Here is a 144,179-nt window from a genome sequence, read left to right as displayed (position 1 = left end):
GGCATCTAAAAACCAAAAATTTCATCTGCATTTGTTTATGCAGAATCTCTGCAATTTCATTATGATTTAAAATAAGGCTATTATTTGAAATTTATCTGAGAGTAAGAATAGTTTACTCTACAAGCTCAGTTTAGAAAGGTACTCCATCTTCAGAAGAAAGAAAATTGTTGGACAAATTTATGGTAAAGCAAATTTTTCCTATCGATCAAGCCCTGGAGGGGCATTAACAACACTTAAGGGACCAAAGTGCAGAAGATGGCAGAGCTGACACAGAGAGAGGAGTCGGCAAGAGCGCTGAGCAGGGCTGGAAGGAAATGGAACACTTTAACATTACATCCTGGTCATACCAAGGTCCATTGACCCTCTACGCATTCCAGATAATTAATTTACAACACATTAAACCTGTGTGTGAAGAAGGATGTTATGCATCAATTGCATAGGAGTAAGAAGTGTTATTGATTTAAGATTTCTATTGTATCATGCACTGACAGAAAGAAACAATCTAGTGGTGTTTTAAAGACAAAAAAAACCCTTTTCTGAAGGACAAGTTTGCTAAATAAGTGCACTTTACACTACATTTAACTGAAGTATTGTTGACGCCTGAAAATAAATGCTGTTAGGAAAGAAACCCTCAGCATAATTAGGAGAATATGGCGTCACTGGATAATATTGGCATTCACTCTAGGAAACAAATACTTTGAGGTGATAATGCTCTCTTTTACAGTAAGAGTTTAAAATAGAAAAACACATTGACAAATATTATTTAATGAATAAAATATGAGTGAACCAGTTCCATTAATACAGGATGATGTTTAATGAGATTCAAGCTCATTTTCCTCAAAGAATCATTTTGTGCTTCACATGTAAAAGAAGGAGACTCGCAAAATAGTGAAGTTAGATTCTTGAATTCATCAGAACCAGTTTCATTTACAGGGGCTTTATTTTGTGTAAGTTACAATTTTCAGATTTTAAGTTCAGAAAATTCAGAAGTTCTGGTGAAAGTTCTGTGCTGCTTAGCATTTCTTACTGCAGTTTAACTTCCCAGGAGCACAGGACACAAAGAAAATCTGCCCTGTGCTACTCACAACTTTCAGCAACTATTTAATTTCCATGAAATACTTGCAGTGGTTAGAAGGAGATGTGAACCAGGCTACATGTAAAATACTCCCATGCAAAAAATCCCCAAGAAACTAAATTTCAAACAAGCAATAGAAAAGGAGAGAGAAATCACGGACAAGCCTTTAACTGATCTGAACTGCAATAAACCTCACTATATGAAGGGAAGGGTTAGTCTCCTGGTAGAGAGCTGGATGGTTCTTTGGATTTGGTATAAAACACTTGGAGAGTGTATGAAAACACTTGGAAAGAGTGTATCAAAGATCTAAAATAAAGCCTGGGATTTTACAAGCAAGCAACGCTACTCCAGCCAAATTGAAAACAATATGGGAGCATCCCAAACATAGCAGAGAAGTCAAAGCATCACAGGACTCAAATAGAAAAGTGTGAAGAATCTGAGCTATAAAAGCAGGAGAGTGCCCAAATAACTGCAGATGAACTTGGGCACAGTGGCCAATAGTATGTAATAAGAAAATCTGTGTTTATGTTTAAGAATAGCAATTTACATTTCTCTGCAAGAGTATCTGGACAGCTGCAAGTATACACAGTAGTGGCAAAGTGGATGGCAGTAGCAATATTAGATTCAGGGCCCCTCCAAGCCACACAGCCCCAAGACACAAAGAAATGATAGCTTGAAAGCCAGCCATGAACCCACAATATGATGGCAGCAACACAGAGACCACTGATGCAAGAAAGGCTGCAGCTGTCAGGAGGTACATGTAACAAACTGAGGTAACAGGAGGTTACAAACTGAGCCAAGAGGTAATTCATTTAAAAGAAAGATAAACTTTTACAGCATTAAAGTTGGCTATTTAGGTACTTCTGCAAGAAACATGCAGTAGTTTCTCTCAATAGTGCTGTCCAAACTGAAGTCAAGTGCATTATTCATCATGGGTACTAATAAAAAATTTCATGTCAGTGCTCTCAAAGACTGAAGAGAACCTTTGGCCTTCGTCTACATGTGTAAAAAATTATGTATTTGATTTATGGAAAGTTTATGTTAACTGAAACTAACTATAAAATACTTACTGCCATTCCCAAAAGGAATCTGATAAGCACCATTATCTCAAATTCTCTTGAAACTACATAGATTATTTCTGAAATACAAATAGTTTATTAAAAAAAAAACCTTAAGTAAAATTTGTTGCCTGCAGATGCATATAATGGATCCTTTGGTACCAGCCCAGTGGAGCAGTGTCACTTATCCCTTAAATGACAGTTGTATCCATCTGACACTTATTCCCTCTTCAACCATTTCTAGTCACAGACAAGGGTCTCAAATATCAGAGAAAATTCAGGGTATGACCTGAGGACCTGTGCTCCTCACTTTCTTGAGGTTCCCCCATATGAGCACCCTTCAGCTGGGCTGCAGGCACCTGTTAGTGCCTTTTCCCAGGTGCCAGTGACCAGCTCTGCAACACCTCACATGTCACTGTTGGCCAGAGACTTTCCACAACAAAGTGTGCTCTTCCCCAGGCTTAAGATCGAGAACAACAGCAGCCACAAAACAGCCTTGGCAGTTCCCTAATGACAAGAATTATTTCCTAATACTCGTGCCAAGATCAGCTGTATACAGAATAATAAAATGCAAACTGTCAATTACAGGAATAAAGATATTATTATAGGCTTAACTCCTCTATGATCTACCTGAATTTTCTTAAAATAGAATGTGTTTCCAGGAGTGGTACACTCTAAAGGGGAGAAAGCTCCAGTTTTGCACTTCCAGTAGGTCCAGTCTTAACTCTAAGAAACACAGCAACACCCTCTCCCAAAAGACTTGCTGATCCATCACAGAAATTTCTCAAGTAGAAAGGAAATCAGGTTTTCCTTTCTGCACACATTGAGACATCACTGGGATTTATATGATATAACAACCAAGTTATCATTCATCCAGAGTAACTAAACATTCACAGTGCAGAAAATAAAAAATTATTTTAAAAATTAATTACTTTGGCTAGATATTTTAGTGAAATTCTACTGAAATCACTTATTTTTCATTTTAAAAGTAAACTCTTTGACATTAGAATTTGAAATATAACAACGATAATTATTGCCTAGAAAAGTAATACAAATGAAATTTAAAATATCTCATGTCTATCCTTAAAAAATTAAATAAAGGCCAGGTCTACTGCTTTTATAGAATCAGAAAGGAAAAAAAGTCTCTTATCATCATTATGTCTGAGAACTCATCAGACATATAAATATGCTACAATAATACAGACTTCAGTATCTAAAGTGATATTCACTATTTTCCTGGAGCAAATGATAGCTTAATTTTTTTATTGGGGAAGGGGAGGAGGAAGGAGAGGGAACATAACCAAAATAAAGCACAAAACAAAACACCAACACACTTCCTTTTCATTTTACAGTGAAAAGTATGAAAAAGAAAAGCACATCCAGCTTGAGTGTACCAATCTTAACTGTCTGCAGCTCAAATGGACAAAATGATGAAGGACTGTAAGGAAAAGCAAAATAAACTGATTTCTGAGGGGTATGTGATGCACCCCTCTGATGGGTTACAGCAAGAGAAGACATTCCCTCATACTTTACATATTCAATGACATTGTTTCCCCAATCTGCATCAGAGCTATTATGTTTCTTAGTATCCTTTTCAATGATAAGAAGGCCTTCATAAATAACCTGGGTGTATTTGCCCCTCACTAAATTATAATCAATAGCTGATTTCAAATTTTCATTTGTTTTTCTCTCCCTGCATGGCAACGATGAAGATCTCACATTTCATACACTATTATGGATAATCACACTACTGTTAACTCCTATTGCCACAATCAGGGAAATGTTCTCTTTTTCTCCTTGCCACAACCAGGAAAACATTCTTTTTGTCCTTGACCTACAAGGCATGACCCAGTCTCACAAAACATTACTGCACTATTTTAAAAACTTTTTTTTCAAATAGGCTAGTTATGTCAGTCTGATGAGAATTTTGAGATTTCCCTTGGCAAACATGAGTGTGTTAAGGAAGGGTGCTACACCAAGGCACAGACTGCCCACCCACCACTTCCTCCTGCTCGTGCTCCTTTGCTCACCATGTGCCACGCTAGCCACAGCACATCCCACAACAAACACTCACACCTCAGGTACATGGCTGCACGTGCCTTGTAGGAAACAGACATCAGCCAAGGAACCCAGCCCAGAGGAGAAAACACAAAGAGAGGCTCAAGCTCTTAATCAGGTGAGACAAGGCAACCATGGGAAAATGTGAATATGACATTTAATGGTGGCCAAATACACTCTGAAAAAAAGTTGTAAGTTCTGTTAAATATATTTCTGCTTATTTCGTGAGTTAATATTTTTTCACTCAGAAGAAAAAAAAAATCTACATTACAATATTAGCATTTTTATGGGATTGAATTTCAGCTTTTCTGTTCTTTATTGAGTGTTTCATGCCATGCAAATTGCCATAGATCCTGAGCACCTGACTGATCAGACTTGCACCCTGCATGTCAGTGGTGTACAGCTGATGCACAGATGGTCACATTTGTTATAATGGACTCAAATGAACACCCACTTGTGAATCCATCATATACTACTCACTGACTCCTTGAAACCTAGCTGGTGGCAAAATTCCATTTAAAGTGTGGCGGCACAGTGTTTATCCTGGAATTGCTGAGATAGCTCAGAGGTTTGGGCTGGTTTTTGGTTCCAGTGATTATTATGAGCAAATGATTTACTGCACAACAGAGGGTTTCTCTACTCAGATTTTATTAAATAATTGCAAAGAGATTATTTGCAATTGCAAAGAGATGAGCCAGATCTCCATTAGGTGCACATTGTTAGAGTTATATGGTGTTTATTTATCCTATGAATATATATTTTATATGTGAACTTTGTACATTTGAAAGACTAGCTGTCTGCTATATCAATCAGGTATCACACACATACATATAAGTGTTGGGTTATTTTTAAATGTTGTTAATTTCATGGAAATTCATATCTTGCAGTCCCTTCTAAAAACTCTTTCCTAATGGAGTATTATGTTTGTAATAACTGTAGTATCAGGCTCAAATAGTAACTCAGACTTTCAAACTAGATGAAAGAATGCAAAGTGCAGGCAGATAATAGGGTTTTTTTAAAATATTCACACATACTTACTGTGTTCCTCTCCAGAATTCATGGGTCATTATTCTTTGTAGCTCTTTTTTCTTCAGAGTAAGACTGGGGAATAAGGTCCACATTCTGAAATTACATACAAATATGTTAGAAAAATGGAGTGTTTGAAATCAATTCAAATGTTACATGCAAAGGACATTCTAGGCTCATTAAGTAAAAATATCTCATTTAATGAGCAGGAAAGCACTGGAGCACACTGAACCCTGACACAAAGCAAATTATTTAAGTGATAAATTATATTTTATGGGGAATGTAAAAGTTAATAATACTCAGGGGTAGGGTAATAAATGCAGAGGTGTAACTAACTTCATTGACTGCTTTACTTACAAACATGCCATATGTACCTGGTTACTTGAAATAGTAATAAAAGGAATTGGCAGAAACTCCAGGAACCGAAGATTCACACAGAGACCTTTGTAGCATTCTTTTCCACAAAGCAGCCCGTGTTTTATTTCCTTCAAACTCATTATTCTCCTCCCTCTTTCACTTTAGAATATATATGTCCGGTCTTTGCTTTTCACTTTTTGTCAAATATTTGATCTTGCAGTCATTAAAACTGAAACCTCCTTATCTACCAGAGAGACTAATAAACACAGTGCTCATTTACCTGCAAAGATGTCCCAGAAGTGACCTGAAACTTTACTTGAAGAGACTTGATATATGCTGAAGGAAAACAGTGGATCAACTTTTAATCCGCTGCCCTTTTAGTGTGTGCAAGTGGCACTGCATCTCCTGATATTTTTTGTCCTCAGAGAACCATGCAACAGACCAGGCCACAAGGACACAGCTCCCAAGTACACCTCTGCACATGGAGGTTGTTACCAGTAATTGAATTGTCTGCATTAAAACCCTTTTTCCACATTTCAATGGTGTAAAGGAAACAATTCATGCACTTCTAATAGCAATCAGTAGAGGAGGAGTCTGCTCAACCACAACTATTTCCAGTGACTATTTCCTTAATCCTAAAATGGAATGTGCATTACCAACATGGTCCTTTTTTTTTTCCAGTTTTCTTTTCCCTTTATGTTTATAGGTCTGCAGGTAGTGCTTTATTCCCACTGGTTGTTATCCTGAATTGGTACAGTTTGCACATGAATAAGACATTCACACAGCATGAGTTTCACATTTCTCAGAGTACTCCAGAAGAGCTGTTGGACAGAAACAGTCAAATCAATTATTAAAGAATATAAAGTTTATTCACTGCATTGAAAATTATCCACTTACATGCAATTGTTTTGTAGGAACAGGAGTTTACATTCAATTCTGAGTAAAATCAACTTAACTTTAGCCTGCTTTTTTGTATGGTGATGGTGATCAGTGATCTAACAACACCATGTAAGTCAGGTCAATCCATCACTTTGAATCTAGAAAGTTTAAAAAAAAAACCCAAACACAAAATAAGAAAAAGCAAAATGTTCCTCCAAAAAAAACCACCACACTCAGCCAAATTCTTCATTTATGGTTGAACTCAATGATCTAAAAGGTCTTTTCTAGTCTAAATAATTCTATGACTCCAGTAAGTAACAATAAAGATGATATATAAGATATTTTCCAGCAGAAGAAACATGCCTTTCACAGGTAACATGACTAGAAATATAGGCTTTGGGGATCTACATTGACTATATTGCATGATTTATAAAATGGTACGTCTTTAAGCCTGCAAAAGAAAATAGAAGTTGCATTCAGATGCATTATAAACTTTCAAATAACTGCTTATCCAAATTATTCTCTCTTTCTAAATATACAGATAACTTACTACTGTTACGTTTCAGCTTTTTGAGTCAGTCATGAAAGGTCCAGATTTAGCAGGTAGTTTTGAGGTTCCAGAAAGCCTGCATTTCAAACAGAAGCTGAAATGTTGAACTAATCCAATGATCTCAGGAGCACAGATTTTCAGGAAACTCTTTGATTATTGTACTCAGTGTGAGTTGGAAAAACCAAGAATGTCAGCAGATTGTTGTATATCTACATGTAGCTGCATCTATGTATGTGTGTGTATATTCTGCATACATCAGAAAAAAAATTACAGATTTGAGAAAAGTAATAAAGGAAATATGCTAAACCATTTCAAAAATAATTTTAACTTTAAATTAGTTTTTTGGAGTTTTTTTAGGTGAGAGTCAAAGTTTCAGGTAGTTAAGGCATGAAGAATCCTCACACCAATTTGTATATCTGTCTTCTGATTTGCATCTATGCAGAAGACAGAATCAGGATTCTGATTCAGAACTGAGTCCCTAATATCTTGCATGAGCAGCAAGTACTTTTATACAGAGATAAAGAGTAATTCCCCTTTTCAAAGCATGACTGTGCTGCCTACAGAAGTATTTTTGTAGGGTTCCTAGCCTAGATTCTCTTGGGAGACAGATGAGTATTTAGTCTTCCTAACAAAGTAAATAATACTATTTTCTCTGAAATATCTTTTAAAAAGAGAAAAAAAGCATTGCACTTCCTTTTGGAGAACTTCAAAGTGGTGCAGGGTGTAAGAGGTTGGGAAGCTGTAGGACAGAAGGGCTCAGAGTGTTCTCCACTGAACTTCCCCATGAACTTGCAGCACACTTGATAACCAAAAACATGTCATCCACATCTCCTAAACCAGTAGATGCTGCTATCTCTACTTCTCCAAATATTGAATTTATGTTTTCAGTTACATGTAGAATAGCTGATGCATTGGTGCCAGTCAGATACTTTATATCACCAAACCCCTACAAGCAAATTTGTTTTACACAGCAGTTGAATGAAAAACATTCTGTAGAGAGTGCAAACGCAAGGGAATGAGCACAGAAAACAGCACTAACAACATGATTTAAATTAAGTGAACATTAATACCTCCAAGACATTGCATTATTGCTTCTTACACTTAGTGGGAAAAGCTGTAATTTACATGTATAATATTTTTAACATCATCTATTAATACGATGTGTATAGTTACTCTGTTCAATTGATACTGGAAAGACTTATTTGAAAACATATGCTACAATAACTAAAATGCTATTATGCTGACAGTGCCTTTCTTTGAGGAACTCGTAATGTCTGTATTGGCTGTGATAAGCATTGATTATCTGGAGTGATATAAATATTTGGGAAGCTAATAACAATCAGGTAGGATTTCAGTGCATGCTATAGGCAGCAGAGATAAATCACAGGAAGCCTAGATCAAAGCTGTTTGTGAATAAGTTTGTTTTTGTATTTAACGACTCAATATAAAGCACACACAGAAGAAAACTCTTCAGAGATTTAAAGCATACGGAAATGCCATAAAGAAACATCCCATCCTGTGCAGCATTTCTGTACATCTGTAGAATCGCCCTATCAGCGAGAAGGATGTCAGCACACAAAGAGGGGAATTAATTCAATCCATCAAGTATTTACCATGCACTAACATGGTAAACATTCACTAACAGTAGACATTTCTTTGAATTACTAAAACTTTTTTTAAAACAGGAAAAAAACACCAACATGGAACTTGTATTCCTTCCTCTTGAGGAGGGTAATTTAGTGATGCAATAGGGGCAACTGCAATTTAGTTCTCATTCAGGCTGGGTCAGCTGCCTCTCGGTTCCACCTCAGGTATTTTTATTTATTGTGACTTACTTTCATTAAATTGCTGTAGACTGTAATAAGGGTTTATATCACCTGCTGTGGTCCTTTCTAGGTGCATTTTTCTCTTCCCCACTCTGATGTCCCACTATAAAAACCTCTGTTTTCTCAGTCCTGGCCCTTAACATCCCAAAGCCTCTCTGGATTTCTGGAGGTGATGCAGGCTTGAAAAAGTCCTGATGAGATTCAAGATGGCCTCAACTTCAGTGAGGTTGAAAGGGCACGACTGAAAACAGGATCTGCTCTGTATATTCATTAATCAGGACTTTTATTGCTAACATTTCCTCCTTTGCACACAAGACAACAGCTCATTGCTGTCAGTGAGTGAAGGGGAGCCCCAGAAGCAGCCCGGGAGGGCACAGAGCCCCGTGTGCTCCGTACGGGAGCGGGGCTGAGATCCAGCCGTGCACGGACCCTGGCTGCAGCACTCTGCAGCTCCTTCAGCAACCTGTGCTGGCAACGCAGCTGGAGCCTGCTGCATTTGTGCCATCCTGGCCCCAGTGATAAAATGGGAGCTTTTTGCTGACAATTATGCAATCAAGTTTGTACCCTGAGTGACTGAATCCAAACATTTGTTGGATTTCAAGCGAGCCCTATGGACTACCCATCCCCACAGGACATCTCACATACCTGTGATCAGGAGAGAAGCTCAGTTTATGTAAACCTTCGCCCATGAGTCAGGGTTGAATAAACAAAGACTTTTCCATATTTTCTGCAAGCATTCCACTGTTAATACACAGCATGCAACATTTGTTCCTTATTAAGCTGTATTTTCATTTCTTTGCTTTAGTAATTTAGCTCTTTCTAACACTCTTTGTTCCCATTTTTAAGCATTGCATTAACTTGCCTTCCTGTAACCTCTGTACAGCTTTCTCTGTGATTGTTGTAACAATTTGTCCTATTCCAAAGCACAGGGATTAATTGTGTCTCTAGTTATTATCTTGTCCTTGTTTCTTTCAGACTAGTGGCCTCTGAATTTTATTTTTTTTCAAAACAGATGGAAGACTAAAAAGACAATCTTCACAGTAGCATAAAGCAATGTTCTGTAGACACAACAATGGCTGTTTATTGCACCTTGCATAAACTGCTTTCATTACCTTTAGATTGCTGGTGTTATTCAAAAACATTCATTTACAGCAAAGACTGTCCACGGACAGTCACTGAAACTTTTATACACAGCATTTTGTCCTAGATTGCAGGAAAGTGTATTCTACTCTTTGTCTATTCAAAAATTGATTTATTCAAAAGAAGCTTCACTTATTTATATAGTTTTGATTATCCTAATACTATGATGGCTTTTGTTAATCTAAATTAAATAAACTTAAAGCAATGTACATGAAATGAATCTTGCAATTTAGTAGTGCAATAGCAGTGCCACCACAAACATATTGCCACATCTAAGTGTGCATTTTTGCTCAAAATATATGAAAATTCACACTGTTGGCCACACAGCGTAGTTTACATGAAAGCCAAGAGGATTCATGTAATTTTCCACAGGAAAAATAACTGCAGTAAGGCCATGGTAGTTACATTACATGAGTGGTTAGGTAGTCTAGAAGATTTTAAATGTTTTGTTTCTCTTAGTTTGGGGGTTTATTATCCCCTCTATGTATTTCTCAAATGCTTCTTCAACAATTAATGTGGCTGGACTTGCAGAGGGCCCAAGACAAACGAAAGAGATGAATATTGGCTAACACTTTGAATTTGTTGCAGAGTGTTACACAGAGATACAGCCGAGCTGGGGCCTTACTGGAGGTGATGCTGGGAGGGGGAAAGGCTCCCAGTCAGTACTGTCTGGCCACTTAAAAGACATCAGCTGAGAAAGTAGAAAACATTAGTAAAATATTTTAAAAATCAGGACATACTGGATTTCTACACTTCACAACAGAGCTATGAAATATATTTCTAGAATGATACTAGTGCCACTATTGACTGTTAGTTTCTAAATTAGTTTCTCTGCACATTGTCTTTTTCAGGAAGTTTACATTTTTTGTTCCATTAGCATAAATAGTGTAAGATTGGTTAATTCTGCATTTCAATTCTGATAATCATATTTTAAATACACAGATGTTGCTACATCTCATACAACTTCCCACTACAAGACAAGAAGGTTCCCTCTTCAGATTCTACATCTACTTAATGAATTTTCTCAATAACATGGAAAGTAATTCCATTTGCATGTTATAGGGGCATGGAAATTCACATTTGGGTAGATACCTCTAATTTCCATCTTGTACTGTTACAGAGTGCACTGAAGTCTTCCCAGGTTTTTTTTTTTTCCATATGCTGGATAACTCCTAGGTGTTCCTGCTATGTTAATGATTTGAGACTGCTTTTCTAAGTACCAAAGATGTCTGAATGCATTTGTTTCTAAATAAAAGAGAGTCTGTGACAACCACATACTGAATAGCAAGAGGAGGCAGAGAGGCTAGGGGATTGGAAACTAAAAGGGAAAAAAGAGAAAAATAAACAAAACATAGCAGAACAGCCTATCTGAATGACCTTGATATAGAATCTGCCATTTAACTATATACAGGGCTTCAGCTATTCATTCTATTTTACTTCTTTTGGATGATGCCACCTCTGCTAAAGAAAGAAAGAAATTTGGGTGGAAATAATTAGATTTTGTCTGAAAGAAAAAAGTGACTTAACAGTGGCAGTATAAAATCTCATGTGTCTCCTCTGCTAAAGAAAGAATTTGTATACAACCATAAATTTTTTATGTTTCTATCAAACATTGATAATAAAGGTTTTAATATTTATAGTTACCCTTGGCCAAACTCTGAGAGTTCCCTCTCCAGTAGGGTACACTCACAGAGGTACACATTGCCTTTGGGTACCACTGATTGGGACAGTAAGTACATGGTGGATTTCCCTTTGGAATATAGCACTGATATCCAGCTCTTCTTAATCTTCAGTTTTACGCATTCCTCTGTAAACAGCTCTATGCTGAATTCTAATGAGTTCTGGTTTTACACTGGGAGCCGTGTCTTTTAACAATCAATGTTATTAAAATGACCCTTGATAGCACATGATTCCACAGTGGGGATTTTCAAAGCTGTGTACAAAAATACATTTCATTACCACTTTAATATAGAAGTTTAAAATCAGAACTTCTCTCTGCCTTGTTCAAAGCAATTTCTCTAGCTTTGAACAGCTGCTTGACACACCACAGCAACTACAGCAAGATTTCAGCTCTCCTTCCATGGTGGCCCAGGATCTCAGAGCAAAAGAGGAAATGCAATGCTGGAGATTGGATAGCTGATAGATTTATGGTCACTGGTCTGAACACAGCCCAGGAAAAGACTGATTAAAGAGCTCCATGCTGCAAGGTGCTCTGTGTTGGTTAGATTTTTTATTGCATTGTTATAACTTCATGGGAGTTATTTAATGATCTTTTAACTAGTTTTATTGCTTACTGTATATAAGAACTACCAAACTGCTGGCATAGATAAAATATGTTAGGAAATGAGTTTCATCTCACTTGCCTTTTTATTGAACAAGTGAATCTCTCTCAAGTTTCTATCACACAGCAAATATACCCAATACAGAAGCAAGGAGATTACACATCCCCTTGTAACAAGCATCTGAACTGAGTACTGGTTTCTAGATGGAGCCTTGCTGGGACTTTGGGAAGGCACCAGTTTGCAATGCCAGCACTGCTGTGTCCCACTGAAAAAAGCTGCAACATGCAGGTCTCTGATTCACCAGCTGCTTACTAAAGAAGGAAAAACACACTGCTTTTTCATAAAGCTGAAATCAAGCTACTATAAACTGTGCTTTGAGATAGGCAGAGAGAATAAATAAAAATGAAAGAGGGCATAAGGGAAGTTTTCATCTGTCTGCCAAAGCACATTGCAGAAGAAATCTGCTATTTTTGTTGGGGTTTTGTTGTTTGGTTGGTTTGCTTTAAACATAGTAGTAGAGACAATTGGCAGCTGCTGTGCAGGTAACTATGAGTTCAGAAGCCTGCTACCAATAAAAAGACTGTTTAGAATGAGCAGAAAGGGTACTTCACAGTATAAAATGGAGTAGGGTAAATATAAACCCCTGAAAATCAAATAAGGAAACCTTGAAGCTCCTTACCCGCCCTGTGGTTTCAGCTCTAATTTGTTCCGTCACAAAGCAGAGTTCAAATATTTAAAAAAGTCTAATGTGAAACAGAAATCCCAGGCATCCCGTGTTCAACAGCAGTTTCCTTTTCTCCTAAACATCATGAAAGGAAAACCAAAGAAATCAAAAGATTGTTTCGAAAACAAAGGAAAAAATGCTCATTCCAGAAGAACATGGTGCCTGCTCAGTGTGAAAAGCATTTCCCCTTTGACTTATTTCCATTATTAAGAGTAAATAACCAAACTAATCCCAACGGTGAATTTAAAGTAAGCAAGGCAAAAACAGCAACACTTCACTTGAAAAGATTTACTAAACAGAACTAAACAAATCCTGAGTGGAATTTGTGAGCTTGCAGTATTATTTAGGTAGAGACACGTTTATCTGGATGACAATAGGAGATCCTTAACATGGAATTGTATCACAAAGGCACACTGAGAAAAGAATGAAGCCTACAAATAAAACTTGCAGCACGAAGTAGTAAGAGAACTTTGCCCATTCAATTTTATTACTGTCGTCCTTTTGTGCTTATGTCATTTTATTCTACCCCACCTCTTAACAGGCTGCCACTCTCTAAGGAGCCAACTCCTTTACCCAAAGACACAGGTTTGATTAGCATAGGTCCCCACCTTTGCCCATGCCTGTGTTTCTGAATGCTCCAGGGTCTGGGTTGTAAAGAGCCATGATGTGCACTCCCAGGTGGGGGCTGAAAGTGCCCTGGAAACAGAGCTGGGGGGCCTAGAGCCAGCCTAGGACAACTACAGCCCTAAGCTTCTCAGCTTCTCCCAGTCCCTGTGGTGAGGACTCAAAAGTTGGAGGAATTTTTAGAACATTCTCTTTCAGCAGACCTTCAGCACACCACAGAACAGAACCTCTTGGTCTGGTCCTTTAATAGCCTACATCCTAGAAGATAGGTTTGAGTTCAGTCCTGAATAAGGAGAAAGGCCTGTAAGCCATTTGAAAATTTAATTCACATGGGGAGCTTAGCAATCTGTAAAACAAGTCTGGAGGACACTGATGCTTTTCCCCTTACACTCAGATCTGTGTAACTTTGTGGCCTTAAACCTCCTTTATACCAGTGTGACAGAGACATGCACTGAACTCTGTGTCCTTGCCTGAACTAAACTGGCATTTCTCAATCACTCTGCCCTTCACTCAAGAATATCCGTAGTTTAAGTACTCCCTAGCAACTTTCTCTCTCTTTATAAATACACCTAAACATGTGTTTTTCTTCAGATACATGTTCTAGAAAGAAATATGACAAGTTAAAATGTCATTATTGAAGAAAGCCTTATATTACTGATTGCTTAGAATTCTTTGTAGAGAAATAACATTACACATTCTAGAAGACAGTATTCTGTAGGTTCCTCTCTTTTCCCTTGGCAATTCCTCTCTGAAAAGGAAAAAAATGACTGGCAAATATCTTAAATACTCTGATGCTCACCAGTCCAGCACTCTATTACTGAAATTCAAGCTTCAATATATCCTCTTGACATTAACTTCCTAGTTGAAGCAATAGATATAATTTTTATGTTCAGGAAATTATAAAGAGGTGGTATTTACTACCACTTCAGATGACTGCAGAATAGTTGATTTACAGCCAATATAAAAACTGAAAAATATCTGTCATTGCCTCATTGATAAGTATTGAAATTCATGGAAACAAGAAAGATTGTGCATAACAGCATTTATTATCCTAAAATATCAAGTTACACCATCTTTCTAAATGTCTGTAAAATAATGGTTAGTCCTTTGGTTTATTCTTAGGGAACAAATCAGGCCACAGAAGATTTTGCTATAGTAGTGGCTACTTCAGAGATATATTCAATAATCTGTAATGACTTATGAAGGGAAAAGTCCCTGAATAAACTCCACATCTGTAAAGCTGTAAAAAGGAACTGGTCATATACACTGATTGTCGCTTTAAAAAGCCTAACCTCTTTTATTCACTTTATTCTGGAGATAAAGGGAAAATAATTTTTAAAATGAAAAATCTATGATCTTGGAACTCTGGATGCAAAATCACTGAAGTAAGCAGTTAATAGTATCGATGAAATTATTTATTTTGTATAAATACTGACAAAGTATTTTTTCATTTTTTCATGACAAAAATCATGAAAAAATGCTAAATTTAATCTCTGATTTCTTAAAGGTTTACTTGAGGCTGTATTGTATTTCTTGTTTTCCTGATTAACAAATCATCACTGCACAAAGCAACACAGGTGGTCAGTCCCCTTGGACTCACATCAAAGGGGCCACCACGAAGCTTTAGATGTTATTCAAAAGCAATCTGAAACTTGTCTCTCACTGTTTGTCCCATCTATTGTACTCCACAGGGTCATCTTTAAAGGACTGTCAAGTTTGCCGAAAAGAAACCAACAAAAAACCCCGCCTTGTAAATGATGTTTCTAAAATCTGTTTCATAACTGTTGACTGGTTCACAAATATTCTATTTTCAGAATACTTGCATCATTAATTATGTAATTTTAAAAGTCTGGTTTTACATGCAGCACTGTTTGCCAGCCTTAGACACAAGAAGAAATCAGGCTTTACTAAAGGATTATTATATCACCATGTATATAGCCATATATATAGATATATATATAACCATTTCTATAACTGATGTCAGCCATTGTGTATATAGGAGATTTTAAAGGAAAAAAAAAAAAGGGCAGAAAAAAACAGAAAGACAACTTTAACATTTTTGGTTTCACAATAGTTCATCCTTCTCATAGCTCTTGAAACAAATTCCTGAATATATTCTTATAAAATAGCAGAAAGAAATCAAATCAGTTTTTGTATTCCTTGGATCCAAATATGTTAGAGGGTTTCTGATATATTCTTAGAAACACTGCACATGAAATAACATTTCAGTGTACACTCTACTCTCATGGAGGTTTTTTTTCCTGTATGAGGGTTTCTTGGTTTTTTATGTTAACACTTTGAAGAGTACTGACATTGTGCCTTATATGTGAGCTACTTGAAAAGATCAAAGTCTTATTAAGTCCCCAGTTATTTCATCAATACCAACAGGATGTTTATAAACCATGATTCACATTGGCCATACCAAGAAGAAAACACAGACTCACAGTTCTCTGTAATAAACAAAGCCAACAACACTTTTCAGCTATGGAAAACTGATTAAAGAGTTATGGGCAAGCTGTCATAGGAAGGAAAACCCAACAGGGCTTCCCACTTTTAATAAAAAAAGTGGGAAGCCCTGTTCTTAACTGCAGAACACTTTCTGGGTTTCTAACTTTACTCTATGCACTCTAAAATGATTTGATATACTCCCTAGAGAGAATTCACCTAAATTCATAACTATTCACACAGAGTTGAGGGATTTCTCAGCAAATAAAGCATTTATCAAATGTGATTTTTGGCAAAGACCTAATCAGTTATTGCCAAAGTTACAGCTTCACCTCAAAATAACCAAGGACTAAAAAAAAAAAAAAAAAAAATTAAAAAGCCCAATAAGTCCTTCCCGGCCAGCAGGACCCCAGAGGTGAGAGTACTTCCCCCCAGAAAACCGTGTCAGAATTCCTCTTCTGCTCAAGGGCCCTTGATCCATGTCTCCTCTCTGCTCAGAATGTGTCCAAAACAGTAAGCTAAAGGACAGTCTCACTGGCTCCTGAGACACACAAAACACTGAACTATTTGCTGAAACAAAGGGTTCAGTGCTCTTACAGTTCACATTATCTCTTGGGAAGTAACCTCCAGCTGAGCTAGGACATTTCAGATAAGGGGAGAATTTCACTACTGCTTTTATTTCCTGATGACATGCTAACATTATAAACTGGAGACCTTAAGACCAATGGTTAAAAACCAGTGCAAGGCAGCCCAAAAAACATCCTTTCATTTTCAGGCCACTTAAGCTTGCTGAGATTTTTCCTTTTTGGGGTTTGCTGGGTATTTTCAAGGAAAATGTTTACTGATAGAAAAGAAATAAATAAAACAAAACAATTTCATTAGGAAATACCAAAATGAAATTTCCCAGTTTCCAAACTTTTTACTTGAGAACAAGGGGTGGGAGGTCTGCAGCTCTGGAATGCTTGTCCAAAGTCTACAATGAAGTCATCAATTTCTCATAAAAATCTGTACCATGTAAGCATAAAAATCTTAAATATACTTTTCATGTAGTTTTAAGCATGCATATATCTAAGTTACATGGTGAAGGCAGCACATTCCTGCAGAAATATCTTCCATAAAAATGTGAAGGGCAACTCTGACTCTGGGAAAAATATTGCATCATTCCTACACTGCAAAATACTATAAATATAAGTACTGTTTTGGAGACATATGCAAATTATATTAATGAGCTTTTGTTTTGTACTCAAAATTATTTTCTAATGCACATTGTAGGATTTCATCATTTCACTATTTAAATGTCTTATTTAATAACAAAAGTTCCTTTTCACAAAATCTGCCTTCTTCCCTTGAAATAAGATTTTTTTTTTTATACATACTGCTGTTAGGGAAGTGGCCACCTCTAAACAGAAAATTACTAATTTAACAATCATATTAGAATCAAAAATAGGTATTCATAAAAATGGGTAGTGAAACAAGAGCCTGAAACAATTTTACTTAACCAAGAGTCTGTGTGTGGTCAATGCTTATAAACCAAACAGCAGAAAAGTGTGTTCTTACATTTACTGTAGTGCCTGGAGCAGTTAAATTGACCTCTTAGGAGGGTAAACATTGTGTCTATCCAGTTGACTGTGTAGTCAATACCAACAGGAGCAAAGGGGGCTTTTTCCAAACTAGGAAAGCAACTCCTCAGCGAGACTAATTAATTTCTCTGGAAACATCCAGGATATTGATTTGATATTTGAAAACACTGCTGATGTACAGTAGTCAGCTACACATGAATGAGAGTGATCTTTGATGGAACTTTAAAGTGGAGCAAACAGTATTTTACAGTCTGGCTTCTGCTGTTACACAGCAGACAGCTCAACTAAGCAGTAGAGAAGCTGAAAATTTTTACAAACTTCAACTTAAATATTGCTCAGAAAGCCCCACAATTTTCTGCAATCTTAATCAACCAGATTATTGAGACATTCACGGAAGAATTTATGCTATATTAGAAAACATAAAAGCATCTGATCTCATCTCCCACCCTGACAAAGCCAGCTTGCTCTGCACAGTGATCAGTGCAGAACCAGGGTTTGTCTGATATCCAGGAGGTGCGATGCCCCTACACTGACTGTGCTTAAAGCATGAGGGTGTGGTAGTCTCAACAGCCAAAGTTTACTTTGCTAACAAACTCTATCTGAACACTCCTGAGTTGGATTCTGCCTTAGACACACATACTAAAAGCATCTGTTCAAATCATTAGCAGTAAAACATTTCTTGCTATATCAAAATAAAAATATATTGGTCTTAGGACACAAAACTTAGCTTTTTGCAGAGGATGTGATTATTCATATTCAATCTGTTTGAGGTGGGGATTGCAAAGATGCCCCTCCAGTGCACTTGCTGAGTTTAGTGTAGGGTTTAAGATGAGGTTCAGCCCCTGCACCTGTGCAGTGGGGACACTAGGCTGAGCCAGCCCAGCACCCCTTTGGGATTCTGTGCATCACCCTCAGCTCCCCCAGCCTGGGGCAGAACTAGGTCCTCGTCCACAGACAGCGCAGCTGCCCTAGAAGCCTTCATCAGAAGCTTAGTCCAGACAACACAGGTTCTTTGCATATAGACTCTGTCCCATGCCCTGGACAGTACCAAAGATCTTTGGAAGAATTTTCAAAACAAAAATCACACAGCCCAACAAAGGTTAATAATGCAGAGAAATCAAACGTGACCCAGTAACTGGAAGCAGGACAGGAGGTTTGGACTTCCTTGTGCAGCAGTGGAGGGACAGTGGGGATGAGCCAGGAAAAGGGGGATAAAGAGCCCTGGTTTGGCAGCCACTGACATTGGTGATACTTTGCAAAAGGTATGAGATTGTTTGTACCTCTAAGAACATGACTCACTTCTTTTCAAGCTATAAAACATCTTAATAGAATTAATTTTGAGAATCTGGTTAGAGCAGCCCTTTTGTCAAATGCAGTCTGAATGTATTTTTATGTGTGTTGGAGTTTCCTGTTAAATTATAGTGGTTTTTAATGGAAATGCTGACAGGATCTTAACCATTGCAGTGTGAACAAATGAATAACAATATACATATTCTTCTTGCTAATAAAGTTTTATAGCCTTGAAATTCAGTGTAGAATTAGTCCATCGATTCTAGAGAGAATTTTTGAAAGAAAGCTTCATGGTGCTTTCCTCCTTCCATGATGCGAAAAACAAATCATTCCAGTGTTTTAATTTATTATCAGGCTTTTACAGATACCTTTAGGTTTTTTCCCCTACTGTTTTTTGCAGTCTGTTTATGGCAGTATTAAAGACATAAGCACAATTTCAAAAGGATGTAATGTCTTTTTCTGACTTGAAGAACAAAATATCAAATCTTTTATTCATTTAACTAGAATCATTGCTTACATCTCAAGTTCATCTTTTTCTTTGATTTTTAGACTACATTTCCCAAAAGTTTTCCCCATTAATATTAACATATTTATGAATCTCATTATTCTGATTTATGTATTTTCAATATATTTAAGGCTATGTCAATATTAAGCTATTTGTCCCCTGTGAGTACCTTCTACAGAGTTATGATTAGAAATATTTTTAAACTTAACATACTGAGAAGGACCACTCTGGGCTCAGAGGTAATATACTTATATAACTAAACTGTTTCTCAATTTGTTTAGTTTAGTTACTGAGTCTGCTTTAAAATAGAAATAACTCCAGCAATGGGACAAATCACTTTAAATCAAGGCTAGACAATCAAAGCAATTCCATTCCATTAAAGCAATTATATTCAAAGACATCCATGATGCTGTAAAGGTATCATACCATAGGATATACATCACCCCCACCCAGAGTCTGAAGCTCCCTCCCAGCTTTCAGAGGCCACAGTGGCCCTGCCTGGACCCTGACACTATGCTGAAGAGCTTGACTCCACCAGCCCACACAGCTACTGCCAGTTGAGTTTACAGTCCTGAAGTGACAGTAACTGCAGGGGATGAAGGTTGCAGTTCCACCATTGCCAGGAGCAGGCTAGGAGCAGGAGGCTGCAAGAGCACTTGCTGTAACATGTTACTTATATGTGAAATCTAAACCTGCAGCACAATGCTATTACCCCTCTCTGGTGAGGCATGAGAATACCATTTCTCTTTTTTTTTTTTTTTTAATGGGGCTCATTGTCAACATGAATTTCAGACACAGATTCCAGTAGAGAGAGCTACAACTTGGCTTATGCCTATCAATATATTGGTCATAGCTTGCTTACATATAACAAATGTTGTTTATTGATATATTATTGATTTTATATAGTCAGATTGTAAACTCAGTATGAATTTCCAGACTTTCTTAAATGGATCTTAACAACCAGGCTACACGAAGAAATAATGCATCAAAAAGCTAACAATCCATGATGTGTGAACAGAAGTCTTTTTTTTTTTTTTTTCAGAAAATCTGCATAACACTGGAATTGATTGCTTTGTTAATTACTGTGCTTGCCTCTCTCCTGTTACTGTGTCAATAACAAAGTAAAACTAAAACATTTTGCTGTAATTGTCATTTTTGTTAAAATCTGGTTTACAATATTCCTCTTGCAAACTCTTCTATGTGCATACTGAATAGAATCAGAAAATACATTGAAAGTATCTCCAATGTACAATGGCAATCAATGCTTGGGAAAGAACATGCCTCCATGGACACACATTAGTGAAGCTACCAGAAAGTGATTAATGCAAATTGCTTATTAGAGAAGCACATGGACATAATTTCATCTCATGTTAAATGAGTTGCAGCTTTGCACTTCTGCTTTCCACTCTGACCTCCCACTGACTAGCCTCTAATTCTCAGGGATTAGCCCTGTTGACTTTTTAAAACAAATAAACAAAAATCACCGTGAAGATAATTTCTTCCAGGAGTTCCTGTTTGTTATTGGATGATGAAACAAAGGCAGTGCAAAGATTTAGCCCAGTTGAGATTTTTCCTAACATTTTTCTTCAAATTTTTGTCATATGAAATATGAATTCATATGTTTCTCTGACTCCATCATTCTATTGCTACTAGGCAGAGCTAGAAAAGACCTTACCATTCTATGAGTGACAGAAAGTATTTTAAAAGGAACTAAACCTACTTCTTATTACAATATAAAAAACTCATGCCAACACTCAGGAAAAGGGCCTGCTAAATTTAAAGGTCAAATAGGAACAAACTGCATCAGGTTCCTAGGGAAGATTGCAAGCAAACTTTTTAACTCCATGAAACCAGGACTTCCATTGCTTTAAAAGAACTGAAGATGTGATAGCCTGTGCTGTTTTTTCTGCATCTTTCTAGGTTGCATGTTTCTAAGACAGACATCAACAGGGCACAGAGCTCCCTTTTAAAGAGAAGTTTACCAAGTCATAATCCAATATATGTATTCTCTGTATCTCCTAATTAGCAATAATGTCTTGAGAATATATTTTTCATATACATTACTTTAAATTCTATTTTGGGAAGCAATAAGCATTGAGCTCATTTAAAAGGAAGTATAATTTTCACAACAAAAACTTGATTGTGAAATAACTTGGCCACAGCTACCATTTCCTATCATTCTGTGGTTATGGTGACATTTGCTTTATTAAAAGGAAAGATCTATAAAAAGATCTACAAAAAAAACCAATTGTGTGTTAATTTATACATACCCCATGCTAGCAAAAGTAAGCCTTGAGTCCAGAAATCTTAATATGGACTTTAAACAGTGGTGCACGTTTCAATGCACATGGATAAAATAAGCAACACCAATCACAGCACACCTGCCACTGCTCTGTGTTTGGCACATGCTGAATGTGGGGCCTAGGCTTTCAAATGTCCCCATGTGCACAGATCCTGGGACACCAGAGGTGGTTGGCTGTGGGGGTACTAATCAGAATGAAGGAATCAAGTATAGGTCAGCCTTGTCTTCCTTTTTCTTCTTAAATTTTGTGGGCTATAATCCAAATTCCAGTTGGCATCCTGTCTCATTAAGAGACATCTGTCTAGAGGGATCCTTCCATCATTTCTCAGAGCAAAACCCATCTTACCCTTTGCTGTGAAAGCTCCTATTGCGTAGAACTCCCTCACCCCTCCTGAATTTAACTCCTCTCTTTTCTCATGATATTAGAAAATGGCTCACATTACTTAAAAAGATGATCACTGACAGCCTCTCCATAGCCATCCCCCTTCATTGCTTATCCTTTAAATGCACAGCTTCCAACACATTAAAGCTAGAGCAAAGCATGAACACCCAAGGCTGCCTTTCTGCACAGAGTCCTTCAGATAACACCCAACAACGCCCACACCTTGCTGAACTACAGAACTCATTCTCCTCCTGTGTTAATGTAAAGGTTTTCTGAATATCCAACAGGGAAAAATACTTCTGTGTATTAATTTTATTGTATTATTAATGTCTGTTTGAAACTGGCACTTTCTAAATAAATATACTATTTATTATCTACTGCTATTTCTGTAGCAACTTGAAATCCACCTACTTTGTCTCAGAATGAGGACAACTATTCACTGTTCCTGGAGGCAGAGTAGGAGCCTCTAAACCAAGACTTTGGTGCAGAGCAGAGGGGGAGCAGCAAAAGTGGGAATCCTCAACTTTACAGCACACTGGGGAGGTGGAGGAAAAGTAAAAGCCCTGAGACTGGGCTCTGAATGGGATAAACCCATGCAGAGGCTGCCACCACAGAGTAAGGAAGTAGCAGTGGGGGGTTGAGCTTCCTGAAGGAAAAGCTGCTCCCAAGACATCCTCTGGCAGTGCCCAGGTTTTGTTGCACTCTGCAGGGCAATAAAGAGAGCGAGCAGAGGACCCCCAGCTCCAATAAATGCTGTACTCCAAAGTGTTCTATCTCCACTTGGAATGCTTTGAATTCTATTGCTCTGCTTCATGCTCCTCGTGCCAGCCAAGAAGGTTCCAAGGAGAGAAGCAGTGCAGAGGCAGCCCTCACAAGCTGCAGAAATCTGCCTGTCCTGCCAAAGCCTATCCCTGGGCTGTGGGAGGGAAGGTGAAAGCCAAGAGGGCTGAGAGAGGCACTGGCAGTGAGCACAGCAGGAGCCCAGCAACCCCAGAAGCACAAGCCTTGCCCTGCACCTCCAGCTCCTGGAGGAGGGAATCAAAACCAGAATGACAGATGGATAACTCTAGGAAAAATGAAATAAGAAGTCAATAACCATGCAGGAAGAATAGACTTCCAAAGTTCCACTTGATCTGTAGAAAACTAATGATACCTAATATAATAACTTGTCAGATTCCTTCAGAAAGGTAATGGCAGTTAAAATTCTGCTTTCAGGCAATGTGAAAAATTGTTCTACATAGTTTAAAACAGTGCTCTGAATAAGCATCATCTAACTCTGCCTTGAAAAATCTCTCACCAAAAGCTTTCTTTCAACTGCAATCTGGATAGATTTAGGTACTGAAACTCAGCTGGTCTTCACCTAGGCCTTATCTGAGCATGGGCACTGCTATTGGCAACAAGAGGGTTTTTCGGCACTTCTGCTCCAGAAATATAAGACTGAATTTTGTGCAGCATAGGCTGAGCTCAGGCTACAAACCCCCCCAGATATTTAGGTAATATATTACCCCTGAAGAACAATTATAAACTGGCAGAGCAGTTACTCATATTTGTAGTTTTAACAATTATCAAATTATTTGTACCAGGAAATGATGGCATGGGATACCAACAAATGGAAATTATTTTTGAGAAACAGAAAAATATTCTCTAATTATGTAAAAACAGACTGCTAACATCCAGATTCACTTCAGCAATTTGCAAATCAGATATTTCAAGCTATCAGCCAAATTATTTTGACTGTTGCTAAAGAGACAAATCCTGTGTCTCAATCCCACCTATCTTAGTGAATGACTGAATTACTGTAATTCATTTACTGGAGGTGTCTCTTTCTCCATTGACTGGAAAGGGACTGTAGGGGCTGAGGACACACCACATGCCTGACTGCTCAAGTTAAACAAAAGAAATTTCTGTCCTTTAACTTACTAAATTATCTATGGAGCGAGCAACAAAAGGTTTTCCAGAGCTTACATTCCCTGCTGTGGAGAATGCCAACATATGATCAAAATGGGAATTAAGTTCATCTATAAAGTAGTAGAAGTGCAAATTAATTGCACTTAGCTTGATGAGCATTAAAAAGCAGTGTAGATGCTTTAGAACATGCAAAACTTAGTGTTGGCAGTGAATACTAAACAAGTACTTCATAACACTTGCAACTGCAACTATAGTGGTCAATGTCCAGTAACATAAAATGAACCCCATCAAAAATTTTTCTCCATTATCAGCCAGGGAAAACCATGCGACTAATTCTGTCACATCTTCTCCCTTGCTGTACTGGAGATTAATATTTTCCTTTTCACCACTCCAGCAGAAAAAATAAAAAGAAAAAGAAAAAGTTTGTTTTCAACTTTCTGGTATCAGTAGGGAAACAAAGCCACGATAAAAAGGACAAACAGGAACTCCACACCTGACAACAATGAAGAATCTTGCTTTCAAACATCACACAATTGGCTGACACTATTTTTTTATGGGCTAGCAGCTGCGTGACTCATTTATGTATGTTTTGCCTGCCTTAGCACTAAGTGGACTGATGTAAATAGGAAGTGATGAGGAAAATCAATTCAGGGCAAACACATTTTTTTTCAAGGCTGTAACAGGAAGAGATAGGAAGCCCAGGAAGATACTTGATAGATATTCAACTCTGTAGAAAAGAGGAAGCAGCATGTTGAAGCACTAAGCTGGTTATTTTGAGTTGCTGAACGGAAACGGGATACAGTGCAGAAAGGATGCAGATAGGATGCATTTTGTTGCATAGCAACCCAGGGAACAGAAGCTCCTGCATATAACTGGAGACCATCTGCTAGTATGAGAGGGAGAGAAAAAACACGTGTTTGAAAAGGGGAAAAAAAGTGCAATACCAAAGAAGGAAGTTTAACTACACTACATGAAACCTGGCCAAATCACCCCTGGTAAAATTTTAAGGAATTGAAGAACTTAAGGAGAAGTCATTGTTTGCAGCTTCCTACTACAGTATCTTTGTGTTGAGATTGTTCTTATAGAACCAGATTAGACTTTAGTGTAAAACTGACAAACTGCCAATGAAGATGCTGCCATTTTATTCACTTCCACGAAAGGCAGATTGCAGCTTCTTTCATTTTCTCAACAATGTTACAGTAAAACTTCACCAACTTTTAACATCAGTATTTTCTACAGTGTTGTAGAACGCCGCCTATCTCTGGAGCACCACTCAGTCATCAGGCTGCATGGGAATATTATTCAGTATAACAACTCCAGCTACTGGCACACCAAAAATGTTTTTGCTCATGTTATTAAATGTGATCTATAAATTAAATATTTATATATTCTAATTTAAAATATTCTTAACTGCTTTCATAAGATTCCTGGGTCAAAACTGATTCGGGATTTTGTCTGATGTGTTGAATTGATGAAAATGCAGATAAAACAATTTGCTAAAAATAGGAAAGAAAAAAGATAAATGCATTTTGAAGTAGAGCTTTCCATTAATAAATGAGATTAGGAGACAACAAGGAAAAGAACAGGAACTTGAGTCCTGCCAGATGCTGCTGAAGCAACTGGCTTTACCTAGAAGAGATGGTTCTGATCCTGGAGCAGCTGGTACCCAGAACCTCTGAATGCTGAAGGAGACCCTTGAGGGTAGGGGACAGGAAGCAGAACAGAAAAGTGAGACTCCACTGCAGGAACATGCTGGCTATTGAAACATCCGTGCAGAGATGCAGGAAGAAAGGTATTCTTGAATACCCAGAGAATGGAGAGTATTAGTCTCCAGATTTTGGTGCTGTATTCTGGTCCTTTTGGCACAGACCTCAGACAGAAATGCCAGTCTCTGCCTTTGTGTGTGTGGCCATGAGAAACAAAATCCTCACTTCTCCCCATCATTGTCTCCCATATGACTTTATAGAGCACCCCTGCATATAGCTCTCTGATACTCCAGGAGAAGGCAAAATACAAATATTCTCCTTATTTTTCTCATTCTGATTTTCCCCTTTAAAAAAATATTTTATTATAAAGACATGTCAGATGAGCCCACTATCATTTTCAGAGTCATTCAGTGTGTAATTGTTGAGGAGAAAACTGTTATAACCTTCATATGAAATTTATGGCCATGTACTGTGCTGCACTGAATAGCTTCTAGTAGCATTATGGTGTTCCCTGGACTGTGTTTTTCCTTATCAAGCAATCATTCACATGGGACTCACAGTGATCTCTCATTAAACCATAGGTTCTCTTCTGCTTCTCATACACTAAACCTATTTTACACCACCCTGAAACTTTAATATGTACTCTGACCTGCTGGAAGTTTCTTATTCTGAAGCTAAGGCAGATTTCTCTGTCCTACAGGAAAACCTCCCCCTTTTGCTGCCAGGTGACTGTAAAGTGCAAGAGAGGCACCCAGCCCAGCACAAGGAGGCAGCAGAAGACCTAAGTGGCACTAGACTGGTGTCAGGCTGCTCATTGCTGCATTAGAAATTCAAAGCATTCAACTCTATTTCCCACCTCACTCTTGGCCTAGCTTTCTGATTCTCCCAAGCAGGGGGGATTCCCCATCAAGTTTCGGCCATGCTTTGTATGTCTCTCAATGCCTATGATGCCTCAGATCTACTTTTATCAAGGCATAGGAGATTATGCATCAGCACACATCCTGGTTGAAACACTTCTGCTTATGCCACCAGCCAAGTTCATCCCTGAGGTTGCACAAGCTGATTGTTGTATGCAGGTGGCAGCATAAGCATCTACTTTTGAACACATCAGCACATATAAATAAAAAACAAAATTATCAGGTAATAGCAAGTATAAGAGGTTGGAATGAAAGCAAGTATTTAAATTTTACAACAAAGCTCCCATTGATTTTCCTTTTAAAATTCTCTTTTCAATACATATGCCTCAGAATACACAAAATGGTGTAAAATAGGTTTAGTGGTTTATTTCAGAAAAAAAAAATTATCAGTGTCCTATAGCTGCTTAAAAGGAAGAACATACAAGCTTTCACCAGTTTACTGGATTCCCCTTCAGGTCTGTAACTTGAGTTGTTTTGCCTCACAAAGGGCTTTACCAATACAGATAAGACAGCAGAAGTCATATGGTGCTTGCAGAGGCAGGACAACTTTTCATCTCCCACCATCCTCTGAAATGCTACATGCCTCCCAAGTAAACTCAACCAAGGCTGCAGTCAGGCTCCCCACAGTTGTACAGACTGCATGTGTGCCAGCTGATCTCCAAACATGTAGCTGCCAGCAGAGAAAAGTACAAAAGCTGTGACATGTTTCAATCCTAACCTCACATTTGAGTTCATATTTCCAGGAAAAAAGCTCTCCCAAGCTCATTCTTTCACTCATTTTTTATTATTGCTTTTATATTACTGGTCAGTTTATAAAATGCCTGCACATTGCACAGCTTGGCTGCCAAGTACAGCCATGTGGGTGTGAAGCTGAGCTAGCAAAGAAAAAGTTATAGCAAAATTTTTGCACTGAATAAACCAGAGTAATAGATAAATTGATGAGCCTTTCCAAAGACATTCAGAAAAGAGCTGGCAGTACTTTAAGGTTTAAAATAATTGGGACTTGTCCACCTAGAAGTGATTTTGGCCAGCAGTATTACACAAGAGCACTTGCAGAAACCTGCTGGAAGGTCTGCAAGAAACATCTACACCCAGCAAGCCTGAGCACTGTTTCACCATGTGCCTTCCCCTCTCCTCTCCCCCACCAAAAAGTAATGTGTAACTTGAGAAAATCATTATAATCCTGATGATGCTCCCAGGGTTCTTATTCAGTTGAAAAAATATTGGTACAGCTCAGTAATGACTCTGCAATGCTCAGCTGCCCTGGGACAGTAAATTAATTCCTAGCTTCTTCTTATATACACTAATTCTGTAATATCAGTATATATTTTTCATCTCTAGCACAACAGAGAGCAGATTATTCTGATGTGACTGATGGTAGCAGTCACCCTCTTGGCCAAGAGCATATGCAAATCCCCAGTGGCTCTCAGGCAAATCCCCAGTGACCCTCAGGAAAATCTTTACCTTAAGGAGTAGAAACCAGGAACTAGGGAAGGTAGAGCTTGCTGCACTCCTTTGGGGATCAGCAGGTACTGACCATAGCCAGTGCTGTGAGCCTACTGAGAGGCAGGCACTGGCCCAGACTGAAGACTGATCCAACAGCTCCTATATCAGCTACTCATTCTCAAAACCCACCAGCAACACTGAAGGAAATTGTGCTGGTGTGCTTGGCATTTCAAAAATGTGGGAGGCAGAGCAGAGACATAACAAAGCCATGACAGATACATCAGTCTGTGATGTGCAGTCTCCCGACACCTGATGAGAGGTGGTAAGGAAGTTGATCTGAAACAGAAGTAAAGGAAGCCATTAGTCCTTTGGCAACTTACTGGCCCTAAAGGAAGAATACAGTCTGACTTGTAAGGAAAATGGTTTTTTCTCCTTCAGAGCTCACATGGGATACACAGAATATGCAGACAAGACTTTTCAGCATGCACCGCTGTCAGGTAGTCCCCATACTACCAACACCTGTGTATTTTTATTCACCAATGGAGGCTCTTTCATTAAGGACTAGAAAACCCTGCTCCATGACTGTCAGACAAAATTAATCTTTTACCCAAATAAAGATGATAGGGCAGCTGAAGTTATGCCAACATACTGAACCTATGCCAAAAACAGTACCAAAGCATTACATAAGCACAATGTTTTGATTGATTTTAATTGTTTTGAATTTAAAACACAGGCTCCCTGTACTTAGGACTTCTTGTGACTTGTAAGGTTCAGCACAAACTTAGGTATTTTGCTGTATCAGTCACTGCAGAGACATGAATAAAGGTAACTTTTCCTATTAGAAACCATGTCACATGACTAAAGTAGCCACAGGAAAAAAATGTGACCTAAAGCTAGACTTCCTTGCTAGGGAAGTATTATCCCAAACTGGTGCCAGGACAGTCCAAACAGGACACATTTCTAAAGAGAAGAGATGGTGTTTCAGGGACAAAAAGCCATGGGGTTTTGTGAAGTTTGACTGAAAAAAAATTCTCCAAGAACTGCATTAAAATGAGACATAGCATGCTCATGTAGACAGTATGCAAGCACATTTTGAAGGTTGTCAGATTTTAAGGCTGAATTCTCATCTTCAGTAATCTCAAGGCAAATCAGGGAAACCATGTGTAATTGCCATTGTAGTATAAATACACTAAATATGTATGTTTCCACAATAAGAATGACTTGGAAATTTTGTGATCATTAACAAACTCTTCTACAGTACTAGCAAAACAGAACCTTAGCAGAATCCAAGTTCTGCCATCACCTCTTGTCTCTCTTGTGTCAGGTCTAGTTAAACACTAATATTTTCTGAGACTGATAAAGACAGTTCAATTTTGTAAGAGTGTCCACAGTTCATTTTGCCCCTAATGGGCAATGATTTGACATTTAACCTGATTAGGGCAAGTGTCCTAATCGTCCAAACATTTATCTACCTAAAGAACATGCCTTCATACACCACAGATGTGCATTACACTTTTCAAAACATGGGAGATTATTCCATATGTTGAGGGAATACAGCTGCAAAATTATTGCTACTTCTGGCTTAATGAGCAAATGCATTAAACATTATTATCTGCCTAAAGGCAGTTGTGTGGAAAAATCTAAGAGAAGTAGCAGTCACAGAAGAAGCAGGGTCTATTGAATGACTGATGTTCCACAGATATTACTTTTCCGTGTGTGTAGAATACATAGGAAAAAATGTAACCAGCAATATGATAGTTTGAAATATTTTCTTGCAAGTATAAATCAATCTTAACTGCACTCAAAGTACTTGAATTTCCAGTCAGTTTTTGCTAACAGTTCTCTTGTAAGGAGTTGCTGTCAACAGTTGGATCAGTTACTCCATGAAGGAGCACCGAGTCACATCACAGAGAATAAAGTACATAGTGCAAGTTGAGGTTGTTTTTAACTGAAAACTGAAGCTCTGCTAATAAAAAAGAACTTATTGCATCATAGGATAGGAACTTTGGCATCCTGTTCTGTGCTTCTCTAAGGCAAAGCCTGAGCTAATTGTCATGTACATCCATTTGATATTTGAGAACCACACTGGTGGATGCCAGTGGGAATGTTCCAGTATTATTTTTTCTTTCGTTTAATATATTTCCATAATATTACACTTCATCTGAGAAGGAAAAATCTACATTGCACATTTCTCCGACATAATTAAAAATGAAACAGGGGAGAACACTTAGCGTGTATGAATATTAATCAAAATGAAAAAAAAAAGCCCCCAAAAATATTTGCTTACAATTTCTTATGTATCTTAATGAATTAAAACAAATTGGTTCTGTGTTCCATGTCAAACTGCATTTTCTGATACTCTTTTCTGTTGTCAGGTATGTGTTCTCCTACTTCTTGAAAAAAACTCCACCTAATTAAATGAAATAATTCAATTTTATTGGATGGATCCTTTAATTGTTTCCAAACTTCTTTTCTCTCAAAAAATAACTTCCAAGTGCAAGCAGCTATAGCATTTTACATTATTGTACACATATATTCATATCCATACACATGTTAACATATATCAATACTGAACATCGTATATATTAAATTCATTTCCATATCTCTACAAACATGTAAAGAGCAATTACTGTTACACATTTGGATTTAATGTCTATATTTAACACAAAATTTTGTTAATAAAATTCTCTTGAGTTCATGGCTATAAAACAGTTAGCAAAAGTGAAACAAGTGAACAGCTTAATAAGTAAAAACAAATTCCTGAATGTTGACTTGACCTAAAGCAAATTTCCAAGACTTACTGAAAGAGTTAGAGGGATTAGGAACAGGTCCTAAGCTTCATTATAGACTGCTTTGTATAGCTAAAGTTATTGCATATTTACACACCACAGTAAACCTTATTTTAATATATGGGAAGAGATATGTTTCTTTCAGTTTGGGGAGATAAATCACATACCTTCATTTTATTAAAATTTATCAAATGACTAAGAACAAGTTCATCTCTTCCATTAAAGCTGCCAATACTGCTGATATCCCTTTAAGACAACAGGTGGCAGAGAGTTTTTTTGCTGCAATCATTTCCCCTATATAAGTTTACTTGCATGGCTGAGTTTTCGATTTGGTCTTGAAAATAAGTTTGTGTAAATGGTTCTCTTTGGGATTGTCCAGCTTCCTTCCACTTCCTTCTCAATGGCCCCTCCTGCAGCAGGACATCCTGCATTTTAGGAATTTCAGTTTCTTATCTCAACAGCTTTAAAAGTATTGTCTGAGTCAGGAGTTTTCTTTTATGTCTTAAGTGTTTGGTATGCAGCTGGCATCTAACTTCATACATGTGTACTCTCAGATCTGTCTTTTTCAAGTTGGTATTCAACAGGGAAGGATTATGCAGGGAAAAGCCAAACAGGACAGCGCTCCATGACAACCAGACTGTCTAGGATACTCCAACTTACTCTTTTTCCTTCCTTCTCAAAATTCCCTAATTCTCATATTGCCAAAAACACCCCCAAACGACCATCACCAACCTCCACAAAAGTGCTCCAAATATTCTGTGCATTAATACAAATATATATATATATGAATAAATATATTTACACAGATTAATTTAATTTCACACTTTTCTTCTTCCTTGATAGATTGATACCCACAGTTATCTCTGTAAGCCAATACCACAAGCTTCATTGCCTCAATATGGTCTTATCTTAAGTGCTGGAGATCTGTCTTAAATGCCATCCCAAAGGCCAGTTTCAGACCTGCGGCAGAGCCCAGGCACCACATCAGGGTTAGTCAATCCCATACTATTCTATTCAGTTTGGTCCAGAGGTTTGCACCACAGGCTGTGTGCTGGGGGATCACATCTCTTTTGTGTCAGTCAGCATGCCCTCTCAGTAAATGGCTCTGGATAGAGAAGACTGCTCCTCTCTGAAAACTTTTCCATGAATATCCAAAGTGAGCTAACTGCTATCAGCATAGGCTAACATACTTGTGCCAAAATGAACTTGGAACTGAGGCTTAAAATGGATATAAGAGAGGCACTGCCTGGCAATGACACTTTGTCTTTATAGGTCTTGTCAAAAGACTGTACATCTTCCATGTTTAATAAAGGCATTTTATTTCCTTATTGAGATGACAACAGAAATGTTCCTGGGAATAGGTCACAGGACAGGAACCAGTACTTGAGAAGGTTTTTAGCTGTGCCATAGGGTCACTTTACCATCCTGAACAAGTCATTGGAGCACTTCACACTCTGTTGCACTAGAGTTTGACATGACAGTAACATGCAGGCTCTCCATGATAACTTTTCCTGTTATACTTGGCTTAGCATAAACAACAAGGAAGCAAAGTTGTTTTTCTAAGTTATTTCAGCAATAGCAAATATTTCCTCCTCATTTTGAATAAATGCTAATTTTTAACAGCATAAGGTTTACAAGTCACAATCTTCAGCTATTCATTAATGAGTTTTAAACCTATCTTAAATCTTGCCTTATATACTTATATGATTTGACATGAAAACTTTAATTTCCTAATGCTGCAAGTGGCAGGGGGACAGGTTTTTATTGAAAAAGTTTATTTTAGCTTTTATAGTCCCATCCAGAGCAGCAAGCAAGCATTCAAGCGTAATGTGTTCTTCACAGATGCTAGAAGAGTTGAGTATATTTCCTTAAAAAAATAATTAGAGCAAATTCTTTAACACCTCTTTCATATTACTTATTACTGTCTGTTTCACTGTTTTCCTCTACAACAAATCAGAGAGTTCTTATAGAAAGAAGAAATGCCTAGTTCACTTTTACATGCCTGTTTAGAGTTAATTTGTAATATTTTATTGATACAAATCCAGGCTTCTGCTTTGTGCGTTTACTTTGGTTGTAACTCACCACATAAAAGCCCAGTAAACACTTCCATGAATCAAGCACTTTGTAATTTTGTGCTTCAATCTATGATTCCTAAAGATTCTCAACATCATGTCACTCCAATAATGAGATATTTAGCACAAAAGTGCCACCAAAAAAAAAAAAAAAAAAAAGAATAACAGAACATTCAGCAGCATTTTTAACCCATTTCAATGGTTTGAGATAAACTCAATGTCATCACATCAATGCCAGTGTCATGGCACCAGCAACAATGACACTGGATGTTTGGTAGTAAGGTTTAATATCCTTTCCCCTGAGGAATACTTGTTCCTAAGTATATGGAATGGTGTTAATATGAAAATTATTTTAGGTAGGTAATTTAGTTATTAGTTCATTAAAATGAGTTAGCCATGAAAAAGTTGATTCTGCAGTAAACACTTTTTAGTAGATCAAAGTCGAATAGCAGCACAGCAAACTATCTGTGGTGGAAACTCATCTTTTTGTTCATAAAGCTCTAGGATGGTTTAAGAACATAAATACAGCTTCAATTTCTATATTCAAACATACATTATGTTGCACACATCTGTCAACCAACAACCTGTGAATAGCTACTGCTGTCTAAGTTGATATCTGACTGCTCATAAACTTTTCTGTTAAAAAAAACCCCTAAAAAATGTTATAGGGATGTTATTTGCACACACACCTCAATAAACAGGGAGATTATTTAAACAAAAATCACACTTGATAGTGGACTGCATAAAGTGGATTTCACTAATAATCTGCCAGGTCCTTTGCCATTATATGGCTCACTATCATATTAACCAAGTCATAAAGGCAGAGTGACAAAAAAAACCTGACTCAGTTCACAGTAATAACTACACAAAAAGTGTATTTTCAAAAGTGTATTGTCACAAGAAGTTCCTGTTAATACTGTTTTTGAAAGCTGTCAGCCCCCCCATGGGCTTAGTGGGTGCTTATGTGTTGAGATACGTTTTCTGTTCATTTGCTTTGCCCCGTCCCATCACAGTCACATGCATATGCTCTGCAACATGGTCGAAAATCAATGTGCAGCTAAAAACCGGCAGATTATCATCAAGCCACTTCTGCTTATGTCCTCTCAAACCAGAGATGCTACAAAGGGTGACAGCAAAAGTAATCCATAAACTACAGCATTCCATTGCAGGAAACAAAACCTCATTAAGTAGCAGCATTCACAGCTAAAGAGATGCAGGAAGGAAGAGTGATTTGATTGGTAAAAGCCAAGCCTTCAGCAAGAATGCCATGTGCAAGGAAACATATCTATTCTTGAAAAACTGATCCCTAAGCCAGATACTTAAGGTTTCCCATACTATTCTGGTTAAAATTTTGCTGCCATCCTGAATAGGCACATCTCATCATACCAATGACCCATACAGCAAATCTCTCCACACCTTTCTGGTGACTGCTGTAGCTGTGTCACATCCAAGTACAGAGATCCTGAACTCCAGATAGCAGAGGTAGTATTGCCAGCATTTTTCCTTGCTATCCCTTATTTTGGAGTAATTACTGCATAGCCCCAAAATAGGACTCCTCTAGTTACTTTCTGCCGGACCTTCCATTCATATAGCATGACAAACAAATGAGGGGAAGATGGAAAACTAGAACAAGCATTTTTACAACACATGGCAACCTTATATAGAAAGCTCCCTCCTGATATAGTTCTTGTACTGTGGAGTCCTAAGCCCAGGGATACAGAGTCTGGGACATCAGGAGGAAATACTAGCTCATGTGTTAAAATGCAAATGTTTTGAAGAGGAAGCATGTGGCATTTCTGATAGAGTCAGCTTTGAGGAATGAGGATGCTGTTCCTCTCCCCTACCCTGACTGGCCGTACTCAAATGTATTTGATCAGAGCCAAGCACTGTAAAAGCGCAATTTGTTTTGCTGAATATTATCAGCCTTTCTTAACAAAATATCAGAAATATGTTGTCTTCTAATAAGAATGTCTTGGTTAGAAAGGATGCTTTGGAGCTGAATCAAGCTGAGCACAAGGGGATCAGAGTCACCATAATGAACAACAGAAGGGCATCAGAATAGTTTTGTCCACTGGTAGATTAAAGACAAAACACTAGTTTACAAACAGGGAGATAAGATTTGCTCATTTTGATGCCTCCTCTGCATAGCATTGAGGAACATGTAGTTCTCATCATTTTACATTGTAATTTCCCTCAAGGATGCAGTTAAACAGCATTTAATTTTGACTGTCAGCTATAACCTAAGTCTCCACTGCTTCATTTGTAATGTCTTAGTTTTATCTTATCAGTGTAGCCAAGTCCCAGACAGTGATTCAAAGAGAACTTGATCACATTTTTCCCTAGTCACTTACCCAGCAGATTTTGACAGCTTTCACCTCAATTGCCTCAGTGGTGACTTAACATTCTACACTGCCATCACATGGCAGAGTACTTGCTCTGTGTATACTTCAGTGAGTTCACATGAATCACTAAAACCTTTCAGATAAATGAAGGTAGAGAGATAAGAACAGATTCCCAAGGATGCAGCCCTCTCTACCCATTCACCTCTGGAAAGAGCCCACTTAGGCTCCAAACCCTTTTGCATGCATCTGACAAGTCCTCTGGAGGTTCCAGATGCCCTGGATCACTCCAAAAGTCCCCACACCTCGTCCTGTAAGGAAAAAAGAAAAATACTAAATCATTCCAACTGGAATCTCAGAGCATCTCTGTCTGGCCTCCCACTCAGAGCAGCTTCAGCACTGAATCCAGAGCAGGTTTTTCAGGGCCTTTCCAATTCCAGAAAATCTCCAGGACCGATTGCACTTGTTCCCCCGCTTCATTACACTCCTATTGACTTCTTTTTCCCCATGCCAAACATCCAGATCCAATTTCTGACCAGTCTTTTGTTTTCTTGCCATGTAATTCAGTGAGAGCCTGGGTCCATCTTCTGCTGTTGGGTTTCTCCCTGCCTCCATCCTGCCTTCTCTCCAGGCTGAGCAAGTCCTGGGTATTCAGCCTTTCTTCACAGGGCCCCTGCTCCAGCACACCCAGGAAGCTTGATGGCCTCCTCTGAACTCCCACTAGTTCAATCCCTTCTTTCCTCTACTGGGTGGGACCCAGAAATAGATGAAATAATGAGGTGCTCATATACATAGTCACAGCTGCTATTTCTTTGCATTGAGTTATAGTAAAGATTTTAAACCCTTCAGAACCAATGAAACAGGTCAAAGTGTTTTAGCCGAATATTTTGTGATACTTGATGGACAATGGCTCAAGACTCCGTTGCGTTTATGTTTCTGCTGATCTTTAGAGCAACAAAAGGGGAGTACAGGCTGCCTGTAAAGGGCTGGCATTTTGACTTAGTTGTATTTTCACATCCTCCTGTTGTAAATGACTCAACAAGGTGATGGTCAATAGCAATTCAGGCTGAGCATCACTATTGCTTTAGAAGCATCTTCTGTTCATCGCATTTGATGGCATCCAGTCTGAATGCTCTCAAAATATGTACAAATTTAATCAAACTCTTGATCGACAGCTTTAAAAGAAATATTGGCTTTGTGTTTGTGGCTTGGTCATGAAAACATTACTCAGTGACAAATATTGTAAAACTCCCATAAAAAACAATCCTCTAGTATAAATCAAAGAGGGTAAACCTTGCAAAGCAATATCACTGATGTCTATTACCCAGATATGATTGATTAGCTGCTTGCCCCAGCCTCATCTAAGTGCCAGTCTATGGTACCCAATACAATCACATTTGTTCCTAAAAATAGCAAGAAAATTTGCCCAGATAAAACCTGGCACCTTTGTCCTAATAACACTTCACATCTGAATCAGGAAGTTCTTCAAATATAATAGGATAAAAAGAACTCTCTAACAAACAGCTCCGACTCCTATCAGGAACAATAAAAAAGATGCAAGGAAAATGCGTTGCAATTCAGAATTTGATTAATAAATAGGAGCAAAAACAATGGAGGCGTTCCAGACACCATTCAATGGTTTCTGTACTAACAGAACAGTAAGAAATCAGAACACTAAACACATCCTCATTTTATCTGCTGAAGTAAAAGCAGACTTCTGACTGGAGGTTTCACAGATAGTTAATAGTATCAATTCAGCCCCACATTTGAAATAATCTAGAGTCCCAATAGTTCTGAACCTGGATTGTACATCAAAGTTGTGCACACTCCCATTCACTCCTGTCCTATCACTACATGACCTTGTAAATATAGGCTTAATGGAAGCAAAAAACCCAAACCAGAATATATAGCATAACAAATAAAAATAATAGGCAAGGCTTTTCTGGAAGTCTAACATCAGTCAATTATATATACATATATAAAAAACAACAAACATGTCTGAGCACAGAGTGACAAAATTTTGTACAAAATTTTCAAGCCAAATTTGAATAAAGTATATCTGAGATAAACTGGTGAAAGAACTTCCTCGCTCTTTTAAAAGTAGAAGTATGGGGCTTGGGAGGAAGAAACATACTATCAGTATAAAAATCACTTCCAACATTCTCAGAAAAGAGTGAGATCAAAATGTTGCTATCTCATGATAAGTTTAGGGAAACTTTTTTCCAGAGTAGCTTTGTTGACTCCTCAAAATGGAAGAACTGTTTAAAAAAGAGCCCTATCTTTTTAGAGCACGAAAACTCCAGGTCTAAAGTGGTGAGACTTCTTGTCAAGTGCCTCTAGTCCAGCCTTGTCCTCCACAGTGCTAAAATCTGACAGGGCAGTTTGGTACAGAATTACACCAGAGTTTGGCACTGCCATGTAGTCAACAGGGTATCAATCAATAGAAATTATATTTTTTAAATAATTATGCTAAAGTAATTTCCTTAATAAAAGTGGTATTATCAAAGTGCATTTTAAATAAGTTCATATTTTAAGTTCCTGTTTTACCTTCTACATGTTTTTTATCTTAATGCCTTCATAATGCCTGTAAAGTGTTCAGTACTTTACCAGCTTTGATACACTAAAATGCCCTCATAAATTGTATTAAAATAGGCTTGTTAAGCATTCCTAGTACTGTATAATGCTGGTAATGCTAAATGATAAGTGATAGCCTGAATCATAAATGCCTTTCTAAACATGCTAGAATTGGTTTTTAGCATTGGATGTTCTGGTCTGATAAGGCACTCCTACACTAAGGCAATCAGTGGAAATTAGCAATTGGCATGAAAATTACTGTACAAGAAATTGCATTGGGTTTTCTCCCTGCACTCTCATTATGCCTCTGTGAACTCTATAAAAACAGATTAAAGTGAAAATTCACAACTAGGACTGATGGAACAGTAGGAAAATATTTTCCAGAAGTATTTTAAATTTTGAATTAGGTTTGATACCTAAGAGTAATTACATGAAAAGAATTCTTCTTGTCATCCTTTGTATGTCAAAACATGTTCAGCTGTTATTCCATGCACGTCACATGAACTCATTGAATATACTCTTTGCAATGGATCCAATCTCTACCAACCTCACTTGTGGCCTTTAACTTGCCTTTTTTCATTAATAAGATACCTGCAAATCTATTTATATATAGGATAATGCAGAATAAGTGAGGATGAGCTTAGAATGAAAGTCTGGGGATTGTATCTTTTTTAACCAAAACCACTTTGGTCCTGTTACTTTAAAACAAAGAAACCACATACCCCAAGTGAGTTCTGAGACACTTAGTGCTGTTAACTCCACCCTGAATTTATGTTATTTATTGTTTCAACCTCCTTGGGAGTTAAGTGTCATACATATTTTCTGTATTACTACAAGACATACAGGCTGCTGAAGGCATCTATATGAAGATACACTTGTGAATTGAACTATTGATGTCAAATCTAAAATGCATTTAATTTTTAATGGCCAAAATAAACTCTTTCTCCCTTGTTTTCTTTCTTAGAACAGATGCACAGTGAACTTACTCTGCATCCTGACAGGTTTTTGGCTGCTTGTAAATCCTGAAAATATTGATCAGTTAAAAATATTTGGACGGTTGCGTCCCTCAATTCTGCTTACCACAGCCTTTCTTCCTGGTCAGCTAGGAGAGCACCAGCAATTTTGTTATAATGATAAATGACCCTCATAGACAGGTCACTCTTTTTTACCTAAAGCCACAATTTTCTCCTTCCTTTAGGTCACAACCTGATTTCTCACGGTGACAGATTTATTACTTTCTTTGTGTGCTAAAAAACAAATCACCAACAATTGCTCAAAATACAGTCCTGTCACAATAACTTTGAGCACTTCCCAGCCAGAATGATGCAACACGAGGTTTTTTCCTGTTTTCAAAGCAGCAAAATCACTTGTGCATTTACCACAGCTATTGTGAAGAGCCATTTGGCTCATTTCATAATGAGCATGCAACATGCCCAGGCTACTTGCCAAAACATAAAGTATTAAAAACATTATTAAAAGCACCAGTAAGTCTTTCATAATAAGAGATGGCACTTTTGTTTTAAGTGAGGATCATGAAAGAGTAGCTGGCCTGACTGTGAATTAAAGACTTTTGAGTGAAACAATATTTGCCAAAAAACAAGTAAGCTTAAAGGGTATTTCTATCACATCCCAAATATCTGGACCACAGGGGCAACTCAGGATTATTATCCAGTAAAATTTGTCTTTCTAATTCTCCTGTGTCTCCAGGAAGACTTTTTTCCAATGGGTTTGGATTGGAAAAAAGGGTCACAAGGGTCTTGGGATGGCAGACCCATACAATGTCAAAGATACTAAGACCTCTTTTGGATATGAGAAAGACCCAAATCCTCAGTCCCCCAAACCTTGGCCCAGCTGCAGTTACCCAAATGGCAAACTCAACTTGACTGGAGTAAGGAAAGAAAAGAGCACTGCAGTAGAACTGCACAAGGTTTGGTGGCTGCTTCCCACACTGCATGCTGAGGAACAATACACTGGAAGGCACCACAGCTGGAAACTCAAGGACAGTCACAAGCAGCCCTGAACCAGAGGCTCTGGTGAGAGCCTATCAACAAATTTATATTTGCCAATATATGAGAGACATTCAGGATCCACACTACTCTAATGCAGAACCCACCAATGTCCTCTGTGTACAGTGTAGCCATCACACTGACAGCATTTAATTTCTTATCTTTACTCTCAAAGTATTAAGTCTAGCAATGTAAATATTATGGGGTATATATTTTATAGGAATACAGGAATGGCCAGGAAGCAAGCCAGTGTTTGGCCAAAACTAGGACATTTGGGTCATATATACCTGGTACCAGGTAGACCAGCTATGACAAAAACCAATGTTTGTGACAAAATTTATGCTGTCTAGCAAGAATTTTATTTAAAAGGCAAAAAATACCTCAGCTACAAAGCAATGTGCTCTTTGTTATGAAGATGAAAACACAGGACCATAATCAAAAGAACTGTCAGCTTCCCATCTCATATGGTCTTGGTAAATGACTTAATCACTTTGTACCTAGACCTAGCCAAAATCTACAGCAATATAGCCCTTGCTTTTACCTTTGTGTCCTAGGATCACAAAAACCTCAGAGAAAATACTAATATTCCCCTTACATACTAAAAGCTATCAGAACTGGGACAGATTGGCTTGCGTGCCTGGATACCACTTCTGTGCAACCAAAACCAACAGAGGCAGAGGACACCGGAGGCAGACATACACCTCTATTTCCTGATGCAGCTTGCAAATAAATGCATTATTTTCTTATGAACATCCTCATGTATCTGCTATCAAGAACAGTTTAGTTGTATTTCTCAAAGGTTTGTAATATTCAGTCATATAACAGTCATCATCTGTTTCAGCACCCCTTTATTGTGATGCTGGTAGAGGGGCTTGCTCCAAAAAGCACCAAAGTACTCTTCAAATATCAACAGTTATAAAGATGTTCAAATCATTCCAAAATACATAATTGGCACAGGTAAAATTCCATAGTGCTGCCCCTGAGCTCCAGCTTACAATCCTCACACTGGTAAAGCTCCTGCAGGGCTCAAGGTGCTTCCCCTCATAAAGACAGGGGGAAACAATCTGCACCGAGTACATTTTATAGCCTGTAAACTCCCAGAGCTGCTCTATCCAAACTTCTTATTTCACACAGTTTCAAACCCTGATTAATTTTGGTTTTCACCTCATAATATACTTTTTACTAAGCTGCTGTCCTTATACTGTGCAGTATTTGTAGTAATATGCCATTAAACATGCACAGTGTAAACATATAGTGCTGGTTAATGCATAATTTAATAGAACAACTTTTGATAACCTGTGTGTAGTACTGTGGAGTTCATAAGGTAACAGATATGAGCACAAGGAAAGAAATGAAGCAGAATTATTTCATTTAGAAATCAGTACATCCTTTGGAATATCACCAAATAAGGTCACTGGAATGAATAACTTGGCTGAAACTTACATAAAAAGATACTCTGACAGAGTAAGTGATAAAATGAGGAAAGCAAGCACTGAGAAGTCCAGAGCTAAAGCAGTTAAGTGAGACTAAGAAAGAAAAGATTTTTGGGCTAAAAGACCAGTTTCTGTGTGTCAATTCAAATATCATTAGAAGTCCAGATACACATGGCTAGAGAAAACCCCATGTTTGCTGGATAATTACCATTATACCTCAGTCTTTTGGGCACAAGTTGAGACACTGTGGTCCTGTATGGCTTTTTTCTAACTGTGCTTAACATGCACATGGGGATCCCAGGGTATCTCATGAGGTCTCAATATAATGCTCACTTTGTCCTGCTGCTTACTTTTAATGAAGATGTTTGCAAACGATTCCTTTTTGCCATTCCACAATGTACTTCCCTGCTCCTGAGCTTTACTTTACACTATTTGCAATAAATGCAAGCACCATCTAGTTGTTTTTTAAGGAATTTTGATTGCACTCCCAGCTGCAATCTTGTACATACATATGGCTGCCTCCAGCTGGCAACCCTCCATTTCAGAAGAGCTACATAATCAAACAAGTTATTTCCATTTCCCCCTGATGGTTCTAATGAGTTAACTCTGAGATGTCTTCAATTAAAAACCAAAAATATATATAACAATAAATAAAATCACACAGTCCTTAGACATGCACAACTTCCACTGATTTCCAGCCTAAGTTCTGTGTAAGAGTGTGGTTTGAGATACAGATTCTCAGGAACAGAGAGCATCAAGCGAGTTACACACACTCCATACCTGTAGTCTTTACTGGAAAATAGAGCCTGAAAAAGGCTGCTTATCTTTACTGATATGTAATGAAGACTATTTTCTCTATGAAGCTTTCTGCATTGTCAAAAGAAATTACTACCTTTTCAAGCCTATCCCCTGAAAGAGTTGGTGATCATTAGCCAGCTTTATTCTGTTTACTGAGATAAGGTTTATAGCTCTGATACGAGACAAAATTCTCTCAAGCAGCTCACACTAAACTTTTAGCACAGAAATATCAGGACATTAAAAGATGTAGTCTTTCCAAGATAGATGCCAAAGGATAGAGGGGCTTGCTTACTACAAGGTAGAAAGACTGACTAAATGAGCAAAAAGTAACTGAACTGTGACATTGTTGTGTCAGTTTATTGTCACTGTGTCACAATACTCTTCTTGGCAGACAATTGTTTTGCAAGCTATAAGAAGACATGAAATTAAAACTGCTGCTTTCATTTAACCTGTCTTGCCCATATTTGCACAGGTCGCATTCTGTGACTAAATTTCTCTTTTTTCCCCCCTCATACCTGAGAGCTGGCAAAAAACAACCAGTTTATTAAATTAGAGTTTTCCCTTCCTTCCCATCAGGGTAACATGAATCAATACAAGGTGCTTTAAACTGGTAAGTAAACAAACCTTCCCACCTGGAGTTATCATGAAAAAAATCTTAAGACTTGCAAGCCAGTTTAAACACACCAAACTGGGGGGAGCTTCTCACCAGAGTTGTTCACAAGCATCTCAAAAGCTCATCTGCCAGGCCCTCTCATGGTTATGAGCCGGAACGTGCCCATTAGAGCAAAATAAAAATCATACTGTTGTACCAATACAGTGGGAAATGCTAAATTTCCTTGCATGGGTGCCAGCCAGCACAGCTGCTAGAACAAAAGTTAATGTTCAGAACAAAATCACCGTGCTGTGACCTCATTCTGAACATGGCCCTTTCCAAATTGAAGGAATAGACAGACAAAAAAGTCAAGAGTACCCATAGAGGCCTGCCCTGCTCCCACCTTTGCTCTGGGTGAAGCAAAACTGTGCCTGCTAATCCAGATTAAAGAAATCAATGCCACTAAACATTTGGACAAATTTGAAAACAGATTTTCTTCAGCTAAACTCATTCCTGTAGAATTTTACAAATAACTACTGAAAGCAGAAATAATCCTCAGAAACTCCATATATACCAGCTTTTACCAGTTTAACTTACTTATACAGAAACTGTAGGAAATACTGGCATGAGAGAAAAGTGCAACTACAGAAACTTAGGGGAAAGAAAAATTCTGTTGGCACAGTTGCATTTTTGTTTGCTTTCAGTAAGTTTTCCCAATATTTCTGGCCTTTTCCCTTTGACTCCGATTGAGATCACTTCCTTGTAAGGATGACTTGGTGCCTCTTTGTCTTTAGGAATCCAAAAAAGACAAGGAAGTCCCTGGTTAGAGAAGTCTGGAAGTTAAAATCATGGGCTTCCTTCCCCAACTTGTCTTATACATCATTTACTGTTTGGCAGTCTTGTTCCCTTCCTATTATGAAGTTTTTAGTGATTTAATTAAGTGTTCACCAAGCTGTTTATAATCTTCAGATCAAGGCCCAAAGATGTGAGTTAACAACTCTTAATGGTCAGGATTGACAAGGATTTTTTTTCATCTTGCCTGCTTGCTTGTTTCAATAAAAAAAATACATCAGTGACAAGACAGGTCCATTTCCACTCACCTTGCTTTAACTACATTGAAATAAGGATCATATACATAAATACCATTTATGCATATGATCCTTATTTATGATCCTATATGTATATGAAACATTTCCAGAGTATGTTTCAAACTCCAGTTTTTAGTGCAACTTAGGTAAAACGAGCAATTCCACATTTCTGCAAGAGCTTCCAATCAATGTGAGGGATTTTCACTCAGATTCTGTTCTGACTGTATGCACAGTGTTACCTAATGCTTGTTCCATGCTCTAACAAAGCCTAACAACAGCTCAGGTGCAATGAGCCACAGACATTTGCACCTATGAAAATCAGCTGCTACTTTTAGCTAGAACACACATTACTGCCCCTGTCAATCAGCAGGACCCAGCAGGACACACTCTTGAATTGCACAAGACACCTGCACATGCCCTGTGGAGCCAGAATGGTGAAATCCCAGCAGACAGAGATAACCACCGAATGGAAACAGTAGCACATTTAAAGCCCTGCCTGCATACGATGAGGCAGCTTTATCAGGAAAACTGAGCTTTTGCCAGGACATCCCAGAGCACAGCACTTCCCACCCCCTCAGTCCCCAGTTTAACTTTTTCATGCCTAGCCTTTAAGGACCTCAGTCAAAGATCACTGATGTCAATAAATTAGAAACAGAGAATTACTTTTCCATGAAGGATCAAATCACATCAGATATTGAACCACCACAGGTTTGCTGTTGGCTTCGTGCACTCATGAGTCACTTACCATAGATCAGCTGTTACAGTTTGCTTGTTCCTGAGGTTATGGAGTCATATATGTCAGAAATCAGAGTTTTGGCTTTCATTTAATGGTCTCAAATACAAGTTCTGCACAGTGAACTTAAGCTCCTGAGATGCAATCCACATAAATCAGGCAAAATTGCTCAGCTCTTTCCATACCTAAAGCACTACTCTGACACTGGCTCCTTCCACTTAGACTCTTTCTAGCTTTTCACTGTCTCCTCACACATTACTCAAGAGCCAGTTTTCCTTTTCCCAGACAGCACAAGCAGGTAACATTTACCCCTCATCAGTGTAACCTTCTCAGCCTCTTCTTGCTCTGTGTGTATAGACTAGCAAATACAGCAAGCAAACCTCATTAGAATAACCACACAGATAAAATCACAGGTTATTTAATAAACAAAACATCTAAGAAAGGCTTGTCCATACCTTTAATGGCACTAGTCACTCAGACCATAAAAATATGATGTTAGCCTTTATTCCTGGGCCTTTGAACTCCTTCCTGCCCTGTATATTGGATCGGTAAGCACTAAAAAATATCATACTGGGGAGCCTTTTTTTAATTTTTACCTCCTTAAATCTTCAGTTCTCATCTCTTGGTAAAATCCATTTAAACAGGGCCCACAAGTTAATGGTTAAACTTGTTGTTTGTAGTACCATTAATATAGGTCAAGCAGCACAATAGTTACAACTGCTGAGGGGGAAGGTACATAAAGACACAGTAAGCAGTTCAGGACCTTATTACAACATGTCTATCAAATGCACGGTTACAAACAATGTGCCTGATTCATCAAAAAGATAACTTCTGCTGACAGTACACACTGTTCCCTGGAGTCTCTTACACATGGCTCAAAAATTAAAATTGGAAATGTAAACTCCACAGACACATTCTTGCAAATGTGAGTATGTTTCAGCACAGTGAGCGCTTCTATGCAAAATAACAGATACAGGCACTGGGATGAATTCAGCCCTCATTTGCATCACCGAGTACTGGAGAAATCAGCAACAGCTATGACTTTACTCAGCATTTTCTCTCAGGTAACCAAGGAAAGAATTTGTCCCACCAGACCCAAGGACACGCATTTTTTACCATGGGATGCACACGCATAATGCCTATAAGAGGGATTACCTTATGCTTTATTCAAGAATATTCAAAAGGACAGACCTCTATGTCTCAATGAGTTAGTATTTCACCAGTACTGACACTAAGTACTGCTTCAAAACTAATGGCAGCTTAAAGTTTCACAACATAGATTACTGAAGCTCAACATCAGTCATTCAATCTATGCCATCTTAAATAGACATCATTCCTGATTTGGGTCCCAAGACCCTTGGCCAAGGTTCCCAAGTTAAATTCCCAGGTACCTCACTGGGGCAAAAGCAAACAGAATAGCCAAGTTTCAAGACTGACAGAACTCCCCATAGGTGGCACTGAGACACCTCCCTCCTCTCAATGATTAGTGTCATGAGAGTATGTAGAGGGATCAATCCAATTTACAACATGAGGTTAATTTCCCGCAGGAAAACCAAGCATGAAATAAACAGCTTTTCTGACCAGCCATTTGGAAAGTACAACTAGCATTTCAAACAGTTTCTCACTTTTCAACTGAAATACTATTATTAGACTAAAACAAAAAAAAAAAAAAAAAAGCAAAAAAACCTCTATTCATTGTAATTCCAAGAGGACAAGTTTGTCTATTGTTAATGTGAAGTGGAGGAATCAGATTAAATTTAAGCAGGATAATTTATTGTGTATAATAAATTACAGAATTGATACCAGATAAACAGAAGTCATTGCATATTGATGATGTACATAGTATTTTCTTTCAGACTTCTGTGTTTTCCATTGTTAAAAATTGAAGACAATTTTCTTCCATTTATCTCACTGATGGAATACTTGGCATTTTTGTGATAGCTGCTATCCCTTATTTCAATGTACTTTATGAACCTTGGACTAGATCTTCAGCAAGTGTGAATCACCATAGCTCAATACTGAATTTCATAAAACTGTTTTAAATCATGCTACCTGTAGAGTGATTAAGTGACAGTGCACCATCCTGTAGACAGAGAAGGGACATACCACAACAGCATGACATTAAAGCAGATCTCAGGCATGAGATTACAAATATTTTATAAAAATATCCCATTGAATTGCAATTTTAAAGCTTATAAGTTTAAAAGTTTTAAAGTTTTAAGTTTAAAAGTTTTCAAACTTTAAAACTGATTAAAGTTCACCAGAAGTATTTAACAACTTTGTGGATTTATAGTCTATAACATGTGTCTCATCTGGGGTGTTTTCCATTAAATCAAATCATGTCACACAGTTAAAAATGCCCTTTTGGCACTTTTCAAATTAACTCCACTGCATTTTATATATACACTACATAATAAACACAGAACCAAAAAACTACTCTGCCTTCTCATTGTGTTCATGCTGGTAAAGCAGCCCAGGTTATAAAATTGTTTGCTTCAACACAAATTCCAGCACAATAAGGGATTTTTATGCATTCATCTAGCCATCTTTTCTAGTCCATATTATAGGTTCTCTCTAATAGCTTCATATATTGCACTTCCCTCAGTGGCATGAGATGCGCTCCACTTTAGCACAGATGTACAGGAAACCCTGCTACAGAATAGTTCTTATTAACAGAGCTGAATCCTTTTTGTATAGACATTGTTTATATTAATGAAAACACCACTGCCTCACACTATTGTCTTTCCTGAACATCAATAAAGACTTGATTGAATTCATCTGCTGATTTAAAAAAAAAAAAAAGGAGAAATAAAGTAATGCAAGGTAAAAAGAAAGTTCACAAAAAGTTAAGAACAAGAAATGTCAGAGTCCAGAGAATGCAATGTAATTGCCTGTAAAAACACAAAACACTGTAGGAACATGACTGCTTCCTTACGTACTCAAGGGATCTCTGCCCAGTCAGCCAGGAAGCACAAGGCAGTTGTGCCCTGCTGATGTTCACATTTCTAAGGGAAGAAGGAAGGGGCTTTATCTTCTCCCACAAACCACCACAACTTCACTTTATTCCATTTAAAATGGGGAAATAAGGTGCTCAAATACAGCAGAAACTAATTTAGCTAGACCAATTCTATTAGCCTCTAAAACATTTTTCTGATTATGAAGATCTGTGTTATATTTCAGTGAATTTCCCCTTCTGTTCTAGTAACGGTTCTGTTAAAATGCAATTTTAGGATGGATGCCACTTAAGCTGATGATGTTGCTAAAGCATTTGGTAAATGTTGACAAATCAGTACAATTCCAAAATAATACTTCCAATTAGGTTAGCTGGGAGGACAACAATTCACTACAGCCCTAATTTAACACCACCCTTTTGTGAAACTGGTGTTAAATTCTGAAGACCACTAAACCCTAATAAAACCATTTAACAAGACCTAGTTCTTCATTAGTGAATACATGTACCACTTCTGAAGCAGCAGACAGCCCTGGAAATGAGACACTTGGCTGTGAGGAAATGCAGCATGTACTGGTGCTGCCTTACCCAAAGGCACGTGCACACTGTGTAGGGAGGGTCCCGAGGAGTTGCATCTTGAAGTCATAGAGTTTACTAAGGATTCTCCTCTTGGCTGGCATGCTTGAAAAGTGAGAAACCATTCCAAAACTACAAGTAGAAATCTATCCTTTACAACACTTCAGTAATGTGGTAGGACAATAGGGCCTTTGTGCTTCAGAGTTACTCTAGGGCTGAGTCATATCATCACAGTGGTTCAAAATTCTCTAAATGGCTTCTCAGAACAATTAAATGACTTCTAATAACAATGGCATAAAACCATTTGAGGCTTAAAGAGAAGCACAAAGTACCACACACTGCAGATGGCTTTCAACATTGTGAGTGATGAAATCAAATAAGATAAAGTGAGGATCACCTCTTTCACCAGCCATCCACCTGGGTCTGTCTGCTTTAAGGATCGTTCTTTCTACCTTCCACAAGCAGAAAGCTGCAAGCTTTCAGGTCCAGCCTGTGAAACTCTGCCAGGTCTCAGATTCCCCTGCAGAGTCTTTCATGGAACACTCAGTTTTCTTGAAGGTTTCATTTTAACATGTGTAACTTGTATTTTCTAATTAGCTCATCTCAAAGATGATTTGGCAGAATGAAAAGCAGCTGTGGTACTTCTGGGGTGCTTCTTTGTACAGGTTGCTGAAACTGCCATACAGGCCATTAGATGTATTGACATGGTTGTCTTGAGGTGAAGATTTCCTCAACAACCTTTTGCTAAAGGATCAGGATTAGTTTCCAATCCTATAAAAATCTATTAAAAAGCCCCAGAGCTAAAGCTTTCTAGCTTTGCTGTGGAGCTTGAGGTTTTTACCAACCAAAAAAAAGTTGTTGGTTATTGTTGAGGGTTTTTTAAAGCAGGCCAGGGCCTTTCTACATTGCAAACCACTCAGGCTGTAGTGTCACAAACTGTTCTGCTCAAATAGCCCAGACCAGGAATGGGGTCCCAATACCCTCAGCATCCAGAGTAGTCAGAGGGACTTGAAAACCAAAACATTGTGGATTTCATCTTTCCAGCAGAACCAAATGCCATACTGCAATTAAGGCAACCACAGGAGGTAAAGGAATATACTATAAATTCAAAGGGTACAAGCAATTCTTTCTTTTCCAGACTGCAGTGCAAGAGCTCAGACCTAGACTGCTAGTACTGCCTATTGTACTATTGCATATATAGACTATTCACTGTACCCTTTTTTATATAATCATTTCTAGTTACAGCAACAGTGCTATTACTGCAAGCAGCAAAGAAGTCTAACACAGAAAATCCTCAACATCTGTATAGCAGAAGGTTCTCTGTGCAGGTACCAAGATTTCAGACATATGGGAGGCAGCAGCCAGAGCAAAGCTGTCCACAAGCAGAGATAGTGACAGGCCAGGCAAAGAGAGAAAAATAACATCTGCAGCCAAAAGGGAGGGAGAATAAAATCAAACAGCAACAGAATAAAAAAGCAAAGGATTAAAATGTTTGCATTTGAAGTAACAACCTGTGCTTTTTATTCATTCTGTGGAAACATTGTTAGCTAAAACTATTTCACTTGAATTCTGCAAGTTTCTTAAGTTTGCTGATACTACAGGAGAAATGATATAAGCATTTCACTTAACTTGCTGCAAAAATCCTAGGATCTGTTGCAAAACCACAATAATTTTGCAAACTTTTGAAATTTCAAAACAATATCTCATCTCTTCTCAGTATTTTACACAATTATAGTGCCAGTGACTTGACTAAAACAGATCTTATCAGGATAAATTAGAAAAGGATTCTAGGTCATGATTTCTTCTTATAAAGAGAATCACAGAGCTTGTTGAACTCTCCACCAAATGAAGCCAGTGTCTCTCTGTACTTGCCTAAACACTCATCTCCAATCAGAAGGAGCTTCCACTCTATTCTATTCCTCTTCTGTTAGTCATTCTTTGCCAATTCCCTCAGCGTGTTTTGGGTAAATAATTGATAAATATTTATTATTTTAAGCTTAACAGATGCTTGCTCCAAGATAAAAGCCAACAGAAACATACATACAGTCTGATGCCTTAATGAGAGAATGCTATACAAGGTAAGGGTCCAGGGAAGGTAAGGAGACTCCTTTCACAGCCAAACAGGAATGTCTACACAAGCATCCTACCCTCACTATCAGACTCAGAGCTTGCCATGCCGTTAATATGAAATGAAAAATCAATAGCTATTGTTCAGCCACTATCTCCCATCAACTGATGCCCGAGTGTCAGACATGGCAGTGGGTTAATGGTAAAACAAGGCACAGAGGTTGCTTTTCAGAAGCATAATTGAGCTGCACATTACAAATTTCCTGGCCCTAGTTTCTCACCTATCAAGTGCTCTGTCCCCTCTTGGGACACTAGTGAGCAGCTAGTGTCCCAAGACACTAGCTATGCATCCACACAGCAACCACCTGGCTTAAAGCTACTGCAAGTTTTCATAGGCAAGATCTTGTGAGGGTCAGTGAATGTCCTGTCCAGGCTTTACCAGAGGGAAAGAGCACAGAGTCATCTTAACTGCCTCTTATTGTGAGCTATGGGAGCAAAAATTTTCCCCTCAGAAAAGAAAAACAATGAATTAAACAGAAAAAAAACACGTTACTGTATATCTATAGGAAGAAACCTAAGACAATCCGTCTGCTCTGAAAAACCTCCATATTCTAACTGAAAAGCACCTTAAGCCCCCAACAAGTCCCTGTGCTTCATTATAGGAGTACTTATTGCCAGATTGTAGGAAGAGATGAGGAGAGCACCTACAAAAAGCTTCAGGGAAAAGCAAGAGCCAGTTGCACCCTAAGAGGAGGCAAACTTGGAGCTAAATGCAAGAACATAGACTGGGTAGGGAACTCACCAACAGAGCAGAGTCCCACAGCAGGAGAGCCAGACAAGCAGAGCAGTGCCAAGTCCTGTGGGTGCTCCTATGGTCATTGTGCAGAAGCAATAAAAGCAGCCAAAGTTTGAAGTCACGCCAGAAAAATCCACAGAATAATTTTGAGAACATGTCCTCAGCCAGCACAGCTCAGAGAAAGGGCCATGTTCCCAGCTAAAGCTTAAATGAGCAGGTGGCCCGGTGGGCAGGAGCTGTGAGGGGGACCCAGGTGCAAGTGATCAGGGCCATTAAGGCCCATTAGTGACCTGGGGCCCTGACAAGAGCTTGCCTTTTTTATCAGCCTACTGTTGCTTTAGTAAAGCTCTCTCAGGTGCATGCACATCTTTGTAAAACAGAACTTTCCAGAGGCCGGGAGCAGTTCTCCCTCTTAGCCACACACGCTGTTGTCTGGGCCACTGAAAAGCATTTCAGTCTCATTGGACTGTTGGCAGCAGTGACCATAGGAGAGAGTAACCATGTTAGGATGAGAATAATGTAAGTTTGTGGTTAATAAGGGTACCTGAACATCTCTTCATTTTTCTTTCTGAGGTAGAAGTACCCAGAAGCCCCAGTCTGAGACACAGAACTCGGGGTAGGCAATATACAAACAAGATTTGCATGCCATTGTCTAATGTAAAGCTGGTTTCTGAAAGCCACGACTTCTCAGAAGGCCCAGGTGCTACTGCTTTCCCCAGGATTATAGGTACTACCATCTGCATTTTTTTTACTGTGACCTAAGCACATGAAATAAGTATACTGTCCAACAAACTGCAAGCATATTGTATAAAAGATACAAAAATATTAATTAATGTTATACTAATCTATTATTCATTTACCTGCACTAGGGAGATGATGTTTTGAAGGAATTAGTATTTCTCAGATCTTAAGTCTACTTGATCTGGTTTTTAAGAACTGCAATATTTACCAAAAGTGATGCCTAGATGACTTGCAAGACAATGAAAAAAAAACATGTTATTTCAGTGCTATATGTGCTCCTGAAATATATCCCCTGGACAGAATATACACAGCCTTCTGTTATGAAGTTTACATGTAAAGTAGTTTTTGTTCAGATTTCAACACATGCCTCCAGAAACTAACCACCGTAAGTTTCAAATTGCCAAGAGACAGACTAGTGCTCTGTTTAATTATTAGTGCCATAAACCAGAACAATATTTACCTGCCTAAAACAGAGCTTAGGAAAATCCACTTATCTCTCCTGCCAGTTGCTACATTTCTCACAGTTATTAATAAAATGATCAGAAATCCTTACTTCTGAATGGCCTTTACCCTACTTTTCTCTCCTGCCCAGTGTCCTTCCTGATGAAAGTCAGCTTGGAAATTGGAACAAATTCTGCACGTGCTCACTGGGAAGACAGAAAGCAGTGGAAGTGCTCCTGCACACCAGATCTGAGGAGCCACTCAAGCCTTGATTTCTCCTCCCTCCAGCTGGAATGTGGCCTGTCAAGTGTGTTACATGTGGTTCTGCAGTTCATCAGCCTCCTGACAACCTTCTGTTCCTGGTGCAATAAATGAGTTTCAGCAAGGAGACCCCTTCTGCTTAGACATGAAATACCAGTGAACTGCTCTCTTCTGTCAGTCTTTCACCTTTCAGTAGCATTCAGCTTATGCTTACTTCAGGGTCTCAAGAAAAGCCAGTCTGTGTGGTGTAGCACACATACAGCTTCCTTCAGGAGGAGAAATTAATCAGAAACTCATCAGAGCACTCAGGGGTTTTCACAAATTAGTTTCTTGATGTAAGACTCAGTATTTCCATCCTACCTCCACCTAAGGTTTTGGAAGGTTTTTGTGGTGTGGGGACAGGAGTGGAAATAGAGTTATCCCTACATCCTATGTATGTATCTTCAAAAAAAATAATAATCTAGATACCAAGTCCAGAAGATTTTAAGTTTCACTTCAGTTTAAGACTCCCTCTCACCTCCTTCTCCTCTCCTCCTTTCAAAGTAATAAATTCCTGATATTTTATTAATAGTGTTCTAAGAAACTGTTGTCTGTTCCTGAGTGCTGTGTGAGATGATGGATGAGTTCACAACACCTGTTACTGCTACCTACGTGCAAGTCATTTCCCCCTGCCTGTTTCACTAAAATCTGTTCTTTTCTCACAAACACTCTGCTCCCATTACCAGTAAATATCTCCTAGATAAGCTTTGTAAAGGTCCATAACTATTTAATAACTTTCTCTTTGTACACCAATAAGATAGATTAGTGGGAAAAAAAGGTGTACAAGAAATTTAAATTGAAGCTACTTACACAGATAGACCAGCAGATGAAACTCCTCATGCCATGAAAAAGTTTTATCTTTCACTTAGCACTAAATGTGGGTCCCAACAAAGCTCATGCTATTCCTATAACTAAGGCTAAAAGAGAACTTTTGTGATCCACAGCTGTATGCTTCCACCTGCACAGAACTGAGTTTTCCTTTTAAGCAATCCTGAGGTTACCTGATGGCTCAATTAACCTAAAAAAAAGTGTTTACAAATGTCTATACTTACCTTCTCCTCTAGACACTAATTTATCATCAGAAATATTCACTGAAATAATTTTTGTAATTAGTAAGAAAAGATCACAAGAAGCAATTTTATAATTCCTACATTTCATTATTCATCTCCAAATATGGTTTATATTAAATTGTATTCATCTAAACAGAGAACAGAAACATGAGAGACTAATATATACTGATAAATATAATCAAGGAAAAAGTTCATATTTGGACACCCATAAAGAAGGTCCCATTCAGAAGCTTCTGCTCTCCAGAGCTCCTTTCCAATAAGCTGAAAATCCTGAGTAAAGGAGTAGCAGACACTGAAATGTATTTTAATGCAATTGCATTCTACTGAGATGATAAACATAATGTGTAAAAGACATACAAGTAAAAAACCAAAACTAACAAGAAATTTTAATAGTGCAGTTGTACCATAAGACCAAACAGGAATTAAGGATCAGCTGATGGAAATTCCTTAACAAATTAAACCTTCTATTTCAGTACTGTAACCACTGAAAAATCCAAAGGATAAAGATCATCAGATAATTCAGATTGTCACAATTTCTTTTTCAGAACTACTAGGGAAAAGGCATAAAACTGTATTTTAATGACTTGGTTTTGCATATGTGAAATAAAATTCATGAAGGTGGAAAAAATACACTGAAGCATCCAAAAGAATTTTAAATGTCTGTCATAGATCAGGAGGAACTTTGGAATGACTGAAATAGAGAAAAGTTTTAAAAGAGTGATTTCTAGATCAAAGAACAAAGCTTGCAAATCTCTTCCCACCTATGCAAAGCTCCAGCTGAAACCAACTGGACTACTCTCAGGACCAGAGAGCTCATGCCTGGAGGGCACCATGCCAAGATCAATGCCACGTTTGCCTGAACTTTCTGTAGAATGAGAATCATGTCCCTCTTTTGATGAGCGCTCTGCTGAGCACATATCTTTTCTGAGTTGTATGAATAATAAAAACAAAAATACATTGAAATGGCATAGAAAAATGACAAGGAACATGCTGAATTCAGATAAGCAATATCCAAAATGTTGCAGGAAAATTACAAAATCATGACTGAGCTCACTAAATTTACACTAAGATATACAAATCAGGGATTAAAGCTCTTTGAAAAGGTAATTTTTAATTTCAGTCAGCCCATTTTCAAGGTTTATATCTTAATATTTATACATGCCCAAATGAAAAGCCACCTATGGAAATGCCCACAAGAGAAACTTCTTTTGACTCAATTTTTGTGGTAAATGGTTGCAAAACAATTTGATGTGCAAGAGTCAAAGGAGGGATTGTTGCCAAGCTTTTGAAATCAGGAACAGCTTCTTTGAGGGACATTTGTCAGAGAGACAAACAAGGGGCAATTTCATCACACAAGAATTGGCCAAACAAAAAAGAAACTAAAAGCTTATAAATTAATTATCTTCCTGAAAGATCTGAGACAGAAAAGCATGTTTGAAATAACAAAATTAACTCATCTCACCTTCTCAGGATGAAAACAGGGGAAGGAAAAAAAGGCAGAGGGGAGTACTGAAAAACAGGGAAATACAAGGTGAGTCTATAATGCTACAACCACATCAAGGAAAAGCTGTTCTAGGTGAGGTTGGTGGCTGCCTTAGCAGGGACTTACTCATGAAAAGTTACAGTTCCAAATTCCTGATCAAGCCAAGTAATGAGCCGTGAACTCAGGTACTTCAGTGGCACAACTCTTAAGCCTCATTATGGATTCATTTCACTTGGACTCCAAATGGATCACTGCTAAACACATCGAGCTGCTGGATCACAGGCTGATATGGGCTGTCCTGGAGTTTCCCTAGGAGTTTCTTTTCCCCTACTGGACTAGGTATAAAGACAGGCAAAGAAAGTCTGTCTGGTTATGCACCTGGCATACATTCCTCTGTCCGTGGAGACAAAGTATCAGAAAGGGAAAAATAGAACATTTTTCAGTGACCCTGACATTTGATACTGATGCAAAAAAGGAAAGGAATTACAGTGTTTGAAGCCAAAAGCATGAAGTTTCTCTATATTTCCTATGATTTAATATCTCTCTCCCCCACAAAAGGCAGATTCCTTTATAGAAGCTCTTGAAGATGGGCCAACAGTGCTCCAGCAATGTCTCTGATGATACAATGGAAAGTTTCTAACCACAGTATCATTTGCAGCATTTCTCATTTATTTTATCCCCAGTCCCCAAAGACATGTCTTTTCTGATGGAATAAATGTTTCTTTCCACTTTTTATTAATAGAACTGAAAATCTATTTGATAACCAAATGAATTAAATGAGACAGAGTCCAATTATTTAGGTTTATATGGATTCCGTTTTAAAAGCTGGCAATCTAAACAGAAAAAATATCAGTGACCCTTAAAAAACACAGTACCTGTTTAAGCAGATTTGTAAGTTAATTTTCCAGTGACAAATATGAAGATAATAATTTGGGAAATCAGACTTTCCCTCTACAGTCCTCCTTACTAACAGGGCCTCTACAGGAGGGCAGTACTGCACAGACCAAGTGATAATTCAGGGTTCCTGGCTGTAAGGCCCAGTCACTGTTTGGTTTGCCACACCAGCCCCATTTTCAGATCAGTTCTCAAGCTCTCAACCTAGCCAAGAGAAGCAGTTCAGTTTGTGCAGAAGCTAATCTGCCTGCCACTGTATCACCAAAATCTAACTACCATGACAAAGTATATAAAAAGGCACATGCTGCTTTACAGCCCTCTGCAAGTTTAAAGAGAAAAAAACCCTCACTGACTTCAAGAGGCTTCAGATCTAGCCCACAGTGGAACAGCTTCACTCTATTTTTCAAGAGAAATGAAATGTAAAGTATCATCTGATTATTCAGCTTGAGTCTGATCTCACAAAGAGTATGCAGACTTAATCTATCAGGCTGGAGCTGCAGAGGCTGTCGGTGTCACTGCAGAGCAAGGCACACTGTGCTCAGGCTGGGAGCTGGCATGCCCCTGCCCTTCCTCTGGAAAGGGTGAAAGCACAACCTGACCCACTCCCAGCTGAGCTGAAACATCACCCAGTCATCTGCACAGCTGCCCACTTTCATAAAAATTGTTTAAAGCCAAACACTTGACAGCCATTTGACATGCTATGGGTAGGGTTTGTGCCTCACACCCTTAGAGGTAAGTGCAATACTCTACGTATCATAATCCTGGGATATCAATGTTTAACCATGTTGTAAAGCTCTTTAGTGAGAAAGTAGTATATGCTTCCAACTAAATGGCTACAACCTGGAGCTACTCTCCAGCCTGAGGACTGGGGCAATAAAATGGTTTTGTGTGACAAACTATCAGGAGAGATTTGCTGGTGCTGTTAGTCAGAGTGTAGAATCCCCAGTGCATTCAGAAGCCTCCCTTAAGGAATTAATGCTTGATTGTTTTGCCATCCAAAGAGTGTTTACAGAAGCCAAAACAACCATGCTTGCTGTCCACTGTGCAAAGAGGTGATGACATCAAGAAGACAGGTCACAAGTCTGAGTTTATAGACATTACACTCATGTTGGTATGGCTTTTCATCCACTCAGTATGATCTTATGACCCCACAACTTTACAACCTTCCCCTCTCTGGGCTTCATAGCACCTCTCCACTCTAGGTTAATCATTTCTCTGCCATTATCTGCCAAGAGTTCTTATCTCTTTTGCTGTCACTTTATAACAGGGTCTCTTATCAAGCTGTACTAAATCACGTGATGGTGCCAAACCTATCACAAGTTGCAATTCTTCTGATTAGAGACTATCATGAAATGGGATACATGGTTTACAGCAGGTCACTAATGCTGGAAAAAGTACAGAGTCCACTCAAAGACATGCTTGTTACTTTCTGAATTCTTGGATATTTTTTTTGTTGTTGTTGTTCATCACGCCGACTTTCACTGAAGGCTATCATAGCCTGGGTCTCAAGGCCAGAAAAGTTTACAGGCTGCACCTCTCCTGTACTCAATGCTGTACCCCTTGTACCCAAGGGTACGGTATATTTACACCTAATAATGTCTTCTGGTTCTCACGCAGCCATCATACAGGAATCTATAAAACATGGACCTACATCAGCTGGTAAGTAACACTGTTTTAACTGTTTTAAAGATTCTGTGTAAATATATTCAATTTCTGGGTACCCAAACTGAAAAAATCACTACAATTGGGTGAGCCTATGATTAATTTGTACATATACTTAGGCTAGAGAGAATATTACAATATCATGTAAAAATATAAGAAAACAGATGGTGATCCATAGAGTAACAATTTTCTCTAGAGATAATGAATTATCAAATATATGTCATTGGATAATTAAGTATTTTTATTAGTATTCTTATCTATTATGATTGATAATAACTGTGAAATTGTGTGTGTGCATGTAGAAACATTTGCAAAAATTAGATTTAAATTGTTTCTGATAATTCATATTGAAGAAAACCACAGGAATGGTTTTGTCTTTCCAGTAATACTGTGGTTTCTGTCAAATGCAGATTCCTTCTTACAGCTGAAAATTAAGATATGCCATTCAGTGGGAGTGAGCTGGATAACAGAAGTCAGTTAAGACTTCAGAGCAGCAAAGAAGTAAATGCTTTCAGTAGCATATGGAAACAGCACCTACTCCCTGTCAAAAAGCCATCAGGCACAGGTTACTCTGGCTTGCAGACACAAGGGGCATTGCACAGCCAGATGTCCCAGGCTGTCCCAGGCTGTGGTGGCTATGGCCAAGCCCCAGTGGGTGCATGTCCCCACCACCTCCCTGCCTTTCTGCACACATTTCCTGTCTCAGGCCATTCTGTCTCTCACCACAGACTTGGAGCAAGGTGTCTTTCCTTTCCCCTGTCCCACCAGGCTGAGCCCAGGCTGAAACTGGGGCCAAGCAGGGCTGCAGCAGGCTTACCAGGGGAAAACTCTCCTTCATGGAGCAGAAGGCGCTTCACAAGCCAGCCTAGCAGTGCTGCAGGTTCCACAGCCCAGGGTTTTGCAAGGCTGTGCCTCAGCACAGCATTTCCTGGCAGGGATGAAAGAAGGGATCTTTGGCCCACAAGCGGAATCAGGGCACACTTTCCTCCTCTTGCTCCAAAGTGCGTCATCACACGGCAGGTAAGGAGTTCACCCTGATGTGGGGTGTGATGTGGGCACCTTGACATCAAGGGAAGCTTTGGGACTGTGGGGATGGAGGGCACAGCAACAGCTGCAGGAAACAGCCTCAAACATAACTGATCTTTATCCTCTGGGTAGAGCTGCTGCTTCTCCCAGAGAAGGGCTCCTACCTTGGACCCAATGGTGTTTCAGCCAGGTGTCCCCTCAGAGTCCCTGTGCCTCCCTACAGGTGTGGGGTACTCCTCTGCACAGCTCTGCCCCGACAAACACATGGAAAAGGTGGCAAGTCCAGCTTCTCCCCCAGGCCTTTCTCTAACTGTTCCTCTTTCTGGTTGCCATGGACGGACTCTCTGGTTCTCTTTCCTGAAGAATAGTAAAATAATTATACATCTCAATTATCTGAAGAGTGGTCACTCAGATAAGGTTTCTTAAGGTGAAAGGCTAAAACCCTAGAAGGGAAAACAAGACACTCACCTGTGATATTTAGACCAATTAAATGACATTTTCATGGTCTCCAGAAGAACTGGCAGGTCTCAGTTCCCAAAATCATGTGGATATGAGAAAACAGACTGCTACAGGGTGTAGTAGAGACTCTTGTCACCATACCACTTATACATGTGCTGTGTCACAAATATACCAGGACAGATTCACAAAGCATGGCTCTTCCCAGAATCCTTTGTACTCTGAGTCAGGGGAAGGATTCTGTCCTTCCATGACACTGCAGAGCCAGAACCCATGGTAGCATTCCTGAAAAGCTCACCTAACTCAGCCTTGTGAACTGGTCACCATGTACCTGTAAGGGTTAAATGGAACCCACACCAAACCGAGGGCCTCTGCTTGGAGCTGGGGGAGCCAAATAGGAAGTAGCCAGATTCTGTTCTTATTTGCACTGGAGAATAATTCTTTAGGAGAAAAAGCTGTCCTCCCAGGGTAGAAGTACAATCAGCAGCAGGGTCATATGCTTGTAAGAGTAAATCCTATCCCTAGACTTTTGCTTTTGTCCCATCCCTCCTGGCATTCTCCTTCACTTTTCCCTTTCTAACTAAGGCAGAGTGGGTGGGTTTGTAAGAGGCTGCCACTGCCTCTGCACCCTCATCCCACCAGCCCCTCAGGGCAGGGACACTTGCTGCTTCCCACCACAGAGGCTGAGCTGCCCTTGTCAGGGAGCACTCTGTGCATTCCCCCATCTGGCAGTAAGTTAGTTTTTGCTATAAACCACTGACATGTCACAGCTTCCTCCCAGCAAGGAGGGCATCTTCCAGCTCCCATGAATGCAAATCAGACTCCACTGATATAAACAGCAGCAGACCTCTCCCTTGGAGTGCAAACACAACCAGCCTGGAGCTGGAGTGTGAGTGGGCACAACTGGTTGTTGACACCTGCTTTTAGGTTTATAGTCATACGACCAAAGAGGCAACCAGAATTCATAAAATCTTAATAGTACATCCTATCTTCCAATGACAAACACCATATGGATTTATAAATGTTTTTATGGAAGTTTTTTTTCTTCTACCAGATTCTGAAGCAATACAAAGATACTTGACTAATTTTATTTTTCCTCTAATCAGCCTCTTGTCTTAGCATTATCAGGGACACTACGCAATTTTTATAAGCCTTAGCTATGATTATTTAACAGAAACAACTCTTTCATTTACTTTAAAAAAATGGTCATATAAGAGGAAAAATAATCTACTTGTAGTTTCCAACTGTGGCATTTTTCAGCTTGTAGAATACTTACTGCCATCTTCATTTTAATGTATGTCCTCAGACAATTAATAGTATTGAAATTAGGGTTCATGAGTTTGGCAAAGTTAGTTTTTACATTTAGTAGTAATAGGAATAATATCATTTTCATATGATTAACAAAGACAGCGTATACTATCTTTAAAAGTTTGGATCAGGATTTTGGCTAGCATTTATGCAGGCAAAAATTTCACAGAAGGGAACAGTTTGAGCTGTGTGAGGATTATAAAATATGCCATAGGTTATTTTCTTATATCATTGGACTTTTGTTATTACTCTTTATCAATTTTCTTCCCACTTTTCCTGTCCTCATTTGCTTATACTGCAAATGAGCTGTCTACAAAAGGGGCAGTATTTACATTTACATCTAATTTTTTTCTGTTAGTCTGATTTTAAATACCGCAATACATGAGGCAAAGATGATGCCTGTGGTCTTCTGAGGGATCTCTCCACTACTGACAAAACACCTCAAGCTTCTTGTCTGTGAGGGTAATTTAAAGGTCAGTTCTCAAACTTGTCTTATATATATAGGGTGAAAATGAAGAAGTGTCTGCAGGAGGATTTGTGTGCATCTGTCATGTGGAGAAACCCATTAAAACTTCTCATGGCAGACCATTATTAATGTCTAGAGTTTACTCACATATTGCATGAATACGTATATATATTACATAAATATGCAACCTTATATATTAATATATATTAATACATTCTTATGTGCAATGAACAGACATGCAAATGCACACAATCCTTATCAAGATTTCTCAGTGTAAACTATGCCGAGTTTATCTTCTCATCGTTATTATTTTACATTATGTGTGGATAAATCTTGGGACAGATAGCTATATATGAGCCTAAACTTTTTTTGTTATAAAGATCAGCTATAAAAATTATTTTTAAATAAAGTTTTCCAAGCTTTGAAACATGGAGGGAGGGGGAGGGAAGAAGCAGACCTAAACCATCTCTTTTTTCCACCAGCAGATCAAGGTCAATTGCCTCAGCAAAAGAAATTTCATTTTTAATCCTGTCTGTGCAGGATAGAAATCAATTATCTCTTATGATACAGAGGCGGGTGCTCAGTCCTGACGGAAGCCTTGCGGTATATACAAATATATTTGGAGTTCAATTCCCAGACTAAGCTCTAGCTTTTTAACTAGAGGTTCTACACCTGGGTCCAAAAGGGCAGCACAGACAGAAACAAAATCGCCTCGTCAGAATAGTAATGATCAGTGCTGGGAAGGGGTGATGGGATGGCAGCGGAGGGGAGCGTCGGGACGGTCCGGGCAGTCCCTTGGCTGCTGCGGGGCAGCGGCTCCGCTTCTGGGCGCGGAAAAGGAGCCCCGCTGATGGATTCGCCTCCGGTTGCGGGGGAAGCCACCGCCCCCACGGCAGGCAGCAGCGATCAGCGAGCGCGTTTCCCGGTCGCACCATTTACGGCACCAGGTCCAGGCAGTGCGCAACTAGAAGGCGTTTTCCACACAGAATTCATATAATTTCGGGGCTGGAATGGGAGGGGAAATTTCTGATAGAGTCCCTGCTTGCAAAACTGGATCTTTAAGTGTTGAGTGAAACACACCTGATGATGGGATCGATCCAGGGAAGCCAGCCCTGGGCACGGCTTACCCCGTACCCAAGGGCGCCCGGGCATGCCTTAGCCCTTCCAGGCCTTCCAGTTAGTTCAGCAGAATGTCGGTCAGAAAGCTGCCTTGCAGCAACAAGTGCCCGGCCGTCCCTGCCCCGACGCGTGCGGGCCGCCCCGCGGGAGGGAGCGCGCCCCGAGCGGGCGATGCTCACCGGGGCACGGCGGGGCCCCGCGCCCCGAGCCGGGCGGGACGGAGCAGACGTCGGCGGGACGCGGTGAAGTGTTACGACACCTCACTGATGACTCACTTACCAATAAAGGAAAGGCGATCAGAGCGATGCGTTACCACCCACTTGGCCCGGCTCACTCCTCTCTCCGAAGTCTCCTGTCATTCTGCATCACGCTGCTGCCAGGTGCGCATAAGAGCAGTGCATTCCGGCGGGCAGCAGGAGCTTGGCCGAGCTTGAAAAATAGCTTTTCGGTCAATAATTGACCGTTTGGAAATGGCTTTCTGTGCCGGACCAGAGAGGAACGACGTCTCTGTAAAGCAAAAATGAAAAATGGCAACAGGCACAGACGTGATCCTCTGTGACGCGCATTTTACTACAAAAGTATTTCAGTCTGAGGCATCCACTCTGTTTTGCTGAGAGTGGATCAAAACCAAACCAAAACAAACAAACAAACAAAAAAAGAAGAAAAAAGAAAAAAAAGAAGAAAACGAAAAAATGAGAGGGAAGTGGGAAGCGGGAAGTGTATTTTTGTGTTTGGAGTAGGTTGATTTTGTAAGTTAGGGATTTTTTTTCTGGGTTGTTTGTTGTTTATTTTTTTTTTTCTAGAAGGGACAGTTTCTTTCCCAAAGCCTGAGTTGGAAGCACTAGCAATCTCCATTTAATGAATCCCTAGGAACTGAATGCAATATCACCTTGGCAAAATGATGAAAGGACACCGTTGGCTAAGGGGTTTGGAAGGTTTCGAGGTAATCTGCTCTTCGTACTGTAGGGATGAGGGAGAGGAGAGGAGAGGAGAGGAGAGGAGAGGAGGAGAGGATGAGCGAGAGGACGAGGAGGAGAGGAGAGGAATGAGGATGAGGAGCAGGAGCGAATGCCGAAGAGGAGAGGATGAGGATGAGGTCCAGCTAGGAGAGCGAGATCGCGAGACGCTGAGAGGGAGGAGAGCGAGAGGAGAGCGCTGGGACGCGAGCGGAGCTCGAGAGCGCGATCGATGACGGACGCAGGAGAGGGAGAGGATCCTGGCGGTATGAGGGGCGAGGACGCAGGGACGAGGAGAGGCGAGGAGAGGAGGGCAGGAGGAGAGGAGACGGCGACTGAGGAGCGGGAGGAGGAGAGGCGAGGAGAGGAGAGGAGAGGAGACGGAGAGGAGAGGAGAGTCTGAGAGGAGAGGACGAGGAGCAGTGCAGATGCTTTGTATTTTTTGACGTGAGGGAGGAGAGGAGAGGAGGAGGAGAGGAGAGGATGAGGAGAGGACGAGTGAGAGGCGAGGAGCAGGAGAGGAGAGGAACGAGGAGAGGACGAGGGAGAGGAGAGGAGAGGAGATGAGAGGAGAGAGCGGAGAGGAGCAGGGAGAGGACGAGGAGAGGAGCGAGAGGAGAGGAGAGGAGAGGAGAGCGAGAGAGAGGGATGAGGCGAGAGCGAGGAGAGGAGAGGAGAGGAGAGGAGAGGAGAGGAGAAAGGAACTATATTGGCCATGCTTTTCCTGGTGTAAACAGTCTCGTAAAGTTGGGCGTGACAGTCGTGTGAGGTCAAGCAGCAAAATCGTGTACCGAACTTTCCCAGCTGCACAGGGATCCCGTGCCGGCCTCACTGCCACACGCTGCATTCGCCCGGCCGCTTCTCGAGGCAGCGCTGCTGCGTGCAGTGACAGCCTGTGCCCGAGGCTGCGTCCCTATGCCGAGGACAGGATGCGTGATGCTGACTCTCTCCCCGAGCCTGGCTGAAGTCACTGGTTTCACTGAGTGATGGCTCAGAGCGGCTCTGCGCTGGCGGCAAACGGGAATGTTCAGCGGGAGAGAAAGGGAGACAGGATAAGGATTTCCCTCCTTAAATACTTCCCTTTAAGTCTTTTTAATCGGGTTTGGATTTTGACTTCCCGGCGGAAGAGTTTCAGTCCTCCGCTTATTTATTTATTTCATTTGTTTCTGGGAAGTTTTTCTTCAACACCTACCTCCCTCCCTCCCCCACTCATCCCACCCCACAAATGTTCTCTTTCGCTACTTTGCTGGGAGGGTAAATTAAACCTTCTCTGGGACACCTCCCGACAGAAAGCTCGAAGAGAGCATGCTATTTGTTTCTCATCGAGAAGACCACTCCACATTGTAAATGTCTCTGCTTAGGGAAAAAGACTTTGACATTTGCTCAGGTTCTGTGCTCTCTTGGAAGCTGTAAGCAATCGGAGTTTGCCTTGAAATATCACACAGAAACGTCTGCCTTGGAAACAAAGAGGTGGGAAAGCTTCAGATTAGTTAACATTAGAGAGTGGGGCTTTTTTAATGTAAATGTACATACATTTAAATAGGGAAGTATAAAGTATTCCAGGTCTTGCTCCTTGTACTAATCAAGGCTGCTAGAAGCTCCCCGAGCCATCATCTTTTATAATTATAATTGCACGCGTCAATCAAGACCTTCAGGCAAAGTCAGAACAAGGCAGGCAAACTCAAGAGAGAAATCGCATTAAAAAAAAAAAAGTTTGGAGAACTTGGTAAGGAATGGAGAAGAGATTAGAAGAAAGGGTAATTAAGGTTGCTCAAGGCAATCGTGAGAGCCAGAACTCCATGTTAAATTAAATGTAGCCACAAGGGACCAGGTATCATTTATAATATGTACTGCCCTAAACTGTTACTTCGGAGAATGTGGATGTGTAATAACTACTCCAAAGTATTTTCATCCACAGCAACAGCTCGCAGAGTCACTTTGCCATGTACAGTTGGAACTCCCTCCAAACAACTCCCTGGCAGAATGACACTAAGCCCCCGAGTAGGAGGGAAGAGCCCGGGGACCGGTGCTAGGGCCGTGCCCACGGGGGAGTGCTGTCCGGGGAGAGCCGGCCCTGCGCGGGCCACCCGCCCGCTGGGGCACTTAGCCGCGGTGCCCGCGGGAGCCGCAGCCCGCCTGACCCCGGCAGCACTCGGGCTGGTTTCGCCAGCCCTGTCCGGATGCGGCGTTTCCTTTCCCGGCTTTTCCCCAAAACGCGGCTGCCTTCCCGGAGCAGCAGTAACGAGAGTGGCAGCACGGAGCGCCCCGTCGGGGAATCGCCAAGCGGCGTGACCCATCCGGCGGCGAGCGAGAGAGAGGGGACCGGTTGTCCCCGATGGAGCCCTGCGTGCTGCAGGACCCACGTCCGCAGGTGTCCTGATGGTCTGCTGTAAATGCGCTTGGAGCTGTGCCCTGAGGACTCTTCTCCTGCGGGGAAGGGCTGCGAGGAGGTGCCGCTCCTCTGCGAGCCGCCTCCGGAGCGCTCTGGCCGCCCGTCGGGCCCAGGCGGCCCGGCCGCAGGCCCGGAAGGCCGGAGGGCCGCGGCCCCGCCGCGAAGCGGAGGCCCCCGACCCGCAGGTGGGCGCCCGAGGGAGGGAGCGGAATGGGCGCTGTGCTGCTGTCGCCACCAGTGTTGAGCCGCCCGGGATCAGCGCAACGCGATGCTACACGGTGGCACCTGACAGAGGGAATGTTTGTAACTAAAGCACCTGAGAATAACTTCCCGAGGGCCGAGACAGGGTCTCAACACGAGCTACTTCTGCCTAGAGACGGGGTCATTCTCTCTAGATGGTTTTCAGCCAACCCGTCTTAGCCATCGAACTGCTCGGTCCCGCATCTCGCCATATTGCTTATTCGCAGATGACCTGTTTAATTGTGAAAGTATAACTTGAGAAATAATGTGTTGGTATTGTTCGCCCACTCGCGCTCCCGCCCGAAGATGAATAGAGAAAGGTGAGAGTGGAAGGAGACAGAGAGGTCCGGGCCTCTCTGAGCGTTGGATCCATCCCCCAAATATCAACCGCTGTACAGAGAAGGGAAAAAGATATCTTCTGCTCCGGTGGTGCTGGTGTTGGGTTGGCTAGGAATCTGCGTTGAGTTAGCAAAGGTGTCCCAGCTACTGGTTGAAAAAGTTAAGAGCACAGCCGAGTCCGCTCTCTGCATGTGGAGCGCTTGTCCCAGCGCGGGTTCACCCTGCGATCACCAGCACTACTGAATAAGTTACAACAACCGCCAGTTTTCACAACCGCTCTCTCAGCCGATGGGAAATGCCATACTCCGAGATGGAGACACTTCCGCGCCTCACTTTCCATCGGAAGCAGTTTTCACCGCCAAACATTTTCAGCTCCTCCAACACTTTATACAGATTAGAGTCAGAGGAGAACGGACAACCGAGCGCTCGGACGAAGGGCTCGGATGCTTTCCAAGGCGCAAATATCGCTCATCCCACACCGTCAAACCTATGCGGCGCAGTAGGAACGGCGAGGAAACCCCCGGGCCCTCCCGGAGAGCGGGGCGGAAAGGCCAACGAGGGCAGGCAGACCTCCGGCCCGGCTCGCCGGGCGGTCGGCACCCAGTTGCCCTGGGAGCCCCCGCAACGCCGCGCCGCGGGACCGCTCGGCTCTCGCCGCTGAGGCACACACTTGCGAGAAACGAGTTCTGTAGGACAATTTGGAAAATAGTGCCGCTTGCTGCACTGTGAGCCGGGGAAGGGGGGCTCAAGCGATGGCTCTGCCAGGGCTTTGGCTTCTGTGCAAGGGAAGAGACTGGCACTGACCGATTTCGCAAGACGCTTAGGGAAGGGAGACCCAAAAAGCCTGAATAAGTACAGAGAGCTCCAACGCGGTTCCCGCTTGCTTGTTTCAGACGCCAGGGCAACGTGTCCGCAAGGGCAGCGGTTTCCGCTGTCCACCCCAGCCCGCCCAGAGGGAAGGCGAGGGCCGGGGTATCCGCAGCCGGCGCTGGCCGGGATGCACCGGCCCCAAGAGACATTGAGCGTGGCTGCCCACTGGCAAAGAGGCACGGCCGCTGAAGGCAGTGCAGGCGTACCCCGGCTTGGCGAGGCTGGTGGCCCGTCGGGCTCCGCTAGGGCTGGGAGGGGAGGCAACAGCCCAGACCCTCACACCGCAGCCCCGTTTAAGAACCGGGCAGGGGTGACTGCACTGGGCCACTGTGTGTGCTCTGTGCGTGTGTGTGCGCTGGGGGTGTTGCTCATCCCGCCTCTGCCTTATTGGCTGCAGCGGCGGTGTCGGGGCCCCCCTCCGCCGGAGTCCTCGCTCCCCACAGCCCCCGGGCTCCCGGAGCGCCTCCCCGCGGGCCCGGGGCTAGAGGTCCCGACTCGGCACCTCCGCACTTGTACCGGGGGGAAAAGGGGGAGGAGGAGGGGGAGGGGAAGGAGGAGGAGGAGGGAGGGAGGAAGGGAGGAGGGGGACGGGGGTGGGAACCCTGGCCAGCAGCACCAGCGGCGGCAGAGTGCTCCTGTGCACTGTGCTGCTCCGCATGGATCGGGGCGCCGGGCTGCCGCCGTGCTGAGCCCCGGGCGGAGCTGCTGCGGGCTCCCGGGGTTCCTCCTTCCTCCCCAGCACCCCCGGTCTTCCTCCTCCTCCTTCTCTCTCCTCCGCCCCCGCCGCCTGCAGCTCGACTACCACTCCGCGGCTCTCCTAGCCGCGGGCACCCGGCGGCTCCTCCCGGCGGCCGGGACCGCTCGGTACTCCCGCTGCGACTGGGCAAGGGCTGGCGTGGAGCAGAGGGAGGGAAAAACAGGAAGAGGGGGAAGAGGCAGCAGCCGCCGAGCGCCCCTTGCTCCAGCTAAATCTGTGCTGCCGTGTCCAGGTGCTGGTGTCGCGGACGGACACGGAGCCCCCAGCCCGGCCCGCAGCCGCCTTGTCATGCTACCCAAAGTGGAAACGGAGGCCCTGGGACTCGCCCGGTCGAATGGGGAACAGGGGCAGATGCCGGAAAACATGCAAGGTAAGGGGGGAGACGCAGGACGCTCCCCCTCCGCGCACGGTCGGGTTTCCCTCGGCAAAGCGCCCCTTCATCCTGCCAAAAAAGTTTGCGGCTGTTGCTTGCGAGCTGCCCCGTCACCGCCCGCTCCGCACCCCGCCGAGCCCCTGCCTTCCCGCGCCAGCTTTCAGGGTGGCTCGAGCGGGTACCAGGGGCCGGGATGCCAGGGCCGAGGCGACGACAAAGCCCTGCTCAAAAGGTGTAAACGGGGCCGAGAAACTGCCAAGCATCTTGCCGGCGGGAGCCTACCTAGAGTGCAGACGTCCCGTCGGACGCTGCCTGGCCCCGCTGCAGATCCAGGGGATCTCGGTCTAATTCCCGTCCCGCGCAAAACTGCCTCGAAGTTTATGGCAGGTGGAGGTACGCGTGGAAGTTCTGGCGAGCACCCCGTGTGTCACACACCGTCCCGAAACGGGACCCGAGGGCTCTGTCCCGCGGGTGCGACGCCCACAGGTACCGTGCAGGTGGTAGCGGCGGTGTCGCGAAACTTCGCAGGAGAGCTCCGTGGCGAATTTGCGGGGTACCGAGGAAGGCAGAGGGATGCCCGAGCTGGGATGGCGTTGGAAATGTCTATGACGGGTGGCGGGACCGGGCTGTTCCCGGTGCCGTACTCGGAGCCGGAGCGGAGCGCGGAGGGAGGCGGCGCAGACCCCGCCGAGGGTCGGCTCCATGCCTTGCAGCCGGCAGCCCGATATGGCCGCCCCGCCCCGCGCGACTCTCCCGGGGCAGAAACTCCCGTCCCGGCTGCTCTTTAGAAACTGTCCCCTCTCCTCTTGGGAGCTTGCTGGGAAGTAGAGGCAGGGTGGGCCGGGGTTTTCAGAAGTGCTGAGAGCGACCCGACTGCCCCTTTTCTCTCCTGTGGAGGATGCTCCGTGCAAGGGCGCGGCGCTCGGAAAACCCCTGCTTTCCCACTCTTTCCTACGGGGAGGGCGACCTTGTCCCAGACCCTGGAGCCGCGACCGCGGGAGCAGAGAGGAGGGCCGGGCCCACCTCCTCCTCCGCCTCCGGCCGCCCCGTGTCCGCCCCACGCCGCTGACAGGAGGCGATCCCCGGCCGTGCCGAGGTGGCTCAGGAAACGTTTTGCCGGCAGTGTGACGGCACAATAATGCTCCCGCTCTGTCCGGGAGCTCCCTTGAGCACCGGGTGCAGCTCTTGCCTTGGCAAGCCGGGCGGCCGGGCTGGGGGCTTCGGGCCGAGTCCGACCGCCCCGCTGCCCCCGAACTGTGGCAGCCGCAGAATTAAAGACAAAGAGGCGACATCCTAAGCAGTCCAGCGGCGATACCCAGCGCCTCTCGCCGTGATGAGGAGTCCTCTGCTGCCATAGTGCTTGCCGAAAAGGTCGGAGGTTTAGCGGCAGGGAAAGGAAACCGGCCCTGCATTGAGCAGCAAGGTTTCTTCTTATAAGTAACTGGAGCGGCTGACTGGGCTCCTTGTGAGGGTAGCCCGGATCGAGTGAACACGCTCCGGGCATTCATTCCGCTTATTTTAGTCCCCCATTCCCTCCTGACCGCCGGCTTCTCCCCGAGCGGCAGAAACTTCAGGCGGCGCCGGCGTGCAGGTTTCACGCCGGCCCCCGGTAGCGGGGGACACCGGGTGCGCCGGCCGGGCAGACCCTGAGCGCATCCCCCGAGCACGGCGGTCCCGGGTCGTGTCTCTTTGCCGATACGTGAACAGCTAAAAAGCGTCTCCCCCGGATCGCGGACCTGCTGGCTGCGACAGCCGGGGGTGCCGGCACGCAACGCTTGCCCTGGCCCGCAGGGGTGGCGGTCATCCCAAGACGACGGGCTTGGGAGGCGCGGAGGACGTCGTTTTAACCGGGTTTTGCGAGTAACTAACCTGGATTGCACACGGTGTAAAAGTGCTGGGTCTGTGAGCTTTAGTCTAGCTAAAAATTTGCGGGCTGATGTTGAAAGAAAACTTTAACGGAATATAATTACTTTCAGTATACAAGTGACAATCTTTTCGTTCTGCTTTTTTAAAGCTTGCCCCTGATCATTTTCGTATATAGATGAATTCTTTCAGTTTGTGATTCCATAAAATAGGGACTAGACTAAAGGCACTCTATAAGTATAAATACTTAGAATGTAAAACTTAGAAGCTGATGCATTTTATTACACTTGCTAAGTACCATGTAGATTGCTGATGATGGGAAGTTGAATGTCTCTATGCAATTTGGTTTTTTAAATAAAACTTTTTTCTCTTTATTTTCAGTGGTGTGCTTGTTTAAGTAAGCTTTGTCTCTAGATGAGAAAGTTGCAGAATATTTGAGTTTGAATATGCTATTTCTCCTTTCCCCCAGTGTCTCAGTTTAAAATGGTGAATTACTCTTACGATGAAGACCTTGAAGAGCTGTGTCCAGTCTGTGGAGACAAAGTGTCTGGGTACCATTATGGACTTCTCACCTGTGAAAGCTGCAAGGTTCTGTACTAATCAGTCCATAAAAACACCAGTACAGCAAAAATGTTTCAAATACAAGCAGAAAAAAAAGAAAAAGGATAATAAGGATAATAAATAAACCAGATGTATACTAATTTGGGTTATTTTTAATATGTTTCTTAATATATTCACATAAAATAATTAACCACCAAAAAGCTTTAGGATGTAGAAGTCTCTTTGAGAGAGACATCTGCACAAATGCAAATAACTTGGACTGTTTTGCATTAAAGTTTTGTCACTGTTTTTTAGTATTTTGCTGTTGTGATATAGTTCTAGAACAAATTTCATTGCTAACTATGCTAAATACTGGTTTTAGTTGATTTATTCTTCTTTTTCTGGAAGATAAACTAGGAAGATTATCCTTCATGCAGATCAGCTTTGCAAAATCTAATGGAGCTTTCTTAAGATGTTTATTTTCATTCTTCAATATTGCAATGTCTACCTCTGTGATTATAATGACCATGCACTTTTTTCATGCAAACTCTGTCACTTTGACACACAAAGTCAAGCAACCAATTAACACATAGAAAAATGAATATACCTGTATTGGTCTATTGTGCTATAAGGTTTAAATAATTGTGAATTTATGTCAGATTTTTCATGTAAAAATTTTTCAAGGGTTTTTACAGTTATTTAAGCAGTGCACTGTAAGAGAAGCTCCTTTGCCAGAACAATGCAACTTAGTTGCATGGAAAAATTAACTAAGCCCACTATACTTTCACTAAAAAAATAATCAATGAGAAGTGAATGACAAGCACTTACTATGCCTCCAGCATGTCCCACTGGGATATAAAATAGCCAGAGGTACTCTGTACTACTCTTATCTTTGCAACTACTTATTTCATGTAAAACTACTTGAAAAGGAAGACTAATAATTCTGCAATGATTGAAGAATACAAAAGAAAGAGGTCAGTGTCACTATTTCTGCCACTGGTGTTAGAAGCACAGAAGGCTACAGCCTCCTTAAAGTCTCACCAAGCTTTGACATTAAGTCTATAAAACATAGCACTAACACAAGAAAACGTCCTCTGGAATCTGGTGGCTATCTCTTGGGCTCAGTTGGCTAATTTAAAATAAACTAAGTAACTTTGTAAGTGCTTGAATGGCATCTGAAAATTATCTTACAATGATTTCCATAAAATGCTGAATGAAACACACGTTCAAGCAAAACAGGCTAATTTTTGTGTCTATCATACAGGGATTCTTTAAGCGAACAGTCCAGAATAACAAAAGGTACACATGTATAGAAAATCAGAATTGCCAGATTGACAAAACACAGCGAAAAAGATGTCCTTACTGTCGATTTCAAAAATGTCTAAGTGTTGGAATGAAACTGGAAGGTAAGAGCTATAGTCTTGTTGATATCTTCAACTATACTATAAAATTATAGGATCAGATGTTAATGCATGGCTAGTTATGGCTTTGAAATGTTAATAAAAGCTTATTTTGTATGGTCAGTGAAATTGCTACTTTATTAAAAAAATCTAGTAAGTAAATGGTAGATCACTACCATTTAGGAAGCAGTCAAAACCATAATCCATTTTGTCATTTAAGTATATAGTTTGATTTTTCAGGCTTTTCAATTTTGTGAACTCCTGGGTGTAGATTGGATAGTTTTGCAGCTTTTAAAAAAGACTTAATTTAGATTAAATATAAAACAACTGTCCAGATTAGAAAAAAAATTATTAATTTGGTATGGACAGTGATCTGATTTTATTTGTATTTTATCTAGGGTTGGGTTGTTTTGCTTTTTTTACATATGTTCTTCTGACAACAAGGCAAAACACAAAGAAACAGATAAAATAAGGGTTTTTCTCACACTGACTTGCCTTTGAGATTAAGCAACCAAATAATCTCTAAAGTTGTGTCCTATATTTTTGTGATGCTACACCTGCGAGGCTATTGTGATTGAAAGAGGATAAGGCATTTTGAAGTACACTTTTTTACTTCTTTTCACTTTCTCATCTACAGAGAAAAATGAAAAGTGTACCATACCCTTTGAGATAACCAAACGTAAAAATATCATCAATTTGAATTTGTGAATCATGCATGGTTCATTCTAATTTTGATATATAAAATATTAAAATTCAGGTTTCACAGTAGATGACATTTTTCCTTGACCAAGGACAATCTCTTAAATTCCTTACTCTTACAACTGTATGAAATTACATTCACCTAAGATGCTTAACCAGAAAAAAATCAGGCCAAGGAGGAAAACTGCAAGCCATGAAGGGAACCAGAAAATACAAGAGGCAGTCACCAGGCTCTGGCAAAGGGGAGCTGATGGTATAACTGAAGATAAACAGAAAAATAAGCCTCCTGCAGTTTGATTGATTCAATAGTGTTGTATTTGCCCACAAGACTGAGCTAGCACTGACACACTGCACTAAACATCCTGAATCATTGCATGTGCTTCCAAATTCAAATAGTACAATTACAGGACGTGTGGAATCCTTTTGTCATCGTTGGTATTAAGAAGGATAAAATACTTTTGTCTACTCCTACTTTTAACTCCTCTCACTTGCTGACAATGATACAAGACTAAACTTTGTCTTCTGTCATTACACGAAGTTCACCTTAAATTTAAGTGGGATGTATATAAAAGCACTTGCTAATCCAATTTGGCTCACAGTTTTTAATTGCAGAGTACCTGTGAGGATATTGTGTATACAGATTAAAAATTCATTACATTTACTAGTGATAAAATTAATTTAAGGCATTTTGTTAGAAGTCAACATTCAGAAGTAATATTGGCAGCTCCTTTTTCCTACAAATTCAAGCAAAACACCTGTAGTTTTAAAGGTACTGCAGAAAATGTTCTTTAGCTTTCTTATCTACACATCCATATAACTTCTTTTCCCTTGTTTAGAGAATTGGAAGAACATGTGTTTTCTTAATTGTAAATACTTGTGACATTTATATGTGTATTTCCCTGATAGTGATATATATAGCCTTAAAAGTCGAGTTCATAAATTACCAGGGACCAAAAAAATCATTAAACAGTAAAGTCCTTACATGATAAGGTACAGTATTATGCATATCTAGCATCCACAATAAATTTTTAATGTCCTACTAATCCCTAAGATAAAAAGCTCAAGAACTTAACCTCCAGCAATCTCAGCAGTCTCAACATGTCACCAGGCTGTCAAAGGTTCCTCTTTCAATCTAATTGCCGTTGGGCAAGGTGGGCTTGGTGAAAGCTCCTCACTAGTCCATCACATATATCCCATGGTGACAGACACTGTGGTGACAGAGACCACCAGTATGACTCCCAAGGCAGCTGTTAACTAGGATTTGTTTTAATTATTTCTAATTCCAGAGATATTATAAGCCAGAACAGTGTCAATAGTTTCTGTTTCACTTCTGTCTTCCACGTAGAAGGCAGCACAGCTTTCTCTCTGCACATTCCAACTGCAGCTAAACATTTCCATAGAGCTCAGCTAGAAACCTCAAAGTTTTACACCAACCTGGACAGAATCATCAAAAGGAAATGCTTCCTTTTTGCCAAGAGAAATGTATTCCTCTTTGTGACTACTGAACATTTCACAATTTACATTTCAGATGTTTTGCTGCGGTGGAAGGCAGTAATGGAATGATTATAATGAGACAATGTGGTCTGCTGGATACGTCTCAGACAAATTCTGGACTTCAGCCCTTGTTTCTTAATGACATAGTAGCTTGCTATAAACCCAAATGTACATTGAGATTTCCACATGATCCTATAGCAGGTGTGAAATTCCTGTAGCCATCCATTGTGTTTGTCCCTGTGTCCTAATCAATGTACAGAGAAGTCCTTCTTTGTTAGTAATATATGCATGCCACATTTAAATCACTAGAAAAAAGTGACATTTATTAAGTGAAAATAAATCCTTTTCCTTAGGAATAGAAGTGCAACACTGAATTTGGAAAGAAAAAAAAACAAAAAAGAAGAGATAATTTTTTACATTTCTGCTCCTTCCTAATATCTGTTTGATTACAAATGTTAATTCCAAGTGTTACTGATGAATTACTTCCTCCTTTGCCCTGACAGCTGTGCGAGCTGACCGAATGCGTGGCGGTCGAAACAAGTTTGGACCAATGTACAAGAGAGACAGGGCATTGAAGCAGCAGAAGAAAGCTCTTATCCGAGCAAATGGACTGAAACTGGAAGCCATGACTCAGGTGATCCAAGCAATGCCAACTGACCTGACAATATCTTCTGCAATCCAGAACATCCATTCAGCTTCTAAAGGCCTACCTCTGAACCATACTGCCTTGCCTCCTACAGACTATGACAGGAGTCCCTTTGTGACCTCTCCGATCAGCATGACAATGCCACCCCACGGCAGTTTGCAAGGCTACCAAACCTATGGCCATTTTCCAAGCCGTGCTATCAAGTCCGAGTACCCGGACCCTTATACTAGCTCACCAGAGTCAATAATGGGCTACTCATACATGGATAGTTATCAAACAAGCTCACCAGCAAGTATCCCACACCTGATATTGGAACTCCTGAAATGTGAGCCTGATGAGCCACAAGTCCAAGCTAAAATCATGGCATACCTGCAACAAGAGCAAGCCAACAGAAGCAAACATGAGAAGCTCAACACATTTGGGCTTATGTGCAAAATGGCTGACCAAACCCTCTTCTCCATTGTTGAGTGGGCAAGGAGTAGCATCTTCTTTAGAGAACTTAAGGTAGGTAATAATTTTACGTTATATTATCATTCAGTCAAGGAAAAAAGACTATTTCTTACAATCTTGTACTTCAAGCAGGAAAGCATGAGTTTTGTTTTCTCCCCCTCAAGCATCTCATTCTTTATTTATTTGGCTTGAAGTAGGCAGGCTATTAGAAGGGGAAACTTGCCGTGGACTTCCACCTGAGCCTGTAATTAGCTGTAGCAGAGATTCAGTATTCAGTTCAGCTTTTCTGTACTTCAGTATTAATCACAACTATTGTTAACATCCATAGGGCCTCACCTAACCTTACTCCTTCCCTGTCAGCATCGCTCACTGTCTGGCTTGTACTCAGGGTTGTAAGCACACCTGTTCCACAATTCCACATTCATTTATGTAATTATTTCATTACCTTATTTAACATTTGGGGGAATGCCATTTCTGTCCACCTCCATTCACACTTTTTATAAGTCCATATTTGGAATATTCAGTTTCTCAATGGGATATTGGTTTATGCATTCCCATGTGTTTTATTAACCATGCAGGCTGAAACCTAAGCAGGATATACACAGAACAGAAAGCAACGAGGAAGCAGATACCTCAAGGACCCCTTCGGGTTTTCATCACCACTGATACATGGGGGATTCCTTTTGTCAAAGCTACTACAATGCTCTTATATTTGCTGGAGCACCCAGGAAATCCTCATGCACAGCTTTCTGGCATACAGAAATTCACCCATGTATGTTTTAAAGACTTCTTGTTAAAGCAGCTTTGTGGTCTGTTATGAGCAGGTCTGAAATTTCAAGTCTGAAATTTCAAGCCAGAAATTTGAGATGAGATAATAGATATGAACTACAGTTTTTAACCACTGTCTTGATGCAAAAATCAGCTCTGGAAAGAATACTCTTCAGTCTCAAAAAACCCTCAAGATGGTTAACTAAACTCAGATCTGAGTTTCCCTGTTACTTTGCTAAATACTGTGTCTGCTACGGAGAGTATTTGCTACTAAAATCTGTAAAGTTTGGTGACTGACCATAATTTCTGACTACTTTCAAACTAAGAGACTCAGCTTCCAAATATAACAAAGACTCAGCTTCCAAATATAACAATTACTGTAGGAATTCTCTGAGAATTGAATCTATTAAGAGCATGAAAGGGAGATCCATTGAAAAGCTGCACTCGGAGAGCTTGCCACAACAGCATGTGTGTCATGACCATAAGGACATGGACACATGACATAAAGCAAGATTAGAAGAAAAGCAAGCTGTATGTGCTGCATATGCAACTTCAGCTTCTTTCCTTTTTTTTTTTTTTTTTTTGTGAGAATGATTGCAGGAATGACTGAAAGCTCAGTCAATTTAAAGAGAAAGAAGAGAGGAAGTTTACTTAGAGAGGAAAACCAAATTTTCATTAAAGACAGTAAAAGACTCTCACATGTTTGCTCATACAAACAAATCATATACATCTCAGTTGTATACAATTTTGTAGTCAGCTATAAGCCATGCTACTAATTTTAAATAATTTAAAAATTGAAACTGAGAACATGTTATATTTCCAATAGACTATGTGGCAAATATCGGAGAGCAGATCTTTCTATCCATACACTGGGGAGTATTTTAGTCTAGAGTAAGGTACCCTAGAGTTAAAAGTGACTGTCTTGTATGTACCTTTCAGTGTAGAAACTTTTAAGTTACAATCTGCCCTAAAATTTCATTTATTATTAAAGTGACAAATTTTATAATAACTCAACATGCTATACTGGGAACAGTTTTAAATATGGCCTTCACCTCTAATTTCAGCCTGGATTATGTTCTTCAACCAACCTATGTTTATAGTATGGACACAAAAGATACAGACATTTGTTTATGAAAATGCTGACCAACTTCACCTGGTTCTGGATGTATTATACATTACCATGTACACACAAGCTTCTGGAAATACACATATTCTAAAATTTTCTACATAGAGACTTTGACTTATGAACTGATTTTCACACATTTGTAGAAGGCATTGCTTTCACCTTAGTGTTTGTACCCTTTGTTTCTTGGAAGCTTTGAGGCCAGACAGTTTCATACCTTCTGGCATATCCAGATTATTCTTTTTTAGCTGGACAAGATCAACAAAATAGAACAGCATTCCAGAACAATAACAACTCATTAAGAAATCCATCCCCATCCAAAATTTCAGGACCAAGCTATACACAATGCTAAGAACTTTAAGTTTCCAGTTTCAAAAGTATGTTTAGATCGGACCCTACTTTTTTAGCAGCACTGGGTAACAACACTCTCTTTTCACTTAAGAGGAAAAGAACAATATTAAACAAAACATTTCCAAACCTTTCTTGAATGTAGTTCTCTTCTATCCATCCACGATTTTAGGTTCTTCTGATCAAGGTAGCAAAAGCAGGTATTTCAGATTGCCCCACAGGACAAGAATACCTGCGGGAGAGGGTAAAAACAAAAGCCACCTAAGACTATGACATATTTTAAATGCAGAAGGAAGGGGAGGCAATTGAGATACAGATGCATTTAGATTTTCAGAACAGCTAACTTTGTTCCCTATCTATTCACAGCTGAGAAGCATGCATTTGCTCAAAAAGATATTTTACTCTTATTCCTACCTGTCTAAACAATGGAATATTGAGATGTCTTTCAGATAAGACAGGTGCATTAGCAGATTTCTGGGACTAAAAAAATTAAATTACTCAAATAATTAAACAGTACAAAATTGTAAATGTGGTTTATAGGCAATTCATCTTGGCTTTGTCATGATGAGTGATGCCTCTCACAACTGGCTGTTATTTATTAGGAGCATGTCTACAATTATTTACTGTATCTTTTCATTATAAATTTTGTCTTACACCCTCGTCTCTTCATATAATATAAAGGAGCAATCATTTTACTTTCTGCTAAATGTAGAGATTTGTATTTAGCAGAATTCAGGAGGAGGATATGATAAAAAATGCTGTCCCAGTCCGTCAGTGGTTTAGGCCACAATTACCCTAGAGATAATAACAAAAACCCACCACTGAGCTACAGCTTTTAAGTTTCCCTTATTTCTTTCCTTTTTACTGCAGATTTGTTTGGGTTTTTTTTTAACAAATCTCAAATGAAAAAAAAATCCATTTTAAAATTGATTTTTTGAAGCTTTCACTAGTTTAAGCTTATCACAATCTTCTCACTTGTTAATCTACAAATTTTTGTCACCTCTTTTAGAATATGTTACAATTTGAGGATGTAAAAGGGAAAAATATGGATTGCATAGAACTACCCACAGTATGCACTGCATTGGAATATCACCTGTGTATGGATTTGAGTGTGTAAGTTAAGGGTAAATTTCACACTTGCTGAGGAGCAGATCCTCTCATCTTCATGTAGGATAGCAGAAACTGGTGGAAAAATTAAAGAAGCCAACTAGTCAGGATTAATAATTATGTCAGAGTAAGATCCAAAGCAGCCAATTGCAATCCAGTAAACTTGAATTTAACAACCGCTAAAATCTCAAACCTCCCTACAAGTCTTCTGAAGTCAGAATACTTTGTAAGGAATAATTAAGCCATAAATTCTGGGGGTTGATGTTACTTATTACTTTTTTATTCATAATGAGATATATTTCTGTTTGGTTCTTTATTTACAGATTAAATAATACAGAGGTTACATCCCAAGACACACAGGGTAATAGTAATAGTAATAGTAACAGTAATAGTAATAGTAATAGTAATATTTATAGCAAAAGAAGGTCTTTTTTGCTATTCTGGAGTTGTTGAAAGCTCAGTAATAATAAAAGTAAAATATATCCATCTTTTCCTCAGCTAAGAAAACTTAGGAATGCCTCGGGGATGCTAGATTTGTCACCAGCTGTCTTAGTCAGGTGAAAGGTCTTTGTACAAAGCTAAAAGGAAAATATTGCAAGAGTTTCTAGAGTCCAAAGGCTGCCTGGCCCCAAGGAATGATGCAGACAGCTTCTCTGGACTGGTCTTTCCTCATCAGCCCACATCAGGGAAAATTCAAAGACTGCTTCCAGAGCTAACTATTACTGAACCCATAAAAGAAAGCAGTCTCTGCCTGGGGCAGGAGAAACACAGGACCTGTATTGAAAAACAATCCTCAGGATACTTTCTTCTGGCTGAAGATCAGAAAAAAATCAACTGAATGTTAATGGTTACAAAAGGCACTAAAAGAATGGTGACTCACAAAAAAACCTACCTTTCCTTATTTGGCTATTTTAGTGAGGATGTCATAGGTCAAAGTACCATGTGAGCACAAACCTTGTAGTGAATGATTGCAGGAAGAACCAGTGCACTTCATGGTAAAGAAGCTCATCCTACAATTATTCGCTGAGCTTGCAAATTTAGACCATTCACAGATGCCAGACTGTGTCAGTCCCAAGCCAGATTTCTTGCTGTAAGTGTAAATTTGCTCATGCTTACATTAGCTGTAGCCTTCAAACAAACAGTGGTTTATCCACATATCTCCTAAGGACCCTGTCTATACAACTTGCACTGTACATGGCCCCACAGATATTTTGGCAGCTCATAAACTAACAAAGGCCTACGTTTGTGTAACATATTCCCCAGAAGTGAAACTATATTATCAGAGTTTCAACTTATTTCTGTAAGTGCAAACTTAATGTGAATAGGATTAACAGGACTCCTGGAGGCTCTTAATTTTATCTGTGAAATCAATGTAGATAGATGTAATAATGTAATTCTTATATACCAGCTTTAATTGCAAATTTTAGTCCATATGTAGTTGAGTATCAAGGAATGCATAGAAAGTAAGGAATTATACAACAGAAATCCAATAATTAAATGGAATTAGCACAGAATAGCAAAAAATAGTTTTGGGTTCTGTTGGGGTTTTGTTTTTTTGAGAAAAAGATCAGCACTGAAATACCTTAAAAATTTTCAGGATGAAGGGTTGATATATTATTAAGACCTAGGTAATCAAGTGCAATTTGATAACTTGAAGTGCTTTTGGACTTTGTAGTGTGTGTTTATCAGGACAGGAAATGCAACTTACATAGCTGATGAAATAAAATTTCTGCAGTGTTCTTTCAGTTACGGAAGCTGCCAGAAACTGAGGTGCAGGAATACACTTGATTCCAGTAATCAGATTAGTTACACATGTTGTCATGTGTAACTGCTGATTTTTAGTCTGGCTTCAGTGTATCTGGATCTAAGAAAAATATTCCTCAAACACTTAAAAATGTAGAGGAACACACTGTTAGAATAAACTTCGTGATGATCTGGCTCTTCTCTGGAAAAAGGCAAATTAAACATTGTATTTCAGCATGAGGGCATGTGATTTTGTAGCCTTTCCAAACAGTTTGGTCAGTGCTGGCACATTTTTTAGGCATAAAGGGAAAGATGACATTCTCTTATGCCCTTCCATGTCAGAACTGGTACTTTTAGTTTTACTCTGGTGTAGGATGTTATCACCCCTGATAGCAGGAGACTGAGTTTAGTCTCTCTGGATTCAGTAATTTTCTATCTAATAGCCAGTTAAGCATCATGCTGTGACTAAGAACCATGTAGGTTTCCATGTAGGTGTTTTTGGAAGCACTGCCACTTCTGCAACTGAGTGCACCTGCCCCCAGCACTTCACCAGCAGTTACTGTGAACAGCCATGGTGCAGTAAAAAAATTTTGTTACTTACAGAGAAAATTTGAGCAAGTAACCATTCAAAAAGCTGCCAGCCCCTAAGCAGAGATGTAATAGCCTGACATATGGGCACAACGAATTACAAAGCTACAGCCACTCCTGCTACAAATCCTGAAGCAGACACGGAGTTAATCTGAGTTTGAGGTATTGGTTACACAGAACAGAAGTTTAGTATTACAGTTTAATTGTTTTCCTTCAAATGTAAGCTTCCAATTTAAGTTTGACAATTGCCAGCAGTGACACAGAAAGATTACTTGGGTGTGTTAGCAAATGCATATCACATTGCTGTAGGGCGAGATGAAAAACCAGTGCTCTTTAGATCTTGCATGCTGAGTAGTCCAAAGGGATGTTAAAGTTAACTCCAACAATAACTCCTGTACTAAGAAACGGAACAGGGAATGCTCAGCCATGTTGACAGACTGTCGTATTTTCAGATAGTTCTTACCTGTTACTTTCTGCTGTGAAGGCCTGATCATTTTGCCAAATGATGGAGAGCTTTACACATTGAAAATTAAACAATTCCAATCTCTTGGAAAAATCAGATATATCGCCTGATTTCACCTAGTAAGGTCACATTTTTATTGTCAGAATGACAGAGCTTCACTTGCAAAGATCTCCACTTTTTGCAAGTTTATGCTCAAAAAACAAATCCCTAAAAGAGCTGTCTTTTCATCTGCAAATTACAATATTTTATGTAACCAGGCTGTAGATCTTAAAGCAGGAAGACAACTTGTTCCATTCTGATCCAGAATTTTTGTATGGCATCTGTATCATTCAGAACCAGCACTTGTATACAATATCTGTATCATATTTCTGATCTGTGAGATGGCTCCCAGTTACAGTGGAACTTTGCCTTTATAAATTTATCAAAGCTGGTCAGATTTAAGGATGTTCTTCTGTCAACCTGTAGCCTTTAGGATCATCTGCAGTAAGGATGAAATCCCAGCCATACTGAAGTCACTTAAAGACTTCCTACTAAGCCCTGCTGAAGCTGCATCATATAAATGGATGCTCTTCTACATAGCCATATGAAAGCCTTGTAGAAGTACAACATCTGAACAAAACATACCTAGGAGAGTGAGAAACTGTGTGGTTCCTCACTATAAATGTTGTTGGTACTGCCTCTAGTAGCACCACAAATATGTTCTCCACAGCACTCAGCCATCAGACTCATTGGAGAGAAGTCTAAAGCTGAGAGCTTTCAAACTGTGCTGCAAATCACAGGATCACTCAGAACAGGTTGGACACCTTAGTCAGCTGTATAAACACAGGAACATACTAAAGGATTTAAGTATTTTCCATTCCAGCACAGTTTTATTCAGAGCTAACCTCACCTAAATCACAACACACCATCTCAGCCCATTACAAAATGGATTTGAAACATATGCTCTCCACGTACCACAGAAACCACCGGGCACGGCAGCACCATGGCCTCAGCCTCACTGAGGGGCAGAGGCCGCCATCCCCCCACAGGACCATCCCACCCCACCTCCCTCACGGAGAGCCTTGGGAGCCCCTAGGACATGGCAGGATTGGAAGGGACCAGACAAGGACACGTACGCGCAGTGAGGGAGCCCAGGGCCTTGGCTGGAGCTTGGATGGTGCCGTGGGTGGGGCCCAGGTGGGGCCATGAGCGTTGTTGGGGTTGGCAGTGAGGGAAGGGCTGTGCCCAGCGCAAACATCAGCAAATAACACGGGAGAAAAGCCGAAAAAAGCGGCTAATTCGAGCCACGGCTCTGCTCCTCTGAGGCTGCCTCTGGAGCGCGTGAAGGGCTCGAGGTGCCGCCCGCAGCTCTGCTCTCCAGCGCCGCTGAAGCGCAGGCAGGGCCGGGCGTGTGGCGGGGTCCGTGCCCAGCCCCAGGCTCCAGCCTCGAGGGGCTGAGGGGCTCCGGCAGCTCCCCCTGAGAAGGGGCCGCTCACTTCCCTGCGTCCCCCCTGGAGCGGCTGCGGCGGGCACCTGCCCTTGGCCAGCCCAGCCAGGGCTCCTGTGTGAGGCGGGGACAGGACTCGGGCGGCGGCCGGAGCCGCGGGCGCCAGGTGCTCTCCCTTACCTCAGCTGCCCGCGCCGGACTGCGCGGCCGCATCCAGGGACGGGGAACGCCCTTCTGCTGAAAAGTGAAACACCAGTTAGTCTTGCTCTAACATTTCCAGCTTCTGTCAAGAAAGTTGAAAGGCACTCATCAAATTTTTCCCTAAAATGTTCTTTATTTGCTGTCTCGAATAGGGACTGAAAGTTGTAGCTACTGGCATCACTACAGGCACATTTTCAGTGCAACCGCAGAAGAAACAAAAGGGCAGATTTAAGAAGGAATGAAGAAAAACTAAGAAAGTGATGAGATATGGTGGAGGTGGGAAAGTGAAAATGTAATTTTCTGTAGATGTTCTCAGTGTCTTTTTTCCACTTCTGTAACCTGTGCAATTCCAATTATAGGTGGTTAGGAAAACATCAGGTTAGTCTGGAAAAAAAAAATAGTTAACACTGTGTCCTAGAAACACCCCACTCATTAAAGCAACCGTTACAGACAAAAAAGGATAAATTAGTAAAATAAAATACCAAGTAACCATACTGCAGTGAAAAAAAAATTTCATTTTGTCTGATTCTGGAGTTTTCTGTCAAACTCATCACTTGGAGAGGGAAAGAAACTAAAAACTGTGTTCGGAAATTCAGAAATAGAAAAATGCTTTTTACATCTAAATACAGCTCTTGCATTTGTTGAAAGAAAAGTTACTTTGATTTTTGTTGCTAAATAAAATCTTGGATCAAGTAAAATTAATTTTAAAAAATTAGTTAAGACAACAATAAACACAGGAAATATACATGAATAAAGTGTTCTAAAAGGCAGGCAACTCTTTTAAGACTATAAATATCACCTAAGCAAGGCCACTATAATTAGCAAAGGGTGAACAAAAGAAGACATCCAGAAATAGATGGGGAGGGGGGAGGCTGGGAGGGTGAAATGTCTTGGTTAACCTTATTTGAGTGTTCTTTCCATAGCATAGGAAATGGTTCCAGCTAGCTCATGAGTTCTATTGGTATTAACTGATTTTAAAAGGACATTTCCATGTTGTCTTGATGCCAAGGAAATTCTTTTACTGGTGTGTGTGCTGAGCACAGGAAACATCACTCTGACTAAGTGACACTGAATGTGAGGAAGAATTGTATCTTTATTCTGGTGTTACAGTCAACACAGGCTCTTTGTTTCATCTGGATACCTTTTGGTATTTATTGGGGAATGCTTACTGCAGTCTCCCAGTTTGTCCTGAGTAATGAGCACACTGGTGGTGCTGAGTCATAATCCCTCACCACTCAAGAAGCAGCTTTCTGCATCTCTTAGGCAACTGAATAATCTGAGGGGTGATCCAGCATTTTAGGGGAGGCAGAGACAGGGCTGTCTGGTCACATGCTCATCTGCTTCATTCCTCTTCAAGGTAAGGGCAGAAAAGACTAACAGTGATGGGAACCTTCCTCACCTCTGGCTATGGCCAGAATTCACTGTGCAAGGAAATAAATTTGTACCTATAACTGCTCACTCTCCTAAATAGAGAGCTGAACAAGTCAGCCTTGTATATAGAATTTTTTAGTGTAAGTCAGGTTGTGCTTATGGACCCAGTCTTGTACTGCATATCGGAAAAAACTTTACTGTAACCAATGAGAATTTTGTCCAAGTAAGAAGTGCAAGATCTTGAATACTGTATTTCCATTTTCACTCATAGCATTTGCCAGATTTCTGTTTTCTTCTGTAAAGCTGCTTATATCAAGCATTTAAGTTTCATTTGCCACATTACTTCTAAATTCCATATTTGTTATCTACTTTATCTTCTTTTCCTTTCTGTTTCTTGGGGATTGTGCTAGTGCCATAGCCACTACATAGGCAGCAGTAACTGCAATTATTTGTGGCTTTGGGCTCACTGACCTTTTGCTTCAATCAGTCAGTGGTTTCAGTGACAAGCCCTCAAAATCTTTGTGCACCGTTTCTGGAAAAGGTGGAAATATTTGAGAAAAAGTTTCATGGTATGTGGATCATAAAGGCCAGCAGTCATCATATTTCTATTTCTAGAGCTCAGTAAAAATCACAATAAAACTATGAAGTTATTTAATTCTAAGTATTAACTTTCCTTCATGTAGCAGCTAAAACATGTAGAAAGAATAACAGGTGCCAATTGCCCAAAGTTTCTGTTTCTGCTCCTGTTTGTCTGTGCAGTGGTTTTAGGGCAATAACTGCCTTAGAATTGTGGGAGATGGCAGGGATGTATTAGACTGGCTGCTAGGAGACACGAGACTAAATTAGGTGGTGGTGCAAACAATCTGGTGTGCAAGTGGAAGCCAAAACTAATGTGTAGCTCATGCCCAGGTCACTATAGCATAAAATAGTTTGATTCTTTTTTTGACAACTCCACAGTCACTGAGGTACCTTTAATCTACACATGCAGAGAAGAGCAGGACATAGAAAGCCAGCTGCTCACCAACAAATTCTACTGAGTATTGTTTGGGTTAGTACATATCATACTCATGAAAAACAAGAACAGGCAACTTTCTGCATCTGAGGCCAAGATGTGGGTTGTCCTAACACCATTTGGAATATTTGCCACATTGCTAAGATTTTACCTAAAATTTCAAGTCTTTGAGAAATCCGAAATTGCTGTAAGAAGTTGCACTGCCTTTCTGATGGCAGGACTTGGAAAATAATGGTTCTTGCTTATAGAACAGTGAATAAACAACAAGAATATTAACAACAGCAACAGTAGTAACAACTTTAACTAGAAAGAAAAACACGACAATTGCTTTACATTTTCCATGGCTTGGACCCATCATTTACAAGATAGGTTCTCATTTGGCAAGTGTGGTCAAGGGCAATGCTGTCTCCTGACTAGGAATGAACTTGCAGGGAGAGTGTTCCCAGTAGGAAGGGTAAGACCTCAAAGTGTGTATTTACATGAGTAGCTCATTTGGTAAAGTTGAACCACATTTATTTTTAATTTGCATGCCTCTCCTTTAAGTCATACCCTTCTCCTCTTGACTTCAGTGGGAGCTCCACATGTTTTGCCTTTGATTCTGCTGCATGCTGGCAACTCTAATTAGTGTTAACAGGAGTTCATTGGAATTTCTTGCTCTCCTTTCTCTGTAAAAGAGTTTACAGATCAGAAGTTGGAGCTTTATAAACTGGTACATGGTACCTATCAAGAATGTATCTTCTTTTCTTCTTTTTCCCAGCCAAAGTGGAACTTAACCTTTTTCTAACAATGGTGGTGTAACTATGAGAAAAATGACATTGATCATTCTAACAAGCTCCCCTTAGTTTTGAAAAATTGCTTAGTATTTGCTTTGATTTTTTTTAACAGGTTTAATTTCAGCTAGTTAACACAGCCTTACTGTTTCAATTGCTATCATAGTAAATTGGTGCAATAAATATGAGTTAGAACAGCTCCATTCTCTGGGGCTAGAGCCTGCAATTCAAATTAAACCTCAGTCTGCTCTGCCCTATAGAAAGTGCTTTGAAGTCCAGAGGTATTTTGTATAGGGACACTATGCTACCTATTGAGCAAGACTGGGAGAATCCAGTCCTTTTTTGCAATGCTGCTGGTTTTATTAAGAATAAACACTCCCCCACCAAACCCTCGCCATCAGACATCACACCTTGAAAACAGAAATACTGTTCCATTTTGAGATTTTAATCTCAGACATTCATACCTATGTGTATGGACAGACACAATGAACAGGAGCCACTTTTCTCCTTCTTCCTAAGAACTGTTGCATGTGGCTTTCTGCACTCACATAATCCTCCTTCCAATATTTCAAAAGACACAGACCTTCCCAGCATGATGATAAAGTTTTCCTGTGTTCCAATAATAAAAGTTGAACATACCAGTAATTTCCAGTTCCTCTGTGGCTGGGCAGCCTGTGAAGACTAAATCAGAAGTAGCCAACCTGCAATATCAGTGTGGGAGTCGGAAACAGATGTTCAGCGGACAATACAATTTGTTGTCACTGTCGATACTATATGGCACTTTTCCCAACAGAAATTGTCTGTAGCTGGAAAGGAATGCAAGGAATGATTCATGCTCCAAATTATTTGTTATATTACTATTAATGTTAAATACTCCTTGCTTTATTTTGTTTCAAATGCCTGAATCAGAAAGGCATAGCCACTCAAAAATACAATTAGCTGGGCTCATAGCATGAGTGTACAATGTAAACCAATTATTTTAAGGCTTTTTTCCTCAAGACAAGATATTCTGTTATATTATAACCAAAAATCAAATTCTCTTCTTTAGAATCAGCATAATTTAACCTTCAGTTTTATAAAATAGCTCAGCAGCTATTTACACAAAAAGCACATGGCAAAAGGTAAATGAGACAAATTATTTCATGTGAATCTGAGTGTGTATTTATAAAAATTAAAATTTATTATATCCATATAATAGTATTTTTATACATATAATAACATTTACAGTAGTTTATGTCTTGGAAATTCTAATAGGCCATTTGGGCATTCAAAACAGATCAAACACTCAAATGAGCAAAACCCTCTATTAGCATATGATGGTAGCACATGATGCCTAGCCTTGATTTCCGAATTTCATGAATATTACAAAAGCAGATGCACTAGATCATACTTACTGTAAAAGGAAATGGATTGGGTTAGGTGCTTTTGAAATTAAATATTAATTTTTCAGGGATACATCAAATATATTTAAAAATGCAGAAAGCGTAAGTAAAACCAAAACTAAATAAAAATTTATATATTCAGTAGAAGTGTAAAAGAGCTAAAGATCTGACTGCCAGAAAATTTGGTTATAGCACCTATATTTTACATGAAAAGTAACACTAGGTATTTTCAAATATGAAGACATCTGGAATTTGACTTGGAGTTCAGTGAAACTGGTGACAAAAGTGACCTGTAATTGCTGACTGTTGTGTCTCCGACAGACTTTCTTTAGAGATATTAAAAAGAAGAAAATGTGTGTTTAATCATATGGCCTGAACAAGAGCAAAAGATTGTAGCACAATAAAATCAAACAGCTGTCTTACTTTTACAAATGCATGTGGCAACACTTCACAGTAATCTTTCTGTAATACTAATTTTGCATTTACTGTGTTTACTGTTGCAGCATTCTGCAACAGAGTGGTTTACTGCTGTACATCAGGTTTCAGTCAACGGGAAACATGAAATGATTTTCAGCTGTGTGTTTCTTTGTAACTGCTGCACGATTTAGCCTCAAAACCTATCTGTTGTCCAACTTTTTTTATGCTTTTTGATGTAGTGAATTTAGATATATTTCCATAGTGGAACACAAGGTGATTTTGAAAAAGAGCCTGAACACTGCAAAATTTTCCAAGTCGGCATGAGATGAAGCAGGATGAAATAGCTGATAAGGTAACACTTGGCACACTTGTAATCAATGTGCTGAATTTCTCTGTGTGTCTGTATATTTTTATATGCATTCATGGGTTAAACTGAGTTTTTCATCAAGTAGATGTTGGCAAGTGCCAAAGTGATTTAGGATTAGAATGGGATTTGGGCTGATTTAGCTACAGTTGTATTTCTCATTTCATCATCATGCCAAGGATACTGTGACAGTTGTGGGTTTTCTTTAATTTATGAAACAGACAAAATTAAGTGTCCATACCAGACATACCATTAGGTTACAGGGAGTGAAAGAGAAACACTGCATTAGGCCTTACTCTTTTGTCTGCACCCAGCAGAGAGTCCTGAATGTACAAAACAGCTGGGAAACTTCCTATGTAGCACACAGCTTGAAAAATGAAGTCAAGATTTTTTAAAAAAATGAATCTGATTTGTTTTATTTCAAGTGACTGTTACTCTGATTCTGTAGTATATCTCGTTGTAACATATTAATAGGTTCAGAAGTGTCCTATCTGGGTTTATTACATAATTTTTAATACTAACTCTACTATTGTTTTTTACCATCATGATAGTCTAATCCCAATAAATGTTTGAACTTTGAACACTTTTTATTGCAATACTAGAGACATCATTGCTCATACAAAGTTTTAGTACTACTTATAATTTCAAAAATTGCTTGATTAAAATAGACCTGTTTACAAAAATAACTAATCTACCCTTTTCAATCATGATGCATTTTTTTCATTAATTTTTATCTGCTGAATGACACTCTTCTGTCCCTCCTTGTCAATTTAATTATATTTTTTGAAAAAGAGGGGCTTCAGAAGGAGATAAATGTTGATGTTCAGGCTGCAGGAAAGATTTCCAAAGAGATGGGAGAAAAAGAGATTACTGAAATTAGCAGCAGTGTGTCTCACCCGCTAGTGAGGAAGCGAGCGGCACTGGGAGGAGAGGAAACCCTTGGCCACTGCATAGTGTGGCTGTGTACACCAGAGTTACTTAGAGTGCTCTGAATCTCATCTTTTGATCTCAGGCGATATTTTTCTCTGTTATGTCACAGAGGTCACCTGGCTCATGTGTGACAAACTGCCTGCATAAGTCACAGTGCCAGTGGCAGAGATTTGTAACCATGTCCCTGGTCCATTGCCTTTGAATTATTTCGCAGGGCCTCTGCTTTACATTTACACTCTGTCGGAAGATGAACAGGGGAAGGGAGTAAAATCAAGGGCAGGGTCTCATCCTGAAGGACAAGGGGAAACAGGTGGAAGGTTAATGGCCCTGGAGCGTATCCACAAGCCTCTCAGGCTTGATATATGGGCCTCAGGCCTAAAACGGGCATTGGCTTTCAAAGATATATTATTTCATTTGAGGAGAGACATTCTGGAGTTCCTGCATTTGTCTGCTGATAGATGATCCTCTGTCCACAATTGGTTATGGCGTGTGAGTTTTCCTTGGGCCTGCTCCCGTACATAAAAATTCTGCTGAGCTCTCCAACCTTTTGCATGCCTGTGAGAATGGGACGTGTGCGGGCCTTTTGGCAGGCAGCTGGATTTTTGTGGCTGCTATTTTTGTAATTCCTTTTGAAGCGCCAGGCAAGTGGGGGATGAAAGGCACTTCTGTTCATTCATACACGGCCGGGCAGGGGCAGCCTCGTGGGGACAAACACGGGGCAGAAGAAGATGTCAGGGACCCATTATGAACTCATGTGTCTGCAGCCCATGCAGAAGTCCCTCCTGCTAACCCTGTATTTTATACTGGCACATGCTTGCAGAAAAATGAAAATGGGGAGATAATTTGCATAATTTTTATGACCTCCCTTGGTTTATTGTATTAAAGTTCTGCTAGGGTTTTTGCATGTACTTCAGCTTTTGGGAAAAAAAAAGAAGATACAAACTTCATGTCTTGAAATTTATGTGTCCTTCTCTGGAATGTTTACCTCAGGCACCTGAGGTAAATGAGATGCTCCTGCCCACGTCTCAGCAAAGAACCAGAGGCCCCAGATGTGGTTCTGCTCAGTGTGACAGTACTGTGCTGTGGGCAGGCCACAGTGTTGGCAGGACCTGGCCCTGCCCCATCTCTAGTGGCCAGCTCAGAGGGGCACCTTGGCATGCACAGAAAAGCCTGGTGGCAAAGGCCTGGGTCCAGAGAGGGAGCAAGTCCCAGATTCACTGCCACAATGGCATTCCCATGGCATCTTCTGTCATTGCATGACTCTCGTAAATTGTGGAAAATCTGTTTAAAAACCGAAGTGCTTAACAAAACCCCCCCAAAATCTTAACATATATCTTTGTTTAACATAGCCGACATAACAGCTTGTGAAATTCTCTTAATTTTTACCTGATTGTAGTTACTGTTACAGGATTGTGTATCTAAGGCCTATTACTCCATGACAGTATGATTTTAATGAAATTGGGATATATATTTTTACTATATAAAATATATTCATTTATATTTGTTTTAATATCAAATAACTGTTCCGTTTCAGTAGATAGAATTTGCTTGAAAGAATTTGCATTAATTATACTTAAATATCTCCTAGTTCTACCTTTTTTTATTTTTCCTATGCTACTAAAAAAGCAAAGTAAATGCAGGATATATGATATAAGTGTCAATGCAGTTTGTTTGCTTTGTTTTTGCAACAGTAAAACTTGTACTTCCATAAACTGTAAAAGCATTGTATTGGTACCATGTTGTTTGAGTAATTAGGTTCTTCTTCTGCTGTCACTGAACTCAGTTGCTAAACTCTTAGCGCTCCAGTGTGAGCAAGATAAGGCTCATTCTGCATTTCAGTCAGTTCCTGTGGAAAATGTGCTGGTGAAGGCAATTATTCTTTCTCCCTTCAGTGTTCTGCAGAGTTTAAGTTAGACAAGTGAGCTAGAAACTTGAGAGATATTTAGTGTCTCCTGCAGCCGTAGGAAGGAAATCTGAGGACTTGTTAAAAGGAAAGATTTAGAAGCAGAAATTCTACAGAGGGAACAGAACAGAGTGTTAGCAGGCAGGAGGATCTGCTTTTCCACTTGTTGCTTTGATAATGGATAAAAGGCTGTCATGAACTGCAGGCTACCAGCTGGGAGCAGATAGAGTAATCCCAGCAGAGGGTCGGCCCCAAACTACACAGGCATTCTTTTAAATCTTCAAGACCATAGGAAAGTTGTTTTTCCCCTACCATTGTCATCATTATTCACAATGATGTTTTCCACCCTAGTTTAAAATGTTGGTCTAGTAAATCTACCTTACAATACTTTTATGTTGGAAATATAAGCAAATATAAGCAAAAACCATGTAGTCAGAGATATTTCAGCTATTTCATTCAACTGCCTGAAGATTCCCAGAATAAATTCCAGAGAACTGGATCTGGATGTACTGTAAGAAATCTCTGTCATTTGATTGTAAAGGTATATTGTGCCCAACATGCAGATAATCATAGGAACAATTTGTAACCTATGTCTTCCTTGTAATCAACACTTGTGATAAATGAAATCCAGAGGCTGTGTTACTTGTAAGAGAATAGCAACAGAATGTCATTTGTTAGAAAAGGAGCCCAAGTGACCCCTGCCCAGTACAAACACAGGCGAACACAGTGACAGACAGAGCCTGGCAGCCCCATGCATGCATAGCCGTGGTGATGTGCATTGTGCCACCAAGGTCATTTTACCAACATGCTTAGACACATGCTTGGCTGGGCCAGGGGCATTTGTTAGCATGTTACATATGCTTGGCAAGATGGGGTGCTTCAACCTGCATTATTGCGGAAAAAAACCAAAAATATTTAAGCCCTGGTTGTCCTTCTATACTGTTCATTTTAATGATATATGTAGGGGTCTAGCTTACTTTGTATTCTTATGTGTAATTACCCATATAAAAAAACACCACTCATTAGTGTTCTGTTCCACTGACTTAATTATACTCCTTAATTAAATCTTGACTAACTGGGGGTCACTGCAGTGTCAGTGGGATTTGTCACTGTTTGTCAGCAGGTGTCTGGTCACATCTATTTCTGGTTTCCCTGTTGCTGTATGCTGTTTAAGAGCATGGTCTTTTTTAAATGCAAAGGACAATTATACATTACTTTGTTGTGGTTTGTGCCTTAAAGAAACATAAGTGAAACCGTTCTGTAATACCAGCGCTCTCCCAGTCTTTTCATACAGGAGGTGGGGAACGTAGCAAGTATAAACCTTTCCAAAACACAATTCATTACCTCACCGGTGCTCATTTTCAAAGGCTTGTTCTTCCTGCAATCAAAAGACACAGTGTTACTAATTTATCAGATAATCTTGTGTTAAACAGGCATAAAAATATATTGCAAATATCAATCCAGGGATACTACTCCTTTCCCCTATCTCCCAAACATGAAATGAATTTGAAACATGACCAGCAAGAACGAGCTAAATCAATATTACATGCATAACAAATACTACATGGCATGTGCTGCTATTGCTGTGCTGCTCAGAGTCAGAAGATCGAGGCTCCCGATTCACTGTTCCCTGAATAATTCAGTGGGAGTTCTGCATGTGCAATAAGGGCATAATAGTGCCATTTCTATCTGTTTCAAATTTACATGTTTTGGGTTTGTTATTTTAGAAAGTTACTTAGGGGAAATATAATTCCCATGTTTACGCATATAATAGGCACCTAATGTTCATCTGAATAATTGATTAGTCAAGTCAGGCTTTCATAATTAGCTATTGGCTTTCCAGTATAAGCCCACAAAGCACTTGTCAATCTACAGACATTTTTAATTTATTAATATATATGTTATCAAAAGAGCTGCAGTACTTACCTAGAAAGCATTATTTATTCTATCGAGGCTGAGGAAGCATTTAGATTCTAGACATGTATATTGAATCTATTGTAACTTTCCCAGAAGATTATTTTTCTGTTCTGAAAGTTTTCAGAAATGTTCTCTGCCTATAAGCTCTTGCTTACAGTAGAAATTGGAGTGGTTTTTTTTCAATCCATCCCTGTGTTACAAAGAACTTAGTAACATGTCTTACTGACTATAAAATAATGTGTATTACTTAGTTGCACTCAGATATGTAACAAGCATCTAAATATATGCCACTAGCAGATATCCCTAATGCAGCCAAAGATTCTGTGACCAGACAGATGCATCTGTTGATAGCACATGTGTGACAGTGATATTGCAATTATGAGTTGTGAGGCTGTATGGTAAATTGCAGAATCGTAAGATAAATTGTATTTCTCATGAACTTAATGACCTTGTTTGAACTCTACCACTATTCCAGTTTTGCTTCCTTGTATTTCTGACCAGTTTTCAAGGGTTGTTTTTAAAGGGAAAAGACACCTGCCTTACTCAAGAAGTATACTGTGAGCCCACTGGTATGAAATTCATAAACCAAAATATTTGATTGTCAAAATCCAGAATGAAAATTTTTCTTTTCTTACTAGAGGTAGGTTAAAACAATTGGACTAGAAATTCTGTGGTTTTTTTATTGGGAAACAAACTATATGTTTCCATTGGGAGGCAGCATTTACTTCTAGCACTTGTTGAGTGTGAGGCACTGAATCTTGAAAAGATAGAGTTAATATTATTTCTGGAAAAGGTGTTTTGGTTCTGTATATGCTATAAGCTTACTTACCCTTGGCCCTGTTCAGGAGAATCACTCTCATTTTAGTGAAAATATATAATCACCAGCTTCCATCAGTGAGGTAAGGACAAGAACTTTCCTGCATCAGTCCTTCTGAGACCTGTACTGTTGGATGTGTATTAGCTTCCTTGCTTTATAAGTGGAAAGATACAAATATAATATCAGGATTTTAAACCACTTCTAGATCTAAAACACTTCTATTATAGAATAGCTTTTTAGTTTGTTTGGAAAGGACAAGATGTAAAAACCACAATTCAGTGGTAGGAAAAAAGTATGCCCATTTTGGTGGTGAGATTTATGTAACTGTGGCTCACCACTATGAATTATGTGGTCTCACAGAATTCAGACAAGTTCTTGAGCAGCATCTTGTGCACCACACATGTTCTGCATACTCTTAGTTTCTACTGGAGGGTAGGAAAAGTACCAGAATCATTCTCTTCAAGTTTGGCAACATACCTCCAATTGAAAAAATGCAAATATATTTCTAAGGGTGTCATTATAAAGTCCCTCCTCTCCAGTATATCCTGTACTAATACAACCATCTCTTATCTATTTTTATATCCATTCCTAAATAATCAAAAATTAAATGTTAGGTTGCAAAGATCACATATTTAGTGTCTCTGTAGGATTCAGAACCAATTTTGCAATTGGTTCTGAATCCTACAGAGTTTTCTACATGACATTTGTACAGCGTTCACATTTCAATCAGTGTTATACCAATATAAGGATTTTCTACTGGGGTATCTTTAAGCATAGTAGTTTCTACCTGAAAAGTGTTTAGAATTTAGGCTGGTGTGCTCATTAAGGATTTGAGCTATTTGAGCATTGAAATGTTCACATTCTCATTATTAATGTGGGGAGTTCTCACTGGTTTCCCTATCTGTTACCCTGAGTCCAGAAACATTTCCCAGTGGTATTGCATTGCTTGGTTCTTCCATTTAGACTTTGAAAGAGCATTGTTTTCAGTAAGTGTTTTACAAGTGGAAATAGATGTGTCTGCTAAAGAGATTCATATTTGCATCATTAGACAGGTGTTCTGACCACAAGGCGGAAGAGAGATCATATACATAAACAATGAGTTAAAATCCTGGGTAGGATTGCTAGGGCTGTTTCTCTAGGTTACACTAAATGAGGGCCATTATGTGGGCTTTCAGATAAACTCACAAAGCTCTTATCTGTATAAACCTGATAGATCTGCCATTATTCTCAGTGACTAACAGAAGTTATATCATTTAGTTTCATTAAAAATGCATTAATCCTTTTTTAGTAACCTTTTCCTAATTCATTGATTCAATTATACAATGAACAATAAAAATGTTTGCTATAATAAAAATACAGTATTAAAAGTGTGTTATATACATAAATTTTTCATTACAATGAAATTATTCAGAGTTTAAAAATATAACAATACTAATATCATGCTCTGAGACAAAAAAGTGTACTTTTTTTTCAGCACCTCTGAAATTATATATTAAAAGAATGAGTCTTTAAAATGAGATGCCCAAAATGGTTGCTTAGTATTAAATGTGGTCACTTAATGTACAGACTTCCTGCAGAGTTGGTGATGTTTACCAGCACAGGTTGATTGAGGGACAGCAGAGCATTATAGAATGTATGTACATATTGCTCATGAATTCTGTTAACCAGGCTCCTCTGATCAGATCAATTCTCCCCAAAGTCACTGGCCTCTGGCCTAACTGAAAGCGGACTGACTCCCAGGGCTGGACCTCGAGTTAATGGAAGTATAGGGAACATTTTGCTTGGTGAAGACACACTCAGTGCATGGCAGCACTCTGAGCAACTTCCTCAGCAGTGGCAGCTCCTGCCATCCCACTTACACCAGCTAAATAATTCAGACCACCAGGACTCCGGTCCAGCTCTCAGTCTGGCAGTTCAACCAAGACTTTAAGTGATTTTGACAGAGCTAGTACTTGTTATCCTGTTGTATTTGAGCACACTCTCTCTCAGTGGCTGTACTAAACTGTTCTCTCAAACACCGACAGCCTGGCCCGGCTGAGCAGGTGCCTGTGGGACACAGCGGATGCTGCCGGCTGCTGTGAAAGCCGGCGTGATTTGTGCAAGCATACCAAGACTAGAGGAGAAGAAAGCACTTCATATTTTCATTAGTCATCCCTTTACAGATTTACTTTTAATTCTTTCAGCAAAGCAGATTATTAAAAGCAATGACCTGAGGTCTTCATTCAGATCTCAGACTTGCAATCCTGTATAATGTGCGCCGCAGGGCAGAGGTCACACTGACGAGTCTGTTAATGTAGTCACTCTGGGATAAGATCAATCTCCATACTTCACCATATTGATCTAATAGCTCATTGGCACTTCCCTCTTTGAATTGATTAGCTCATGTGTGAAAAGAGATTGATGGGTTTGTGACCCTGAGGAGTCTGTCAGGGGCACACCCATGGCAGGGGAAGTGCATGTTTTCACTGCTTCATTTGGGTGGCTCATTATCTGGGTGCCTCACGGGGAATAAGGGTCATAACGTTGTTTTATGAATTATTTACAACAAAATATCACGTTTTTCCTTCATTTGGTGCTCTGCCTGTACTGAATCCATGATAAGCAGAACTGGAAAAACTACACATAAATGGCCAAATGCACCAAATATTTGTGTAAGGGGAACTATGACACAAAAGTGACCTTAAAGAGTAATTTTACTAATATAAAGTAATCATAATAGATATGAGGGTAGGAATAGACTTCATGGGTCACCTAGTCCATTCCCCTTATGCAATGACAGAATATTGATGATATCTAGAAATTAATTACATTTTAATTGCACATTCTGGATAAGTACTTACAGTGAATCTAGTTCAGACATCACAGAGAACTTCATATGCACACTGCACTGTAGAAAGAGGCAATTTGAATGCAACATGTGAGCTACAAACTAAACTATGCACATTCTTCATTTGCTAAAAGTAACCAAAAAACCCCCCACATTCAACTCCATTTATCAAATAGCCATATATTTGCAAAATGCATAAATTTGATACAGTATATTGGATTTTGGTGCAGTGTGTGCTCATGCAAGAGGAAATACAAAAGGACCTGTCTTATGAAGCTGAATGTAGAAGTTGGCTTATGTTGGGGTGTACTTTAAAAATGTGAGCATTATCAAAGTCTTTACAGACACAAAGAAATAAAAGCAAGGACCGGCTCCTTGAAGCCTTTTGTTGACACCCAGGCATTTTTGTATTTCTGTCTGCAAATGAATTGTAGAATCAGTCTTGAAGACATTCATAATCTAAGAATTTCTCATACACCATCCAAGCTCGGGATTCTGTATAATGCCACAACTATTGGTATTTCCTGGTTACATAGGATGTCAGGTTATATGATTATGCCACAGTGCAGAAATTACTGAGCAAAATATTCTCGTGGTGTTGTTAAGCTGATGGTCATATTTATGTAAGGAGACAGTGAGTCTCACTAATAATATCTTGTTTTATTATTTAACTGGACATTCTGTGTTTGTTTTGCAGGCTGGCAGTTTAGATTGAAAGACTGATAATTTTATTTACAGAGAAGTGTCCATGTATGCTCCATGCAGTCAGGAAATCCTTTTTTGCTATTTGATTTATGGTAACATAGACAGATACTGCCCAAAGACAGTAATTGTCAGTCTGTCCCTAAAGACCTTATACTCTAAAAAAAACAGACCCTCAGGCAGATTAGCCCAAGACAGAATTCAGTCCATTACCTGTCAGTGACACAATGCTGAATATTTGTATAATCTTGCATTCATTTATACTTTTAAATCATTCAAGCTATCCTATGTACCAGGAAAATTGCCCTGATATAGATTTAAGTAGGTACATTTTAAAAAGTTCTAATACAGGTCAGAAAAACTTATTAGAGGCAGAGTCATCATGCACTCTGCTTTGGTAAAACTGGGCTAAACCTAGGATTAAACTACAAAACATCTTACATTTGGGTGTTATGGTAATCCTTTAGTCATGTCAAACCTTCAGTATTAAAATTCTAATTAAACTAATTTCAAACCAAAGTAATTGGTTCTTAGACCTAGATTAATAGCAGATTGCCAGATACTTACACATAAGCAACATAAAAAATGATTTTTTTAAGAAAATGTTTCCATTTTATTGCAAGCTGTTGCCCATTGGCCAAGTCTCTCCCAGTGTGAAACTTAGCTCCTGCAGTTGAGGTGTGTGGTGCACTTACGGGTGAACAGGAAGTAATTAGAGCAGCCTGATTCTGTTGTTCATCATCCCTGCTGTCATTTAGAAACAAGCCAAGAAAAACCCAGTAAGTTAGATGGACATACTCTCTCCATTTTCCCTAAACACACAGCTAATCTTCTATTGCATGCAGACATTTAGGAACCCAATTTAGAGACTCACAGACCTGTGTCCAGCTGGGACAGCAGAGAAAGTCAGAGCCTGACTGATTTGTGTCACGGTTTACTGTAATTTTTGCCTATATTTCGCCTCATTCTGTGTTCTGTACTGCAAAAGTTCCTCTCATCAACGTACCAAACAACCCAAATAATACCAATATCTTTAAAGATATTCTTTTAATTAATATTAATCCTAATTGCAGAGCTAATGACAATATGGGACCTGAGCAGAGCTGTAACAATTGCATTTTAATGATACTTCAGAGATTTCCAAATTAGACTACAGGAAACAGGAAGTAGGAATAAATGAAACAAAGCCAAATGAAAGGATGAATGGGAAAAAAAAACATTTAAATACACACTTGCCTGTTCCTTAAACATTCATTCAATCAGGATTTCCTGTGATTTTTTAATAATTATGGCTCTGTCTGTTCTTTCACACTTGGCTCTGTTGGGAAAGGAGGTAATATTTTGCAGATGATGTTCCTAGTTGAAAGGATTTAGCTAGATGGTAGTAGCTGCATGCTGAGAGCCTCCTGCAATGTTTTTAAGATAAAAAGAGAAGCAAAAAGTGTTTCAGATCATTCCTGTGTACCTTGTTGGATCATGCATCACTATACCTTCACAACCTTCTTGTATGACTTTAGCTTTCTTTGGTGGTGTTTTTAAGCAATTTTTTCTATCAAGTCAGATGGATACTGGTTTAATATATGACAACACCCATTCATAAGGCTGATTTTTCTTTCATTTTCTCCGTTTGCATTGGGTCTTCTTTCTCATTTAATCTCTGCCCCAGTGACTTACTGTTACTGCTGCAGCCCTCAGGATGTAAGACAACATTCCTGTATTTTTTCTTCATCAGTATACCATCTCCTTTCACATCTTGACTGAAGATACCGTTTCTCATGATTTCTTACTGCTTTTGCTGTGGCTTTTTCTGGCTGTTCTACTACAAATCAGAGGACAACACAGAGGAATACATTTGTATGGCAAGTGCAGTGTTCCACAGTAACACCAGCCTCTACTGCCAAAGTCTATTACAAGTGACTCTGAGTCCAGCCCTCAGTCTGGAGACCCTACATCCTTGATGTTTCCCTGATTCGAGGATGGGCAGAAGGAAATACTTGCCTTTCCATAGCTGGATGTCTGCAAAATTTTTAAGAGGACGATGACACATAAAATATAAACCAACAAATTTAAATTCCTGAAAAATATCACAGTGACATTCAGTCAAAAGATAAAGAATATTTGAAATAAAAAACTACTGATTTGCTGATACCTACAAATGGTATGGAATCACTAAATGTCCTGGATTCTTTGTGTGGTTTGTCAGTGTTCAACCCTGACTGTCACTAATACTCACCTGGCAAATTGTTCTCTCATTTACGGTGCTCTAACATTAAAGTAACTTTTTTTAGTCACGACTTTAGAAGATTATTTGCATATTCCCGTTGGTGTAATTGTGAATACAGTCCCCCACTGTGTACAGAAACCAACATTTGTAGGTGTCACCTGTTAAAAGGGAGTAAGATTATTCTTCACTTATGACTTTCCTGTTTCCCATACTCCACACCCACTTAACAGCTGTACTGGAAATAAACACTAACCCTGTTAAACAGAAGAGTAACCACATAGTGTAGTTTAAATGAGAGCTGACTTAAGTAACTCTTGTTAAAAACTCATGCAAAACACTGTTCTGGGGCATGCAACACTTCAAACAATGCAACCCTAAGTGTGTTGGGGAATTACTCTGTTTGCCTGTTATCATATTCCAGATTGCTTTTTGAAATTAGCATGTGTCTTTTGTCACAAGTTAAAAATATTTTCCATACAATGCCTACTTGATTGAACTTTAATAGAGTACTTATTTTGTCAAAATAATGTTAGATCTTACTAGAACTTTGTCTTTTAATATTAAAAATATACCCCATACACTGTATTGATCTCTGTTGAAATTTGATGTTGCTGATATCTAAATGACATTAAAAATGAAAGCTAATATTGGAGTTTACCTGTAGACTTTTAGAATAAGTTTCAGCTGGAGCAATACACTAATTGTAAGAAAAATGAAAACATAATTTAACCAATTAACCACCAAACAGAAAAGGAACATTATATAGACATTAGAAATCCTCTCAGATAATGGTAAAATATATGTGACTTGGAGAAGACCACAGAGACTTCAGTCACAGGCTGCTCTACAATAGAGTGAAATTGCTGATTGAATATATTAAGAATAAATTCGCCAGCAGGACCATAAAGTTTACTGGACTCAGTTTTGTCTTCTGATTCCCCAAGGGACATCATTGTGCAGCCTAAAAAGCAGATCAGACCCACAAGGCTAACAATTCATCAGGTGGGACTAATTCAGATTTTATTGCAAGTCGATGAACTGATATCCACACAAGTTAAGAGTTAAGAATATGGTCCAACACAATTTTGTAGTTAGTTTGTTAACATCAGAAAAAAACCAGGTGTATTTCCAGAGAAATTGCTACATAAACTACATAGCTTTATCTAATTCTTTTAAAATTCTAGACCAAACTATGCATTAGCTTAGGCTCTACTAACATCTGCAGAAATACCCACAGGAGTAGGATTTTGAAGGTAAATTCTATCAGTCCAGTGCTAAAGGTACCTCTACTCTGTGAAACAGATGGCAAAAATAATTAATTTTCCCTTTTCCTTATCTTTCTATTCACTTTGAGAGGCAAGAAACACTGCATTGTAAGCAAAATTTTCAGTTGGGACTAAAAAGAAATACTTCTCTTATTTTCAGTTAAATAAAATAAGAAACACAAACCCACAACCACCCAAAAAAGAACCTAAGAAAAACACATTCATAATTCATCAGAAATAATGCTGACTGTGAAATACCAAGTCATTTTCATGCAGTTTGCACAGAGATAAATGTGAGGAAAAGGAGAAGAAAGAGGAGTGCTATGTGTCGCATTTGATGCCCTATATAGTAGATTTATATACACAGAAAACTTATTGTAACAGCCCTTTCACCTGATGCTTGTAGAACTGAGACTGGACATTTACCTTCTTCTTAATAGATGGGAAGACTTTCTAAAGGGAGTGCAGAGATCCATAAGAGAGATCTTATTCTACAGTAGGATGACCATCTGCTGCCTGCCCCTACTCCTTCAGCAATCTGAGGCCCTCAGATTCAGGCACCTGGTGTTCTATTCCTGTAAGAAAACAGGATGAGTGTGAGCTGATGCTCAAAGCTGCAAAGAATTTTGACTCTCTGGAAGGTCAGCAGTGAAACTGGGAAATGTCTGGGCAGCGCTGCTTTGGTCCCCTCTTTCCCAGTGATCTCACAGGGAGCTGTCCAGGGGCATGTGAGTGGAGAAGCTCCAGCAAAGCCATTTCCTAAGCAGGAAACCCTGCACACCTTTTAGAGCATGGGCACCACTCATGCACCCCTTCACAGGTTGGAAGGCTAAAAAAGTGTGGGACTTTTCAAATGTTACTTTGTGCTATAAATTCCTTGTCTATGTCTTTTAAAAAATTCCAAAGAAATCTGATATTCCAAATACTAACAGTTCCATAAGCAAGGAGTTAATGAAACACTTTAGTCCTTCTCTCTTCCTGTTTCTCACTTCCCTGCTGTTGAATAAAGGATGAGTACATTAACCTTTCTTTCAGCATGGTATTCAGCAGTTACTTTCCCCTGTGTGGACACTGATTCAAATAAAGCATATCAAAACTTAGTATCTTGGATAGAAAAACTTCCTGTTGAAATATTCGAGCTCTGACTGGTGGATTCAGGAGTTACTAGAGAAAGAGATACACACAGAGGCACATTCCAAGTAAACTGCACTTGTGTAACAGCCTCTGTACAGGCTGCATAGGAGCAGGGAAAGGCACACACAGAAGTATTTCTGTATTTCTTTTCATTTTTAAATCAAGACAAATGTAAAGCACTACCAAAATTGAATAGATTTATACTCCCTTCATGCTAGAGCTACATGGAAACAGGACAGTCATTTAACCAAACAGAGACTTGTAAAGATCCCTCCCTGCCTTCACCTAGTAATTTTTATAAGCCACAGGTTTCTAGTAAAGAGCTGGAACAATCATAGTTAATATTAAATCATTTCTTCTTGAACTTTGTAGCATTTTATTACTGAAGTTATAGGTAGTAATCACATTTTATTAGGGCATTCACTGATTCTGAAAGTTATGTGCATTCACTTCTAAAATCACATTGGCTTTTACGTGCTGCATTTTGACAGCAACCTTGCACAGGTTTCCCACTGTTAGCAGCAAGCCATCTGGAGAGTCCATATCCTTCCCTACCCATATAATGATTTGGAAACTATGCATGCATTCAGGAGTAAAAAATAGTCTCTGGAGTGCACTTGTCTTATAAAACTTTGATTTGGGGTGATTTGCACCACTATAGCATAAGAAAATGGAGTAACAACTCAAACTATATGTCTGCAATGACTTGTGAGTGATCTCCTAACTGCATTTGAAAGAAAGTTCAACCATTCCTTGAACCGATGTGCTTCAGGCTGAACAGTTCAGACAGATGTTTAATCACTTCATATTCACTAGGAAATGCCTATTCAATGGCCGTAGAATTTAAAAGTGGCACTATGAGATGAATGCTTCATGTTATTCCATATTTGCACTCCCTCTTAGAATCATAAGTAAAAATAATTCAGCTGAATCCAGCACAGTTTTATCACATAAATTTCAATTATTGTGGGGGTTTTTTAATCATTAGATACCCTTTTAAATTTTTAGTAGCAGAAAAGCCCAAAGCTACTGTGGCAAGTTGATGTAAATGAACAGAGATGAAAAAGGATTCTCCAGTTTCTGAGAAAAGTAGGTGTAAACTGGGTAAAAGGTGAACACATTGTCTAACTGAATCTGCAGCAATAATTATAAGGAAAATATTTAACTTAGAACAACACAAAAAAACCATGACCCTGAAATTTTTAACAGGTAATTCATCAAGTTTCAGGCTGAAAATACCTCTTCAGAAGAAAAATTGCAATAAATCTGCAGTTGTTGGTTACAGCACAAAATATTGTGAAACACTTTCCTAAAAGAAAGACACAGTGTGGTTTTGATAAGATTAAGGTGAATTTCAGCAAAGTATACACATTATTCTTCATTTTACTGTTTGGCAATTTCAGTGTTGTTCTTCAGAAAAAACAAAAGTTTATAATGATTAACGTTCTGTGCTGTGGGAAGCATACACTCTACAACAATACTACTCTTGTGTCACACTAGCCTTCCTCATCTATAAAATCAGCACAAATAGTTTTTCAGATGAGTAACCAGCATTTCTGAGATAAGTCCTCCCTTTAACTATAATTGATAAGGTGTGATTGTGTATTTCAGTGTCAACAGAGGCCTCAGCAAGACTTACAAACTTCCACTCAATTCCATATCAAAAGCTCAGGGCCCAGCTGAGGGGAGGCCAGGGTTTAGCAGGCAGATGTGACACTCCCATTCCTATCTTCTTCTCCTGCCAAGAGATAGTGTTGTCACCACAGTGCTCAGGGTTAGATCTTTCCTCTTCAAATTGAGAATCCATTTCCTCCACTCCTGGAAATACTCTATGTGGTTCACATTATACTGGCAAGATAAATTATGCAAACTAATAGAGGCATCTAAATGTATTCTCATGCATGCCTGTTTTCCAGTCCTTGTTAGTGGAAAACTCAGAAAAAAACTCTTTAAAGTTATCTTATAATCGCAGCTGGCAGTGTAGAACTGTGACATGCCACCAGAGAGTTCTGTGTTCAAACCTGTATTCAGACACTTGACAGAATTAAGTTCACTGTGCAGATGAACAATACCACCCCTGTACTGCTGTCCACCACCATTCTCTGCTTCTCTAACAAATAGTACTTGCTTCTCCTCTGCCCAGCAGCATCACTTGCAGTCACACAAACCCTTTAAGTCTGCATCTCGTCCTCCTCACCTTCAAGATTTTACCCAATATCCAGCTCCCCTTTGTCTTCTCCCACCGCCTTCTCTCTTCCTTTAAAGCAGCCTCCTAAGCACCCCCTTGGCTTCCCGCGTCACTTGAGAGCAGTTTTACATGTGTGATATTTTACTAATTTCATACTTGTAACATTATTCCTCTTTAATGCCACCCTGCCTGCTGCAAATGATCATCTACTTCTTTTAGGTCACACACTTTTCATTACCTTCTGCCTCATCTTTCTTTAAAAGCCATCTTCAGCAACAATTTCCAGTTATGCTGTCTCCACTGCCGTGTCCTCATCTGAGTCCCACTGGCCAGGGAGGGCCAAAATGTAACCATCTGGGCACAGTATTCACTCACACTTTTGCTTGAGGCTGGATAGTTGTCAAATGAGCATCTCATTTGACAATGTGCTTAGGTAAGATCCAGGTTACATTATCCTCATGTCAGTGTTCTGTTATGACAGGAGCAGCTGCAGATTTGGGGAATGTTCTTGCAGCAGGGAGGTGTTAGCCACATGACGCTTAACTTTTATTTATAAGCATTCCTAGTAGTTAGGACAACAGGAGCTTTTTCTTCTTGTTGTTAAAACATTGATAATACTCTTAAAGATCTCCACAAACTGAAAAAACCCTCAAAATTTAGCCAGTAGTAACAGCTTGTGAGCTTGTTTTAATACATTTTATACCACAATTGAAAATGTTGTTGATTATGTCTAGTCCCAGACTGGACTTAAGTGTCTTAGAGACAGGATCTTACCTTTTCTCCTGCTTACACTGCTAATGGCAGAGCAGCCTTCTCTGGCTTTGGAGTCAGAAGACAGTAGTCCACAAGAGGATTTTCCTGCAGAGGACCTTCCTCTTCAGAAGCAAACTTGAGTCTCTTTGCCTTCAGGATCAGTTTCAGGCACATAATTGTTTTGGTCAAAGGCTGATTTTCTCATTTTGACAGATAACATGCTTCTGCAGCACATTTATTGATGTGCCACGGAAACACAATGGTGTTTGCGTTATGTTGCACTTACACACATCACAAACTTTACCAGCTTGTTCTAACATAGAACAACAGGAAGTGGTGCATTACTGGTTTTGTTCAATGTGATCTAAATGCTTTTGCTCATCTCTGTGTCTTTCAGAAGCAGGCTGGAACTGGTCATTTGTGCTACCTTTTAGTAATACACAATCCTCATCAAAGTCATGTTTCTTTCTTCCTAGTGCAAACTGGAGGCATCTGCTGCCCCACCATCTTTCTTAAAATGGCAAAAGCAGCTGTTCTAATCATCTTCTACAGGCAACACAGTGTTTGTGTATAGAGCTGGTTATGCTATCCATTTTATGGGCTTTCACTGGTTAAATTACAGGGAACACAGAGGAGATTTTGTGAACCACTAGCAGATGTTCGCTGTACTAGTTTTGTCAGGCTTGTAAAACGACAGGAACAGACTATGTGCAGAACAATTTTTTGTGATTTTGCCATCTCGCACTGTTCTCACAGCACTGGCTCGATAATGACAGGATAGAGCTTGGGAGGTAAGCTTTGATTGTGGAGTAGCTGTTGTTGGGATCTTCAGAAAGCCAGACCTGTGGTTTGTTTTCAAAAGCCTCTGGCTGAGACAGCTGGCTTCCACTGGAAATATATAGTCATTTATAGTACAGTCAAGTGCTTGACCTCTTATTCAGGTAATAGATGTTATGACATAGATGCTGAAGGTTTAAACTCTCTCAAAATTTGTTTTGTTTGGATGTAAGCTGTGATAGCTTTGTGTGAAATGGTAATTTGGATTACACTATCATGTTAGCATGATATCTTTGATTTTTGTGATTTTTTTCAACCCCTTTTTGTTCAGAGGAGAAAACAAAGAATTGTTTCACATAAAAAGCAAGAGTAACAGAATTTGTACATGTCAAGCATCTTTTCAAATAATTAGTTTAAACCTGGCCCAAGTGTATCAACGTGGTGATTTACTGTCCTCTCTTGAGCCAACAAATCAATTGGTTGAAATAGTTTTGTAGTCAAATACATATTGTGGGCAGAGGAAGAGATTTTTAATACCAAATCAGCCTTGTTCTGTATCTGTGTGGGAAAACACAAACGGCAGCACACAGCCTCTTGTGCTTTTGAAAGGTGAAAGGAAGTTAAGATAAATGGAAGAAGCAAAGATTTCACTGTTTCAGATGTTAACATCTGAGCTATGTGGTGAGGGACTGGAAAGAGAGAGACAACTGTAGGTAACTTTCACAGGTGACATTACAAAAACCTATTAGTGAGAAATGTTACTTCCTTCTCTACTACACAACTAGAAAATGAGCCTGAAAGACTAAAGTTCTAAAATTCATTAGGTCATATTTGATAAAACTTGAAAACATCTACTGCATTATCTAATTCAGCTCATGCAGGATTAGTCTTTATAGCATGGTTTCCTGTGTATGACAAAATCTAGTTCTAAAGCAATTGAAACTAGATTTATCGCATTTATAGCATTTTTATTTTGTTCAGCAATTGCTGTCTATGCAGGTTCTTAGAGTCCTTTTAACTACATAGGTGCTATTACCACCCTGAATTGTAGCAAGGCTAACATATGCTCCTCTCAACTCTTCCAGGGCACCCATTTAAAGTCAAAGACTTTGATTTTAAAAAGAAATCATGAAGCTCAATAAGAATAGGTTCAGAGGATACTGATGACTTAATTTCACAGTCTACCTTCCACTAATTTTTGATTTTTTTTTCTCCCATTTCCATGGAAATTCTAAATTTTTTTCAGTCTTTAAGTGAAGAAGACTTAATGCAATCTAGTTGCATTTAGAGTCAGTTTAGGGATAAATGTCTTTCTCCTCCAAGACATAGATCACAAATAACTTCAGAAAATCTTAATGTAGGGTCCTTGGTTTGGGTGCCCAGTATGTTCCTTTTGTTCCCAAATCCACTCACAATGCGTCTCCCTGGTTACCACTGACTTGTGCATTGCCCTTTCTTGTCCTACCAGTGACACCCAAAGCTGCTCAGCTTCTACTTATTAAGAAGTGTTCTCTTTTCATAGCACCATACCCATTTTTAGAGAGTTTTTTAACCTCTCTTCACTTCTTAATTTGCAAGGGACCTGTCTCTGACTTCAGCCTGTTGAAGCAATGACATGAATCTGCAGATTCCTTGTTATTTCCAGAAGCTAAGGTTTAAGATAGGGAATAAGAGAAAGTTCACATCAGCATTATTTCCTGCTCTTCTTGTTTTGGGTAAAGATAAATTCCCATTGCCATAAATATACAATTATTACTACTTAGCATAAAAATGCAAAGGTCTGCTTTCCTAGAATCTAATTCCTAGTTCTGCTTTCCTAGAATCTAATCAAGAGTAAATATTCTGTACATTTTACAGATAAAGGCTACAGCAGTGTTCTGTTTATTCAACTGCAAATAGCGATTTTGGGCATGAATAGTTCTAGACAGCATCTCTGTTTTGATGTCAGCCAGCTGTGTGAAGGAGGGCTGCTCCCCTAGTCTGATGTCAGACTTACTCCCAGAGTGATGTCACCAATGTTTCTGTTTCCTTTGCAGGTTGATGACCAAATGAAGTTGCTTCAGAACTGCTGGAGCGAACTCTTAATCCTGGATCACATTTACCGGCAAGTGGTACATGGGAAAGAAGGCTCCATCCTTCTGGTTACTGGGCAACAAGTGAGTATGTGGTCTGAGAGAAATAGTCAGGTCTTGTTTTTATAAAAATTTTCAAAATACCAGGAGTTTAACTAGGTCAGAAGCACTACTATGTTCTCAGAGATCCTTCATAAGTAGTGTAGGTAAAATCACTTGTGCACTCTATTTCCAGCCTGCTCATTACAGATAAACCTTAAAAAGCAGATATAATCACAAGCACTTTGCTTATTTCCTTGGGGCTAAATGGTTTCTAACAACAGCACTGCCAAACCTAATGCTTTAGGTTTAGGCATGTATAGTTTTCTTCCCTTCAGAATTGTGATTTACTGAAAAGAATCAGTGGCTGAGTCAGAAATCTAGAGAACCTGCTGCTTACTACCTCAGAAATACCTTGCTTTTAGAGACTTATGCACATGTGTGAGAAACTGGGCAGCTGAGACATCTAATCACAGGAAAATTATTCTGTCCATAGGCTATAAAAGCAGATAGTGTCTCAGAAACTGCCTCAGGGTATGCACCCTGCAGTTCCTGCATGGCTATCCAGGGGTAGTTTTCTTCATGTGTCAGATACAAGGATCTCCCAAAATGCAAGAGCTATAATGTAGTAAATATAAGAAAACTGTGAGAAAACACAGGAGAACTTTTGTGTTCTCAGGTGGCACTGAGAACACAAAAGAAATAGAAAGTTTTGTCTTCACTATGCTTTCCAAAGCACAACGATCTTGACAGTAAAACAAGAACCTTATTCCTAAGATTCTTATTCTGCTTTTAACAGAATGAAAAGAAAAAAAAAAGAGAGTATCAAAGAAAAGCAAAGTGTGCCTGTACATTATGCTTCTGTCCTGAAGTGAAAACAAATGATGGCTCTTTGGTATTTAAGTAGCTGCAAACTGAACTGCCTCAATTTATACACACATGGGAAAGAGCTCCTTTTCCTGTGCTACACCATTTGTGTCTCTAAGTTGTGGAATCTGTTTACAGCTTTAGCTATAATTTTAAAGATGCAGCCATTTCTTAACACTTAGAATAAGTGTTTTTAGAATAGTTAGTGCACTTAGAATAAGGATTCTCATTCTCCTGTCTGCATTTATGATTAAGTCTACATTAGAAGGGAGAAATGATTGACTTGTTCAAGAAAGGAATTGGGAAAACTCAAATCCTATCTATGGAACTGACTCCGGCACTTCATGGAAAGTCACTAACCTATCTCAGATATCATTGTACTCCCTAATTGCATTAGCAAAAATTAATTTAGTTGCATTACTCTTGGTAATTTATACCAAGATTTATATTGGTGCAATTGAGAAAATGACTGATTCCCTTTCCATTTCATGCTCTGCAATATAGACAATTTTACTGGAAATTATTTCATTTACCACACAGGATGCTTGTTTATAAAGCTAAAAGTACATTGACAGCCTTCTGTTCCTGAGAGAACTGCTAAATTAGTGTCTCCTTTGTTATGTGATTAGCACTGTTTTAACGGTACTGAGTGCCTAAGTCCCACTGAAATCATTAGAGGTATCTAACTACCCTTAAATTCTAGCCATTGTCCCCATTTTCCCACAGTAGTAATTTTTATCTCATTAGCCACTTTTTTTTTTCTTAAAAATAAAAACCCCAGCTGTACATGATGTCAAGGCAAAGCAGAGCATTTCTTCACTGCTGGACAACAGGTAGCAGGATGCTTATTAAATGTACCGCTTGCAAATCAGCAGCTGGACTGGGAAGCTGTGCATTTGCAGGCAGTCTCCAACTAGGTTAAAACCTGGCTGTGTTGGAATGACTGCATTCATTTTTGCCCATGTTTGTAAAGTATTTTTAACACATCCTTCCTTAAATCCAATTTCCCTTTACTATGCCAAAATTTGTCATTTTGAAGTTGGTGCAAACACCCCAGAGTCTCCCATCATCTTGTTTACTTTCCTCCTTGCACTTAGGCTAAGAGCAGGAGCGATATCACTCCAACAGCAACAAGAACTCTACAGTCAGTCCTTTTTCCCATTTCACAATTCCTAACAGCTGCAGAACATACTCCCATGGATGTACTACAGATTCTGTTCGAGAAACAGGGAGACAATAGACCTGAATTACAGAGTCTCTGGCTGCTGGTTCTGAAATCTCCCCCTAAAGCCCCTGCTTTGTCCCAGTTTCCCTCAGCTCTGGCCCCACTGGCTGCTTGGTGAAAAGCCAGATTGTCCAGGAGCAGGTGCCTGCCCCGCTGGGCTGTGCACGGCACACGTTTCACACAAAGGCTGCTGCTAGTCGAGGTGCTGCAGCAGTGCCAGCGCTGTGCCACTACACGACTTGTAGGCAATTTCTGCATCAAAAGCATTTACTTTAAACCAGCATCTTTTCAAATTATTTTCATGGGTAAAAATCATTCCTTGAAGAAACTCTTTTATTTAGATGGAAAACACTGGGTTAGCTAAGCAAAGCAGAAGTTTTAAAATATCTAGAATTGCCTGAGCTAGAAATATTAAAATCACATGATAATCCAGACTGGAAGGAATTTTAAGGACCTGTCCAAACCCCTGCACAAAGCAGATTACTCAGGGCTTTGCCCAGTTGGGCTTTGAATACGTACAAGAATAGAAACTGCAAAACTTCATGTGCAGCCAGTACCACTGCCTGACAATCTCTATGGGAAGAAAGCTTTTCCTTGGTTCTCCTATGAAGTCTTTTTTTTTTTTTTTTCCAATTTACACCCAGTGCTCATAACTCTCCTCCTCCTTGAGCCCCGATGCAATACACAGAGCCCAGGAGATCTTATTAGGACAGACTGAGGCTAAGGTGGCACTTGGAACCTCAGCCGGGTCTGTGCTTGCTGCCACAAAATCACCATCTGAATCCAGCTGCAGTCCCACAGTTTCCTGGTTTACCCCAGACTAGCAATTCAACATCCCTTGCAAGTTTCAAGTACAGGTGAACCCTGTTTTAACATTATCACTCCATGGCAGTGGACATGGACGGTATTTCTGCATCACCCATCCTGATCCATTCCTGGCTTAGGCTGCGGTGCACTGCTTTTGCACATCCATGTTCAGTAGTGAGTTACTTTTTTAGACTAGTTGATCCAATACAACTGTCTTTTTACCTAACTGTCAAGGTAGACCATCTTGGCAGCATTGACTCTGACTGCTGCACTCCTGGACACAACATCTGTTCAAATGTATTTATGAAAGGACAATTAAACTGTGTCTGTATCCTCTGTAAAAACTGTTAAATAATTCTGGGAAGCCACACTTCTAGACCTGGGCATTATGAGTATTTGCTAGTGTACTATTCCTGCATGCTTTCTGATTACTGTCCTGACCCTTTCAGTTCCCACAGAAGAGACAAGGAAAAAACCATGCCACCATTTCATAAAAATTAGTTGATTAAGGTGTGGAAAGCACTCTGACACTTCTGATGAAAAGTGCTGTAGATGTTTTTATTTCTGCTACCAACAAAGCACTAAGAGCAAAATTACAGTCAATCACCTGGCTTTCAAAGATAATAAATTTAAACTGAGGACCTGAGCTAGACTGCCAACTTTATTACCTGAGAGATCAAGCTTATTGTCACAAGTTAGCAAATTTAAGACCTGAGAAGCCTCACTCCTTGCTTTCCTTAATATATCCCTCCATAAAAGCTACTCATAAACACTGTCCTTTTTACAAATCACCATCAAGGTGGAAGCTGTAAGGGGGAACTTACCATCACTTAATTAGAACATACCTGCTCTCTCCACTTAGACTGCACAGCCTCTGCTCCTCAGACACAAAAGCCAAACTTTATCCAGGTCCCCAGGGCGGTACCACTGTCAGTGCTCTACAAGGTATCTAAAAGGGGCTAGCAGTTAGAAGAACACTTGCTAATTTTCAAACACACTGGCTCAAAACCCATTACTTTAGGGCACTCCTATCACATTTCCATATATCTGCATTTCCCTCAAGCCACTGACTTATGGGTTTTACTCATGTCAATCCACTGTTCCCACTTTGATGGGGGAAAAGTGCAGTCAGCAACAAACTTGTAAGCTCTGGCCCTTGTATAAAAAGAGACTGTGTTTTACTTTATTTTGTTATTTATTTGGGGTTTCATAAATGAAGCTCTTTTGTGTGTATGTGTTTCAAGAAAGCACTTTTTTCAGATCATTACAATTCCTCAGCAGTTCCTCAGAAACAAGTTCCTCCCTGTGCTGCACACTTCATTTTCTGCACTAAGTACTGCCCCTCAGCAGTAGCAATTACCATTTCAAAAGGAAATAAAGTAGCACAAATGCATTTTACAACTCTCAAAATTTCATAATAGAAAACAGCTAAGGAGTGATTTGCGATGTGGTGGTTAATTGTAAATCATTGCCAATATGCTCTCCACATGCTGAGTTTTGTAGGCTTGCCATGTGGCATGTAATTTTAACAGACCATTTCTAATTATAGAATTTTAATTCCTCCGACTTCAGCACTTCCCTCTTGTATCTTCTACAAGACCAATACACTGCCAGCTTCCAAGACCCAGCACACACAAGGTAGATGCTAAAGCTCTGCACAGAATATTGTTGCTCGTGCATTTTACTGCAACAGTCAATGCACAACACTTGAATTGCAGCCTCATCTGCTCCTTTTATTCATACCTGCACTCTACTGCCAAATATTCCCTCTGCTGAGCTTGGCCAAAGCCTTTCCAATTAAATGACCATCCAAAAATGTGTCTAAATCTCAGATTTTTTTGAGATTGTTGAAACTACTGATTTAGTTGAAGTCATCACACAAATGCATCTTTATACCTGGATTTCTATTCTAAAGTATAGCACCAGATAAAGAGCATGAGATCTTGATGGTGTTGTCAAGAAAGACCACCCTTGCAGAAGTATCAGTGAAGTACAAAGGCACAAGAATGTCAGAGAAGTGGCTGCAAAGGACATCCACAACTCATAGGTATAGAAAGTTCATGGATATCTAGTGGAAACATTACTTCTTATGTTTTTGGAAATTAGTATCTTTTTCCTGTTCAATTTGTGTTACAGTCTGTGAGGCTTCATAGTTGTGGTGGGCCCAAAAGAGGTGTTGGCATTTGAGGGCCAAATCCTAGAAGTCCTTACATCAGCAAATAAAGACAGGATTTGATTCATGGAGGATACAAATAAGATCAAGCAATCATTATTTCACTCTTCTGTACAGTATTAGCTTTTTTGCACAGTTCCTTACTCTAGTCGTTTCTGCCTAAAGGAAAGTCAGGTTGTGATACTTGTTAGAAGGGCCTTATGAATATATGAAGATATTACGCTGGCTGCTCCTTGGGGATGAACTAGATGTGCTCAGTTAAACTGGGTAAAACACATCAAAATTCAGTTATAAACATGAAGTGCCCTGAATTCAGGTTTTTCAAAATATTTGTTACATATTTTGAGCCTTTCATGTAGCTATGGACATACCTATGAACAACCTGATCTTAATTCTCATGTACTTTGCTGTGTTGCCATGAAACCATCATAGCACTACATTTTTAAGTCTAAAATCCCTGATCCAGTCAAGGTTCATGGAGAAAGCACCTGAAATGAATCCTTACACACCAGAACTCTTCAATTTTCCACACATTAACTCTGTTGTCTTCATGGAAAACACATTTCTTTTGTATTTCATACACATGGCTCCTACATATAAAAAAGAAAACAAAAGTTATTTGCCTGGAGCATGGCAGCAATTCTCCAAGCCTATTAGTCCTCCAAACCAGTCCCATGCTAGTGAACTAATCTGTCAACACAAACTCATGAAAAATCCCATAGCTGGTTTTAAGCTTGCCCAGTAGGAAAGACAAAGTTGTTCAGAAACTCAGCTTGAAGAAAGCACCACGAGTCTGTTCCAACTGCCTGTTGGAGTAGTGATAGTGAGGGGATCCAAGGTAAGTACATCCAGTCTTGACTACCCCTTGTGGGAAAGGATTTTAAACAGTAGAGCAGAAATCTGGGTAAAATAACAGGGTCTAAAGGGGGAATGAACTTAGATGGTTCAAGCTCCTGAAGAAGCAGTTTGGGTTAACACAACCTTGTGAGATGTTACCCAGAAATTCACAAAATTTTTTCCAGTGGTTTTCTGTCTTCTGATCAGCTTTACTGAGTATCAAACACAGCAGTGATTTTTTATCATCTCATCTCAAAATTTAAAAAACCCACAAAAGTACATTGTAATGCTTTGGTAAAGAAATGGATTCTATTGTACTCTGCAGTACTTTGGAGTGTTACTATTTGCATATTATAGTTAATTATCAAGCACCATATCATCCTAGGGGAAAGGGCCACTGGCAACTTAATTCATTATCTTCTATTATTGTGTCTCACATTAAAATGACAAGCATCTTATGCTGCATAAGTCAACAAAATTTTAATTAATATATCCAAAGCTGATAACCAGCAGATACAAGCATATCTGTGGGTTTTTTCCATCCTGAAACCTCCTTAATTTTGTATGTAGGCACCTCTTCAAAGTGTTTTCCATGTTTATTTGCTTAGAAATGTAACAGAGTGCTGTTTTTAATTGAAGAATTATAATAAAAGCTCAAATTGAGTTCAATAACCACTGCAGTTTCCAGTGAAACCTGTATCTCAGGAAAGAGTGGAGAGGTTGCAATAGTAAATGAGCTTGTTTGCTATATACTGAATGCATGCTTCTGAGATGAGGCTCATCCACCCACTGAGCATCCACTCGAGCAGGGTCAGGGCTCAGAGACCCAGGGCAGGTCACTGTGGGCCAGCCCAGATTTTCAGTGCTGTTTGAAGCTAAGAAGGGGGCTGAAGGAGCAGCCCACCAGCAACCAGAGGTGCTGGCCAGGGTTGCACCCCATAGAGCACAAGAAGCAGGATGCTCCCTTTGCTGCACCTGGGCACCCACTGCCTCTGCCTTTGGACCCCAGGCTCGCTGTAGTCTAATTTACTAAATCCAATATGAAATCAATCTTTTATTAACTTGGACTGCCTTAGCCTGCTAGATCATACTGAATAGACCTACAGCAGGGGCTTTATTCCTTACTTGTCCAATTTCTGTCTGGCTGAAAGGAATGGCATTCAGGGACAGTCAGCACCTGGCAACACCATCAACAAGTAAAATCACTCTAATCATATTCTGGAGACAATTTCAAGCTTGCTGAAGCATTGAAAAGGATGGTGAAGTTCCACACAATATTTACCCATGATACCACAGTCATGCTCTAGAATAATCAAACACTCCTTAATTTTAGAAGAAAAAGGGAACTTAATTCCACCATTAAGTGTTAGACTGTTTTGTGGGCATAGAGGAGGTGATACCAGAAGCCACCACCTGATTCCACTAGAAAAATTACTATCTGAGCTCAGTAATTTGTCTTTAAAAATCTTAAATTACCATGAAACACCATTTGCAAAACAAACAAAAAATACAGGTGCTCCCTTAATTTCTGGCCTTCAGCCACATCATTTTTTAGCCCAGAGTACAGGAGGAATTCACACTTCTGTTTGTGCAGCCATAACTTCAGCTCATTGCTGTACTTCCAAATTAGGCTATGTGAAAGCTCTGACAAAGCTGCTGTTTTCAAAAATGACAGACAACATCATCAACATCAAAATCAATGTGAAATGTAGTAGAATTAATTGGGATGCAAAAATATTTTAGTCATGGATTTGATTTTACTAAATGAAATCAATATACAATATGAAGTAAAATGTACAATATAAAGTAAATACTAAGACTTCATTATGCAATTAAGCATTTTTTACAAAATCCAAGCTGGGTAAATCTTTGTCTTTTTTAAGCGCTTTTAGTCATGTTGGAAGGTAAAAGAATTAATACACATTTTAGTAACAATTTCTGCATAAAGGACCAAGCAAGCAGAACAGTGTAGTCTTTAATGTGACCACTTTTTCAGAACAGACATTAACTGAGGCTTTTTCATGCACAGTTGCTTTTGTATAAACTGATTGACACCTTTGGGGGTCGTCTTTCCACTGACTCATAATTTTGCTCACTCTTGAAAAAAGCCTTCTGCACACCTACTATTCTCTAGTTAAAGCTGAAAATTCAACTCATCATATTTACACAATTAAAAAAAAAAATCCATTCTGCGTTGTTTTTAATTGCAAATCCTACTCAAGGGACCAATTCTCATGCTTAGGAGGCAGCCCTGTGCCTTCTACTAGAGAACCAACTGCAGTCAATTATGGTAATGAAATGTCAATAAATATAAAAATTTAATACAGCCTGTTCCTGGTGAGTGGCAGATGAGGACTTTCCTCCCAGACAAATTTGCTGGTGCTGCAAATATTAAATGCACCTGAAAGAGGAGCAGGCTGCCTGAGAGCTCTCCAGTAGAGGGATGCTGGGAGATCCAGGCATCTACTGGGTTTTTCCATTATGGCATAATCGCTGCACTAAGGCCACTGATATTCTTGACATTCAGACATCTTAACTTCTTCTTATGAAGTGAGTAGCATATTTTCCCCACAAATTGAAAGCTCAGTAAGGGATTTGGAGCTTTTCCCCCCACTCTTAACAATTACAAAAGAGATGTTAAATTATGAAATTTCATATTTATTGTGACCAGTTTCTCAATAAAAAGTAGTGAAACCATGTCAATACATTAAACTGATCTTTGAGTAAAAATTATTTGAGGTACATTAATTTACTTTTTATTATTTATATATATACACATTAAAAATATGCATAAATGCATCTATATAAAGAGTGATAAATAAGAGATGAACTAGGAAGTATTTTTTGAAAGATAGATAGGCTGGGGTTTCCAAAGATCAGATCACAGTTTTGCCACAGATTTCTTTAGCCCTTAGTAAACAATTTAATGTCACTACTTCAAGTTTTCCCAGGTGTAAAAGAGAGCAATAACCTACCTCACATGATTCTTCAGCATAATCCATTGATTTAATTGAAGCATGAACTCAACTCTGACTGCTCCAACACTGCAAAGTGTTGTTATTCTTAACCTTCATTCAAAAAGTGTAACCTCATTTTCTTGTGCAGTTACCTCCAATCTTTTTGGCACAATAAGAACACATATAAATTAAATTTCTTATTAAAAGTCAGTAACTTATTGATTATATTAAGGTCATTAGCAGGAAAGGTTTATTTTAGTTTATTTTAGTCATCTTTCTATCTTCCCTTGCTGCAATTTTGTCAGGTTAGAAATATTCCAAGTTTTACTGCTGTTTATATTTCAGCAAAATCAATTCAGTAGTTTTAAAAAATAATAATTTTTTAAAAAATAAAAAATCTAAATACATGTTACTTAACATGCTTTTTAAAAAAACCAGATTTTTTTAAAAAAACAGATTTTAAGGGATCAGAGCCTGGAAGAACAAAATTTTGCAGAATTGCTTTGTTTCTTGTGGTGATACCGCTCCATTCCTTATGAAATACTTTATTGTGGGAAACCTTAGAGATGGGCTGAGAGCACTGATTCCATTAAACAAATGACTGACCCAAAGCAAGCCCTTACCATTGTGCTCAGTTGTAATTTACAGCCAGACTTCACTTAAATGAAGTATGATTAGCAATTTCCCTGTTGTTCTGAAGGCTCCTGCAAGAGACAGGTGATGGTAATGCTAGAGCATTTTGAAAATGTGCCACTGACCCATTTAGGTCTCAGCCAGTTGGCCAGGAGTGGTTCTGTGGGGAGCAAGCAGGACAGCAGGCCATGTCCATGGGACAGTGGCGCTTGCAGGGGATGTGGAGCACTCTGATGAGAAGTGGGCTGAGCACTGAAGCTGAAGCTGCTGCTCAGGTCACCCCAGTTCTGATACAGCAGTTACACCATGCTCCACACCCAGCCTTTGGTGATATGGATCACCCAAGAATGAGTCAGCAATGACAGACCTTAAGTATCCTGTGCCTGTGAATTTTCCCTTTTTGAATTAACTATATATTAACTCCAGCCTTCCACCGGATCTCTGAGTACAAGGAAAGCTCCCAGGCAGGTCAGCCTGCCCTGAGAACAAGGGACAGCACGCCCAGGGCAGTAGAGGCTAGCTCCACTTGTGTCTCCAGCCCAGGGGAAGGAGCTCTGTGCACTGCGGTCACTGCTGGGGACAGTGTGAGGGCAGCTAGATTGTCACACACCTGCCACCACTCCTTCCCCTGCAGGGCAGCACTTGCCAGAACGAGTGAGTTCCAATCAACTCCAACAAATGCAGGGATTTTGTGTAGCTGAGAACAGCAACCACCCACACAATACCTCTGTTTCCTGTGGGAATACACCGACATTTCTGGCCAAGTTTTGGACACAGGACTGTTTCCCATGAATATCACTGTGTCCCTCTGGAGCAATACAGCCAGGGTAGGCACAAAGCTCACTCCATGAGTTGTTCTCTGCAGGATCATTCTATTACAATGAGAACAGGAGACACCAAAGGAACAAAACTGAGATGTGGACAGCTACCAGTGTCATAGGCAGCTATTTAAAGTTTCTAAAAAAGCTAATACAGACAAACCAGCATTCACAATGATGTCAGATACCATTAAGATATATGGTTTAATGTTATTTTCAATATATACCATTGGGTTAAAATTGGTTTATACATAAAATCATCTTGACTTGCTAACATCATTAAATTAAGAGTGATTTCTATATCCAGGAGTATCCTGGTTGCATACTATTGCTTGAAACATCCTAAAGTGTGGGCATGACAACCAGATAGGAATATCATTCTCTTTTACAGGTGGATTATTCTGTAATAGCATCCCAAGCTGGAGCCACCCTCAACAATCTTATGAGCCATGCACAAGAACTGGTAGCAAAGCTTCGTTCGCTGCAGTTTGACCTACGAGAATTTGTCTGTCTCAAATTCCTGGTGCTGTTTAGTTTAGGTAAGTATACTCTAATCTTCATACTTACTGGTTTTTCTTAAAAACATTGAAAACATTTTGCTTTTCTTCAATTTTTTTGTGAAACACACAATTTTGAAATACGTTTGATGAGTTTCACAGTAATCTGAGGATAATTTTTTAATTATCAGTTGCACGGAAATTATGTATAAGGATTAAAAGTGTTTTTCCATGGAAATTACTCCTAAAACCTATGGAATTTCCTGGAGTATTATAAACCTTCTCTGTTTTGATATGTGAATACTGAATTTTCCAGAACAAGGATAAAATTGTATTAGACATCCTAGAGAACAGTGGAAAATACAGATTGCCATGTTCTTCTATGATATTGAATACAGTTATGTAAAGCATATGAACTGGGGATATGGTTGAAATTTCCCTCTTATTCAAGGGCATCTGTGGTAAGTATAAACAATCTTCTTTGCATATGATGGCTGACGCACAGTAACCCATAAATCAGGAATGTATCTCATAGTTTTTTAAAAGTGAAAGGAACTCCTAAAGTGCAAATTAATGATAATAGCTTTAGGACAGATCTGGCTAGGAAATAACCTTTAAAGGGAAGATTGCTTTGTACTAGTGGAGAGGACAGAATGGGAAAGATACCTATGCAAGACAAATTAGTTAAACCAGTGCCCTCCAATAAATCAGCTGAGAAAAATCACTGGTGCCAAGAATAAAAAAGATCTTAGGGAGATGGATTCCTATTGACTTCATGGGAAGAGATTTTTCTGCCTGTCCTCTGTCTCAGGTTTGCACTTTGTTGTAAAGCTGGTCGAAATGAACTTTGCCCAAGTGAGCAGCTTTTTTCTGGCAGACAGTTCAAAGGAGAAACTTAAAAACATAAATAAGGTCAGGCCCAGCCATGCCTCCATAGCAAAACCTCCTGTTTTACTGAAAAGGTGTTTTTGTCTACAAAGAGAGTAAGTGAGCCAAAGACACAATGAAAGATATCAGCAGTGGTGACAAATAGTAATGCTTTCCTTTCATTTTCAGTTTTTAAAAAATTCCGTAAATTAATCAAATTCTAAAAATAAATTATTGTGATACAGTTGCAAGTAGACTAAAAGAGACACTTTTGATCACACTGTAAATCTCAATTACAGTCTTAAATGTGTCCCTCCTGGGTGTTATAGAATTTGAACCTGCTTGAGAAAATTTTAGATAAAGTTTCCTTTAAATGTAGGGAAGATAAAAGACCAATACTTCAGAGGTACAGGGGACAGAACATGCAGAAGATAGAAAAGATTTTACAAATTATAATGAAATTAGAATGATGCTAACGGAATGGATCATTCTGAGGTATGTCCACTTTGAATCCTAGGAAGAGATGACGGATTTTCTTGGTAACTATTAACATTTTGTATTCAGGGCTTCATTGCTTGAATATCTTAGATTCAGAGAACCGAAAGAAAACCATCTGTTGCAGAAATTATGTTTTATGAATTAATCTGATGGATAACAAGAATTCATATTTCCCAATTCCTCCTAAGTAGGTTTTTCAGTCATTATACAGTGGCATAAATAAAGCCTGTAGCTTTCTTCTTATAAAATATTTAGAGAATTCATGTCAGTTCAGAAACATTTTAAATTAGCTGAATAAATGAAGTGCATTTGGAAAATTCTCATATTTAGGAGGGTTTTTATTTAATGATTTTCATCAGCTGTTCTGGTACTTTTCACTGATTTAGGAAAAATTGTCACACCTATAGCTCTTCTATTTCTGCCAGGTACTGTGCTCAACTTCTGAAGCACTTGGGCAGTAGTAACCTGCAAACTTGTACCAAGCCAGGTTAGCCAGTTTTTCTCTCATTTATGCTACTATAAAACAATTTTGCTGCTAATAGGAACCCTGTATTCACATCACTTGCATGTAAAAGTGACGTAGCTAAGACAGGTCTGACACCTTTGAAATTGATCAGTTCACTATTTAGCATACTGCAGAATTCCATTTGCTAATAGTCACAGCTACAAGTTACTCTGCAAAGAGTAAAATGTAAAGATGTTACTACTTGACCCACAGGACAGAGGCAAATACTTAACGAGAGTGATGACAAGACTGAAAAACACAGATACCCTTTCCAGCTTAGCACTTAAGTTTTTGCCCAAAAGAACATATGAATCATGTAGCTGAAATTAAAAAGACACCTCACAGCCTAAGAGCAAGTCAGGTTTAGAAGACATTGAAGTGTCTAACAATGCTGGTAGGCATTCAGCAGGGCTGTCAGAAGTAGCTAAGAATCAAATTCTACATAAATAACTGGGAGCAATTATTGTACCTCAGTATCTAGGTGCATTTAGCACATATCTACATCTCTTAGGCATCTCTGCAGAAAACTGGTCCTAATGCAAATAATGTATCACTTAATAAAAAAAAAAAAATTCAAACACCTCAGCTGTTGACAATCTGGCTCTGTAATGTTTAATGGAATAAAAAGTGCTTCAAGACATAGCCTTTTTACATTTCTGAAAATGTTCATATGAGTGTTAACCAAGCCAATGAAACCTTTTACTATTGTTCTTTAGTCCAGTGCTTGATTGAAAAGTAAATGTTTGCTATAAAGCTTCTCAAAGTCAATATGAAGTCAATAATCCACAGAATTAATTTATTGTGAGGTTGTTTGGTTTTTTATAACTGTATAGATATGAGAGTGCTTTATAAAGCTGTTTGTTATTCATGGCTGTACCATCCTATCTGTCTATCCAAAAGACAGCTATCTCCTTTAGGGCAAAGAATTTGGTCTCTGCCTTTTTTCTTAACATTTCAGAAGTGATTATCTTAGCAAACTAACAGTAAAGCCATGTTCATGACCCAAAGTACTTGGAATAATTTTTCAAAATAGAATTAAACTATATCAGTTTTGCTTGCAAGATTTTAAACTAAAGAGGTAATTGTTCGTTATCTACTCGTAAGGATTTGCAAAGGGTTTATACAGGAAAATCCTTTTGATTTTTGGCAGCATTAAAGAAGATGCTGCTGAGGCTTAGCCAGATGCATATTATGTGTAGCTGTTGGGGCTGACAGCACACAACTCCTCCTGCAGTCACACTGCATGGCCCACCTTGCTGAGTGGGACCCCAGGCACAGGAGTGTCGTTCCTTTCTCCAGGGCCACCTGCTCTGGCTGGGACCCTCTGACCAATCCTGCCAACTACAGAATAGTACAGTTTATTCAGCCACTATTCAATAAGCCAAAATAGGCTGGTAAATAGTCTCTTAAGTGTGATGTCTCTTTAGTTCAGTGTTATAGAAGAGTTAAACATGTAGAACTACGTAATTTTTAAATTCCCTCTCTCAGTTGTAAAAAGCAAATGTCTTTACAGGTAGCTACTTTTTTTTCAGTTGCAATCTGCAACTGAAAAAAAAGTACATTAAAAAGTGCAATAGCTATTATGTAACATCTAGTCATTGTTCAATTAGATTTACAGACCAGCAGAATCTCTGCCTCAGGGGGCTTCCAGTCTAAATACACAGAAAAACTTAAAAAAAATACAGCAGCAAACTATGATGAAACATGAGGCTGTCAATACTTTCACTTCCATACTTTTGCTGAGGGTTTAATACCATACTTATGCAGACAGGAAAATAAGAGGATAAGCATCAGCTGGAGGTAATATAACAGGGAATATTGACTAAATTTTTGTACTAATTATGATAGTTAAGAGCAGACAAACAAATCTAATAGGAGGATGAAATTAGTGAAGCAGGGGTTTTATCAAACAAAAAGGAAAACAGGAAAACAGACCAGAAAATTAGACAAGAATCAATTCATGCAGAATTATAAATAACTAAGTGTGCTACAGATTTAAAGATATAACCTGGAAAATTTTGCATTTAGATCTTGATTGCAGATAAAGATGAAGCAAGTGCTGTGAATTTGAAGTGAGAAGCATTACGTTACAGTCTTCCTTGGCAAGTTAGTGCAAGTCACTAATGGAAAGCTTATCCAGGCATGGACTTGTCATTACAGATGACTTCTCTCTCACAGGGACAAACAGTACTTAGGGTTTAATGCCTTCTTCAAAGTGGTCACTCTCACTGTTTTTACTTTTGGGAGTTTGTAAATATACAACTATTTTTAGTTAAATAGTTACGTCTTGTTAGACCTCAACAGGTCTTGTTATATATGTGCTGTTTATAAAACACATGTTTAGTTGGGCTGTAATAACAAGGTGGTTTTATTTTAACCCTTGGAAGTTTTCTTAGATTCACCCATTCTGCTACCCAAGGATGCCTGGACAATTGCACCTAGTAAACACCAGGAAACCAGCAGTCAAGGGGTTCTGGGCATCACTCTGGCACAGCTTTCAGGCTTCCCCACATTACATCTGAATTTAGAAAAATACTTACTGCATACCTGTCTGATTCAGGCTGTCTCAACCCTAATGTCCACCCAGAGTATGTACTGGAGGCTAATACGGGCAGAGAAACACTTCCTAAACTTTATGTAATCATTTGGAATTCAGGAAGGACCGATTAGTATTCAAGAGTTGCAACTGCTCAACATTTATACCACAGAGGCTTGGCAGAAGCAAATAAAGGTACATAAAGCTGATGCTTGTCTTAATTAAGTGCAGTATAATAGGTGTTTGGGATATTTTTCTTAGTGAAGAGAGAAGTTTAGCAATGACCAGATATAACTCATTCTGAGGTTCAGAGTTTAAAACTAATCAATATGTATTTATAACAAGGGAAGAACTAAACTTAATTTATTATTAGCTGACAACTAACTAATAGATAAAATCAAGATTTATATAAGTACCCTTTCCCACATACCAATTTCTGACAAAAAAATTGCTCCCTTGGATTCTGATTGGTTTTTTACATCATTTCAGATAGACTTTTTGAAATTATTGTCCCATATGCAGAGGGCCTGGGAGTGAACCAAAAAAAAACTCAAGAATGAGACATCTAGCTAGGATAATCCTTTCACTGTGAGAAATTTATCAATGGAAACATTTCCTAATTTTATGATGAGGCGTTCTTCACAGCAGGTGACATTTTTAAATGATCCTTTAAATTACACAACCTCCATATGTGCTGATGAACAGGTGTTGACTGGCAGACAATGCAGGGATCACAGGCACAGTCCCAGGACACCCAGCCCAGGCTTCCCTCAGATGCCACTACAAAAAGTTTTGAAAGAGAATGAAGAAGGTGGACAAATAGCTCTGGCATATTAAGCCTGAGAGCCAGAAAGGAGAAAGTGGAAAAGGACTTGGTCAGGAAAGGTGGTGGGTGGGAAATGGAGATGGCATTCTGGACAAGTCCAGGGCAGGAGGTGACCTTGTGACACTGAATGACTGATGACAGATAAGGCAGGAACAGCCACAAGGCCTTGAAAGTGAATGTGGCAGGGAAAGGAAAGTTGCCAAGACAGGGAAGCAATGAGATAGGAAGGGTACTGGCAGCACTGTTTGCCACTGCCAAAGGATGAAATGCAGGGGCACTGAGATGTGATCTGCTGAAGCAACATGTGCCTGTTAAAAATTTAATCAACTAAACAATGTCCTCTGTGCACATCCCATGGAAATCAGTGAGAATACATTTGCAGGATTAGCTCTGTAATATCAGTTTGGGATAAATTGCATTAGGAATACACAAATTTCAAGGTGAGGGTCACTCTCTTTTGGAAGACAGTGGATCATCTCTGGATATAAAGAAAGCTCTGCTTCTTTAAATCTGATGGTGCTTCTCTAAATTATTATGACAGAGCTCAGTCAAAAGTTACAAAAAGTTACAAAAGTTACTTGATGCCCAACTGTTGGATGGAAATCTATGGCTTGCAGTGAGCAGAAGACTAAAAGAGGTAATAATGATGCTTATAGGAGTCCTTTCTTGTCCCTAAACAGTCAAGCAGTTGAACATTTATCATGCCTTCTAACTTCAGGTTTTACAAATATTTCTGGATTTAAAAATGAAAATTTGGTAGCTTTTAATGTGGACAGTTACCAGCAATCTTACATAGTCCCTCACTGCTGTGTGGTCCACACTGCCTTGGAAACCAGGGATCCATTTCTTACTGGAGATGATGAGGGCCAGCAGAACAGTTAAACAGCCAGCCTGCTCCTGGAACATTTAACTCTTCTCTGGATCCCAGGGAAAGCAGCCAGGCTATTCCACTCTGCCACTAGAAGAGCTATTCCACTTTTCTACTTTAACCCTCTGGGAAAGTAAAGCAAATGAATATGGACAAAACCTCATTTCAGAATAATCTCATGAGGGACGTTCTCCTTTCATAGATACAGCATTGCTCAACAGAGAAATCAACCCTTTTTTCTCTAATTCTGCTTCTCACTCCATTACTTTGAAGTCCCTAAAATAATATCTCAACTATGCAAACTGGTAAACAAAAGCAATAGTTACCTATCTTTGTAAACAGTCGTAAAATCCAAAGCATTAAAAGATACTTTGTAGAGTAGAGGCAGATTGGAACAACACAGTTTGAAATCTCTTCAGATTTTATAACAAACAACATTTTAAAATTAATCTGATTTAAAATAACTTTATTAAATTTTGAGAAAATTGGATCCTTTCCTTTATAAATCACTTAGCATGAAAGTAGTTCCTTGCTGTGAACTACTTTTCCTTTTCAGGGTCAAAAACTTTGACAATTAATCTTTTGAGGGACTATTTTATAAGTGTTTTTTGTACATGCAGAAAAAAGTGTTATGATTTTGGGTTTGGGGTTTTTTATTTTTTTTTTGCCCTGGCTTTTATTTCTTTATGGAAAAACAAAAACAAAGAAATGTTCATTTCTCTTACCTGTCAAAACCCATAGCAAAGCCAAACAATTAAAAATCAGTCCCTAAATATCTTTAAGATGTTAAATGATATACAGAGTGATGACTTTGACAAACAACGGTTTGCTCCTAAGAACATTATTTCAGTGAGCTGACAGATTTTAGTCCATCCTCCTATGCAGGTGGCACACAAGTGCAGGCAGTATGAAAGAAAGTAGGACAGTATCCAGTTATCTGTCTTAATGAAATCTACAATCAATGGTTTTGAGGAAAAAAAGCATGTAATATAAAAGGAATAAAATACAAATTCTGGGGTTATGAGGAACAATTCAAAATTAAACTAATATTTTTAATAAATAAAATTTTAATCATTCATCTCAGCCCTGCATGTAGGAGTAGTGAATGATAAAAATCTTCCAGGAATCCCAGAGAAAGCCTTCTGTTTCATGGCTGATTGAGTTTTTTGAATAAACTGCACTAAATTATAGAGGAAAGTTAATAATTGCTGTTGATTTGTTCCTGATTTTATTTCATTAAATGCAATGAATGCTGCAAATTCATACCTCATGTAACTGTAGAGTACAATGATATTATTTGAGGCATGAATTTGATTCAGTCTGTTCATTAGTTGGTTATGTTGTCTGCATGTCTGACAGCTGCAAGCCATGGAAAAAAGATTAACCGCCTTCCGCAAGTACTTTTCCTTTTCATGTCCTTTTTTTCTAAAATGCATATTTAACAAGGTTTTGAAATAACAATAGGATTAGATGCTTGAGAGAAAATTAGGTCATATATTTGTTAGATACAAATCTTGCAAGTAATTAGAAACATGGGTATCAAGCAATATTTGTATTCTGTACTGTTGCCTTTGTGTGGAGACAGTGGGGATTTCAGAATAGCCCAATCAGTGTGTTCTGCACTTTTCCCCCATTATGTTTACAGAATACTAGTAAGGATGGCTTTTAAACACCTCCAATAAGGGGGAAAAATTACCTGCAGGTAACCCACATTTATAGGTGTCTCGACTTTTGGAATTTTTTACAATTCCTTACCATTTTTAGATGTTTAAGTTGCAAGTTTAAATGTATTATATAGTTAACAAAGGAAATACAATATTACATAGAATCTTTTCAGCTGCTGTTGACAGAAATCCTTAACATCAGTGACTACTTTTGTGAGTCAAGTACTTAGCACAACATGGGAATAAATAGTTATATATTAAAATACAGATAAGTGAATGAATATCCTAAATCTTGGAGCCAATAATATTACCCTATAGCCTTAATTTGAACATAATCTTAAATGTTTCACTGAATGAGATTAACTTTGCAGTAGTAACAGACAACTTATTAAATACTTTTAAAACCAGAATACATAGACTGAAAACTGCCTCATGTATTTCTAGTTAAAAAAATACATTGCAGAGGCTCTTACCTGAGTTTAGACATGGGTAATGTTGGCCATTTACTGGAGATGCACTGTAGACTATGGCAAATTTCCCTCTTTCTCCTACCTCTGTGCTGCTTGTGCAAGATTGAGCACTGAATAACAAACAAAGCAAAGTCTGTCTCTGAGGGAATTAAAATAGAGAGGTGAAATACTCTAAAGGAACAAGGGAATTAAAATAGAGAGGGGAAATGCTGTAAGGAACAATGAAAAGAAATCACAGATGAAAAAAAAGGTTCTGCAAGAGGGATGGGAGAAGAGTGGAAGAGAAGAGGATACCTAGGCAGATCAGGAACCAGGAGTGATTGATGAAAACAAGGGACAGCAGTGGTGTGGACCAGAGGAACAGAGAGAGACTGGAGGGCTTGAGATAGGAGTCATGAAAATAGGGGGAAAAGGCCAGGAAGGAAAGAGAAACCATGGGACTGTGATCAAAGCCAAGCCAGAGGTGAAAAAGGAGGAAACAGAAGCAAACAGGAATGAAACAATGAAGGAAAATTCAGAAACAAACTTTATGGCCCAGCCTTGAACACAGCTGGAATCTTGAATTGGGCAACAGAAGGGGACTGTGCAGAAACACTCCTTCCCAAGCTTGTGGCCTGGAGTGTGTCCCAAATGATTTCTGCTGGCAGGAAAGGGGTGGAGAATGAAAACTGCAATTCCTTAGGTTCTGGCAATGCTGCTACTAAGACTGGATGAACCTTTCAGAGCAGGAGTTCCTAGTATTGCCCTGGTCCTGTGCAGAGCCATTTAGCATGGGACAAACTGAAAGAGTAAACCCCAAAAGAGTCCATGTGGCTTGTAAAAATGCAATTTATACATCATCCTAAGAGTAGTTTAAGAGTCTTCTTAATAAGGTTATTCAATAATTATTAAGGAAAATCCTACATTTAATAACATCTTCAGTACTGGGAGGGTTTAATGAGTATTATAAACATATTACATAACACTTCTGCTTGCCAGGTGAAGGAAAGTCTCATCTCAGCAAAGAGAAAGATTACAACAACAGAGTGGGGAAGCATCTTTCCTCCCCAACACCAAAAATGGTAACAGAGATCAGCAAACTTCTTGGAACAAGATAGACGACACTATCCAGTCTTTCACTAGGGGAAAGCCTACAGCCTAAGCAGGCCAGGTGTCCTTCAAGCCCAGCTGAGGCAGGCTGGATGGGTGGTAGCTTGAGAAAGTCCTTTCCTCTTGTCTAGGACCATCCTATTTGGGACACATTTGTCTTTAAAGAATGGAGTCACCAGCAAAGGTGAAAAGGGCAGGTATCAAACTCACATGCCCTAAAAAGGTGCTGGAAGACAATGCTGCACAATGAAAATATCTTCCAGAGAGGAACATTGTGAGAGGTGACTGTGGGAGCAGTGCCATCCAGACTGCACACTGTGCTCCATCTGGCCACCTCTTACGGGTGGTACTTCCTCACTTTCTGTTTTGAGACAGGAAAAAAGACCCTCACAATTAATTAGAACCATAGATGAAGCTACAGAGATGAGCCAGGGAGTAAAGAGGGTAACAAAGCAATTAAGAACTTTCCTGTTAAAAATTCACTAGGCATACTGGAAAATTCAGAGATTGTTATGCCCCTCAAAAGTGCAGCAGAGAGAAGCAGACACTTAAAAGAGCTTTCATTACTTACGTGCCTTTGGCTCCCTTTCAGGATACTGTGGAACTGGAAACAGCAACAGTAAATGTATTTTCTCTGCAATTGTCTTTCTTGACAAAACACCTCCAATATTTTGATCTCAAGAATAATCAGCTCTTTTGCATTTCCTTTTCAACTAACTGCAGACTTTTGCAAGTTAAAAATTAATGACAACTTCTCTTCCTCTTTTATTTTTTAAACAAAACTCTTCTGTGCTCTTTTCTGAGAAAAATGTCTTTTTCCTGCAACCTGTAACTATTAGTCTAAATGGCATTCCCACCACTCTTTCTCCCTCCTTTGTGGTAACACACAAAACAAATTCCACCACAACCACCTGGTTTGGGGAAACCATTATTCTGGAAATGAAACATTGTATTGTGTCCTTTACCACTATTATGGGCAGTCAGTCTGTTAGAACATATTGGATGATTATAGGTTAGTCTTTTCAGAGAAAGCCATGGGTTTCAAGTTAGGAGTAACCATCTATCAATTCTTGAGATTATGCCATGATTTACTGTCACAGCATCATGTATTCTCTGATTTTCTGCCTCCTGTGAAACATTGTGCTTTCCTTTTCTATTGATGTATCAACTATAATAGTTACAAGCAGCTACAGAAAAATCAATAGTGAACTTTCATTACTGTGCACATAAAAAGTACCATGCTGTGAGAGCACCTCCTTCTTAAATAGTCACCAGCAGTAAGGTACCCTACAGATGTCTGTTATTTTGGTCTAAATGAAGAATGTCTGAATTGAAAACAACAAATATCTAAGATTTTTGACACCACTGGATTCTATGTCAAGTTTTCCAGTATATGATTTTTTCCCCAAAGTATCAGGCTTGATTCTTACTTTCTGTACTCTTCTGTGTATTTTTTTAATATAATACTGACAGAGGAAATTAATACCCAAATAAATTGCTGGGCTGTGCTTAACTTGGTTGGACAGAAACAGTAAGAATTGTGTTAATCTTTGTTGAACTAGTCTATCTTATTAGTTAAAGCAAGCTGAGTGGTGAACAGACCAACAATCTGTGTTAAACACAAATAGGATAGAGTTGAAAGAGGAAGCACTGTGTTACACACTCAGAGGTGCTCCTAGGACTGTGCACTAGGAAAAGCACTGAGCAGCTTTTCAACACAAGATTTGGAAAAAAATAGTGCGATTTTTGGTTTAAAAATACTTGCCTACCTCTGGGAACAAATTAACTTCCAATTAGCAAATGGAAATGAAGAAAGGCAAGAACAGTAAGCACGTGAGTGCACTGCCTTGAAGGAACCCAGGCCATTCAGCATTTCAGGTCATTTCCCCAGCAATTGGGCAGGAGTCCCTGCAGGGCAGGTGGGCAGTTCTGCTGCAGGAGTTAGTTGTAAGTTTGGCATTTTGAGACTATGGTGATTTACAGCTGTAAATGCAGTGGTTGCTGCTCAGTACCTTAGATTTGAGAGCCTGTGGATTTCCATGAAACTAAAGCATGAGGATGCACATGTGTGTGCACATCAATTGTATCCTGCCAAATGCTTATCCCATGTCTGGATAGCTCCAAGGCTACAGGAAAGCACAATTTCTTGGCTAGTGTGGATCTAGAACCCCATAATTCATGCTCCTCCTGTTAAGCCTGTGACTGTGTTGTCTATGGAAACATCTCATCCATATCTGACCAAAATATTTCAGTCTGAGCTGAGCAGTGAGCACAAATCTGCAGTTTTCCTGACTCTGTTTCTTACTGAGTGATTGAAATATTAAAAATGTGCTGAGGCAGTACCTCACTGAAAGTGTCCAGCCCTTTCTGACCAGGACTTCCTGTCAAGAAATCAGAGGCAGCTGAAAAGTAAAACTCTCTCCTAAGAGCTGCATGTTTGAAATGCAGGTGTAAGAGTATTTGCTCTATTCCTCACTTTCCTACCCTGTTTGATTGATGAGTAACCATGATGCCAGAGGGACTTTGAGGTGGGCTTTTCTTTAGATTTCATATCTGTATGTTTAAAAGTTTAAGGAACAAGGACGAAGAACACATCTAAATCTTTGCAAAAATGGTCCAAAGGCTCTTTTGACACACACTAGGTGCCTCTCCAATCTTTCATACAGGCAGCTCTAACACTTACAGTGAAGTTGGAGGTGTCCCTATTTGGGCTTCTGTCATCCCATTTGCCAAACCATTTCCACAACTAAGCTCAGACATCTGGGACAGTAAAAAGTGAAATTTGCAACTCCCTCTCAGATCAAATGTCAGAAACACTGTGTTCTGAAATACGGCAGCAGAAAATTATCTCCCTTAGTTGTGTTCATTGTCCACGAAGGCACTACTGGCAGTACTCCTTTGCACGTTTAAGTGAATTCATGGGCTGCTGCAGTCAGGTGTGACAGTGATCTGGTGACTGGTACACTCCTGTGCGTGACATTACCAAACTCGTTGGCTCTTTTCAGCTAAGCCAGTGTGAGTTTTTTTGTCAGTGCTAATTTGACAGGGGATTGAAACAGCACCAGCTTCAGTGTTCAATCAATGTCTTGTGAGCTGTCTGCAGCTACATTTACATAGAAAATAACTGCAACTGCCTAAAGTAGAGTCCACCTCTTAAGAATAGTATTATTCAAGTGTTTGGATAACAGGCATCATTTATTTGTTGCTACTGTAGTGTTTTCACTACTGAGCAAATAAATGAAAGCATTTAATTTTATGTTATCTCAGCACAATTAGAAAAGATAATAGTTCTGTTACTGATTTTCACTTCCCCTATCTTACACAGGCAGAGGTGATTGTCTTTTTCATGTTCTTTCTAAACTAGAATCAGCTTCCACTGATGCAACTTGGTTCAGTGAAAAAAACCTCAAACTGTTAGTGCAAATATTGGCACATAGAACATAGTAAACCATGTATTGAAAAGTCTCAGAAAAACATAAAAAGAGGTTTTTGAAATCAATGACTAAAAGACAATTAGTTCTCACACTAAGCCTTGTCTGAAAACAGTGCAAGAGGCTTACAACTCTGAATTATTGGTCAATTATGTTGACAGAAAATCATAACAGAGTGCTTCTACCTCTTAGATCAGCACATCACTAAAACACCTTTGCTTAATTCTCCTTCTCTCAATGAGAATATATTATAATAATTTTTGCTCCTGTGGAAAGTTAGATTTAACAAAAGAATAAAGCCAAAAAATATTCAACCAGTAATAAAAATCTGGTATGAAATTCAACCATTATCTGGAAAGCACTACAACGATGTAATCCAAACTGGCTGGTCTAATATTTTTAACCAAGTTGAAAAAGTTTCAAATATAATAATTAAATGCAAATACAGTTCTGATCCCAAAGACCAGAAGAATGCCTTTAAGCTAGTATTTATAACAAGAGCTATTCGACTGAGCTCTCTTGTAAATTTTATCATACCTGAGGCAGTTTTCCTCAGTCGATTAGCTGGAAAGCTGAATATATCCTGAGGCAAACCAGACATCTAGTACAGGCTAAATTCAACTACTGGAGCTTAAATTTGGCTTAATATATCCCCACTTGGATCTGCCTGTTTAATTCTCTTTCATATGATAACATTGGTTTATTCATAGTCTGGACTTGCCACCTGAACAAACTGTACCACATATCTTATTCTAATGGAATAGGAAAACTTTGCAAAAACCACAAAAGTTCCTGACTGAAAATCAAATGCAAATTTGGGATTAAAAACTGTTTTGTGAAGTGACTACAAGATTAGTACAGAGAGATTTTCCCCCTAAGGAGTACTGCTTTTTATGATCATGCATTTTTAATAATCTTCAGAGACAGATGGGCTTTATAAAAGGATAGAGCCTGATACTCAAAAGGGTTTCAGTGGCAGCTGCATTTCTGTGTTTTAACCTCAGTAGAAATTTATATCCTATATTTTTCCGGAAAATATTTATATTTCTTCTTTTTGGACTATATCACCTCTTGGTCAACTTCCAGTGGCAGCAGTATAAATACCTTCAAGATTAATCTGTTCCATTATTCCTACTTCAAAAGGTACTTGACTAGCAAGAGAGGGATAGAAAGGGAAAGGACAGATAATGCGCAAACTTCTCATGAGACCAATAAAGGCAAACATTCAGAAAAGTTACAAATGTCTAGGCAAAAGCAGAGCAAAATTTTTCTAGGTAAAAGCAAATCTCTCAAAAATTTTCATTCCTTATTTTCTAAATTTTCAGCTTCTTCTCACCTAAATAATAGATTGGTTTTTGCTCCTCTTAAAACTATACCACACTATTATTGCAATTTGCATGTAACACCCTTTCTGCCTCAGTTTGTAACTTTAAGGACTTTGTATGATGTCCTATCACCATTCCCAGGAACTTCATAAATATTTATGACATCTTAAACTATTCACACCCTACAAATTGCAGGCATTGACAGATAATCCCTTAAAACACCAACAACTCTGTGTGCTATTGAAGATTAAAATGATGTTGCAGAAATTGACTGGGGAAACTCTTTGGTTTCCCAATTTCCTACTTAGTCTCATTTTTTAGCTTATCAGAAGCCTAATTTCTGCCTTTATGAAATTTGATACTGTGATACTACTGCTCTGGCAGATTTGCCTGCATGTAAGCATATATACAAAAAGCTTGATGGAAGGATAATTGGCACAGTAGTTTTGTTACCAATGCTCATTCTAACTGAATATTCAAAGACAAACATTTATTGCCAAAACATATATTATGACCCTGGGATGAGGTGAGGAGTTCAGTAAAAGAATGAGTTTCAACTCACTTTCTTTCTCAGTTTATCTGCAAGACCTTCATGAAATCATTTCTGCCCTACTTTAGCAACGTGTGCTCACATACAAATATGACCATGCCTCCACAAGACAGTGGTTACAGATTTTTTTTCCGAGAAAAGAGAGATTTAGATTGAGACATTTTTTCTAGAATTGATCTGTCATTTACCTTAAGCAGTCACAACATCAAACCCACAAACAAGCCTAGAAGCAGGAAGCAGCCTGGAAAGGTTCCCTTTCCACCAGCTTACAAAGGCAGGCAGTAAATTTGGGCTTAACAACATTGGGTTAATTTTTCCAATGCACCAGCAGAGCTTCAACCTAAAGACTGAAGCACACTTTCACTGTGAACAGCCTGTTGCAAGCAATAGCAGAGACCACCCATTGGCATGGTGAGAGACTCCAGTTGTTCAGGGAATTTCCCTGAAGACACAACACAGCAACTGCTCTCCAAATTCCTGTTCCTCTGTCAGGTCTTCAAAGAAATCAGCAGCTACTCTTTTATATGAAACATAATCCTATCAGTCAATGCTTAAGCATGGACTAAAATACCTACAGAATAAACCTTGGGCCATGGATGGGCTGCCCTCAGTCCCAGGTAAGCAAGAGACAAGAAATGTTTCACTGCTGACCCACAGGGCATGAGCCAGGCTGGGACTTCAGCAGGGGCAGAACTGCAGGCAGGGAGGGAGCATTAGAAAGTGAAAGAAAGTGAGGTGGTAGTGGAGTTTAAGCATGGCAAAGCTGAAATGCCAGCAGTGGAACCACTGCTTGGGGCTGTGGTCTGTCCCCACATCTCCTGGGCTGGGCATAGTTTCATCCCCACTGGCTCCCCATACCCCTGGCTGTGTGGATCTACCACCCCTGGCTTTGTGGCTGTACCTGGATATATTTTTCCCTCCCAAGCTGCAGTGAGAAATGCTGGACTTTGTATTTAAGGGTGTAGCTGGCTGTGGAATTTGGGACAGGATCTGTGAGCAACTCTTCCATCAGAGGCCTAGCAGGATCTTGTTTTATTGTGTTTCAATGGCCACCATATCATGTATGGTTATTACTTGCTTCATGTGCAGGTAATAAGGATGTTGGTTCCTGGGGTGTCAGGACAAGAAGTGAGTGGAGATTTTGTTTGTTTAACTTCCAAGAGAGTAAATGCAGCCTGAGCTGCTGAAAGTCAAGCTGTTTTATTTTCCTGAGTGATGACTCAGTAATTACACCAGTCATAAAAATTCAAGAAATCAAATTAAACTTTGCCCTTTGTCTTTACTGGTACTGTAAGAAAAGAAACAACTGAAATGTAGTAACCTACTTCCACAGTCGCACAAGGAGAGGAATCCACCTTTTTTCCCCATGTCTCTCTTCCCATTGCAGAGCTAACAGCGCCAAAAGCAATTATAAAATTACTCACAAAATAAATAAGCATGGTTTTTAACAGACATCAGGAGCTTCTCAGTAAGAATCCATCATTTTACAATCTTTTTAGAACAGAAGAATAGGCTTCAATATTGTAAATAGCATTAGAAAGAAGCCTACCACTATAAAGCAATATGAAAATGTTTTAGTTGAGTCTGAGTTCTTCTGAAAGAAACCAAAAGTCCTTCAAGATTGAAAACTGAGGGAGTGAAATAGGATCCAGACTAGGAATTGCAGCTTGTTCTTCTAATTATCTTGTTCTCACTTTAAAAATATATACAGTCTTGCCCAATACTTGGGCATGAATGAAACATTCTGCCATAGAAGAATTTAATTAAGATTTTTAAAACGATGTGCCCTTCATTCAACTGAAAATGAAAATTACTTTATGACCCTAATAAATAGTCAGAGATCGACTGTTGCACTGTTACAGACAGCTTAGCCACTACCAAAAAAGAATCCTAAAGACAGGAAAAGTTTTCTACACATTCAGTTTGGACTTGGGAGTCTTAAGGAAAGTGCTTTTTGTTCTTACAGTGTAGAGATTTTTCAAGGTTTGCAAAGTGCTAAATATATGCAGCTTATCACTGATTAAAAAACATCTATCAAGAATTGTTTCCCATGACTTCTAAGTGAATAATATTCAGCACAGTCCTGCTGTAATAAAATTGAGAGGAATTTTGTAGTAAGGAGCTTATCTTTACCATAAATCTTCCTTCATTATAGCATTTTGTCTGTCAAGAAGGCTTAGCTATAGAATGGCATGCATCTGCCTTCATGACATATGTGCTATATGGAACTGCTGCTGTTGCCCTTAGTTTCAGTGAAGGAGAATTGTGGGTAATTTTCAGAGATTGGCACTTTATCAACCATTAGTACACTTGCCTTCAAAAAAAATTTTACCACACGTCAAAAATCTACCTGTGTTTTAAGTCCTATAATGCACAGATTTTGCAGGGCTAGCAGAAAGTAGGAAAAAGTAGTACAAAACTGCTAAAATAGAGGAAGGTTTGGCAACATCACCTCAGTCTTGGTTAATTCCCCTTCTTTGAACTATTTTGGAGTAAAAATCTTCATCGGAACGCACATATTCCATCCTCAAGCTCAAATGGAAATTGGCCTCACACAAAAGGCCCTGATGAGAGCCCCAGCCATGTGAGGAGGCACACTGTCGCTTTCCCTGATTAAACAGAATACTTCTGGGCAGAGGCAATGCTGCTTCTCAAGCCGTGCAGCATGGCTGGAAAGAACCAGGCAAACCTCTCAGAGGGCAAGCCTGAAGGCCATCCTACCCAAAACCAGCCTCAGCAGAGTTTGGAAGATGTAAAAGTTTATCAATGAGCTAATCAGTCGTTCCAAAGAGCTGCTAAGTGTTAGAGGCACTGGGTTTCAATAAAGTCCTTAAATGATGGGGCTCATCAGCCCCCTCGGTGAGGAAGCTCAGGCCAGGGCTGGTAACAAGCCCTAGTGCCCAGAGTATCTATGAGACTGGAAGCAGCCTTGTGAAAAGGAGAAAACCTCTTTCCCATGGAGAGGCCCAAAATCTTATTGTGTCCTTGCAATGGTGCAAAATGCAAAGAGGCGAATGAACTGTGTTCACACCTCTTCATTGCTTCATGTAGAAACAGCATTGAATAAAAGACATGAGTAGTAAAATTTAACCAGCTTTCTCTGGGAAATATTTAGTGCTCCCAAGGAGTTACTATTTTTCAAAGTTAAATCTCTCATTCTGTTTCATTTTTCTTTTCAAAATTCCCAGACCAAAGGAAACTCTCTATAGATTAGTACACCCCCAATTTTTCAGTATTTCATGTCTGGAATATGAGAGGGAGAAAATCTCTCTGAAACCTAAATATTTTTCCCCTCTAAAGACCAGACCCATTTTGGGGGAAAATATGCAAAAGTGTTCTCCTTGGGCTGAATGTTGTATGCAGTTTCAGCTTAACGCACAGTTTTATGGCAGATGTGGAAAATAATCAAAATGGGGAGATATCTGGGAATACTGGCAGATCTTCACTGTGACTGCAGAGCAGATCCTGACACACTATAATACTGTTTTTGTCTTAATCGTCAAAAGTAAGCTATAGAGAACAAAAATTCTTTGTTTGACAGAAAAGCAATTGCTATTTCTTGTAAAACATATAATATATTCCAGAAGACCTAAGGGTTTACTTTTCAATAAGGATAGAAAAAGATGCGCGCCCCACTGTGAGCTCACAGTAAGGCTGTTTCATGTAAAAAGTTGGTAATTAGTCCCTGAGTGAATAAAGTAGAAGAGCTAAGAGACTGATACTTACTGTAGCAGCACAAAACACTTTTTCTAGCTGCTAGGATTTAAAGGGTGTGTGGGTGGGAGGGGGGGACCTACTCCTACTCATTTAATTTACAAGCATCAAAACTTCAGAAAATGATTTCTTGCATTAAGCTTAAACATGTGTACTTTAAATTGTTACTAACCGATGTAAAGATCGATAAGAGACATTCCAGTTTAAAAAAAAAAAAAAACAGGAATGAGGAATTATGTGAAAGCATAAGGGATGTCGTGCTGTACACATCAGTAGCAGATTTCATGCTCATTGTACACGACTGCCTTCAGCAGCTACACCAGCATTGCCTGGTGTCTCACCAAGTTAACTCCTTAGCAGTCAAAGGAAATACTTGTAAAACTAAATCTGTTTAGCCAGAGTTCCATAATAAATATCGAGCACAAAACCAAACTCAAACCACAGGAAAACCATCTACTTAAACCCCAAAGTTATTATTTAATCTCATTTGCATCACTACCAACCAACACTAAGTACCACCAGTGAAAACTGTACCATTTCTTGTTCTGCTTGCATAACTTGAAAGTACAGCAAATAACTTAATAGTCACATGTTTTCCTTTAAAAGAATGTTAACCAGAGCTACAGCTTATGATTATCTCTCAAAAAAAAAAAAAAACCTCACATAATTTTATTGCAGTTATATATTGTCAAAAATAGGTTTGCTGAACCCTTAAGTATCCCAGGAGAGCTTGAGAGATGACAGTGGAGTTTTACACAGTGCTCTCAGCACATATCCTTTGACTTCTCTCTGTTCAGATTGTCTCATTAGCTTTAATGCAACATTCACTGTTAATGTATATGAGATAAGAACACATATCAAAAGTCACATGCAGAGATCTTGGTCACCTCACTGAGACTCACCCCAAATCAGGTTGCCTCTACGTCCCCACTATTGTAATTGCAGTCCTGAAGAGATCTACACACAAATTAATTATGTAGTGATGTCCTAAACTGTGATTGGACTATCCCTGATTTAGTATAGAGAGTCAGGAAAATCTACATATTTTCACTGGTTAACTAATAACACCATGTTTACAAGCACTGAGCCTCACCACAAATAGCAAGAACTTGTTTAGAGGGAAGATATTAAAAGTATTTCCCCAGGCTGAATGTGGCACAGGAGCCCAGAGCTACTTTGTGTTTACGTTAGTATCAATTGGACTTTATTCTACATCTTGGCTGCAGTGCTTCTGTTGCCACATGTGAGTATTGAAGGAACTGTCCCAAGACGAGCAAAGAAAACAGCACAGACTTTTCCCTGCAGTTCTGCAATGCCCATGGGACTCCCTGAGGCCACAGAGCTGACAGGGGTACAGGAGCACTTCACACTGCATCTCTGCACTCACTGCCAAAAACCCCTGATCCTGGGTTTGGGGGTAATATATAATACATAAAATATTATGCCTCCTCTTGAGTTGGAGTATGGCATCAATACAGCTAAAAACAGAAGAATATGTGGCTCTAAGACATGTATTAAATTCGCTGCTTTTGTAGAAAAATATTAAAAGCTTGCAATTCTCAGATTTTGTTGCTTCTTTATCTCTGTAAAAATTTATCTTGAGATTTTTCAATAAATATATAATCCACGCAATAACATTTAAACAGGGGATAAAAATAATAATGAACCTGGTTTTCCAAGAAGCCAGCACAATCTCATACACAGTACGGCTCAAAATAGATAGAGAGTAACAGAAAGATGCCCTTTGCATTTAAAGGGGGTTGAATCAGATAACAGTTTGTAAAACTTTCTGACTTTTAAAGTTATTTTTACAGAGGAAAAAAGTTCCAAATAATGATTCTGAAATCATCATTCATTTTACCTAGCTGTTTAACAGTTTAATCTCCAGCATAGTCCCTATTTTCTGTGGGAGTTTATGTTCTAGCAATTCATTCATGATTATATTTTGCCTCTGAAACAGCCTATTTAAGCTAATTGTGAAAGATGATACTGGGTTTTTTTTAGCTTTATAAAAATATGCTTAGAACACCCAATTTTTAAACCAGGTTACACTAGCTACAAAATACCTTGGGAGTTTTCTGTAGGTAGATAAAATAATAAACAGCTATATTTTACATGAGAAAATGTCCAGTGTAGTACAGGAAAACATGATTTTCCAAAGATCTCCAGAGACACTGGCAAAAAGACTTTGGATAAATTAGTTTGAATAGCTAAGGGACCAGGCACAGCAGCTTTGAAGTTTCCAGTCCTCTTCACTTGGGATAATGTAAAGTTCAGATGATTCTTGTTGGACAGCCATCACAATTTCAGTATTACTGGTAAGTTCCTTAAGTCAACCAGCAAAATTCTGTGGATGTTATGTCCCCAGTTCCCAAACAAGCAGCACAAATCCAGGAGTCGCTTCATTTCCACAGTGAAACTGGGACAGGAAAGAGGCAGGCAATAACAAACCCAGCAGGAAACACTGGCCCCGGTTCATGCAAGAGGGAATCCAGTGTGCAGCTGGCAGCCAGCACATTCCAGAGGGGCTCCTGCTCAAAGCCTGGAACTTGGCTCTGGAGCTGTGCATGCTGCCACTGGCTGCCACCAGGACCCTTGGCATCCTTCCTATTCTCTTGTTCTAAAGACAATGTTTGCCTCCTCCAACCATTTCCCTCACATTGCAGCACAAAGTTATGTGCAGAAACCAGTATTTGCTCTGTTTAGAGCACTTCTAGGAAAAGCTGCAGTGAGACCCAATTTACACAGCCTCCCAGGCTCCTGATGAAGCGGGTGACCAACGTGTGTTCCTGTTTTGCAAAGGAAAACACTCATTTCCCCACAGTCAGAGGCTGGCATTTACAATGAACCAAATTCTGCAAAATTCTCCATCTCCTGGGCTCCAAAAATATCCACAGATGAACAGATTTGTCGTTACACAAAGTGAATAAGCAGCATAGTTGTGCCCAGTAGCACCATGCTTTAGCCTTACAAGAAAGTGCTACAGTACTCTACTGATGGTAAAAATGATCAAACACAACCAAAACAAGCTCTCCCAGCAAGTGCTCTCTAATCAGCTCCCTCTTCCTGCATTAGAGCAGCACTCTAATTTGCAAGCCTTAGAATAACTTCTGCATTCACCAGACATGTCAAAAGACAATTTCATCTGAGTGGTTTTTACACAGGGGAGCAAACAATGAGGAGATAATATACTGGCATTTATCTCTGACCAGTATTTCCAGAGCTTGAACTTGCTGTATAGGAACAGAAGATAATCAAACAGAGGCAGAGAGAACAAACTGTACCTGCCGTGCTGATGCAAATGCCCCGTTGTCCAATACCAGAAAAAAAAAAAAAATCTGTGTTGGATTTCAGAAACCATATGCAGGTTAAAGGGCACCATTCTTATCTAGTATTCCACCCAAAGGACAATGATTTCATTTTATAAAGATCATTAGTCAGTGAAATATATTTTTTAGAGAGTTTCTAGTAGGGAATATTATTTTGGCAGTCACTGGAGTGTACCAGATGGTTCATTAACATAGGCTAGACAAGTCAAAGGCTTTCAGAATCATTTTGAAAATGTCAAACAGAAACAAGAGCACTGTCACTTTTTATTAGAATTAACTACATCATACCCTGGACACAGATTTCACCTTGGGTCAGAAAAATTAATACAGAATTATATGAATTGTGTAACATAGTAGGTTAAAGATAGGGCTTCCTCTTGGGACTCATTTGCTAGCAATATATTATGGTCTTCTACTTTAGGAATCCTCAACCTTTCTTTTTGTTAGCTATGAAAAGAGCTGACCTTGCTCAGACTCCATTGGTGTCTAATTGATTTGAGGTATATGCAGAATTTCAACAAGACACTCCACTAAAGCTCTTTTGTGATCATTTTCCCAGGAAAGTTGGCAAAAGGGTTCACTGAATATTCAGCAGCTTGTAAAGTATGCTTTTGTCAAGAGGCAAAAAAATACATCAATTTAGTGAAACACTGACTTCATAAACAGGAATTAAAATGCAACTGAATTGTTACCTGGTTTTTTTTCTGTTTTTTTTTTTAATTATCATTCAGATGTCAAAAATCTCGAGAACTTCCAGCTTGTGGAAGGTGTTCAGGAACAAGTGAATGCTGCTCTGCTGGACTACACCATGTGTAATTACCCACAGCAAACAGACAAATTTGGGCAGCTTCTCCTGCGACTACCAGAAATCCGGGCCATCAGTATGCAGGCCGAAGAATACCTCTATTACAAACACCTGAACGGGGATGTGCCGTGTAATAACCTTCTCATTGAGATGCTGCATGCAAAGAGAGCATAAATTATACCCATTAGAGCTTCTGCTTTCAAGGAAAAGAAATTATTCTGAACTGCTCCAAGCAACCCTAATTAAAACATGGTTTTAGGACTTTGCAAAATGGTGTAATAATCAAATACTAATAGTAAATAAGTGATGTATCAGGGTATTTGTATTGCAAACTGTGAATCATATGCTACACATCCCCAAAGGAATCTATATAGGACTTTATACTGGAGTGAACTTACCAAGTGGATACCATCACCAATACCAACAAGAAAAAGGACAGAATGATTGTTGTATATTTAACTCTGCTGATTGCCAACATGAAGAAATCTAAGTGGAAAAAAACAAACTGATCTGTATTATTGAGCTAAGATGGTGGGGAATTTGAGTGCACTAAATTCCTTCACTGCATAGAAGGACTCGTAAAACAGTTACAACAGACGCAAAACTGCATCTACAGCATCTTCTGTCATCCTTACAGGGACCCAACACTTGCTTCTTCTGTGCTAAATGATGTGGCATCCATTGAACAAGCTGTGAGAGAGAGCTGGCCTAGGCCATGTGCTGTGTGCTGTGGCCACCAAACCCTCCGAGGCTGGGCCTGCCTGTTGGGCCTGCAAACCGCCCCTAGGAAGAGTCTGGGATCCAGATAGCTTGGCATTCTTAACTGTGTTCTGAAGTTTGTTTTGTCACGTGTTCATGTTTTTCTACCAGGCAGTATCCCTCTTCTACTGCTGTTATCAGACAGCTGTTAAGCAGCTAAGGAAATATTCCAAAATAAATTAGCCAATTCAACTGCATACTCAACCAGGTGCTGAGAGATGGCTCTACTATATATTCATGGCTGTTTCCACATAAAGAAAATATATTTCAGCCATCCCAAACAACAATTTCTTTGACAAGAAAACAGAAACTCGAACACCAAATACTGGTGTTAAAAAACTAAAAATAAATTTTAAAAATAATTTTGTGATAAAAGAAGTGACAAGTGAATTGTACAACTGGATGATGCCAGGAAGCTTATTAAGAAATGATCTTTAAAGTTGCCAGTAGTTTGGAAACTACATTTCAACTCAAACATCCAATATCTAATGAAACTTCCTGTTTTCAAAGTTAGGTAATACACCTATTTTACGCAAAGAAAGAAGAGTGATACTGCTGTGTCTATGTAGGCCAAAGTCTGCTGCAGAACAAATATTAGAAAAGAACAAACACCTCTCTCTGTCCAAATGAAGATATCAGTATTAACATGTAGTGCCACATTTATAAGTCTTGCCTTATTTCATTACCCTTAAAGGTAACTGCACAGGTGTAGATCAACATACATTTCAAAATAAAGTATTAATCTCTAGCATTAACAAAAACATAGTGTTTACATTCTTTAGGTCCTGTGGGGAAAAACTGTGATAAAATTGCAGAGCAGTGATTTCCTTATTATTTCTTTTAAATTGGTAATTATTTTACCAGTACTTAATTACTGTATGTCGTGAGACACTAAAATCAATAGGGGTATTTCATTTTTACTTTAATTTTTGAGATTATTGGCTGCACAATCACTTGTAGAAACTGTATAAAATCCTAATACTTTAATTTTTTTTCATGAAGATTGCTGGCTTTTGAATAGTTTATTTATATTGTATATGATAGTTTTCACTGTAGACAATTATGATGCTAATTTATTGTTCTTCGGTTTCATCTTTATATAAGATATAGCCAGAATGAAGAAGCCAAATATATGTGTTTACTGTAGCATGTCTTCAAGTTAGTGGAACATAGTTCAGGGACACAGAAGGGTCTTTACAAATTAAAATCATTCACTTGATTAAATGTCTGTAAATCTTCATAATCCTAAATGTAGTTTATTTAAATCTATTGTAAATTATGTGAGTTGTAACTTTTTCTGTTTCACGTGAACTTGAAAAGGTGCATTTCTCTCACTTTTGTCCAACCCTTCATACATTGTATACCAAAGACATCAGTTATTACATCTGCATTAGTACGAAGCACACTATTTAACTGCCTGTATTAATCAGCTCTAATATTCTGTCCATGCATAGGGTACCAACACAGCAAAGCCAAGTGTCTGCAACTCCTACATGCCTGTCTTGTACCACAACACACACACACTGTCCTACAGACCTCAAGCAAACCGAGCACAGCCCCTCAGCATCCCCCAGGGCAGACAGAAGTACCATTTAAATACCAGTGCTCTCCCTCAAACAAACGAAATTAACAGTAAAGATTGACATGGCTGTGAAATACACGAACAAGATAAGAGTGGTCATTCTTTCCTTTCAGAAAGAAAAGCAAAACATTAATTCAAGTGTTTGCATTCTGTATTTTCTCTTTTTTTTTCCTGTTGAGATGCTACAGTGAACTTCACTGAATATTAAGGAAAAAGCTAAAAAAATATTGCTAAATATTCATAGCATCATCATCCCTATACAGGACAGAAGAATTAAAATAAGAATGCAGAAGAAAGGAACAATTTAGGTTCATGAAAATGCTTTCAGATAATGGAACATATATTTGCCCACATCTGGGGTTCCAAGAATCCCATCGTACTGCCCGAAGTACACGAACAAAACAAAACAAAACAAATCACAAAAAGAACCCGCTCATGTTAATTGTTAACTACTTTGTAACCAAGCATTTTCTTCTGACTGCCTTATTGATTACAGGATATATTACTAAAAGCAGACTAAAATTCAACAGGTTTAGCTTTGGCTGGTTTATTATAGTTGTTCTGTGTTTGTAAACAGACAATCTGTAAAGTCTGATTATTTGTATTACAGATGTTCTGCAGCTGCCTTGGATTTAAATCCATGCAACTCTTAGAATGTGCAGTGAGTTACTTGTTGAAGTTGAAGTTCTCTTACTGTATCAGTGAAATACATATTGTCATGTCAGTTCTTGCCAAGAGTTTCTCATCACCAATGGAATTATTTTTTTCAGTATTTCAATAAATATTGATATGCCTGTGCTGATTACTTTATAATTGTCTTTATAATACCATCATCCCACTGAAATGAAGAATAAGTCAAAAATCAGTTACTCTGAAGAGGAGAGTAAAATGCAGGAGAAATATGAGCACCAAAGAGAATTTGATACAAGTGGAAGACACAAGTGTAGAGAACAGCACCTTCAAAAGCTCAGACAGCAATGGTGACATTACCTAGGCTGAAGCCAAGAAAATACAGCTAAAAATGTTTAGAAAAGCTAA

The 144,179-nt window shown here is 39.5% G+C and overlaps 1 protein-coding gene and 1 long non-coding RNA gene across 6 annotated transcripts; one reads left to right on the top strand and one right to left on the bottom strand.

Moving 5' to 3' along the window:
- Positions 1-5,248: 5,248 nt before the first annotated feature.
- On the bottom strand, positions 5,249-13,052 carry LOC127059885 (uncharacterized). Its single transcript, XR_007778203.1, has 3 exons — positions 12,931-13,052; positions 6,231-6,395; positions 5,249-5,313 (listed from the first exon to the last, which is right to left on the bottom strand). It is a non-coding gene; the product is annotated as an uncharacterized LOC127059885 (long non-coding RNA).
- Positions 13,053-57,133: 44,081 nt separating this feature from the next.
- Positions 57,134-143,946, top strand: NR5A2 (nuclear receptor subfamily 5 group A member 2). 5 transcript variants are annotated; one of them, XM_009088467.4, is made up of 8 exons: positions 57,135-57,481; positions 67,646-67,783; positions 70,119-70,237; positions 71,454-71,595; positions 74,286-74,932; positions 107,435-107,554; positions 118,218-118,365; positions 140,727-143,946. In XM_009088467.4, the coding sequence occupies exons 1-8, from the start codon at positions 57,418-57,420 to the stop codon at positions 140,972-140,974; spliced, it is 1,626 nt and encodes a 541-aa protein (XP_009086715.1). In that variant the 5' UTR covers positions 57,135-57,417; the 3' UTR covers positions 140,975-143,946. The 5 variants fall into 5 exon arrangements, with proteins under 5 accessions (XP_050833247.1, XP_009086715.1, XP_050833249.1 ...); XM_050977292.1 differs by lacking the exon at positions 57,135-57,481 and adding an exon at positions 67,069-67,143; XM_050977289.1 differs by lacking the exon at positions 57,135-57,481 and adding an exon at positions 67,442-67,520.
- The last annotated feature ends 233 nt before the right edge of the window (positions 143,947-144,179 follow it).

The sequence above is a fragment of the Serinus canaria genome, chromosome 8 (genome assembly GCF_022539315.1).
Source record: "Serinus canaria isolate serCan28SL12 chromosome 8, serCan2020, whole genome shotgun sequence".
NCBI lineage: Eukaryota > Metazoa > Chordata > Aves > Passeriformes > Fringillidae > Serinus > Serinus canaria.
This window is presented reverse-complemented; position numbering and strand designations above follow the sequence as displayed.

What these genes read in the sequence shown, in the direction of transcription:
- NR5A2 (XM_009088467.4), top strand. Translation starts at nt 57,418, where the DNA reads ATGTCTTCTGGTTCTCACGCAGCCATCATACAGGAATCTATAAAACAT. An exon ending in TTCTGGTTACTGGGCAACAA is followed by an intron (nt 107,555 to 118,217) that starts GTGAGTATGTGG and finishes TCTCTTTTACAG; the next exon opens with GTGGATTATTCTGTAATAGC. An exon ending in CCTGGTGCTGTTTAGTTTAG is followed by an intron (nt 118,366 to 140,726) that starts GTAAGTATACTC and finishes ATTATCATTCAG; the next exon opens with ATGTCAAAAATCTCGAGAAC.